Genomic DNA, 144179 nt, shown 5'->3' with positions numbered 1-144179 from the left:
AGGCGACAGGAAGTTGGACGTCCATACGTCGTCCCAGAAGGTAGGGATCGGAGGCTTGCCCGCTCTCTAAGCAGGCGGCGGTCTGTGGCAGATAAGACGGCAGAGTACAGCGCTGGAGGAGGCACAAGTGTTTTGGAGCAGATCGTTCAGCGCACAGCGTTGAAGTTGGAGTTCCACAACAGAGGATCCCTATGTGTTCCGATGCTGACCCAACAACATCGTCAGTTACGATTACAGTCGGCAAGGGATTAATGGCATTGGACCGCAGGTCAATGAAATCGTGTCACCTGGTCGGATGAATCCATGTCGATGGTCGTGTCAAGATACGGCTTCTGGTAACATGCAGCGCACTAAGGGTGCAGGCCGGTGGGTGGTGGTGGTGGTTAGTGTTTAACGTCCCGTCGACAACGAGGTCATTAGAGACGGAGCGCAAGCTCGTGTTAGGGAAGGATTGGGAAGGAAATCGGCCGTGCCCTTTCAAAGGAACCATCCCGGCATGTGCCTGAAACGATTTAGGGAAATAACGGAAAACCTAAATCAGGATGGCCGGAGACGGGATTGAACCGTCGTCCTCCCGAATGCGAGTCCAGTGTGCTAACCACTGCGCCACCTCGCTCGGTCGCAGGCCGGTGGGAGCAGTATTATGTTATGGGGGACGTTTACCTGGGTTTTCATGGGACTTACGATAGTAATCGAAGGCACCATGACAGCTGTGGACTAAATGAAGCCGGCCTGTGCGGCCGAGCGGTTCTACGCGCTTCAGTCTGGAACCGCGCGACCGCTACGGTCGCAGGTTCGAATCCTGCCTCGGGCATGGATGTGTGTGATGTCCTTAGGTTAGTTAGGTTTAAGTAGTTCTAAGTTCTAGGGGACTGATGACCTCAGCTGTTAAGTCCAATAATGCTCAGAGCCATTTGAACCATCTGGCTAAACGAACTTTATTAGGGACCGCATGCACCACCTTATGCTTGATGTCTTCCCCAGCAGCAGTTGTATCTTTCATCAGAATAACTGTCTCTATCACAAGGCCAGAATCGTGCAGCAGTGGTTTGAGGAGATAACAGTGAACTCAAGTTGCTGTCTTGGTCATGAATTTCGGCTTATTTGCGTCGGATGAAATAACAACTGTCACACTGTCACGCGCCGTCTCTGGGAAGTGCGTGACCTGTGCGTAGGCATCTGGTCCCACAAGCCTCTGCAAACCAATCAACTACTTGTTCAATTCATGGCTGGCTGAATCACTGTGGAATCGCGTTCCAGGGGTGGACAGACACGCTTTTAAGTAGGTGGTCATGGTCAAAATGTTTTGGATCGACTTCGCTACAGACCGCAGTGTTGAACATCACTACCATATCTGGTTATCTGAGGGCGGATACAGGATTTTTTTTTTTTTCCGTGTTGGGGACACAAGCATTAGAAGGGCGAACATGTCCTTACGGGCTTTCTGAGTCACACACACACACACACACACACACACACAAACACACATACACACATTCACACACACACACATACACACTCGACCATAATATCCCATTCTTTTTAACTACTGAAATGGGTGGCTTATGAGGAGCTACTCTACCATAGTACTCCATTCTTTTTAAGTACTGAAATATGTGGCTTATTAGGACCTACTCGACCACGATACCACACTCTTTTAAGCTACTGAAATACGTGGTTTATGAGGAACTACTCGACCATTATACCCCATTCTTTTTAACAAATGAAATATGTGGCTTATGGGAACCTAGTCGACCATCATACCCTATGCTTCCTAACTACTGAGATATATGGCTTATGGGGAGCTACTCTACTATCATACCCCATTCTTCTTAACTACCGAAATCTGTGGCTTACGAGAAGCTACTCGACCATCGTAACCCATTCTTTTTAGCTACTGAAATATGTGGCTTATGAGGAGATACTCGATCATCATACTCCATTCTTTTTAACTTCTGAAATGTGTGGTTTATAGGAGCTACTCGACTATTGTACTCCATTCTTTCTAACTACTGAAATGTGTGGCTTTTGAGGAGCTCCTCGTCCATCGTACCCCATTCTTTTTAATTCTCTGCGCACAGGCACTGTGCTAGCTGGTCTACTGATAGCACTCTGAAACTCATGAGTGATTCTTTCCACTGATTTCATGCAATTTTTGACAATCATCCTCCGCAGTGCTCGACAGTGCTCAAGTCAGTAAACCAGGGCAGCATGATTTGGTTGTGTTTCTTCCTTCGCATTTCCAGTTTGCAACAAGTCGCCAACAGTTGATCTTGCCAGCTTTAGAAGCGTTGATATTTTCATGGTTCTACGATGGATTTACTACACAGATGACATCCAATGGCTAGTCCGCATTTGAAGTTGTTGACGTCTCCTGACCAAACCAGTCTGCAGTTACTGGTTCTCCACTGACTGCACAACACTTCCCACCTCCTTTTACACTGGCAAGTCCACCTCTAGTGACCCCTATTGGTCACTTCCGCCTGACATAGTGGCGTCCAGATGTTTTTGATCAAATAGTGTAGATGTACGAGGGTTGTTCAGTAAGTAATGCCCCTTTTTTTTCTCAGGACATATTTATTGTTAAGAGTCGGAATTTGGTGAGAATATATATCAACATGTCTTGTCCATGTCCTATTTTTCTACGTAGTCTCCCATATGTTCCCGGCGGGGTCAGGGATTTTCACCTGCCTTGAGATTACTGGGTGTTTGTGTTGTGCTCATCATTTCATCATCATTCATGAAAGTGGCGAGATTGGGCTGAGCAAACGTTGGGACTGCGTACGGGCGCTGATAACCGCGCAGTTGAGCGCTCCACCAACCAAACATCATCATCATCTATCAGGTTCTACAGCCGTATGCCAAAGTTTTTGAAGAGCATGTATTCCCTGATGGTGAAAGCTTTTGCCCTGTAGCCGTAGCCATGTTTTCATTGCATGACTGACACTGTCAGTTCCCCGTAGAAAATCTTTAAACGGCCCAAAGAGATGGAAGTCCGAGGGCTGCCAGGTGTGGACTATACGGCGGATGAGACAGTGATGTTCAACCGAATTCGGCGATGTGTTCCCGGGTTCTAAGACTTGTGTGTGAGCGTGCATTATCGTGTTGGTGCAAGATTTCTCCTGGACAGTTCTCCGATCGAACGCGTCGGAAAAGGTTCTTGAGTTTATTCAAAGTCTCCGTGTATGCCTTTGAACTGATGGTTGACCCTTTTGGTACCACATCCACGAGAATGACGCCATCACAATCCCAGAAGGCTTTTATGGCAGAGGGAGTTGTATTAAATTTCTTCTTTTGTGGTGAATGGGAATGATCCCACTCCATAGACTGTCTTTTTGTTTCCGGCACAAAGTGGTGCAGCCAGCTTTAGTCCCCGTAACGAGCCGTAACAGAAAAGCCTCACCGTCAGTCTCAAAGCGCTCCAACAAATCAGATGAAACGGCCTTTCTTTGAATCTTGTGGTCTGCTGTGAGCATTCGTGGAACCCATCGTGAGCACTTCTTTGAACATGCGAGAGTCTCGATTACTGCAGACGCACTTCCAATACTGACCAACAACTGTGGAGCCAATTGTCGAGAAGTGATGCGCCGGTCGGCGCGAATAATGGCGTCCGCACGAATCGGCATGTCTGGAGCAGTGGTTGTGACAGGACGTCCCGAGCGTGGCTGATCATGGAGCTCTGTTTCTGAACTTCCTGAGGCCCACTTGTACTCCTATCAACTGCGGCATCACCATACACTGCACACAAACGTTTATGGGTGTTCACTACGGTTTCCTTTTCTGCACACATGAATTCAGTATAAGCAAAGAACGCTGCTTGTAGCGTGAGTCGTATGTAGACGCCATTTTGACGTTGTAATACAGCTCTGCCATCTGCCAGAACGGTTCGAAACTTCAGCAGCACACAGAACAAACATTAAATATGAAGCACCAACAAGGGCGATGTTGTTGTGGTCTTCAGTCCTGAGACTGGTTTGACGCAGTTCTCCATGCTACTCTATCCTGTACAAGCTTCTTCATCTCCCAGTACCTACTGCAACCTACATCCTTTTGACTCTGCTTAGTGTATTCATCTCTTGGTCACCCTATACGATTTTTATCCTCCACGCTGCCCTCCAATACTAAATTGGTGATCCCTCGATGTCTCAGAACATGTCCTACCAACCGATCCCTTCTTCTAGTCAAGATGTGCCACAAGCTCCTCTTCTCCCCAATTCTATTCAATACCTACTCATTAGTTACGTGATCTACCCATCTAATCTACAGCATTCTTCTGTAGCACAACATTTCAAAAGCTTCTATTCTCTTCATATCTAAACTATTTATCGTCCACGTTTCACTTCCATACATGGCTACACTCCATACAAATACTTTCAGAAATGACTTCCTTACACTTAAATCTATACTCGATGTTAACAAATTTCTCTTCTTCAGAAACTCTTTCCTCGCCATTGCCAGTCTACATTTTATATCCTCTCTACTTTGACCATTATCAGTTATTTTTCTCCCCAAATAGCAAAACTCCTTTACTACTTTAAGCATCTCATTTCCTAATCTAATTCCCTCAGCATCAACCGACTTAATTCAACTACATTCCATTATCGTCGTATTGCTTATGTTGATGTTCATCTTATACCCTCCTTTCAAGACACTGTCCATTCCGTTCAACTGCTCTTCCAAGTCCTTTGCTGTCTCTGACAGAATTATAATGTCATCGGCGAACCTCAAAGTTTTTATTTCTTCTCCATGGATTTTAATACCTACTCCGAACTTTTCTTTTGTTTCCTTTATTGCTTGCTCAATATACAGATTGAATAACATCGGGGATAGGCTGCAACCCTGTCTCACTCCCTTCCCAACCACTGCTTCCCTTTCATGTCCCTCGACTCTTATAACTACCATGTGCTTTCTGTACAAATTATAAATAGCCTTTCGCTTCCTGTATTTTACCCATGCCAACTTAAGAATTTGAAAGAGAGTTTCCAATCAGCATTAACAAAAGCTCTCTCTAAGTCTACAAATACTAGAAACGTAGGTTTGCCTTTCCTTAATCTTTCCTCTAAAATAAGTCGTAGGGTCAGTGTTGCCTCACGTGTTCCAACTGATCTTCCCCGAGGTCGGCTTCTATCAGTTTTTCCATTCGTCTGTAAAGAATTAGCGTTAGTATTTTGCATCTGTGACTTATTAAACTGATAGTTCGGTAATTTTCACATCTGTCAACACCTGCTTTCTTTGGGATTGGAATTATTATATTCTTCTTGAAGTCTGTGGGTACTTCGCCTGTCTCATACATCTTGCTCACCAGATGGTAGAGTTTAGTCAGGACTGGCTCTCCCAAGGCTGTCAGTAGTTCTAATGGAATGTTGTCTACTCCCGGGGCCTTGTTTCGACTCAGGTCTTTCAGTGCTCTGTCAAACTCTTCACGCAGTATCTTATCTCCCATTTCATCTTCATCTACATCCTCTTGCATTTCCATAAAATTGTCCTCAAGTACATCGCCCTTGTATAGACCCTCTATATACTCCTTCCACCTTTCTGCTTTCCCTTCTTTGCTTAGAACTGGGTTTCCATCAAAGATCTTGATATTCATGCAGGTGGTTTTCCTTTCTCCAAAGGTCTCTTTAATTTTCCTACTTAGCCATTTTGCACTTCCTGTCGATATAATTTTGGACACATTTGTATTCCTTTTTGCCTTCTTCATTTACAGCATTTTTATATTTTCTCCTTTCATCAATTAAATTCAATATTTCTTCTGTTACCGAACGGTTTCTACTAGCCCTCGTCTTTTTTTACCTATTTGATCCTCTGCTGCCTTCACTATTTCATCCCTCAAAGCTAGCCATTCTTCTTCTACTGTATTTCTTTCCCCCATTCCTGTCAATTGTTCCCATATGCTCTCCCTGAAACTCTGTACAACCTCTGGTTTCGTCAGTTTATCCAGGTCCCATCTCCTTAAATTCCCACCTTTTTGCAGTTTCTTCAGTTTTAATCTACAGGTCATAACCAATAGATTGTGGTCAGAGTCCGCATCTGCCCCTGGAAATGTCTCACAATTTAAAACCTGGTTCCTAAATCTCTGTCTTACCATTATATAATGTATCTGATACCTTTTAGTATCTCCAGTGTTCTTCCATGTATACAACTTTCTTTTATGATTCTTAAACCAAGTGTTAGCTATGATTAAGTTATGCTCTGCGCAAAATTCTACCAGGCGGCTTCCTCTTTCATTTATTACCCCCAATCTATATTGACCTACTATGTTTCCTTCTCTCCCTTTTCCTACTCTTGAATTCCAGTCACCCGTGACTATTAAATTTTCGTCTCCCTTCACTACCTGAATAATTACTTTTATCTCATCATACACTTCATCAATTTCTTCGTCACCTGCAGAGCTAGTTGGCATATAAACTTGTACTACTGTAGTAGACGTGGGCTTCGTGTCTATCTTGGCCACAATAATGCGTTCACTATGCTGTTTGTAGTAGCTCACCCGTGCTCCTACTTTTTTTTCATTATTAAACCTACTCGTGCATTACCCCTATTTGATTTTGTATTTATAACCCTGTATTCACCTGACCAAAAGTCTTGTTCCTCCTGCCACCGAACTTCACTAATTCCCATTATATCTAACTTTAACCTATCCATTTCCCTTTTTAAATTTTCTAACCTACCTGCCCGATTAAGGGATCTGACATTCCACGCTCCGATTCGTAGAACGCCAGTTTTATTTCTCCTGATAACGTCCTCTTGAGTAGTCCCCGCCCGGAGATCCGAATGGGGGACTATTTTACCTCTGGAATATTTTACCCAAGAGGTCGCCATTATCATCTAATCATATAGTAAAGCTGCATGTCCTCGGGAAAAATTACGGCTGTAATTGCTTTCAGCCATTCGCAGTACCAGGTTATCAAGGCCATTTTGATTAGTGTTACAAGGCCTGGTCAGTCAATCATCCAGACTGTTGCCCCTGCAACTACTGAAAAGGCTGCTGCCCCTCTTCAGAAACCACACTTTTGTCTGGTCTCTCAACAGATACCCCTCCGTTGTGGTTGCACCTACGGTACGGCTATCTGTATCGTTTAGACACGAAAGCCTCCCCATCAACGGCAAGGTCCATGGTTCATGGCTTTCTAAAAAAATATGGGGCATTACTTATTGAACGATCCTCGTAGATGTAGTCGGCGAGTTTATTATCAAAAATGTTGTTACGTGGCTTCACCTTCACCCAGCGACTTGGCGCCGTGGTTAGCATACCGCACTCGTATTCGGGAGAACGACCGCTCAAAGTCGCGCCCGGCCATCCTGATTTAGGTTTTCCGTGATTTCCCGAAATCGCTTCAGGCAATGCTGGGATGGTCCCTTGGAAAGGCGCGGCCGATTTCCTTCCCCATCCTTCTCTAAATCCGAGCTTGTGCTCCATCTCTAATCGCCTACACTTCCTCCTCCTTCTTTCCACTGCTAATCCAGTTTTAATTGCTTTAATACGTAATTATATTTGCAGTGTTATCACTCACTTTTAACATCCTGTTCCGGGTGGTCTTCATGATCACTCTGTCATCACGGTGCAGCAATTTTCTGTGCATCATCGCACGCCGGAAACGACCTTGCAGTTTCGCGCGGAAGTCTTCGGGCACGTCCAGTGTTAGCTCCTTTGTCACGCTCATTGGCTCTTGTGAGCAATCAAATAATGAGTGTGGGTTGGGGAAAATGGAAAGAATTGAGCCTAAGCAGTTAAACGCGCGCCGGCGTCTGTAGGTCAGGGGTCAGCCAGCTGATCGACTGGAAGTTTGCCATGGGGTCGAAGCAATTGCATTACTTCTCCGAATTACAACTGTCTGTCTCCATAACTGTCAGACGCCCTTTTAACGCGGAGCCGTCGAGGTCGTTCTTAACTCGGCTCACATTTTTTTTAAAGTATTGATATAACCTTTGATGGCACCGCGAACTGAATGTTGGTAATTAATTCATTAAAGATCTTAAATTGAGACAGCGGTCCCATCATTTCGTTACTCTCTTTTATCCTTTGCTATCCTATCACATTTTCACTTCAATTGTTGCGTAGAGACTGTAAGTCCTCTTCCGCCCTTGCAAACACACACACAGGCAGACACAGAAGACCATTGTGAGAGTCAACAACACTTTAAACTTCGCGCCTATCCCCTCAAATAAATGTTTGGACAACATGGTCATGGATTAACAGCGATTAATATAAATTAACATAGTATTAAGAAAGTCTCGTTATGACGTGTGGTCATTGTCAGACTGCTGATCATCTACAATCACTGCAGGTTGGGGACCATTCCTACAAGAGAGTGCAAGAATTCAAATACCTAGGGGCCCTTTTCACTGAGAACTCGTCATGTGAAGCAGAGATCAATGCCAGAATACAACCAGGAAACCGATCTTACCACAGCCTAGCACAACTGCTTCGGTCCAAATATCTCTCCAGACAGCTCTAGATTCGACTGTACAAAACCCTGATCCAGCCTGTTGTTCTATATGGCTGTGAGACATGGAGTATCCGGAAACAGGACTTCCATAAGCTCCTTGTTTTTGAGAGAAAAGTGCTTCGGAAGATCTTCGGTCCGGTTCTGGATGTAGATACAGGGGAATGGAGGATCATATACAACCAAGAATGATACGATTCGCTGATGACATTGCTATACTGAGTGAAAGTGAAGAAGAATTAAATGATCTGCTGAACGGAATGAACAGTCTAATGAGTACGCAGTATGGTTTGAGAGTAAATCGGAGAAAGACGAAGGTAATGAGAAGTAGTAGAAATGAGAACAGCGAGAAACTTAACATCAGGATTGATGTTCACGAAGTCAGTGAAGTTAAGGAATTCTGCTACGTAAGCAGTAAAATAACCAATGACGGACGGAGCAAGGAGGACATCAAAAGCAGACTCGCTATGGCAAAAAAGGCATTTCTGGCCAAGAGAAGTCTACTAATATCAAATACCGGCCTTAATTTGAGGAAGAAATTTCTGAGGATGTACGTCTGGAGTACAGCATTGTATGGTAGTGAAACATGGACTGTGGGAAAACCGGAACAGAAGAGAATCGAAGCATTTGAGATGTGGTGCTATAGACGAATGTTGAAAATTAGGTGGACTGATAAGGTAAGGAATGAGGAGGTCCTACGCAGAATCGGAGAGGAAAGGAATATGTGGAAAACACTGATAAGGAGAAGGGACAGGATGATAGGACATCTGCTAAGACATGAGGGAATGACTTCCATGGTAATAGAGGGAGCTGTAGAGGGCAAAAACTGTAGAGGAAGACAGAGATTGGAATACGTCAAGCAAATAATTGAGGACGTAGGTTGCAAGTGCTACTCTGACATGAAGAGGTTAGCACAGGAAAGGAATTCGTGGCGGGCCGCATCAAACCAGTCAGTAGACTGATGACAAAAAAAAAAAAAAAAACAACCAAGAACTTGAGGAACTATACCAACAGCCCAACACAGCAGGAACTGTCAAAGCCAAACGAATGCAGTGGGCCGGCCATGTGGCCCGGATGGAGGATCACAGATGGCCTCGGAAGCTCCTGGATTTCACACCTGCAGGAAAGACACCGCCAGGGAGACCCAAGAAGCGTTGGAGGGATGGACTCCATGAAGATTTAAACCAAGTGTCAATAGATGTGGACGAATGGCGGATAGCAGCAATGGACAGAATACAGTGGAGGAGGAAACTTGCAGATGCGTGCGGACCACTGGGCCAGATCACGTAGTAGTAGTAGTATTAAGAAAGCAGTCTTAATCGCGTTTTCTTTTTTTATTTATTTAGTGCCGACCGGTTTCAGCCCATCGCAGGGGCCGTGTTTAGGGCGAATATACTGTGAAACTACAATATATATCTTAGACGAGACTAATGACAACCATCTTATAAGAGTGGATTACGTAAATGTAATGTTTTACCCGCTGGTCGACAGCTGGTGGTGTCACGTCTACCAAGGTGCGGCAGGAGACTGTAAGAAATTTGCCTTATGTCTGAGTTTATACAGGGTGAAAAGTATTTAAACCGACAAACTCTGGGAGGTTGTAGGGGACAGCAAAACAAATATTTTTTCCTAATATCATTTTTTCCTATGAGGAGTATTTAAACCGGTAGAGGAAGATTTCTCTGGCGGCAAATTAATGACACCAACAAACACTTTTCAATTTTTTTGATGACCAGGAGGCAACACATTAACACAACCCAATTTCAGTTACAGTAGATTTTCGAAAATGCCTCCATTGACACGTAAACAAAGGTTACACCGTCGGATCATGTTCTGTGTGACACGGGCAAAAACCCCAGGAGTATCCTGAATTGTTCCTGCTGCTGATACTATCCGGGCAACCAGATCCTCTTCTAATGCAACAGGAGTTGCGTAAACAAGGTTGCGCATCTCTCCCCATACAAAGTCCAGCGGAAACATATCTGGGGATCGAGTAGGCCATGGTACAGGACCACCTCTGCCAATCCACGTTTCTGGGAACCGTCGGTCCAGCAATCGACGCACACGACGACTGAAATGTGCTGGCGCCCCGTCATGTTGGAACCACATGCGTTGTCTTGTAGGGAGCGGGACGTCTTCCAGCAATTCTGACAATGCTCTGGCGAGAAAATTGTAATAGCGCCTGCCATTTAATGGCCTAGGTAGCAGATACGGCCCAATTTAACAGTCCCCAACAACACCGACCCACACATTAACGAAGAACCGCAGTTGATGAGCGCTAGTAACTGTGGCATGTGGGTTATCCTCACTCCAAACATGCGAATTGTGCATGTTGAAGACTACATCACCCCCAAACGTTGGTTCATCGGTAAACAACACAGACGATGGAAATGTAGGATGCATTTCACACTGTTCCAGGTACCACTGCGAAAATTGTGCTCTGGGTGGATAATCAACTGGTTCCAGGTTGTGGACACGCTGTAAGTGAAATGCACGTAACAATTGCTCTCGAAGGACTGTTCTTATATGCATCTGATTGATCCCCGTGTTACGTGCAATTGCACGAGTGCTGATTGAAGGATCCCGCTCCACATGCTGCAAGACAGCTTTCTCAAATTGCAGCGTTCTTACCGTGCGACGGCGTCCCTGTCCAGGTAATCTGTTAAATGACCCGGTCTCACGCAGACGTTGGTACACAGCAGCAAAGGTCGTATGGTGCGGGATATGACAATTAGGATATTATTGTTGATAAACCCGCTGTGCAGCTCGTCCGTTGTGGTGCGCTACGTAGTACGCACCAACCATATCAGTGTACTTGAAACGTCCCCTTTTGAACAATTATACACGACTGTGCTTAAACTGACGCACATTTTTTTTTTTTTTTTTTTTTTTAAATACACGAAGCAGATTCAGAGGGATGTAGGTTGCAGTAAGTACTGGGAGATGAGAAAGCTTGCACAGGATAGAGTAGCATGGAGAGCTGCATCAAACCAGTCTCAGGACCGAAGACCACAACAACAATAACAACAACATATTTGTTTTGTATTCTATTCCTTTCAAACATAATAAATTTGCTTTCTGAATTACTTATGTAGCTATGTTTTATCATAAATCACAAAACTAGTGCTGAAATCTCCTTGCAATATAACTGTCATCTCACCCTAATGCCTGTGGTGAGATGCCTGAACGACACTTCATAAAAAATTAAATACGCATATAATTAGTAATGGTTTCATAACGCCAACTGGCCTTTACATAGAAAAATCTCTTCAGTGAACAATATTTCAGTTCTGATCCTAAATCTCCAATTCTAACTCGCCTTTTGACCCTCCAAACAGTAAGTATGGGATCTTCCCCTGGTCTACTCTACTATTTTGGAGGGGAAGAGCAATTGAATCCATTCAGCTACGATAATTTTGTGGTTCCTTAACCGAATCAGTTTATATAAATGGATTTTTTAAAGTCTTAACTAGATCCCAATTGAATAGTGGGAATCATTGCAATTTAGCAACCACGAGAGCGAAAGTAAATAACCAGGGGTGATCATGAAAAATGTTGTGGCGCATTACCTGTCAGCATGTCAAGAGTCAGCACTGTCTTTCCGTTGGAAGGACAACACTAATTCTTCAAGACTGCATGGAAAGCCACTACTTCCGTGTGCATTGTCTTTTACTGCTCAGACTTTGAGAAAAGAAACGGCAGTTTCACTGTGATGAATGATCAGGACTGTCTTTATGGACTGTGAGAAAATTTTAGCTTTTGACCAACATTGTATCAATAAGTGTGTGCATTTGATATCTTTGTTATTGTAATTATGAAAAATTTCTTCAAATCATTTTTGGCCACTGCCCAAAACAATTTGTAAAATTTTTTGTGGGGAGCATGGGGGCTATGTAAGTAGGCTGTTTAGGTTTTTTTATTGGTAACACCACCTCTGTATGAAAATCACTGGCTGTGCTGTGTGCAGTCTGTAGCTGCTTTGCATTGTTGTAGTACTCGCCATTGTAGTGTTAGGCAGCTGGCTGTGAACAGCGCATAGCGTTGCGCAGTTGGAGGTGAGCCGCCAGCAGTGGTGGATGTGGGGAGAGAGATGGCGGAGTTTTGTAATTTGTCATGAACTGCTATATATATTATGATGATATTAAGGTAAATACATTGTTTGTTCTCTATTAATATGTTTCATTTGCTAACTATCCCTATCAGTAGTTAGTGCCTTCCATAGTTTGAATCTTTTATTTTGCTGGCAGTAGTGGCGCTCGCTGTATTGCAGTAGTGGGAGTAACCAAGATTTTTGTGAGGTATGTGATTTGTGAAACGCATAGGTTAATGTTAGTCAGGGCCATTTTTTTTGTAGGGAGTTTTGAAAGTCAGATTACGTTGCGCTAAAAAAAAAAAAAAAAATATTGTGTGTCAGTTTAAGCACAGTCCTGTATAAATTGTTCAAAAGGGGACGTTTCAAACTCACTCCAGGTGTATCGCTCCATTAGTAAACAGAGACAATACACTACTACAATGGTGGACAGCAGTTGCCTACAACTGAAGAGCGTAATACACCCTCTAACAACGGATGATCGTAATACGGCCTCCACCGGTTTAAATAATCCTCATAGGAAAAAATGACATTAGGGGAAAATATTTGTTTTGATGTCCCCTACAACCTCTCAGTTTATCGGTTTAAATACTTTTCAGCCTGTATAGCAAGCTCTGAGCACGTGAGCATAAGCAAAGCCTCCAGCGGTGACCAATGGTAGACGAATTATAAATACCATTTGTGTTAAGATTACAATGTAAAGAGACCATGTTCATTTTAAAAGACACTGTTAGATAAATTAATATAAAAAGTATGAGAAAAAACTTTTCAACGCCAAACTTATTAAAGAACGTTAGTAAGTTACCTTATCTTCCTTCGTAATATACTATTGGAGAAGGATAACAATTTCCTGTCTGTATTCTATTTACTTTGTGCTTGTTTATATCCTATTTCTATTATTTAATAACGTAACAATTTTAAGTGTGCCTACCTGTAATCGTATATACGTACATAGCCCTCTAGTCCAGGTACTATGAACGCCGTTGCCATATAAACGTATAACGAAACGAATGAACATCACACAGCCACAGTAACACACTAGGCGACAACTGGAATCTCGTTTTTTGTGACAAAATAAATAAAAATTAGAGTCTCAATACACACATCGAAAACAAGAGGAAGAAACGTTACTGGTCTATAAGCGGCATGGTAAATAAAATTGATTTCTGGCCTGACATGTTTTTGTTTGCAAGACGACAGGCTGTAAACTGTGTGGTAGTTACAAAGCTACGAGCATAAAATAAATTGTTAGACTCATGTACGTGTAAAACTGTATGAATACTTCTTTTCTAAACGAATGTTCAAAGCCTTAGTTTCGCCGTAACGTGAACTTACCCATATTTCGTTTCTGTTATACACCTTCTCATTAACTATACATGATAACTCCGTCACAGGCTCTGGTAAGCCCATCGTTACCAACCGACCGCCATGTCATCCTCCACCAATGGCGTCGTTAGATGCTGCATGCAGGGGCGTAGGGTCTGCACACCACTCTCTCGGCTGTTGTCAGTTTTCGTGACTCGGACCCGCCACTACTCGGTCTGGAAGCTCCCAAATTGGCCACGAGGCTGAGTGCACTCTGTTCCAGTCCTCTCAGCGAGAAAAAATCCATGACAGTAACGGAATTCGAACCCGGGACCTCCGCGCTATGGTACAGAGACAGATAACCATAAATGTAAATCACTGCAAAAATATGATACCTGATTATCACTCCTTTCCATACAGAGTGACAATTATTGAACTACATAATTATTGAACTATATGAACTTCTGAACGGTTTGCGCTGAGACGTTCACACTGAACGGTTGGCCGCGGGGCAAGATGGGAATTAGTATGCGGTATGTGGTTTGGTTTAGCGACGAAGTCCACTTTCGTTTGGATGCATTCGTCAATAAGCAAAATAGGCGCATCTGGGGGACTTAGAGAAGTATTGCGATCCAGAAGTGTCTTCACCCTCACCGGGTAACTGTCTGGTGTGCAATGTCCAGTCACCGAATAATCGGTGCGACATTCTTAGATGGCACGGTGACTACCGAACGGTACGTGAAGGTTTTGGAAGATGATTTCAACAGAATGGTTCAAATGGCTCTGAGCACTATGCGACTTAACTTCTGAGGTCATCAGTAGCCTAGAACTTAGAACTAATTAAACCTAACTAATCTAAGGACATCACACACATCCGTGCCCGAGGCAGGATTCGAACCTGCGACCGTAGCGGTCGCTCGGTTCCAGACTGTAGCGCCTAGAACCGCACGGCCACACAGGCCGGCGATGATTTCATCCCCATTATCCAAAGCGACCCTGATTTCGACAAGATGTGGTTCATGGAGCTCGACCCCATCGAAGCAGGAGAGTGTTTAATGTCCTCAGGGAGCACTTTGGGGACCGCATTCTGGCTCTGGTGTTCGCAGATACTTCTGGTATGGGCCTCTATTGGCTGCCATATTCTCCGGATCTGAACACACGCGACTCCTGTTTGTGCGGGTATAATAAAGACAAGGTGTGCAGCAGTAAACCCAAAACCATTGCTGAGCTGAAACCAGCCATTCAGGACGTCATTGAAACATCGGTGTTCCGACACTTCAGCGGGTTAAGCAGAATTTCACTGTTCGTCTGCGCCAATGACGGTAGACATATCGAAAATGTCATAACGTTCCTTTAAAGCCAGTACCGCCATTAGACTGTTGTTTATTTGCAGTGTTACATTTACACTTACATGATCATGATTTCGACTTCAAAATGCCATTATCAAGTGTTTTAAGTGTTATACAGTGCATAAGATGGCATACTCTCGTATTGCTGAATTCAGTCAAGATGGTATACTCAGTGATAAAACCAGTAGGCTTTACCAGAAATATCGACCCTTAGACAATGTATCTAACAGTGTATTTTAAATACGAGAGTGTGCCATCTTATGCACTGTATAACACTTAAAACACTTGATAGTGGCATTTTGAAGCTGAAGTCGTGATCGTGTAAGTATAAATGTAACATTGCGAATAAACAACAGTCTAATGGCGGTACTGACGTTAAAGAAACATATTATGATTGTGGCCCCGCATTATGAAAAAATTATTAAACGTCATAACGTAACCGCATACTGTAGTGACGCTTACATGTTGAAGTGTGTGCACGCCATAATTTGTAACTAATTTACGTTGTTTTATATGGTTCAGTAACTGTGAAACTTCAAAGTTTTTACTTAAACTGCTGAATGCTTACTGAATGTTCTTAAACTGCTGAGTTAAGTTCAACGTACTGTCTCGTTACTTACTTTTTATCATTTCAACACTGACCTACAGAATTTTTCCTGACAAGGAAGATTCAAGCTAAACCTATTCATTTATTACCCACAATATACAAATGCAACGCATTCTGACTGCACATAATTAACACAAAAGAATGGCCCTGAATTAGAAGGGATCCAACAATAACCCATACATTTCATAAGTAATTTACCTCACGAACTACAGCAAATACAGCACGCAGCAACTACAGCCAGCTAAATAAAAGGATTGTAACTACTACAGGCTCTAACTACGAGTACTAACAGGCATGTGGTTAGCAAAGAAAAGATTTTGTCGCAGAGCAGACAATGTATTCGCAGATTTTACCTTAATCATGTGACATCCACTTCCAAAAATTATATAATCCCCAATAATTCCATTATCCAAGCATTAGCTAATACATCCATCATCATTTTACAATCCATGTCCAACCAATACTAAATCTCCATGACGTCCAAACTGTCCGCTCGCGCTAACACTGATAATTTCCATCACTGCTAAATATTAACCGCTAACAGCGAGTCCGTCCAACCACACAGTCTCATAGCGAGGGCGCAGAGCGATGTCAGTGTTATTAATGCAGCCAGGCGAGGCATAAAAAACCTTTACACCACGCCTGGACCCGTCAATACTGACATTGGATTGTTGATGCCTGGAAACATGTTGACTGGCCAGACGAGTCTCGTTTCAAATGGTATCGAGTGGTTGGACGTGTAGGGTTTGGAGAGAAGCTCATGAATCCATGGATCTGCATGTCAGCAGGGGACTGTTCAAGCTTGTGGAGGCTCTATAATGGTGTGGGTCCTGTGCAATTGGAGTGATATGGGACCCTTGATATGTCTAGATACGACTCTTACAGGTGACACGTACGTAAGCATCCTGTCTGAGCACCTGCATCCATCCTTGTCCATTGTGCATTCCGACGGACTGGGCAATTCCAGCAGGACAATGCGACAACTCACTTATCCGGAATTACTACAGAGTGGCCCAGGAACACTCTTCTGAGTTTAAACACTTCCGCTGGCCACCAAACTTCCCAGACACGAATATTATTGAGCGTATCTGGGATGCCTTGCAACGTGTTGTTCAGAAAAGATGTCGACCCCCTCATACTCGTACAGATTTATGGACATCTGTGCAGGGTTCATTGTGTCAGTTCCCTCCAGCACTACTTCAGACAATAGTGTACCGTAGGTCTCTAGAAGAGCGTAGCGTTCCATAGGATTGGAAAAGGGCACAGGTCATCCCCGTTTTCAAGAAGGGACGTCGAACAGATGTGCAGGACTATAGACCTATATCTCTAACGTCGATCAGTTGTAGAATTTTGGAACACGTTTTATTTTCGAGTATAATGACTTTTCTCGAGACTAGAAATCTACTGTGTAGGTATCAGCATGGGTTTCGAAAAAGACGATCGTGTGAAATCCAGCTCGCGCTATTCGTCCACGAGACTCAGAGGGCCATAGACGCGGGTTCCCAGGTAGATGCCGTGTTTCTTGAGTTCCGCAAGGCGTTCGATAGAGTTCCCCACAGTCGTTTAATGAACAAAGTAAGAGCATATGGACTATCAGACCAATTGTGTGATTGGATTGAAGAGTTCCTAGATAACAGAACGCAACATGTCATTCTCAATGGAGAGAAGTCTTCCGAAGTAAGAGTGATTTCAGGTGTGCCGCAGGGGAGTGTCGTAGGACCGTTGCTATTCACAATATACATAAATGACCTTGTGGATAGCCGACCGATGTGGCCGAGTGGTTCTAGGCGCTTCAGTCTGGAACGGCGAGCTGCTACGGTCGCAGGTTCGAATCCTGCCTCGGGCATGAACGTGTGTGATGTCCTTAGGTTAGTTAGGTTTAACTAGTTCTAAATTCTAGGGGACTGATGACCTCAGATGTTAAGTCCCATAGTGCTCCGAGCCATTTGAACCATTTTTTGACCTTGTGGATAACATCGGAAGTTGACTGAGGCTTTTTGCGGATGTTGATGTAGTATATCGAGAGGTTGTAACAATGGAAAATTGTACTGAAATGCAGGAGGATCTCCAACGAATTGACGAATGGTTCAGAAAATGGCAATTGAATCTCAATGTAGATTGTGCTACGAATACATAGAAAGAAAGATCCTTTATCATGTAGCTACAATACAGCAGGTCAGCACCTGGAAGCAGTTAACTCCATAAATTATCTGGGAGTAGTCATTAAGGGTGATTTGAAATGGAATGATCGTAGGTGAAGCAGATGCCAGACTGAGATTCATTGGAAGAATCCTAAGGAAATGCAATCCGAAAACAAAGGAAGTAGGTTACAGTACGCTTGTTCGCCCACTGCTTGAATACTGCTCAGCAGTGTGGGATCCGTACCAGATAGTGTTGATAGAAGAGATAGAGAAGATCCAACGGAGAGCAGCGCGCTTCGTTGCAGGATCATTTAGTAATGGCGAAAGCGTTACGGAGATGATAGATAAACTCCAGTGGAAGACTCTGCAAGAGAGACGCTCAGTAGCTCGGTACGGGCTTTTGTTGAAGTTTCGAGAACATACCTTCACCGAGGAGTCAAGCAAGATATTGCTCCCTCCTACGTATATCTCGCGAAGAGACCATGAGGATAAAATCAGAGAGATTAGAGCCCACACAGAGGCATACCGACAGTCTTTCATTCCACGAACAATAAGAGACTGGAACAGAAGGGAGAACCGATAGAGCTACTCAAGGTACCCTCCGCCACACACCGTCAGGTGGTTTACGGAGTATGGATGTAGATGTAGATGTAGATGTAGTCGAGTCCATGCCATGTCGTGTTGCGGCACTTCTGTGTGCTCACGGGGCCCCTACGCGAATTGAGTAGATATACCATTTTCTTTGGATCTTCAGCTTATATCATCTTTATGTTATTGTTTGTCTGGTCTCTGTTGGTTTTACTTGTCCTTTGGCTGAAAACGTGTTCAAAATACTGCCCTCCTCTCGCCCCACACCTTCCAATAAGAGCATCGAAAATCTTTGGGCGTCATTTTTGTTACTTCTTCACACCAGCGAGTGAAATAGAAAAGCCTAACAGAATTTTCAAGCACCTACGTACATAGCGCCTCTGGTTCTTTACGGGAACAGAGGCACAACTATCGCAAAATACGCGATCCCAATATGATACGTTAGACTGTGTTGCCGAGCCACTGGCAAAGGACTGTTGGAGTGCGGTGTTTGTAAACAAAGCGCCGTGTCCGGTCGCTGCCTGGCGGCCGGCAACAGCGCAGGCGCCTTCTGTAAACAGAGGCCCGTGCCACGTGCCGCCCACGTGGTGCCTCGCCTCGTGTCGTGGATGGGGCGACCTCGGGGCAGCCAGCGAGTCGCCAAGTCCGCGAGCCGACGCGTGCGAAGGACGCCCGAGCGCCGCGTCTGCCGAATTGTAATGGCGCGCGAGTAAAGTCCGGCCGTCAGAACTGCTGCTATCTCGCACTGACACCAGCTCACACGTTTGCACGCCAAAAACACTGGCTGCGCATCCGGTTGCAGGCCAGCTCTTTAAATGCCTACGGACCTTCGATCGAGTCATGATATACCCCTGGCTGTACGTAACGTAACGTAGCCGAATTGTAGCCAGGCCTCAGCCGATGTGAATATTTTATGAAATCCAGAATTAGATTTTCACTCTGCAGCGGAGTGTGCGCTGATATCAAACTTCCTGGCAGATTAAAACTGTGTGCCGGGCCGAGACTCGAACTCGGGACCTTTGCCTTTCGCGGGCAAGTGCTCTACCAACTTTTTTTTGTGTTAAATCTCACTTTGTTTGTCTCTGTTCGTTGTATCTGCTCTGTGCGGACGTCGAAAGACACCCGTTTCAGTTCGTTGTTGATCCATTAGGTCAGTTTTTTATTACAGAGGGCAGCTAGCCATCTGACCGAACACGCTGAGCTACCGTGCCGGCAGCCAACTGAGCTACCCAAGCACGACTCTCCACAATATCCTTTCTTTCAGGAGTGCTAGTTCTGCAAGGTTCACAGGAGAGCTTCTGTAAAGTCTGGAAGGTAGGAGACGGGGTACTGGTAGAAGTAAAGCTGTGAGGACGGGGCGTGAGTCGTGCTTGGATATTTCAGTTGGTAGAGCACTTGCCCGCGAAAGGCAAAGGTCCCGAGATTGACGAGCTGTGTTAGCGTAATGGTTAAAGTGTTTGACTGCTTAGCGGAAGGTTCTGAGTTCAAACCTTCTTTTGTGCTAAATATTTGCTGGCACTGTAGCTCAGCGTGTTCGGTCAGAGGGTTAGCAGCCCTCTGTAATAAAGAAACTGAGTGAAACGATCAACAACGACCTTAAATGGATGTCTTATGACGTCCGCCCCGAGCAGATGCAGCGAACGAAAAAAAAAAAAAAAAAAAAAAAAAAAAAAAACGGTGTCAGCGTGGCGTATCGGCTACCACATCCGCATCGTAAGCGGGAGACTTGGGTTAGAATCCAGGGGATGTACAAATTTTGGTGGAAAATAACCGACTCATTCGGTTGTAGCTGCCCGTATCGGCTGAAGTATTCAGGCATTCTTTTGCCGGCACGGTAGCTCAGCGTGTTCGGTCAGCGAGCTGGTTTGCCTCTGTAATAAAAAAACTGAGTGAAACCATCAACAGACGAACCTGACAGGATGTCATGTGACGTCCACAGCGAACATACACAACGATCAATAAAATGGAGAAAAAAAAAGTTGATAGAGCACTTGCCCACAAAAGGCAAAGGTCCTGAGTTCGAGTCTCGGTCCGGCACACAGTTTTAATCTGCCAGGAAGTTTCATATCAGCGCACACTCCGCTGCAGAGTGAAAATCTCATTCTTGTTACTTTCTGTTAGATTAAAACTGTGTGCCGGACCGAGACTCGAACTCAGGACCTGTGCCTTTCTCGGGTAAGTGCTCTACCACCTTTTTTCAAATTATTTTTTATTTCATTTTGTTCGCTTCTGTTCGCTGCATCTGCTCGGGGCGGACGTCGTAAGACATCCGTTTAAGTTCGTTGTTGATCGATTAACTCAGTTTTTTATTACACAGGACAGCTAACCTTCTGACCGAACACGCTGAGCTACCGTGCCGACAAACCATCTGATCTACCCAAGAACGACTCACGGTCTGTCCTCACAGCTTTACTTCTACCAGTACCTCGTCTCCTACTTACCAAACTTCACAGGAACATCTGTTAAAACTCACTTAAATTTTTATAACCTACTGTTGTAGCAGCAGTAACAGATCTAACAAACTGTGCCAGACACTTGTTGTCTTATATAGGCTTTGTCGACTGCAACACTGTATTATGCCTGTTTACATACACTCGTGGAAATGGAAAAAAGAACACATTGACACCGGTGTGTCAGACCCACCATACTTGCTCCGGACACTGCGAGAGGGCTGTACAAGCAATGATCACACGCACGGCACAGCGGACACACCAGGAACCGCGGTGTTGGCCGTCGAATGGCGCTAGCTGCGCAGCATTTGTGCACCGCCGCCGTCAGTGTCAGCCAGTTTGCCGTGGCATACGGAGCTCCATCGCAGTCTTTAACACTGGTAGCATGCCGCGACAGCGTGGACGTGAACCGTATGTGCAGTTGACGGACTTTGAGCGAGGGCGTATAGTGGGCATGCGGGAGGCCGGGTGGACGTACCGCCGAATTGCTCAACAGGTGGGGCGTGAGGTCTCCACAGTACATCGATGTTGTCGCCAGTGGTCGGCGGAAGGTGCACGTGCCCGTCGACCTGGGACCGGACCGCAGCGACGCACGGATGCACGCCAAGACCGTAGGATCCTACGCAGTGCCGTAGGGGACCGCACCGCCACTTCCCAGCAAATTAGGGACACTGTTGCTCCTGGGGTATCGGCGAGGACCATTCGCAACCGTCTCCATGAAGCTGGGCTACGGTCCCGCACACCGTTAGGCCGTCTTCCGCTCACGCCCCAACATCGTGCAGCCCGCCTCCAGTGGTGTCGCGACAGGCGTGAATGGAGGGACGAATGGAGACGTGTCGTCTTCAGCGATGAGAGTCGCTTCTGCCTTGGTGCCAATGATGGTCGTATGCGTGTTTGGCGCCGTGCAGGTGAGCGCCACAATCAGGACTGCATACGACCGAGGCACACAGGGCCAACACCCGGCATCATGGTGTGGGGAGCGATCTCCTACACTGGCCGTACACCACTGGTGATCGTCGAGGGGACACTGAATAGTGCACGGTACATCCAAACCGTCATCGAACCCATCGTTCTACCATTCCTAGACCAGCAAGGGAACTTGCTGTTCCAACAGGACAATGCACGTCCGCATGTATCCCGTGCCACCCAACGTGCTCTAGAAGGTGTAAGTCAACTACCCTGGCCAGCAAGATCTCCGGATCTGTCCCCTATTGAGCATGTTTGGGACTGGATGAAGCGTCGTCTCACGCGGTCTGCACGTCCAGCACGAACGCTGGTCCAACTGAGGCGCCAGGTGGAAATGGCATGGCAAGCCGTTCCACAGGACTACATCCAGCATCTCTACGATCGTCTCCATGGGAGAATAGCAGCCTGCATTGCTGCGAAAGGTGGATATACACCGTACTAGTGCCGACATTGTGCATGCTCTGTTGCCTGTGTCTATGTGCCTGTGGTTCTGTCAGTGTGATCATGTGATGTATCTGACCCCAGGAATGTGTCAATAAAGTTTCCCCTTCCTGGGACAATGAATTCACGGTGTTCTTATTTCAATTTCCAGGAGTGTATATGCGTATTTGAACATGCATGCCTATACCAGTTTTGTTGACGCTTCAATGTATTTACAAGCTAATTAAGAAATTTTAAAGTGGATTTAATGGATGTTTTAAACATTGTAAGACCTAAATATGACACAGCGTGAAGGGGCGTGAGTCATGCTTGGGTAGCTCAGATGGTAGAGCACTTGCCCGCGAAAGGCAAAGGTCCCGAGTTCGAGTCTCCGGCCGGCACACAGTTTTAATCTACCAGGAAGTTTCATATCAGCGCACACTCTGCTGCAGAGTGAAAATCTCATTCTGGAAAAATTAGTTAGTTACAAACTACGGCGGGGACACACTTTATGCAACATGTCAACGTTACTATAGATTAGGTCATGTTCGATATGCTTGCCATTATTGGCGATGATGTGGCGCTGAGGAATAGCGGAATTCTGCATGACCCGCTGATGTGTCGGAACATCGATGAGTCCGCAGCTCGTGGTCGAGCGGTAGCGTTCTCGCTTCCCGCGCCCGGGTTTCCGGGTTCGATTCCCGGCGGGGTCAGGGTTTTTCTCTGCCTCGTGATGACTGGGTGTTGTGTGATGTCCTTAGGTTGGTTAGGTTTAAGTAGGTCTAAGTTCTAGGAGACTGGTGACCATAGAAGTCCCATAGTGCTCAGAGCCATTTGAACCATTTTTTTTAACATCGATGATGTCGATGAGCTCCTACATCTAGACCTACATCGATAAACTGCAAATCACATTTAAGAGCCTGGCAGAGGGCGCAACGAACTACCTTCACAATTCTTTATTATTCCAATCTCGTGTAGAGCGCGGAAAGAATGAACACCTATATCTTTCCGTGCGAGCTCTGATTTACCTTATTATGTCGTGGTGATCGTTCCTCCCTATCTAGGTCGGTGTCAACAAAATATTTTCGCATTCGGAGGACAAAGTTGGTGATTGGAATTTCGTGAGAAGATTCCGTCGCAACGAAAAACGCCTTTCTTTTAATGATGTCCAGCCCAAATCCTGTATCATTTCTGTTACACTCTCTCCCCATGTTTCGCGATAATACAAAACGTGCTGCCTTTCTTTGAACTTTTTCAATGTTCTCCGTCAGTCCTATCTGGTAAGGATCCCACACCGTGCAGCAGTATTCTAAAAGAGGACGGACAAGCGTAGTATAGGCAGTCTCGTTAGTAGACATGTTACATTTTCTAAGCGTCCTGCCAATAAAACGCACTCTTTGTTTAGCCTTCCCCACAACATTTTCTATGTGTTCCTTCCAGTTTAAGTTGTTCATAACTGTAATACCTAGGTAACTAGTTGAGCTCCTGAATGGCTGTTTTCAGCTCAGCAGTGGTTTTTGCGGTTATTGCTGTACACCTTGTCTTTAATATAGCTCCACAAAAAGGAGTCGCATTTGTTCACATACGGAGATTATGGCGATCAATCGAGGCCCAATGCCAGTGGCCTCTGGGTACCCCAGAGCCAGAATACGGTCCAAGGATATCAAACACTCTCTTGCTTTGATGAAGACGAGCTCCGTGTTGTACGAAGCACATCTTGTCGAAGACAGTAAACAGTTTTTGATGTTGCTGAGCAACAGTCGTAGAATAATTTTTAAATGAACACAACGCGACTTGACTGTTCTTGTTTATTTAACTAGACCTAAAAAAATAGCTCTGAGCACTATGGGACTCAACAACTGAGGTTGTCAGTTCCCTAGACTCAGAACAACTTAAACCTAACTAACCTAAGGTCATCACACACATCCATGCCCGAGGCAGGATTCGAACCTGCGACCGCAGCAGCCGCGTGGTTCCGGACTGAAGCGCCTAGGAGCTTTCGGTCACAGCGGTCGGCTAATTACGACCTAGGTTACGGCGTTTTCTGCCATTTTCAAGTGAATGAGTTTATGTCATTAATATATATTGCCGGACATCAAGCTCAACACTGGCCATAAGTTACGAGGAATGTCCACTCCCTATGAAATGCCAGATGTAAAAGCATTTCGTTGGGTGCGAACATTTTACTTAATTTACGGCCAGTGTTGAGCTTGATATCCGGCAATATACAGGGTGTTTCAAAATATTTGAAACGGCAATAAAAACTAAACGAGCAGCGATAGAAATACACCGTTTGTTGCAATATGCTTGGGACAACAGTACATTTTCAGGCGGAGAAACTTTCGAAATTACAGTAGTTACAATTTTCAACAACAGATGGCGCTGCAAGTGATGTGAAAGATATAGAAGACAACGCAGTCTGTGGGTGCGCCATTCTGTACGTCGTCTTTCTGCTGTAAGCGTGTGCTGTTCACAACGTGCAAGTGTGCTGTAGACAACATGGTTTATTCCTTAGAACGGAGGATTTTTCTGGTGTTGGAATTCCACCGCCTGGAACACAGTGTTGTTGCAACACGACGAAGTTTTCGACGGAGGTTTAATGTAACCAAAGGACCGAAAAGCGATACAATAAAGGATCTGTTTGAAAAATTTCAACGGACTGGGAACGTGACGGATGAACGTGCTGGAAAGGTAGGGCGACCGCGTACGGCAACCACAGAGGGCAACGCGCAGCTAGTGCAGCAGGTGATCCAACAGCGGCCTCGGGTTTCCGTTCGCCGTGTTGCAGCTGCGGTCCAAATGACGCCAACGTCCACGTATCGTCTCATGCGCCAGAGTTTGCACCTCTATCGATACAAAATTCAAACGCGGCAACCCCTCAGCTCCGCTACCATTGCTGCATGAGAGACATTCGCTAACGATATAGTGCACAGGATTGATGACGGCGATATGCATGTGGGCAGCATTTGGTTTACTGACGAAGCTTATTTTTACCTGGACAGCTTCGTCAATAAACAGAACTGGCGCATATGGGGAACCGAAAAGCCCCATGTTGCAGTCCCATCGTCCCTGCATCCTCAAAAAGTACTGGTCTGGGCCGCCATTTCTTCCAAAGCAGTCATTGGCCCATTTTTCAGATCCGAAACGATTACTCCATCACGCTATCTGGACATTTTTCGTGAATTTGTGGCGGTACAAACTGCCTTAGACGACACTGCGAACACCTCGTGGTTTATGCAAGATGGTGCCCGGCCACATCGCACGGCCGACGTCTTTAATTTCCTGAATGAATATTTCGATGATCGTGTGATTGCTTTGGGCTATCCGAAACATACAGGAGGCGGCGTGGATTGGCCTCCCTATTCCCCAGACATGAACCCCTGTGACTTCTTTCTGTGGGGACACGTGAAAGACCAGGTGTACCGCCAGAATCCAGAAACAATTGAACAGCTGAAGCAGTACATCTCATCTGCATGTGAAGCCATTCCGCCAGACACATTGTCAAAGGTTTCGGGTAATTTCATTCAGAGACTACGCCATATTATTGCTACGCATGGTGGATATGTGGAAAATATCGTACTATAGAGTTTCCCAGACCGCAGCGCCATCTGTTGTTGAAAATTGTAACTACTGTAATTTCGAAAGTTTGTCTGCCTGAAAATGTACTGTTGTCCCAAGCATATTGCAACAAACGGTGTATTTCTATCGCTGCTCGTTTAGTTTTTAATGCCGTTTCAAATATACCGGTCATTTTTGAAACACCCTGTATATTAATGACATAAACTCAGTCACTTGAAAATTGGCTTAAAAGGCCGAAACCTGGGTTGTAATTAAATAAACAATAATACAGCGAAATGGTGGAGCGTTCATTAAGCAAAATTGTCGAGATCAGGGTCACTTTGGATAATGAGGATGATATCATCTTCCAAAACCGCTACATACCGTTCGGTAACCACCGTGCCATCAAGGAATATCGCACCGATTATTCTGTGGCTGGATATTGCACACCACACAGTCATCTGTGGAGGGTTAAGAGACTTCTTGATCGCGAAATGCGGATTCTCGGTCCGCCAAATGCGCTAGTTTCGTTTATTGACGAAGCCATCCAAATGAAAGTGGGCTTCGTCGCTAAAACAAACCAAAGATGCTCATACTAATTCCCATCATGCTCCGCGGCCAACCGTGCACTTTCCTAACGCAAACCGCTCAAAACTTATGACAATTTTATTTCGTATAGTTCAGTAATTATATCTCTGTACATACCCTAGACTCTTACTGCATTTTCTAGACCGGACAGAGATATAAAGTAATGAATACAGGTTATTGCCTTTGTTATTTAATATTTATCGGCATAAGAACAGCATTACAAAATCAGGACATAATAATAGCCTGTTTAAAAAATAATATCTCGTTAGCGCACCAGCTTCAAATTGCAAAGTACTGGTTAATTACTGAAAAAACTTTAAATCTTATATTTGGCAATTAAGAGCAGTGCATTGTTGTACATTAATGTCCAAAACATAAAACAAAACAGAGACTGACAAACTGCCTATTGACTTCTGTGTCGGGTTCTTCGGCCGACGTTCATCTAATGATTTTACTGATGTTTCCCCAGCACGAGTGGCTGGCATTGCCAAAGCTTCACCATCCATTGCCGGTGGTGAACTGGAGCCGAGCTAAAATAAGAGATGGGGCCCCTCCACGCCCGCACCAACGTGGTGACCAGACCAAAAGTTCTACTGTCACCTCCGTAAACATGTTAGTTGTATAGTAAGTGGATCACAGGCTGCTGGGCTGTGATGTTGTCCGTCTGGGTAAGACTACGCATTAACACGGTCCATCAGGTGATAGATAGTGGACGAAACGCGAGTGAGGGTGGCGATTTGAAGAGCAGAGGGAAAAAAGTGCCAAGGCCCGTGCCGTGGGAAACAAACCTCTGCGACAGTGGGATGGGTAGTAAGAGCAGTAGTGGCTTACTAGCTGCGATAGCTCATGCAAGGTTGGATTTGTTAGTATAGCATCATTACCGTGACAAGCGATGGCGATGTGTCCCAGTTGCTGCAGCTGCTACATTCCTGGAACAATCAAGATCGTTATACAGTAGTGGGAGATCGGCCATAGATCATCTCACTGTGTGGGGGATGTGTGGAGCTTGTTTGCATGCAGTGTACGGTACGGCTTCCCTGTGTGGTGCCAGTTATTCGACAGTGACTGGAGCCGAGCTCGCGGCCGCAGACTATATGTACCTGGTGCGCCAACGTCCGAGGGCTTCTCCGCGGTCATTTCCGGTGCGGTTCTCCTCTTGCTACCTGCGACGGTCGTTCGCTGCAGTACGGGAAGACAGGACCCGTTTACCTTAAGGCTTTCCTCTTTCTTGTTGAAGCTGTTCTTGTGTTTTTGTATTTCTACAGCTTCTCTGAATAAGCGCATGTGATAGTGCTTCTCTACAGCCAGAACTTCGCCGACACTCGATTCTACGCAGACTATGCGAGGGAACTTGCCCCTCTTTTAGCAGCAGTGTGCCGAAGGTCTCTGGAGGGGCAAACCGTTTCTAAAGTTTGAAAAAAAAAGCAAAGGTCATTACCGTTTTCAGTAAGGGTCGTCGAACAGATGCACAAAACTGAAGAGGTATATTATGTGATCAAAAGTATCCGGACTCCCCCCCCCCCCCCAAACATACGTTTTTCATATTAGGATCATTCTGCTGCCAGGTCCTCCATATCAGCGACCTCAGTAGTCATTAGACACCGTGAGAAAGTAGAATGGGGCGCTCCGTGGAACTCACGGACTTCGAACGTAGTCAGGTGAATGGGTGTCACTTGTGTCATACGTCTGTACGCGAGATTTCCACACTCCTACACATCCCTAGGTCCACTGTTTCCGATGTTATAGTGAAGTGAAAACGTGAAGGGACACGTACAGCACAAAAACGTATGGGACGACCTCGTCTGTTGACAGACAGAGACAGCCGAAAGTTGAAGAGGGTCGTAATGTGTAATAGGCAGACATCTATCCAGACCATCGCACAGGAATTCCAAACTGCATCAGTATCCACTGCAAGTACTATGACAGTTAGGTGGGAGGTGATAAAGCTTGGCCGGCCGAAGTGGCCGTGCGGTTAAAGGCGCTGCAGTCTGGAACCGCAAGACCGCTACGGTCGCAGGTTCGAATCCTGCCTCGGGCATGGATGTGTGTGGTGTCCTTAGGTTAGTTAGGTTTAACTAGTTCTAAGTTCTAGGGGACTAATGACCTCAGCAGTTGAGTCCCATAGTGCTCAGAGCCATTTGAACCATTTGATAAAACTTGGATTTCATGGTCGAGCGGCTGCTCATAAGCTACACATCACGTCGGTAGATGCCAAGAGACGCCTCACTTCGTGTAAGGAGCGTAAACATTGGACGATCGAACAGTGGAAAGACGCTGTGTGGAGTGAGGAATCACGGTACACAATGTGGCGATACGATTGCAGGGTCTGCGTATGGCGAATGCCCGGTGAACGTCATCTGCCAGCGTGTGTAGTGCCAACAGCAAATGTTGGAGGCTGTAATGTTACGGTCGTCTTTTTCATGGCGGGGGCTTGCACCCCTTGTTGTTTTGCGTAGCACTATCACAACACAGGCCTACATTGATGTTTTAAGCACCTTCCTGCTTCCCAATGTTGAAGAGCAATTCGGGGATGGAGATTGCATCTGTCAAAACGATCCAGCACCTGTTCATAATGCACAGCCTATGGCGGAGTGGTTACACTACAACAGCATCCCTGTAATGGACTGACCTACACCGAGTCCTGACCTGAACCCTATAGAACACCTTTGGGATGTTTTGGAACGCCGACTTCGTGCCAGGCCTCACCAACCGACATCGATACCTCTCCTCAGTGCAGCACTCCGTGAAGAATGTGCTGCCATTCCACAAGAAACCTTCCAGCACCTGATCGAACAAATGCCTGTTAGAATGGAAGCTGTCATCAAGACTAACGGTGGGCCAACACCATATTGAATTCCAGCATTACCGATGGAGGGCGCCACGAACTTTAAGTCATTTTCAGCCCGGTGTCCGGATACTTTTGATTACATAGGGTATCCTACCAGATAGGACATACAGGAACGTTTTAGAAATTTGTGGTAAGGTCCTATGGGACCTGACTGCTGAGGTCATCGGTCCCTAGGCTTACTACTTACTGTAACGTAAACTAACTTACGCTAAGGACAACACACACACCCATGCCCGAGGGATGACTCGAACCTCCGACGGGGAGCCGCGCGAACCTTAACAAGGCGCCCTTAGACCGCGCGGCTACCCCGCGCGGCGGTATAGGAAATAGAGAAGATCCAAAGAACAGTACGTTAGAGGTTCATTTAGCAAGCGTGAAAGCGCCAGAGGGATGATCAGCCGACTCGGATGGCAGACGCTGCAAGAGAGGCACTCTGCATGACTATATGATCTAGTGTTAGAGTTCCGAGAGCGTACATTCCTGCACTTAAACAACGGCTTGATGAAGTCATCCCCAACCGAAGTCATGTATCCGCACCAGAGGGCTGGAACGTCTTGGTGATGAAAGGGCTCATTGTGCCAAGTTCTTCGTAAATGTGATTCGATTTTGTAATCAGTGAAATAACGTCACATACCTTCTCAGACTCGTGACGTTTCATTTCATTTCCTCATTCCCTCTTGTTGTTAGGCAGTGTAGTTAAACGAATAAAACATTTCAGCGAAATTATCTAAAGTGCTGCGAATGTGTCTTCTAGTGAACATCAACTTTTCTCCCTGCGGACGTTGTTTGCTTGCCCTAGCGACAGGTTCGTTGTAAAACCTTGCGTTAATGGTGTCATTTTTATGTTTAAGTTTTCTTTTTTGGTATTTTTTTCGCCTTCCACGTTACATTCACTGTACATCGTCTTTGCTGACGATAGTACTTATGTGAAACGACCCTCTTCTCGTGAAATTTTTTTATTCTGTAGCACCAGTAATGAAGTAACACATTCTGAAGAAGATTAAACTTGTTTGAAACAATTAAAAAATACTTTCATCAACCTAGAAACCCTGCAGAAAACTAAATGTGTTATTGAAATCTCAAACTTTCATGGACGTAAAAATCTTACTGGAAATAAAACTCCTCTTGAAAACTGTTAGATAATTTGCTGAAAAATTTTCTGCTGCTAAAATACTTCCTGAAAACTAGAAAACTGTGTAAAGAAATCTTCCTGGAAAGTATAGGTTGATGCGTAAGTTCGTAGTGCTTTCGTTTTGCTTGTTGATATTCCGATTGCTACGGGTTATTTATCTATTGTCATTTTTAGTTGTAATTCACTGTTGCTATTTAAGTTTACATATCGTCATTTTGTCATTTGGCAATAGTGAATGGAGTTGTAGACGCTAGAAAATGGAGTGCCAAGTGGAAAAACCGACATATTATTCTGTTCGAGTTCAGCAGAGGGGTAAGAGCAGCAGAGGCAGCCAGAAACAAACTGCGCCGTGTATGCAGGTAGCACAACACCGTAGTGTTCTACCTAGCATAGTTCCTTAGATATACATTTTTGTAACCAGGGAAAGATTGTATGCTCACCTTGTATGTCTGATCGACGTCCAGAACATGGTTCGACCTTTAAATCACCTTCTGAACACTTAAATTTCGATTTTTCACTGTTTCCATAGATGATTTTCGCAAAAGATCGTTTTGTTTCCATCAGATCTGCTATAAGGATGAAAGGTGTCAGGCAAATCCAACACCTTCCATGAAAACCCTGACATGATAGCAAACACGACAGTATGTCACATAGTTCCGAAAAAATCCTGACATTAAATTAACCAAAGTATACGATCAACGAGTGAGTAAATGGAATACCAAAGACTAACACAAGAACGCTTAAATGCATGTCATACCTTCCCACTGTGAAACAGACGCAGTTCTGAGGGGAGAAACGAGAACAGAAGCCGAGAGCAGAGTCGTGTAGGCTAGGAGGCCCTACGATAAGAGACGGACACCCACGTCGCCAGCCAACCGCCAAGACCACCCCCCAGCCCATGTTAAAAGATAGAGCCCTTCAGAAGAACAGTATAGATCTAACGATTACACTAAAAGGGCCACACCAGCTGCAAGTTTTAGCGTGAGACTACACACATCTCTGTTACGTACCAAACATTAAAAACATTGCCCCACCATGAAAAGTATAATGTTTCTCATTGGATAGACAGAATGTTTGTGGGTGGAGCTTAAGGTTAACATTGAGACCCTGATTGGTCAGCTGAAAACACAGCCAGATAATTTTTCTTAAACCAACTTCAGTAAAATGTAGTACGGAGAAGTTAGAGAGAATTGCTTACGAGACGGCGAGATGTGTGGAGCTGAGCCGCCCACCACCCCCTGACGCTGCCTAAACACCGACAAGGTAATGAACGCACACGACGCCGCATGAGCGCATAAGGCTTAACTCAGAACTGCAGAAGTCTCATCTGTTACATCCCCTTTTGGCGTAATACTAGAGTCGATCGTCAATTAAAGCTCATAGTATTCACATTTGCTACGAGAAGTTAAAATCTGAAACGTGATGATTTTTCTGTTATAGAAGTATTGAGAAGCCACATCAGCCCCATTTACGACAAGTTAAATAAGTAATTAAAGATAGTTGAGGGTCACTGTAGACTATTTTGATAGTTTTCTCTTTTATGAAGCTTAACTTAAACCTAGATTATAGATGTGATATGGCATAGGTCATCCTTCGATCCATTGTAGAACTTGGAAACCCATTCAGGGAATATTCGTTCACATTTTTGTTGAACGCAGTTGGTTTTTATCATCCTGTATTAAAATATTTCCTTTTATCAATAGTGCAATTTATAAACAATGTTTTGTGAGTAGAATAAAAATTCCAATAGTAAACTTAACTACTTTCTCGACGTTATTTTAACAGCTAACTAAAAATAGGAAAGCCTTGAACCCCTTCCCCTAAATTTAGTTAGTATTAAGATTCTTTTACAGGGAGTGCAGTGGAGCTGACGCTGAAATCATTAAGTATTTGGTTATATCATCGCTAGTCTCACTGAACTCATCTGAACTCTACATGTCATGTGTGGTCTGGCGTCTCCTTACCAGCAACAGGTCCCAGGTTCAAACTAGTCAATTCCCTAAAAAACACGCTCAGAGCGTCGTTGCGCGAAAGTGGTAGGGAGACATGACATAGAACAAACAGACACCACGCAGAATGTTAGAAAGACCATGATCGGCTGTCACTCAATAGCGACTTCCTTTCTTTACTTTCATCCTTTATATCTTTCTGGTCATTGGAGAGAGTTATGGCAGTGGGGCCACGGTCCTTGATGAAGGAGGTAGAGCTACAGACAGATGGGAAGTTCGTAATTAGACGGAGCACCTTCTTGCATAAAGATTAGGTCGTGGAGGTCGTCTCGCACACAATACCTTTAAAGTTATCAATAGGGAGCCCATTCTCACACAGAAATACATTTGGCCCTGTTACTTTAAGCTCCATGTATTACTGAAAAACCTAGAGGGTCTGTGGATGACTATTCCGACTGTTAACGAAGTTACAAGCATACGGGAGAGGTTCCCAGGTATGTGAGAGGTTAGAGTACTGCTTAAGTGACATAATTCAGTATATTGTCCTCGGCAGCGAGTGTTCGTCAGAGGTTAGGTATCGTTAGGAGTGCCCCAGGGAAGTTATTTTCTATATATCGCTGTTATTTCCTGTATACATAAATTATATGGCCGACAGAGTGAGGACTAACCTAAGGAAAAACAAACTCTTAATGTTCGAATACAGCATTAGTAGTGTGCTGCCTGACCGAGTCAGGTCTATTAAATATCTAGGCATAACGACGCAAAACAATATAAAATGGAATGAGCATCTAAGGGTTGTAGTAGGGAAGGAAATGGTCGACTTCTTTTTATTGGGAGAATTTTACGAAAGTGTCGTTCATCAGTAAAGGAGATAGCATATAGGACACTAGCGCGATCCATTGTTGAGTACTGTTGGAGTGTTTGGGATCCACATGAGGTCAGATTAAAGGATGAGATTGAAGCAATTCAGAGGCCGGCTGCTAGATTTGTTTCCGATAGCTTCGAACAACATGCCGGTATTATGGAGGTGCTTCAGAAATTCAAATGGGTATCACAGAGGAGAAGGCGACTTTCTTTTTGAGGAGCACTTTTGAGAAAATTTAGAGAACCGGTGTTTGAAACTGACTGCAGAACGATTCTACTGCCGCCAACATACAATTCGCCCTAGGAGCATGAATATAACGTACAAGAAATTATGGCCCGTATGGAAGCATATACACAGCCGTTTTGCCTCCGCTCTATTTGTTACGGCACCAGCGCGCCATTCAGGAACGATAGAGCAGAGAAGGCTGTGAAGAATACGTCAGCCAATCGCACGCTGACCGACCCCTCTCCAGAGCGACAACACGGCGGCAGCGGCCTTTAGACGAAGAGAACATAAGCGCCACTCCCGACTGGTCACTGTCCAGTTCTGGCAGTTCTACAGAAGTGTCGAGACAAGCGTCCTGGATATTACTTCACTTGCATTGGATTCATGGTACGAAAAGACATTGATTACATTGCACGTCACCTTTTGCTTGCGACACATGTATGTATTTCTCAAAGTTAAGTATTGTTATTTATTCATTTCATAATAAAATACTTTAGTACGATTTGCTTGAACTGTAGTCTAGTGATCCGAGAAATAGTTTTCCTAGACTCCCCATATGAGATGCGTAGGCAGGATACAACATTGCCGAAGAGGATGGGATTGTGTATCGTCCGACAGCTTAACATCGTAATGCGGACGCACTTTTATATCTTCTGATTGGCCCTGATACAGACTTGGACGCTTCTGCTGCATCTTGTTGTCACATCGAACTGCGTGATCCTGAATTGCTTTACTCCTTTCCTCTGAACTATAGGAAAAACTGCAGAGGCCACGGAAGCTGATTCAGATTTGAACATTTTGCCAAAATACATTCGCATATCTTGGCCTCGCTCATTGTGTAGCATAAAGAGCTCTGTCGTGGGCCGATACTTTGCAGCGCGGGAAAGCCTCGCTTTACAGAATGGTGTGATTCATGTTCAAAATGAGAGTGACCAGTTACATGTGTTGATCCCTAAAGCTTTTCAAAAAGACGTGTTGCAGTTACTTCACCGAGGACATTGGGGGATTGTTTGTGCGAAACAGTTAGCACATCGACACTGTACTTGGCAGGGTATGGACACAGAAATAGAACAAATGACGCCACAGTGTCATGTATGTGCGGAAAATCAGTCCACTATGCCACAAAAATTCTATGCTTGACCTAAGTCGCAATCACAGTGGCAACGTGTGCACATAGCGGGACCTTTTTGGAACAGTCGTTGATTGAGTGTGGTTTCCTTTTGCTGTGCCAGTGAAGTCGACTGCTTCACGTAGTTCATAATTTTTAACATTTTTATGCAGCGACAGCAACTGATATTGTTTATATAAGAATATACAGCCTACAGTTGCAGGTTAACTTTATCGTTTACCTAGGTTTCAACATTAGTAATAACGTCTTCTTCATAACATAAAATATTATTTAAATGTTTGCCTAAAACAAGCCATGTCCTAAGTCAACTTCATAAAACTTGATGCATAACCATAAGGTTTTATGACTTCTATTAAACAAGCTGTAGCAAATTCACTTTAAGCCCGTTCTGAAGAAGACGTTATTACTAACGTTGAAACCTAGGTGAATGATAAAGTTAACCTGCAACTGTAGGCTGTATATTCTTATATAAACGTCACGTAATCCAATTCGGGTGCTGTCCTGTATTTTTTGCCTCGAAGGTTTATTTGCCTGGAGAACGGTCCTCAGTTCACATCATATGAATTTCAAACATTCTGTGAATGCAATGGCATGCAGCATCTAACTAGTGCACAGTCCCATCCACAGTCAAACGGTGAAGCGGAACGGTTTGTCAGAACATTCATCCAGCAGGTGGCCAGACTTCGCACCGCAAACACCAGGGATCAAGCGTTGCTACTGTTTCTCGCTTCCTATCGTTCACATGCACGAGATGGACCATCGGCAGCGGAATCGCTTCACGCTGCCACCTGCTCCACCCTAGTCAACATCCGGCGCCGAAGGAAGGCCGCAAGTATCGCTTCGTGTTTTATAGGGTTTTTAGCGGAGGCAGACGGTGGGCGCGAGGGCAGATCCTCCGTCGACTTGGTGCATGCATGTATCTCATTCCAGGCCCAGACGAATTGGATTGCCTACAACACAGTCAAATTCGCCATTGTCATGTGCACGGCAATCTTTCAATTTCCCTTCTCTCAGATTCACGGGTCCTGGGGACACCTCTGCCACAACAGCCGCTAAAGGGTGACATCACGACACCGCGGGACGACCCCATGGAGACGGAGCCTTCTCGTCCTACCGACGGAGCTGGACCCTCCCACGCTGCAGCAGCCGACGCCTTCCACATCTTGCTATGAGCCTCAGGAGGTGGACGCGTACCCTTCTCGCCGTTCTCGAGCTCGAAGACCGGATGGCGCGGTATGACTGGAAGCCTTACGTCCCCTGCAGAAACAGCTTCCGGTCCCTCAGAGCATCCACACTTCTACCTCTACCGCCTTTGTCATGCTCCCTACACGACAACGGTCCATCGCTTTTGGGGGGGGGGGGGGGGAAGAGAGGAATATTACGGTGTAAAGTCAAGCGCTGGCGTGCCACTCAGGGACTACAGAGCGGAAAAGTCTGTGAAGAATACGCTAGTACGCCAGCCAATAGCATGCTGACCGACCCCTCTCCAGGACGACAACGCGACAGCAGCGGCCTGTAGGCGAAGAGAACATAAGCGCCGCTCCCGATTGTTCGGGGCCCAGTTCTACAGTGAGAGGCACCCACGTGCCTTGCTCATACTGTGGCATCAAGCAGTCAGGCCTGCAAGATGAGTGGTCTGCCAAGCGAGTGGATTTATTCGTACCTATCGAGTAATAACAATGACTGATTATGAGCTCTAGTACACACAATTAAGCTACTACTTATTCTCCTGTTTGAATATGACGCAACGGAAACGGATAACACACATCTGACTATTAGTAATTTACACAACTCTGATTGTTCACTACACACTGGCAATACCACATTTTCTTTCTTACTCAACGGCTTTGATCAACACGTGGCCATCGCACTGAATATGAATGGCGCACACATTATAAATTCTGGATATCATGACTACACGCTATTCGAAGAACAAGGCCACCAATCTTTTTCTTTTCACCATGTTTTTTATTCTGATAAATTCTATTATTCTATTATTACATTTTATACAATAATTACACGTGAGAAACTCCGCCCAGTGGGTATGGCTTTACATTGGTAATTCTCTATCTTATGGTCTCGTAATTATCTAACACTACAGTGCTCTTTCTGGATAGGATGGTGGATCTTTTGCTATATCTCACATTTCGACTCTCACACCCATCATCACCAAAATTTCCTCCAGACCGAGCGGTACAAAAAGGAACATGCATAACCCACTCCCTCTGAACCTATCTTGCTACTCTCCCATGCAAACCACACATACTTAAATTACATGAAATACATCCCACTGGCAACATAGAATACAACACAAACAATAGTCACAACGTTAGAATCAAATCACTTTCAGCTTTCCCACTTCAATTAGTATTCATCCCAGTTTCACACGACACTGCCCCACTTCGTAACTTTTGTTTCCTACCACGAACTCTGGAGGATATATGCACGTCTTCCTGTGCAATGCAAGCCAAGTGGCGTTGCTGGATAGACGGCTGACTCACCTTGCTTCTCTCTTAGAGTATTAGAGTTTGATTCTGGCGTCACACGACAACGTAACACGCAAAGCAATATTAAGAACATATTCGTCACATGCGCGAGTCCTCAACTGATACCATGGACGAGTACTTTTCTTTATCCTTTGTCTCATACACAGATTGAGACTCACACAGTACTCACAACGCCATTTCTTAAATATTTCCAGCTTATAATACACACGCCAGTAATTCAGCTTAACTTTAGCACTCGGAAGTATTTCAACTTAGTGCTACACGTGGTTTCATTGTGACTGTTGGTCACTTCCGTAGATTACTACGATCTCCTATGACCTGCCTGTCATTTAATTCTCCCCACAAAAGTTCCTGAAATAGAGAAATAATTATTCCAAACTACTCTTAAGTATTTCGCATCCATACCATCTCTCCACTCTTTTGTCTTTATGGAGCACACCTAAGACAGGTCTTACCAACACAAGATTCAGCACCAGAGTGCTGAAACATGGCCGTTCTTCAGGTCACCTCGCACCTCCGTCGAGGTGGGCGAGCACCTTGCTACCGTATTGGTCAGCCACATTTCAGGCACTCAAAGCTCAGGTAAATTTCATATCTTTGGTTCCACCAAAGGTGACCAAAGGACCGTCTCAAAGATGATCATATATTGCACATTCACTATCTGTGGTTAGCAGACGACCATACATTCATTCATTTCACAGATCTCACCAAACTGGATGTAGGGATTTATTTTGTGGGAGTGCACATGTGATCAATTAAATAAATAAATTATCATTCTTTCCTACACTGGTATCCGGTTTCGGTGTATTAAGTGAAATTGAGTTATTATTACAAAAAATATGTTGTTCTGACAAGAATAACGAAGAATGTTGTACCTATTTTCAATGTCGGGCGGTACTGTACCCTTTCAACAGAAGCGACGAGGCCAGCGACCAGGATAGAAGCATCCAGTGTGCTCCCTGCCGCCGTTGGATAAGCAGCTGCAGCAGCAAGTCGTATACTCCTAGCTCACTTATTTGTTACATAGTTTCTTAATTTCTTTGCGTGTTTTTGGGTACTTGCATTGTTTAATTCATAAATTTCGGACGTATTATAGTATTTTAGAGTTGTAGCATCGCGCTTCAGTGTTTACTTCGTAAATTCTTACTTAAATTGAGTGTTAGTTTCGTATAGGAGGTGTAATTTCGAGTTTTAGTTACTGTAATCGTAAATTCAGGCAGATTGTAACGCAGTCGTTAGGCATTTGTACAGGTTAGTTAATACATTCTTTGCGTGTTTCCCTTGCGTTATCTAGGCACTGACTCGTGTTTCAGTAACTGTTGTTCAACATCGATTAGAATGGACAGGGACTGTGATTGCTGTGTTCGGATGAGGGCTGAATTGGCATCCCTTCGCTCACAGCTGCAAGCGGCGCTGACTTCGGTCGCGCAGCTTGAGGCTGTTGCCAATAGGCACCACTGTGGGGAGCCGGACTTGGATATCACGGGGATGTCAACCTAGTCTCGTCTGTCCCCAGATCGGTCTGCCGCTGTGGTTGCCCCGGTTGCTGCCCGCAGTGGGGCTGAGCCCTCGCCTGTGGTTGATTGGGAGGTCGTTCCAAGGCGTGGCTGGCAGCGAAACACGTCACCGGAGGCTGATCAGAAAGCCTCCCCGGTGCGTCTGACAAACAGATTTCAGGCACTGTCTCTGGCTGAGCCAGATGCAGCTGCCTGCCCTGTTTCAGAAGATGATTCTCAGTCTTCAAGGTCCGGGCAATCACAGAGGGTGGGCTTATTGGTAGTTGGGAGCTCCAATGTTAGGCGCGTGATGGGGCCCCTTAGGGATATGGCGGCTAAGGAGGGGAAGAAATCCAGTGTGCACTCCGTGTGCATTCCTGGTGGAGTCATTCCTGATGTGGAAAGGGTCCTTCCGGATGCCATGAAGAACACAGGGTGCAGCCAGCTGCAGGTGGTGGCACATGTCGGCACTAAAGAGGTGTGTCGCTTTGGATCTGAGGAAATTCTCTCTGGATTCCAGCGGCTGTCTGATTTGGTAAAGGCTGCCGGTCTTGCTTACGAGATGAAGGCAGAGCTCACCATCTGCAGCATCGTTGACAGAACCGACTGCGGACCTTTGGTGCAGAGCCGGGTGGAGGGTCTGAATCAGAGGCTCAGACGGTTTTGCGACCGTGTTGGCTGCAGATTCCTTGACTTGCGCCATAGGGTGGTGGTGTTTCGGGTTCCGCTGAATAGGTCAGGAGTTCACTACACTCAGCTGGTGGCTACACGGGTAGCGGAGGCTGTGTGGCGGTTTTTTAGGTGAGAAGGCCCCGGGAAAGTACGGGGTGGGCTGCAATCTCAAAGGGTGCATGGCAATTACAGGACGTGCTTGGATCAAGGAACAGTCGGAATTGTAGTTGTAAATTGTTGTAGTTGTGCTGGGAAAGTCCCTGAGCTTCAAGCGCTAATAGAAAGCACAGAAGCTGAAATCGTTATAGGTACAGAAAGCTAGCTAAAGCCTGAAATAAGTTCTGCAGAAATTTTTACGAAGTCTCAGACGGTGTTCAGGAAAGATAGAGTAGGCAGAATTGGTGGTGGAGTGTTTGTGTCTGTCAGTAGTGGTTTATCTTGTAGTGAAGTCGAAGTAGATACTCCGTGCGGATTGGTATGGGTGGAGGCTATACTTAAAAGCCGAACTAAGTTAATAATTGGCTCCTTCTACCGACCCCCAGACTCCGATGATATAGTTGCTGAACAGTTCAGAGAAAATTTCAGTCTCGTAACAAATAAATACCCCACTCATACGGTTACAGTTGGTGGGGACTTCAACCTTCCCTCGATATGTTGGCAAAAATACTTGTTCAAAACCGGTGGTAGGCAGAAAACATCTTCTGAGATTGTCCTAAATGCTTTCTCCGAAAATTATTTCGAGCAGTTAGTCCACGAACCCATTCGAATTGTAAATGGTTGCGAAAACACACTTGACCTCTTAGCCACAAACAATCCAGAGCTGATAGAGAGCATCATGACTGATACAGGGATTAGTAGAGCTGATAGAGAGCATCATGACTGATACAGGGATTAGTGATCACAAGGTCGTTATAGCTAGGCTCAATACCGTTTCTTCCAAATCCACCAGAAACAAACGCAAAATAATTTTATTTAAAAAAGCGGATAAAGTGTCACTAGAAGCCTTCCTAAGAGACAATCTCCATTCCTTCCGAACTGACTATGCAAATGTAGACGAGATGTGGCTCAAATTCAAAGATATAGTAGCAACAGCAATTGAGAGATTCATACCTCATATGTTGGTAGGAGATGGAACTGATCCCCCGTGGTACACAAAACAGGTCCGAACTCTGTTGCAGAGGCAACGGAAAAAGCATGCGAAGTTCAGAAGAACGCGAAATCCCGAAGATTGGCTAAAATTTACAGACGCGCGAAATTTGGCACGGACTTCAATGCGAGATGCCTTTAATAGGTTCCACAACGAAACATTGTCTCGAAATTTGGTAGAAAATCCGAAGAAATTCTGGTCGTATGTAAAGTACACAAGCGGCAAGACGCAGTCAATACCTTCGCTGCGCAGTGCCGATGGTACTGTTACCGACGACTGTGCCGCTAAAGCGGAGCTATTGAACGCAGTTTTCCGAAATTCCTTCACCAGGGAAGATGAATGGAATATTCCATAATTTGAAACACGAACAGCTGCTAGCATGAGTTTCTTAGAAGTAGATACCTTTAGGGTTGCGAAGCAACTCAAATCGCTTGATACGGGCAAGTCTTCAGGTCCAAACCATGGCTTACTAAGGGTATAAAAATATCTTGTAACCGGAAAAGGGAAATGTATCTGACAGCAAGAAAGAGTAGTGACCCAGAAACTATCAAAAATTATAAAAAACTACTGTATTATAATAAGAAAAGTTATCAAAAAATCCAGGAGTATGTGTATCATGTCTGAAATCAGCAACTCTGATAATAAAATTAAAACAATTTGGAATATTATTAAAAGAGAAACAGGTCAACCAAGAGCAGAGGAAGACAGTATTACCATCAAATTGAATGAAAACTTTACGAACAAAAAGTCAGAAGTTGAAAATATTTTTAATAATCATTTTCTAAATGTTGTGGATATAGTAGGATCCAGGTGTTCATTAGAAGATGCTAGGCTGTTAATGGAAGAGGCCATACCTATGCAATTTGATACAATTGAAATCTCACCCACTTCTCCCTCTGAAATTAGGAAAATAATAAACTTGCTTAAAAGCAAAAACTCACATGGAATTGATGGCATTTCCAGCAAAATACTAAAAGCTTGTTCTCAACAGATAAGTAAGATTCTCAGCCACCTGTGTAATAGCTCTCTGGAACAGGGCATTTTCCCTGATAGACTGAAATATGCTATTGTTATACCTTTGCATAAAAAGGGGGATAGATCTGATGTCAACAATTACCGTCCAATCTCCCTTCTAACAGCTTTATCCAAAATTTTTGAGAAAGTAATGTATTCAAGAGTAGCTTCACATATCTGTAAAAATGAAATACTAACAAAATGTCAGTTTGGTTTCCAGAAAGGTTTTTCAACAGAAAATGCTATATATGCTTTCACCAGTCAAATTTTGAATGATCTGAATAACCGAACACCTCCCATTGGGATTTTTTGTGATCTCTCAAAGGCTTTTGATTGTGTAAATCATGAAATTCTGCTAGACAAGCTCAAGTATTGTGGCATGAGTGGGACAGTGCACAAATGGTTTAATTCGTACCTAACTGGAAGAGTGCAGAAAGTTGAAATAAGTAGTTCTCGTAACATGCAAAGATCAGCACATTCCTCAAACTGGGGAACTATCAAGAATGGGGTTCCACAAGGGTCAGTCTTGGGTCCTTTGTTGTTCTTATTATATATTAATGACTTGCCATTCTATATTCATGAAGAGGCAAAGTTAGTTCTCTTTGCTGATGATACAAGTATAGTAATCACACCTGAGAAACAAGAATTAACTGATGAAATTGTCAATACTGTCTTTCAGAAAATTACTAAGTGGTTCCTTGTAAACGGACTCTCACTGAATTTTGATAAGACACAGTACATACAGTTCCGTACAGCGAATGGTATGACGCCATTAATAAATATAGACCTTAATCAGAAGCATATAGCTAAGGTAGAATATTCCAAATTTTTAGATATGTCCATTGATGAGAGATTAAATTGGAAGAAACACATTGATGATCTGCTGAAACGTTTGAGTTCAGCTACTTATGCAATAAGGGTCATTGCAAATTTTGGTGATAAACATCTTAGTAAATTAGCTTACTACGCATATTTTCACTCATTGCTTTCATATAGCATCATATTTTGGGGTAATTCATCACTGAGGAATAAAATATTTATTGCACAGAAACGTGTAATCAGAATAATAGCTGGAGTCCACCCAAGATCATCCTGCAGACATTTATTTAAGGATCTAGGGATATTCACAGTAGCTTCTCAGTATATATACTCTCTTATGAAATTTGTTATTAACAACCAAACCCAATTCAAAAGTAATAGCAGTGTGCATAACTACAATACTGGGAGAAAGGACGATCTTCACTATTCAAGATTAAATCTAACTTTGGCACAGAAAGGGGTGAATTATACTGGCACTAAAGTCTTTGGTCACTTACCAAATAGTATCAAAAGTATGACAGATAACCAACAAGTATTTAAGAAGAAATTAAAAGAATTTCTGAATGACAACTCCTTCTACTCCATAGAGGAATTTTTAGATATAAATTAAGAAAAAAAAATATTAAAAAAAATAAAAAAAATAAAAAAATAAAAATAAAAAAACACAAAAAAGTAGTTATATTAACTTAAGTATGTTGTTAAATTAACCTAATTATGTCATGTATTGGAAAATTCGACTCGTTCCACATCATTACGAAATATCGTATTCATGATCCATGGAACTAGTATTAATCTAATCTAATCTAATCTAATACCGATTAGGTTCCTTTCAGATTACGCTGATACAATAGCTCCCTACATAGCACTCATATACAACCGCTCGCTCACCGATAGATCTGTACCTACAGATTGGAAAATTGCGCAGGTCGCACCAGTGTTTGAGAAGGGTAGTAGGAGTAATCCATCTAACTACAGACCTATATCATTGACGTCGGTTTGCAGTAGGGTTTTGGAGCATATACTGTATTCAAACATTATGAATCACCTCGAAGGGAACGATCTATTGATACGTAATCAGCATGGTTTAAGAAAACATCGTTCTTGTGCAACGCAGCTAGCTCTTTATTCGCACGAAGTAATGGCCGCTATCGACAGGGGATCTTAAGTTGATTCCGTATTTCTAGATTTCCGGAAAGCTTTTGACACCGTTCCTCACAAGCGACTTCTAATCAAGCTGCGGGCCTATGGGGTATCGTCTCAATTGTGCGACTGGATTCGTGATTTCCTGTCAGGAAGGTCGCAGTTCGTAGTAATAGACGGAAAATCATCAAGTAAAACTGAAGCGATATCAGGTGTTCCCCAGCGATGCGTCCTGGGACCTCTGCTGTTCCTGATCTATGTAAATGACCTGGGTGACAATCTGAGCAGTTCTCTTAGGTTGTTCGCAGATGATGCTGTAATTTACCGTCTAGTAAGGTCATCCGAAGACCAGTATCAGTTGCAAAGCGAACATTGCTGTATGGTGTGGCAGGTGGCAGTTGACGCTAAATAACGAAAAGTGTGAGGTGATCCACATGAGTTCCAAAAGAAATCCGTTGGAATTCGATTACTCGATAAATAGTACAATTCTCAAGGCTGTCAATTCAACTAAGTACCTGGGTGTTAAAATTACGAACAACTTCAGTTGGAAAGACCACATAGATAATATTGTGGGGAAGGCGAGCCAAAGGTTGCGTTTCATTGGCAGGACACTTAGAAGATGCAACAAGTCCACTAAAGAGACAGCTTACACTACACTCGTTCGTCCTCTGTTAGAATATTGCTGCGCGGTGTGGGATCCTTACCAGGTGGGATTGACGGAGGACATCGAAAGGGTGCAAAAAAGGGCAGTTCGTTTTGTATTATCACGTAGTAGGGGAGAGAGTGTGGCAGATATGATACGCGAATTGGGATGGAAGTCATTACAGCAAAGACGTTTTTCGTCGCGGCGAGATCTATTTACGAAATTGCAGTCACCAACTTTCTCTTCCGAATGCGAAAATATTATGTTGAGCCCAACCTACATAGGTAGGAATGATCATCAAAATAAAATAAGAGAAATCAGAGCTCGAACAGAAAGGTTTAGGTGTTCGTTTTTCCCGCGCGCTGTTCGGGAGTGGAATGGTAGAGAGATAGTATGATTGTGGTTCGACGAACCCTCTGCCAAGCACTTAAATGTGAATTGCAGAGTAATCATGTAGATGTAGATGTAGATCCACTGTGTTACTTCACTTGTACTGGAATCGTTATATAGAAAGACATTTGAGTCGTGTGGCTCGATCAGCGATATTCCCGCCGCCGGTATGGCCCATCTTTTCGGTGGTGAGTGCAGAGCGTGCGGAGGCCCTACCTACCGGGCCAATCGGGTAGCGAGGGTAAGCTCCAGCAAGTAGCGGGGATTTTGCTTTGGGACGCCGAGCAGTAACGTCGTTTGAGAAGTCTGGCGGACAGTACAGGCGCCGTGCGAGGCAGCAGGAAGAGCACATCTAAAAGGGGATGTTTACCCGGATGACGGCGCCGTAGCAAATGTCGCCGGCGTGGAAGCAGTCACGTTACTGGGAAGCCGCTGGTGTATTTCGCTTCCTCCAAGTCTCGTGGCACCGGGATCTGCGGCGGCAGGCTTCGTCGAAAAAGCAAGAGGGTGAGGGCCTTGCTTGTGCTGTAAATTGTGGCCGGAATCGACTACTGGGTTCAGTGCGGTTGACTTCATTTTCTTCGCCAGCCGTCGCTGCTCCCATTTGGGGGTCCATGCCGAGCCGGTGTTGGAAACACCTGAGTGGGCGGGCGTCCGCTTCTGGGCGTAGTTTGTTGAATCCCACGAGGTAGCTTGGTCACGTGAAATTTTTTTATTTTATATCCTACATTGTACGGTGCCTGCCATTTAAGTAACGTGGTTGTGTGCCATGGTATCTGATTTGTTGTTGCCTGTACTTTGAATCACTTTGGTAATATCAATCACTGCAGTAGCGAAAGACTACATTTACTAGGTAAATTTTAGTAAATTATTCTTGTATTGTATTGTATTGTATGTGAACTGGGGACCTAGAAACGCAGTACAGCAGTGGTTCACAACCCCACGACGACTACCGCAGTCCACTTCACCCCTCCGCCGCCCCACACCGAATCCAGGGTTATTGTGCGGTTCGGCCCCGGTGGAAACCCCCCCCCCCCACCCTCCCCCAGGGAACGTTTCACACCAGACGAGTGTAACCCTTATGCTTGCGTGGTAGAGTAATGGTGGTGTACGCTTACGTGGAGAACTTGTTTGCGCAGCCATCGCCGACACAGTGTAACTGAGGTGGAATAAGGGGAACCAGCCCGCATTCGCCGAGGCAGATGGAAAACCGCCTAAAAACCATCCACAGACTGGCCGGTTCACCGGACCTATACACAAATCCGTCGGGCGGATTCGTGCCGGGGACCAGGCGCGCCTTCCCGCCCGGAAAGAAATTATTCTTCGGGTTGATCATAGTTTTGGAGTAAATAATTTTTAACTCATTTCACTAAATATGTCGTAAGTGTCGCGTGGTTTACTAATGTTTAAATTTTGAAGTAACTTGCTCTCACCTAAATGGTAATTTTAAAAATGTGTTGATGGCTTTATTTGTTATTTGTCTTGTTTAAATGTGCTAAATACATGTTGAGTGCAACTGTCGGTGGTGATTGCCTGATGTGTCACTTGGTCCAGTCGTACCAACCCGCAGCCCATTGTGCAGAACTTGTGTCGTTGTGTAAAGTCTGAATTCCATGCTGTACTGACACATCAACATTGATTACATGCATGTCGCCTTTTGCTTGCGACACGTCTATGTATTTCTCAAAGTTAAGTATTGTCATTGATCCATTTCGTAATGAAACTCTTTAATACGAATTGCTTGAACTGTTGTCTAGCGATCCGAGAAGCAGTTTTCCTACATTCGCCGTATTAGCTGAGTATACAGGATACAACACTATTTGCGAAAGAACAGGAAAGGAAATGGCTTGCGGCGTGTATTTGTAATCGTAGATGTACTTTGGAACATGTTTTCACATTTGGAAGAATCTTAACTTTCTGGGGCCGCCCGGGGTGGCCGAGCGGTTCTACGCGCTACAGTGTGAAACCGCGCGAGCGCTACGGTCGCAGGTTCGAATCCTTCCTCGGGCATGGATGTGTGTGATGTCCTTAGGTTTAAGTAGTTCTAAGTTCTAGGGGACTGATGACTTCAGAAATTACGTCCCATAGTGCTCAGAGCCATTTTAACTTTCTGGAGTAATTTTTACAATTTCAGAAAAGAAGACTGCAGCACATAAAAAGTGAATGCCATGACGTAAAGACGGAATAAGAAAGTGTATTAAACTTCTGTTATGGGACTGTGTAGAGGCGATACTTAGATAAGTGTTTCAAGGCGCAGCACTCATTCCTGCCGCCTGTCGGGAAGCTTTATTTGGTAGTGGCATCAGGGGAGATTGAAAACACTCCGCGTTGCATCGCGGGTTCGTTTAGCAGGTGCGACAAGAACCTCACTTGAAACGCTGCTGTAGTCGCCACAAGGCAGTCCTTGTGCATCACAGAGAGATCTGCCGTTGATATTCCGAGAGCGGAGCACTTTCCAAGAAGAGCCAGGCTGTATGGTTACTTCCTGCTACATATATCGCAGTAAATGACCTTCACGATAAATGACAGAAATTCGATGTGATCGGAGGTTCACCTCAGTCATTCTGCCAGCTGTCCATTACAGTATAGAACAGAAGAAATCATTTTAGTTTTTTATACTTAGTTATTTGTTCTCCAGCAGCCAAAACAGGTCGTATTTATCAGTATTACAAGTTGAACATTTGCATTACACAATCACCACCGTCGTCTACAGTCTGCAGCCCGTGACTGCGCTCTTATGGAACATGGGGCTCTCCACCACGATTGTCTGACCACTCTGTCCCATTCTCCCCCTTCACACTCTCATTCCCTCCAACCATCCATGTGTCTCTCTCTCTCTTCCTCCAGACTTCTTTTCTTCTATTATCATTTCACGGGACTGTCTCTGTAAACTGCTCACTCCCGTTGTCTTAACATGCCAATAGCATCTCAGTCTTGTCTTTTCTGTGGTCTCTTGCATGGGCTTCTCTTCCTCAACTTCTCTCACTGTATCTTTCCTTATATTCTAATAAGTCCTATTTTGCTTCTTTGAAATTTCATTTCGCAAGTCTGTATTCCGCTCGTATGTCTTGTCTTCATACCTGCATCACAGGATTGAGAATATACAGAATGGAAACTCGGCTGCGATCCAATTGCCAAAACTCAGTGCGCATGTGCGGAGTCTGCCATATTGAAACCGAGTGAATAGCTGTGTCTGAAACCAAAGGAGAGCGCATATGTTTGATTTATTTTATTAATTACGTATTTCTCTGCTAGACTTACGTACAAGTTACTTACTGCTAATGTTGGAAATATACAGGGTGTAAATTTTAAGTTGACAAACTAGAATAAGTCGAAAAATAGGCTTCACACGAAAAAATGTGTAGAATCCAAAGTTGATTATTTTCGAGGACGACATCTGCTGGTCCTAAAATTAGCCCACCATCCCAGCCCCCTGGCAATGTTCGGGAATAGCAGATCTACTTGGCTGCTGTAATCGTGTGTGCCGTTTACGCTCAGTACATCGGTCCTCCACGGTCCTGATAGTTTGACCAATATATGCCATGCCCCAGCTACAAGGAATGCGATACACACCCGCCTTACGCCAGTCCAAGATAATCCTTAACAGAACTCAAAAGTGCTCTAATTTTAGATGCAGGTCGGAAAACACATTTCACATCGTATTTCCGTAAAATACGACCGATCTTGTTGGACGTGTTTCCTACGTAAGGCAAAAAGGCAGTAGACTTAGGTGTTGACTCAGAATTATCATCAATCACCCGATGTACAGTTGATTGTTCCGTTAAGGATGATCTTGGACTGCGTAAGGCAGGTGTGTATCGCGTTCCTTATAGCTGCGGCGTGGCATATATTGGTCAAACTATCAAGACCGTGGAGGGCCGATGTACTGAGCATAAACGGCACACACGATTACACCAGCCAGGTAGATCTGCTATTGGCGAACATTGCTTGGATACTGGTCACCCCATGTTATATAATAACACCGAGATACTGGCATGCAAGTCCAGCTATTGGGACAGTATTATTAGGGAGGCAGTTGAGATTAAATTAGCGAGCAACCTCGTTAACAGGGATGGAGGTTTCCGTTTAAACTCTGTTTGGAATCCGGCTCTCTCCCTTGTCAAAAAACAGAGGGACAGAGTCAATGGTACCTCACCTGCGAATTCATAGTCTCACTATCGATAGCTCTGACTGTGGTCATCTTTCGTGGCCCTAGTGTTCAGTGTGTGTGTTATCTTTCCTGCTTCAGTCCGAGAACCGAGGTTTTAAATTTGCCTGTACGCCGCCTGTCCGTGGCAGTTTGCCTTGAAAAGGGCGGGGTGTTCTCCCGCCGAAATATCGGCGGTCGCTGAAAGTGTTACGTGGCTGAATTCCCGGAAGTTATTTGAAAGTACAGTCACTGTCACAATGTGGAAACGGAGGCCAAGCGTGGAAGTATTTCCAAATCAGAAAAGTTTGTAAACTGTTCGCGTGCCGCCGTTGTTAAAGTATGGTGCTGTCCAAAACCGGCAACTGTGATGCGCCATTGGTGGTAGATGACAGGGATGAACAAGTGCTGCAGAGATGTGTACAGGCAAACAGACGTGCAACAGTTGAGCAACAGACCCTCCCCCGCATGCACCAAAGGGCTACCAACAGCGTCTCCTCAACGGCCGTTCAGCGAACGTTGCAGCGAATGGGCCTCCGCAGCAGATGCCTGGTCCACGCACCCATCCTGACCGCTGTCCGCCGAAGGAGGCTGGAAATTGTACGTCAGTATCGCAACTGGACGTTCACTTTACAGATGACTCACACTTTATGTTCCATCGGACAGATGGCCGTTGGCTGGTACGGCGTGAAACGTCTGAATGCAAATACCTTGCAACAGTCGTTGCAGTGGTCCAGGCCAGAGGGCTTTGCCTGAGTGATCTCGTCATTCTGGAATACACAATGTATCTACGCAAGTATGCATCTATCTTGGCCAGCCCGGTTGGCCGTGCGGTCTAACGCACGGCTGTCCGGGCGGGAAGGAGCGCCTGGTTCCCGGCACGAATCCGCCCGGCGGATTTATGTCGTGCCCGGTGAACCGGCCAGTCTGTGGATTGTTTTTAGGCGGTTTTCCATCTCACTCGGCGAATGCGGGTTGGTTCCCCTTATTCTACCTCAGTTACACAATGTTGGCGATTGCTGCGCAAACAAGTTCTCCACGTACGCGTCCACCACCATTGCTCTACCACGCAAATATAGGGGTTACACTCGCCTAGTCTGCGACGTTCCCTGGGAGGTCCACCGGGGGCCAAACCGCACAATAACCCTGGGTTCGGTGTGGGGCGGCGGAGGGGTGAAATGGACTGCGGTAGTCGTCGTGGGGTTGTGGACCACTGCGGCTGCGGCGGGGACGGAGCCTCTCCGTCGTTTCTAGGTCCCCGGTTAACATACAATACAGTGCATCTATCTTTGGGGACCATGTCCATTCCTAGACGCCGTTTGTTTTTCTCGGCACTGTAGCATACTCCGGCAGGAAAATGCAGTGTGTCACACGGCTCGCAGTGTACGTGCGTAATTCTACATCTACATATACAGGGTGGTTCATTGATAGTGACTGGCCCAAATATCTCACGAAATAAGCATCAGACGAAGCAACTACAAAGAACGAAACTCCTCTAGCTTGAAAGGGGGAACCAGATGGCGCTATAGTTGGTCCGCTAGATGGCGCTGCCACAGGTCAAACGGATATCAACTGCGTTTTTTTTAAAAATAGGAACCCCCATTTTTTATTACATATTCGTGTAGTACGTAAAGAAATATGAATGTTTTCCTTGGACTAATTTTTTCGCTTTGTGGCAGATGGCGCTGTAATAGTCACAAACGTATAAGTACGTGGTATCACGTAACATTCCACCAGTGCGGACGGTATTTGCTTCGTGATACATTACCGTGTTAAAATGGACCGTTTACCAATTGCGGAAAAGGTCGATATCGTGTTCATGTATGGCTATTGTGATCAAAATGCCCAACGGGCGTGTGCTATCTATGCTGCTCGGTGTCCTGGACGACATCATCCGAGTGTCCGGACCGTTCGTCGGATAGTTACGTTATTTAAGGAAACAGGAAGTGTTCAGCCACATGTGAAACGCCAACCACGACTTGCAACAAATTATGATGCCCAAGTAGGTCTTTTAGCTGTTGTCGCGGCTAATCCGCACATCAGTAGCAGCCAGATAGGCCGAGAATCGGGAATATCAAAAACGTCGGTGTTGAGAACGCTACATCAACATCGATTGCACCCGTACCATATTTCTATACACCAAGAATTGCATGGCGACGACTTTGAACGTCGTGTACAGTTCTGCCGCTTCGCACAAGAGAAATTACGGGACGATGACAGATTTTTTGCACGCGTTCTACTTAGCGACGAAGCGTCATTCGCCAACAGCGGTAACGTAAACCGGCATAATATGCACTATTGGGCAACGGAAAATCCACGATGGCTGCGACAAGTGGAACATCAGCGACCTTGGCGGGTTAATGTATGGTGCGGCATTATGGGAGGAAGGATAATGGTGCAATGTATGCTGATTTCCTGCGTAATGTTCTACCGATGTTACTACAACACGGTTCACTGCATGAGAGAATGGCGATGTACTTCCAACATGATGGGTGTCCGGCACATAGCTCGCATGCGGTTGAAGCGGTATTGAATATCATATTTCATGACAGGTGCATTAGTCCTCGAAGCACCATACCATAGCCCGCACGTTCACCGTTTCTGACGTCCTCGGATTTCTTTCTGTGGGGAATATTGAAGGATATTTGCTATCCTCATCCACCGAGAACGCCTGACAGCATGCGTCAGCGCATTGTCAATACATGTGCGAACATTACGGAAGGCGAACTACTCGCTGTTGAGAGGAATGTCGTTACACGTATTGGCAAATGCATTGAGGTTGACGGACATAATTTTGAGCATTTATTGGATTAATGTGGTATTTACAGGTAATCACGCTGTAACAGGCATGCGTTCTCAGAAATGATAAGTTCTCAAAGGTACACGCATGACATTGGAGCAACCGAAATAAAATGTTCAAACTTACCTACGATCTGTATTTTCATTTAAAAAACCTACCTGTTACCAACTGTTCGTCTAAAATTGTTAGCCGTATGTTTGTGACTATTACAGCGCCATCTATCACAAAGCGAAAAAAGTGGTCCAACTAAAACATTCCTATTTCTTTACGTACTACACGAATATGTAAAACAAAAATGGGGGCTCCTATTTAAAAAAACGCAGTTGATATCCTTTCGACCTATGGCAGCGCCGTCCAATGGGCCAACCATAGCGCCATCTAGTTTTGTACTTTGTACTTTTTTCGTTTGACGCTTATTTCGTGATATATTTGGCCCGGTCACGATCAATGGACCACCCTGTATACTCCGCTAGCCACCAAGCGGTGTGTGGCGGAGAGCACAATTTGCGCCAAAGTCATATTCCCCCCCCCCCCCCCCCCCCCCCTCCTGTTCCATTCGCGGATCGCGCGACGGAAAGACGATTGTCTGAACGCCTCAGTACGAGCTCTAATTTGCCTTATCTTTGAAAAGCGATTATTGCGCGATTTGAAAGTTGGTGATGATAATACATGCTCTACATCCTCGGCGAAGATGGGATTTCGGAATTTAGTAAGCAGCCCCTTCCGTTTAGGGCGACGTCTCTCTGCACCTGGATGAGTTTACCATGCTCCCCTGGGTATCAGACACCACGAATTAAAAAAAACAATTGAGAATCTGTGAGACCACCTTCGATCGGACTGTTCGCGCCATGGGTCCTTCATCGAGGAACGTAACGCAGGTGGCCACGGCGCTGGAGTCGGTGTGGCTCGACATCCTTGTCGGGTAGGTACGTTCCAGAACCGCACTGACTGTGCTCCTGCACGTCTTGCAGCAGTCCGCGCTGCAATATGTTGGTATTCCGACTTTCGATACGTGGTGACGTTAACGTGACTGTACAGTGTTACGCATGATGCTTCGGACCGTCTGCTTGTGCTAAGAATAAGACTATGCAATGTTTTACAAGGCCTGAATTGATATTAGCATCGGGTGCATCCATGAGCCATCAAATAAAGCTGCCAAGATCTTGTAGAATCCGTGTCACACAGAATTCCTTCTGTATTGCATTCGAAAACTGGATTAACACGGTTGTTTCTGCTCTGCAGTATATGTTGTGTCATAGACAGTGGAAGACAGCCGATGATACTGTACAATTTATAAGAGGCTGCGTGCAAAACCTCTAAACGGAAGATTCTCTGACGCTGCCCTTTATCTAGATAATGTTTGCCGTTTTCTCAACACTTTGCTTACAGTTTATATCCCGACAGGTGCCCCACTGCGTATGGTAGAGAAAGCGCGCCGCCAGTTCCCGTATGAGGGGCGAGGTGATCGGCAGAGTTTGCAAAACGCGCCACTTTGGGGACGATTCGTGGGCGAGCTGACACGTCTGGCTTTCTCTGGCCCGCCCTGGCTCGCGCTGAACTACGCCGCAACGGCAATTGCTCGCTCCTTGCGTCCAGCGAGCCTGTGACTCTGTAGTGCTGGTCAACTTGGAACAAACGCCAATGGCAGTGCCGGCCAGTTCTGACACGCGCTGAGCGGATCCCAGTATAAACCAGGTAAATACTGCAGCTGCGGAACTCAGTACGCACTGTGGTTGTGAACACTTGTTGCTGTTGTGGTCCCCAGTCTGAAGACTGACTAATTTAGTCCACTTCTGCCGTAAATTTCTTTTTTCTCCAATTAGTTTCACTATATTCCAAACCTTCACTGATTTGGTCATATTAAAAGAGTGTGACCAGAAAGACTTCCATTAACAGCCCTGGAATGGACAGAAACTGGACGAAATCCGATTGGAAGACCGCGCACAAGGTGGGGAGACCCGGTGAAAGATGACGTTAACCACAGAGGACTGCAATGCGAGGAGATTCTAAATGATAGACTATTGGAAAAAGAAAAGCTTGGAATGGGCTCTGTGAACGATCAACACAATAGAAAAGTTTCAGGAAGACGAAGACCTCATTTATCTATCTGATATACCCATCTAACCTTCAACACTCTTCCGTAGTACCACATTTAGTCTCTGAACTACACTCATGCTCATAAATTAAGGCTAATTACAGAATGTGGTGCCACATAACGAGGCGCTACACAAAACTGGCGCTAATAGCATAGGCACATAGCGAACACACTCGACAAAGATATGTAGGTTCACGGTATCGGTGATTAGTTGCAAAAACCGTCCCGAGACACATGTGCTACAAAATGCCACTGTTTCCTGCACATGTACCCCGACATCAATATGGGATACGATCACCATGCACACGTTCAGAGGCCGCACAACGGGTTGGCATACTCTGCATCAGGCGGTCGAGCAGCTGCTAGCGTATAACCTCCCATTCTTGCACCAGAGTCTGTCGGAGCTCCTGAAGTGTCGTAGGGGTTTGAAGACGTGCAGCGATACGTCGACCGAGAGCATCCCAGACTTGCCCGATGGGATTCAGGGCTGGAGAACAGGCGGGCCACTCAATTCGCCCAATACCTTCTGTTTCAAGGTACTCCTCCACGAAGGCAGCTCGATGGGGCCGTGCATTATCATCCATCAGGAGGAAGGTGGCACCTACTGCACCCCTGAAAAGGCGTTACATTTCCTGTCAAAGGCATGCAGGAGTGTACGTGCACCAATCATAATCCCATTCCACACCATCAAACAATGACCTCCATACAGGTCCCTTTCAAGGACATTGAGGGCATGGTATGTGGTTCCTGGTTCACGCCAGATGAAAACCCGGCGAGAATCACTGTTCAGACTACACCTGGACTCGTCCGTGAACATTACCTGGGACCACTGTTCCAGTTACCATGTGCTGTGTTCTTGACAACAGGCTTTACGGGCTCTCCTGTGACCAGGGGTCAGTGGAATACACCTTGCAGGTCTCCGGGAGTATAAAACATGTCTGTTCAGTCGTCTGTAGACTGTGCATCTGGAGATTACTGTTCCAGTGGCTGCGGTAAGGTCCCGAGCAAGACTACCTGCAGTACTCCGTGGCCGTCTGCGGGCACTGATGGTGAGATATCGGTCTTCTTGTGGTGTTGTACACTGTAGACGTCCCGTTCTGTAGCGCCTGGACACGTTTCCTGTCTGCTGGAATCGGTGCCATAATCTTGAGATCACACTTCGTGGCACACGGAGGGCCCGTGCTACGACCTGCTGTGTTTGACCAGCCTCCAGTCGCCCTAGTATTCTACCCCTCATAACGTCATCAATATGTAAGAACCTTCAACATCGCAGCGCGTCAGCAATCGTTGGTTAATATATTAAAAAACTAAAACCCCGTCTCGATTGCGAAAAAAGCACCTAGTGTTAAGTGTTAACCCAAGTTTCGGCGTAGATAACTAAACCTCCTTCAGAACAACAATAAAACCCACAAGTGCCTAAGAAGACCTTTGTCAATGATTAAAAGAACACCATAGCTATACATTTATAAACGAAAAAAGAAAGGAAAACACAAACAGTACATATGTACAAAGTCAAAACCACTACTTAACTTAATGGTGTACTCTCTACCTCACGCCGGCCTATGTTCGATGGGCCATGACCCGCCATAAACTGCAGCTACAAACGGTCGCTCACTTACAAGCCTGACCTGCTGTGTATGCACATGCGCAAGACAAGGGAAGTTACTTGAATGCGCATGCGCATACGAATACGAGAAAGTTTATGCATGTCTCGGGGCTAAATAGCCCATATATTCCCAACCGTGGATGGACGTATATGAAAAAATGAAATGGATAGAACAAGACTCATGCGGAACACCTTGTGCAAACGGTTCATGCGCCGTGCCCTCCAGTTAATATCGAGTTACTTCATGCCGAGGTTAAGGGCTTAAAACTGAATGTTTTGAAAGAAATGCAGATCTTTAAGAATCTGCAACAGGTTAAAGACAATATCCTCAATGATCAACTCCTACTAAGAAATAGAAATTTTTTTGAAGATTTCGCGCCTTTAGTTTGTTCTTCATACTTGTAAATCTGATGATCTGGGGATTATCACATGCGCGCGCTGATTGGCGAGCGCGGTTGGTCAAGCTGTTCATCTTCTTTCTTTTTATCCTCATTTTCCTTTTACGATGAAGGTGACTTTAGCCCGTTGAACACTTCACGTTTTATCCCTATATCTTTATTACCATGACGTAATTACATTACGTCCCCTCAGCCACCCTCCCCTCACCCATCCCCCCCCCCCCCCCCCCCCCCCCCCCCCGCCCCGAGGCTAGCTACTGGCTTTAGGTATAGTTTTTAAGAGCTCCAACTATTGTCATAGGTAGCTTCGTATATAAGTTTCTTTACTAGCATAAGCAACCGTGTGCGGTTATTTTTAGGTTTCATCTCCTATTTAGCTCGTCTCTTGTTCTATCCATTTCATTTTTTGATATATGTCAAATGGTTCAAATGGCTCTGAGCACTATGGGACTCAACTTCTAAGGTCATTAGTCCCCTAGAACTTAGAACTACTTAAACCTAACTAACCTAAGGACATCACACACATCCATGTCCGAGGCAGGATTCGAACCTGCGACCGTAGCGGTCTCGCGGTTCCAGACTGCAGCGCCTAGAACCGCCGGCCACTTCGGCCGGCTGATATACGTCGATCCACGGTTGGGAAAATATGGGTTATTTAGTTCCGACCCATGTATAAACTTTCTCGTATTCGTGTGCGCATTCAAGTAACTTCCCTTGTCTTGCGCATGTGCATACACAGCGGGTCAGGCTTGTACGTGAGCGACCGTTTGTAGCTGCAGTTTATGGCGGGTCATGGCCCATCGAACATAGGCCGGTGTGAGGTGGAGCGTACACCATTAAGTTAGGTAGTGGTTTTGAATTTGTACATATTTACTGTTTGTGTTTTCCTGTTTTCCTTTCTTTTTTCGTTTATAAATGGATAGCTATGGTGTTCTTTTAATCATTGACAAAGGTCTTCTTAGGCACTTGTGGGTTTTATTGTTGTTCTGAAGAAGGTGTAGTAATCTACGCCGAAACCTGGGTTAACACTTAACACTAGGTGGTATTTTCGCAATCGAGGCGGGGTTTTAGTTTTTTAATATCATCAATATGTGTTTTTTGAGCCATTTTCAACACACAGTCACCATTAGCACGTCTGGAAACTTAGGCACACTTACTCGCTGCACCGTACTCTGACATGCACCAACTCACCTCTGCGTATGTGGACTGCTGTCAGCACCACCGTGCGACGACCGCAGCTCAAATGCACCGCATGGTCATACCCCGAGGTGATTTAAACCCGCAAACCGCCCACCTGAGCGTTTTTTCACCATGCATCAGCATTATCCTTAATTTGTGACCATGAGTTCATTTATTGTCCATGTATCACGTCCGTACGAGGCTATAATCCACACATTCACCTTGAAAAAAGACTTCCTAGCACTTACATATATGTCCGATTTTAACAAATATCTCTAAATTTCTCTTCTTCACAAAGGCTTTTCTTGCCATTTCTTCTGGTAAACCTTCCGGGATGTAAGGTCGTGGTCCATGAAACTCTTCAGCTCCTAACGTTTCGTCCAGAGCTGCGCTGGACATCTTCAGAGGGGTGTTTCTCCTCCGGTGAGTCTTGCCGACTGACGGGTCGGACGTCTGAGAGCGACTATGTATCGTAGAAAGTGGGCGTGACCAGAGTTATACGTGATATGGAGAGATAACCTTTGTCAGAGATAAAACTTAACTATCGATCGTAATCTCGTCACGGATAAAACTGTCTAGCAATTCTGTAGTGCTACTGTCCAAATATCACTAAGTTTCATGGTCTCTTCTTTCCGATTAAAATTATCCCTATGTTTATATATTTCAATTGCTTCTCTACAAAGCCGTGGGTAATAGTTCGTCGTCGTAGATAAAATTTTTGTTTCGGAAAACTTCACTTGATGATTTCCTGGCTGAAAAACGTGTTCTGCTACAGCCGATTTATCTGTTTTTCCTAATCGGCAAAGACTCCTGTGTTCTTTTAACCGTGTATTTACGCTTCTTTTTGTCGTTCCAACATAAACTTTACCACATGTACACGGAATTTTATATACGCCACTGGCTGATAGAGGAGCGCGTTTATCTTTTACAGACCGAAGAACGTGACAAATTTTCTTTGTTGGTCTAAAAACAGGTCTAATATCATGTTTACTTAAAATCTTTCCAATCTGATCCGTTACTTTCTTTATAAAAGGGAGAGAGACTGTATTCTTCCATCGTTTTTCGGACTTGTCCTTAAGCTTTTTGTTGTTTGGGTGCAGAATTCTGCTTACTTCTTTCTTTGAGTAGCCATTTTTCTCAAAAGCGTGCTTCAGATGTTTTAATTCGTCGTCTAGATACTCCGGCGTGCAAATGCGTCTGGCTCTGTCAACGAGACTTCTAATCACACCTCTTTTGTGTTTTGGATGGTGGTTAGAGTTTTTGTGTAAATATCTGTCTGTGTGCGTTATTTTTCTAAAAATCTGTTGTTTCAAGCTTCCATCCGTCTGTCTCATAACTAAAACATCCAAAAACGGTATTTTGTTATCATTTTCTCTCTCCATGGTAAACTGGATTCTTGGATTTATATTATTAAGGTAATCAAAAAATTCGCCTAAGGCTTCTCTACCATGTGGCCAGACCACAAATGTATCGTCTACATACCGATACCAGCGAGATGGTTTCTTATCTGCTTTTTCCAAGGCTGACTGTTCGAATTTCTCCATGTAGAAATTAGCTACTGCAGGACCCAATGGGTTACCCATTGCTACGCCATTAAGTTGTTCGTAAAACTCATTATTCCACTGGAACTGACTGGAAGTAAGACAATGTCTGAAAAGAGCAGTCAGATCTTCTGGAAAAATATCCGTTATAAAATCCATAACTTCATTAACTGGAATCATAGTAAATAAAGATACTACATCGAAACTTACTAAAATATCTTCAGGAGTCAGAATTAAACCTTCAATTTTCTCTATAAAATAACGTGAGTCCTTTATATATGAGTCTGTTTTTCCAAAATATGGTTGTAAGCGAGTTGTTAAATATCTTGCTATTTCGTACGTAGGAGAATTGATAGTACTAACAATCGGTCTCAGAGGTAGGTCCTTCTTATGTACCTTGGGTAGGCCATAGAGTCTAGGACACATAGCTTCAGTCTTCAATAAAGCTCTATTTTCTTCTTTTTGAATAGAAGTGGCCGATTTTATCAAATTATTTGCTTTCCGTAGTACGCTGGCTGTAGGATCTTTCTTAAGTTTTTTGTATTGCCCTGCCGTTAAAAGATTCAAAATTTTGCTTTGATAATCTTCTGTATTTAAATCGACCGTAGCATTCCCTTTATCAGCAGGAACAATCACTATGTCTTCATCTGCATTTAAATCTCTCAGAGCCTTTCTTTCGCCATTGGTTAAATTACTTTCCAGAGGTTTACTGCGGCATAATACTCTGGTGGTTTCGATCCGGATTGCATTTGCAGTTTCTTTGGGGAGAGTACGTATACCTGCTTCTACATTTGCAATAATATCCTCAACAGGAACTTTCGGAGGTGTTATAGAGTAGTTTCCTCCTTTTGCAAGAACTGAAATTTCGTCTTGAGATAAAACTCTGTCTGACTTATTAATAACAGTTTCGGACATCACTATATTATTTGTAGATTCTGCATAAGTTTGTAACTTTTCGAACTTCTTCTTATGCCTTCTAGTAGTCGTTTCCATCATGGTTTCCATAGATCGAAATGTAAGGCAATCTATTTTATTCCATAGGTCTATCTGTATCTTACTAGCAAGGAATAAATGTAACTGCAGTAACTTCCGGTCAGCAGAATCCATCTCTCGTCTTGTATAATGTATCCTCTCTCCAAGTAGTGCTGCTTCTGTATAATCAAATATCCGATGAACACGGGCTGTCTGGAACATCCTCTTCAACTTTAGAAAATTCGGTATGGTAGACGAATCCCTACAACGCAACAAGAAAGTTAAAGTACAAATTAAATGCGCTCTCTTCTTACGTAAAATTTTCAGGCGTCTAACTGATTTTGAGAATTGCTCCCCGTAGAGTCTTCTGATCATAGTATGAAGGCTTTCACGACCGGATGACATATCTTCTGGTAAACCTTCCGGGATGTAAGGTCGTGGTCCATGAAACTCTTCAGCTCCTAACGTTTCGTCCAGAGCTGCGCTGGACATCTTCAGAGGGGTGTTTCTCCTCCGGTGAGTCTAGCCGACTGACGGGTCGGACGTCTGAGAGCGACTTATGTATCGTAGAAAGTGGGCGTGACCAGAGTTACACGTGATATGCAGAGATAACCTTTGTCAGAGATAAAACTTAACTATCGATCGTAATCTCGTCACGGATAAAACTGTCTAGCAATTCTGTAGTGCTACTGTCCAAATATCACTAAGTTTCTGCACCCAAACAACAAAAAGCTTAAGGACAAGTCCGAAAAACGATGGAAGAATACAGTCTCTCTCCCTTTTATAAAGATAGTAACGGATCAGATTGGAAAGATTTTAAGTAAACATGATATTAGACCTGTTTTTAGACCAACGAAGAAAATTTGTCATGTTCTTCGGTCTGTAAAAGATAAACGCGCTCCTCTATCAGCCAGTGGCGTATATAAAATTCCGTGTACATGTGGTAAAGTTTATGTTGGAACAACAAAAAGAAGCGTAAATACACGGTTAAAAGAACACAGGAGTCTTTGCCGATTAGAAAAAAAAAAAGATAAATCGGCTGTAGCAGAACACGCTTTTCAGCCAGGAAATCATCAAGTGAAGTTTTCCGAAACAAAAATTTTATCTACGACGACGAACTATTACCCACGGCTTTGTAGAGAAGCAATTGAAATATATAAACATAGGGATAATTTTAATCGGAAAGAAGAGACCATGAAACTTAGTGATATTTGGACAGTAGCACTACAGAATTGCTAGACAGTTTTATCCGTGACGAGATTACGATCGATAGTTAAGTTTTATCTCTGACAAAGGTTATCTCTGCATATCACGTGTAACTCTGGTCACGCCCACTTTCTACGATACATAAGTCGCTCTCAGACGTCCGACCCGTCAGTCGGCAAGACTCACCGGAGGAGAAACACCCCTCTGAAGATGTCCAGCGCAGCTCTGGACGAAACGTTAGGAGCTGAAGAGTTTCATGGACCACGACCTTACATCCCGGAAGGTTTACCAGAAGATATGTCATCCGGTCGTGAAAGCCTTCATACTATTTTCTTGCCATTACCAGCATACATTATATATCCTGTCTACTTCAACCATCATCAGTTATTTTACTACCCAAACAGCAAAATACATCTATGAGGGCCGTTCAAAAAGTAATACAACATTTTTTTCCCTGAAAGCAGGTTGGTTTTATTCATGATTCAAAATGGTTCAAATGGCTCTGAGCACTATGGGACTCAACTGCTGTGGTCATAAGTCCCCTAGAACTTAGAACTACTTAAACCTAACTAACCTAAGGACAGCACACAACACCCAGCCATCACGAGGTAGAGAAAATCCCTGACCCCGCCGGGAATCGAACCCGGGAACCCGGGCGTGGGAAGCGAGAACGCTACCGCACGACCACGAGATGCGGGCTTCATGATTCCAATACACCATATTACACCCCACTCTTCTGGGTATAAAACCATATTTTTTCAACATGATCTCCGTTGAATGCGACGGCCTTACACTACTTTACCATGAGGGCCTGTATGCCCGTATGGTAACACTATAATGGTCGATGTCGGAGGCGACGTTCTGCCGCATCGATAACCAGCAGAGACGACCAGTTGAGCAACGAGCGGTCTGTCGATCACCTCGAGTGAGAGTGTCCGCACGTTCCATCACTGCAAGAGTCACAGCTGTAGATGGTCGGCCAGCAAGCGGGAGATTGGACAGCTTCGCGTGGCCTTGTTACGGTGATGACAGACGTCTCGCCCAACGACTCACTGTGCTTTTGTTCACTACAAGATCTCCGTAGAGATTCTGCAAACGGCAGCTCTGTGCTTGTAACACACCTCCGTTACAGACGCGATTCTGGACGCTGCGCATAGTGCCGCCACCTACCGGAATTTTGTGAAACTGTAGCACCTGAAGCGTTCAACTAAAATTGGGCGAGAAAAAAATGTGTCGCATTACTTACTGAATGACCCTCGTACCACACTACAGCCCATTAAAATTGCTACACCAAGAAGAAATGCAGATGATAAATGGGTATTCATTGGACAAATATATTACAGTAGAACTGACATGTGTCTACATTTTCACGCAGTTCGGGTGCATAGATCCTGCGAAATCAGTACCCAGAACAACCACCTCTGGCTGTAATAACGGCCTCGATACGCCTGGGCATTGAGTCAAACAGAGCTTGGATGGCGTGTACAGGTACAGCTGCCCATGCAGCTTCAACACGATACCACAGTTCATCAAGAGAAGTGACTGGCGTATTGTGACGAGCCAGTTGCTCGGCCACCGTTGACCAGACGTTTTCAATTGGGGAGAGATATCTGGAGAATGTGCTGGCCAGGGCAGCAGTCGAACATTTTATGTATCCAGAAAGGCCCGTACAGGACCTGCAACATGCGGTCGTGCATTATCCTGCTGAAATGTAGGGTTTCGCATGGATCGAATGAAAGGTAGAGCCACGGCTCGGAACACATGTGGAATGTAACGTCTACTGTTCAAAGTGTCGTCAATGGGAACAAGAGGTGATCGAGACGTGTAACCAATAGTACCCCATACCATCACGCCGGGTGATACACCAGTGTGGCGATGACGAATACACACTTCCAATATTCGTTCACCGGGATGAGGCCAAGCACGGATGCGACCATCATGACGCTGTAAACACAACCTGGATTCATCCGAAAAAATGACGTTTTGCCATTCGTGCACCCAGGTTCGTCGTTGAGTACACCAACGTAGGCGCTCCTGTCTGTGATGCAGCGTCAAGGGTAACCGCAGCCATGGTCTCCGAGCTAATAGTCCGTTCTGCTGCAAACGCCGTCGAACTGTTCGTGAAGATGGTTGTTGTCTTGCAAACGTCCCCATCTGTTGACTCAGGGATCGAGACGTGGCTGCACGATCCGTTACAGCCATGCGGATAAGATGCCTGTCATCTCGACTGCTAGTGATACGAGGCCGTTGGGATCCAGCACGGCGTTCCGTATTACCCTCCTGAACCCACCGATTCCATATTCTGCTAACAGTCATTGTCGCGATACGATAAACTGCAATCGCGATAGGCTACAATCCGACCTTTATGAAAGTCGGAAACGAGAAGGTATGCATTTCTCCTCCTTACACGAGGCATCACAACAACGTTTCACCAGGCAACGCCGGTCAGCTGCTGTTTGTGTATGAGAAATCGATTGGAAACTTTCCCCATGTCAGCACGTTGTAGGTGTCGCCACCGGCGCCAACCTTGTGTGAATGCTCTGAAAAGCTAATAATTTGCATATCACAGCGTCTTCTTCCTGTCGGTTAAATTTCGCGTCATCTTCGTGGTGTAGCAATTATAATGTCCAGTAGTGTAGGTTTCTCAAGTGACGCTCAGTTAGCCAGTAACAATTGTAACTTATCAGGAAGACCTGTGGCAAAGATCTGTGTCAAAGTTAAGTTAATCTCTTACTTATTTATGTAATAAACTAATATTTCATGTGTTCTAGTGTGATGAGCCTGCTCCAAGAGCAATCAAAGAACCCACAATTGAGATCAGACGAGACGTATTCCATCTGGTTTCTACAGGTCGAGTCAATGGGCATATAAGAAGCAGATTAGGCCAGGCAAAGGGCATTTCTGGCCAAAAAAAACTCTACTATAAGGATCATTCAATAAGTAATATTCCTTAAACAAAGAGTTCAGTGAAAAATTTGAATTCGGTGCTATTCCACAGTGCTGCTTCTCTAGTCCACTGCAGTAGTAACAAATGTCAGTACTGCAGTCACATACAAACTGAGAGTTATTGATGTTCATATTAGAGAGCGTTCTGTGACAGAATTCTTAAATGCAGAAGGTGAAACGGCCATTCGCATTCGTGAAAGACTGAAAAATGTGTACGGTGATGCAATAGTGGATATGAGCACTGTTAGTTCGTCACTGTTGCGAGAGTGGAGGGCAAACACTGTTGGCTGACAAAATACGGAGTGGCACGCCGGTAACTGCAGTGACTCCACAGAACATTCGGCCAGTCGATGACATCATTCATGGCGACTGTTGGATGTAGTAGTAGTATGGTATTCTGCCTTATGGAAGGTCTTGACATGGGTCAAGCCTCTTCAACTTTTGTCTGTCCATAGCCAGTCTTTTCATTTCTGAATATGTTGTGGCGTTGCACGACAAACCACGCCACGGAAGTAGCCGAAAGGCACGCGCTAAGCTCACGAAGATGGGCGTCAGGTCTGAAACAGCATACGTAATGAATGCTATAAAGAAAAGTACGTAGCTTCTGGAATACTTAATCCATACTTGTGGTACATCGCTCTTGATGAGACAAGTGAGACTCTGTAGATACGTGCAATGTTACTAATGGCGCCTTGCTACGTCGTAGCCATTGACTTAGCTGAAGGCTATTCTAACTATCTGCTCGGCAAAGGAGCGAGGCTTCGTCAGTGTAGTCGCTAGCTACGTCGTCCGTACAACTGGGGCGAGTGCCCGTCCGTATCTCGAGAACTGCCTTGTGGTGGCGCTCGGTCTGCGATCACACAGTGGCGACACGCGGGTCCGACATGTAGTAATGGACCGCGGCCGATTTAAAACTACCACCTAGCAAGTGTGGTGTCTGGCGGTGACACCACAGAATATTTGCCTCCTTTGATATTGTCCAGCATTTCATATCTTCTTTTTTCTCTTCTCCTTTTTCTATCCACTATTCCTTCTATTACTTCCTTCAATAAACAGTCCCTCCTCAAACAATGTCCAGCCCAGTTCCGTTTTCTCTTTCTGATGACTTTCAGCATGTTTCTTTCTTCTCCAACTCTTCTTAATACTTCTTCATTCCTCTCTCGGTCTTCCCATTTTTCACTTTTTCCATTCTTCTCCATATCCGCAACTCTAGCGCCTCCAATCTTCTTTTATCTTCCTTCCTCAATGTCCATGTCTCCACATCGTATAGTGCAACGCTCCAGATGTAACATTTGGCAAGTTTTTTTCTTAGATCTTTGTTTAGTGGTCCACAAAGTAATTTCTGTTTCCTGTTGAATCCTTCTTTTGCCATTGCAATTCTTTTCCTAATTTCTGTTGAACAATACATATCATCCATTATTACGCTTCCCAAGTAATTGAAGTTATTCACTTGCTCTATTTCCTCTCCCCCTATTTTCTATTTTCATATGGCAATTTCTCCCCTTTCCTCCAATTACCATGCTTTTCGTTTTCTTCTTGACTGCACTATCCAACGCTTTACGCCTCGCCTGGGCCCGTCAACACCGACAGTGGACTGTTGATGACTGGAAACATGTTACCTCGCCGGACGAGCCTCGTTTCAAATTGTATCGAGCGGATGAACGTGTACGAGCATGGAGACAGCCTCAAGAATCCATGGACCCTCCATGTCACCAGGGGACTGTTCGAGCTGGCGTAGGCTCTGTAACGGTGGGGCGTGTGCAGATGGAGTGATATGGGACCCCTGGACCTCTAGATACGACTCTGACAGGTGACACGTATGTCTGATCACCTGGATCCGTTCATGTCCATTGCGCATTCCGACGGACCAGGCAATTAGAGCAGGGCAATGGGACGCCCCACACGTCCAGAATGGCTGCAGAGTGGCTCCAGGTACACTCTTCTGAGTTTAAAGACTTCCGCTTGCCGACAAACTCCCCCAACATGAACATTATTAAGCATATCTGGGATTCTTTGCAACGTGCTGCTCAGAAGACATCTCTATCCATTCCTACTCTTACGGATTTATGGACAGTTCTGCAGGATTCATGGTGTCAGTTCTCTCCAGCACTACTTCAGACAATGATCCATGCCACGTCGTGTTGTGACACTTCTGCTTGTTCGCGGGGGTCCTACACGATATAGGCAGATGTACTAGTTTCTTCAGTGTAATACACCCAACAAATAACTGGAGTAGTGGTCATTGACCTGGCAACAGCTTATGACACGGTGTGGCGCGAGGGCCTATTATTGGAATTTTTGAGAGCAATACCTTGAAAAACTCTAAGCAACCTTTTAAGTAACATGTTAAGCAACAGGCGGTTTAAAGTACATCAAGGAGAAGAGTAAAGCAGATGGTATGTACTCAATAACGGATTACCTCAGGGCTCTGTTCTTGCTCCAGAGTTATTCAACCTCTACACAGCTGACCTGCCGAATTTGACCTGCCGAAAATTTCAATATGCAGATGACCTGGCAATTTCACATAAGAGTGAAGACCTTTCTGAATGTGAAGAACACCTAACGAAGAGCCTTACTAAATTTTATGAGTATTTTGAGACATGGCGACTGAGACCAAATGTTTCTAAAACTGAGGTAAGCCTGTTCCACCCCTCTAATCGCCTTTCATCAGCGAAGATCAGTCCACAGTTCGGCCCTCTTGGCGCAGTCAGATACAACAATAGCCCAAAATACCTGTAAGTCACTCTGGACAGAACTTTAACATACAAAAACACCTTTCCAACTTGCCCAAGATGATACCAATACGAGTGAACCTTGTGAGACAGCTGGCAGGCAGTATATGGGGAGCAACCACATCAGTCCTCCGAGGAGCATCCCTTGCACTGGTATACTCTGCAGCAAAATACTGTGCACCAGTTTGGCTCTGAAGCACCCATGGAGCGAAAGTAGACGTCGATCTGAACTTAGTTATGAGGGTAATTAGTGGTACAGTCCGGTCTACACCTACTTGCTGGCTACCAGTGCTTTCAAACATCTGTCCACCAGACCTCCGTGGAAAGGCTGCTCTTTACAACCTCTGTCATCCCGACGATTTGCTATCACCACCCAGGAAACGCCTCAAATCTAGAAGACCAGCATATGAAATGGGAGTCCAAATGCTATCCACAGGATTCGACCAGGGCGCAGAGAGAAAAAGTGAGTGGCAAGCTACAAGAACCCGAAACCACGAACTTGTAGACAATCCAACAGTTCCAGTTCCAGGCTTCCACCAACCAAGGGAGGTGTGGATGCAGTTAAACAGATATCGGACCGAAGAGGGTACGTGCAAATACAACACGCACAAGTGGGGCTTTTCAAGTGACAGTGTGTGTGACGGTGGTGAGACCTAAACAATGAGCCACATTGTGAGTGAATGTCCAATCAGACGCTTCCCTGGTGGCATTGAGAAGCTCCATCAAGCATCCCACGAGGCACTCCGCTGGATCGAGTCCATAGTCTGAGCCGTTTTAAAACTTGTGTACTACATATAATTTCACATGTTCATTTTTGTATGTTTTTGTTGTTGTGGTCTTCAGTCCTGAGACTGGTCTGATGCAGCTCTCCATGCTACTCTATCCTGTGCAAGCTTCTTCATCTCCCAGTACCTACTGCAGCCTAGATCCTTCTGAATCTGCTTAGTGCATTCATCTCTTGGTCTCCCTCTACGATTTTTACCCTCCACGCTGCCTCCGATACTAAATTGGTGATCCCTCGATGTCTCAGAACATGTCCTACCAACCGATCCCTTCTTCTAGTCAAGTTGTGCCACAAGCTCCTCTTCTCCCCAATTCTATTCAATACCTTCTCATTAGTTATGTGATCTACCCATCTAATCTTCAGCATTCTTCTGTAGCACCACATTTCGAAAGCCTCTATTCTCATCTTGTCCAAAGTATTTATCGTCCATGTTTCACATCCATACATGGCTACACTCCATACAAATACTTTCAGAAACGACTTCCTGACATTTAAATCTATACTCGATGTTAACAAATTTTTCTTCTTCAGAAACGCTTTCCTTCCCATTGCCAGTCTACATTTTACATCCTCTCTACTTCGACCATCATCAGTTATTTTGCTCCCCAAATAGCAAAACTCCTTTACTACTTTAAGTGTCTCATTTCCTAATCTAATTCCCTCAGCATCACCCGACTTAATTCGATTACATTCCATTATCGTCGTATTGCTTATGTTGATGTTCATCTTATACCCTCTTTTCAAGACACTGTCCATTCCGTTCAACTGCTCTTCCAAGTCCTTTGCTGTCTCTGACAGAATTACAATGTCATCGGCGAACCTCAAAGTTTTTATTTCTTCTCCATGGATTTTAATACCTACTCCTTACTTTTCTTTTGTTTCCTTTATTGCTTGCTCAATATACAGATTGAATAACATCGGGGAGAGGTTACAACCCTATCTCACTCCCTTCCCAACCACTGCTTCCTTTTCATACCCCTCGACTCTTATAACTGCCATCTGGTTTCTGTACAAATTGTAAATAGCCTTTCGCTCCCTGTATATATTTCTTTGTTTTGTTAAATGTGTATTACTGTAATTGATCCATACGATAATAATAATAATAATAACAACAACAAATAACTGAGCACGTTCGGTACTACTCCGAGATAAAGGGTTTGGCAAAGGAGAAGTCGTGGCGGGCTACATCAAATCAGCCAAAAGACCGCTGGCCTCAATAAGGAAAGAGCACGGCTTCCGTTTAGCCATGGATACATCTTGGACACTGTGCCTGGCTCTCGAGCACGAGCACCCGTGCGAGGATTAGCTGTTAGCTCCTGACGTGTGGAGTGCTGGTGCTGCGCTGCGCACATCGCTATGTTTACGCCTGTGTCAAGGCCGCCCGAGAGAGAAGAGAGAGGGGCCTTTATCTGAACGCTAGCCACGGCAACGCCTCGCAGCTGCAAACACGCTGCCCGTCGAGAAACTGCAGCAAACAGCCAAGCAGGGAACCTCCGCGGTATCAACTGGTGCTACGTACGGCTCATAGTACCAGCGACAACTACATCCATGCTGCGGAGTGTGCGGCAGAGGGTATTTCCCGAGCTACCCAGCATTAGACTTTCTTCCCGTTCCGTTCGCAACCGGGAAACGGGAGGAATGTTTAATACATCTGCGCACGCTGTAGTAAGTACACTCTACACAGGTTACTATCTGACGCCTGGAAAACTTCCTAAATCTTACTTCTCCTCAAGTAACAAAAAACTCTCTATTGATACTTCCTCGCAATGCCGCTTCAGCCTCACCTTATTGCTTTGCAGCGTCTTTGAAATCCATCCTCCCCCGACGCATCCATCAATACCTGTGACGACTCGTGCTGTCCTTCTTTGTACACATTGAGGATCCCCTGTCATTACTATTTGCGATGGCTCCCACACACATCAACGAATGTTTTATAAGCAGTCTCCTTAATTTCAGAAATGGTTCAAATGGCTCTGAGCACTATGGGACAACTGCTGAGGTCATTAGGCCCCTAGAACTTAGAACTAGTTAAACCTAACTAACCTAAGGACATCACAAACATCCATGCCCGAGGCAGGATTCGAACCTGCGACCGTAGCGATCCTGCGGTTCCAGACTGCAGCGCCTTTAACCGCACGGCCACTTCGGCCGGCTCCTTAATTTCGATGGTGGGAACGGTATGTAGACATTCCAAAGTCTGCACTTTTTTCATGATGGAGTAAATTGCAGGCTAGAGGTTTTTAGCCGGCCGGTGTGGCCGTGCGGTTCTAAGCGCGTGAGTTTGGAACTGCGTGACCGCTACGGTCGCAGGTTCGAATCCTGCCTCGGGCATGGATGTGTGTGATGTCCTTAGGTTAGTTAGGTTTAAGTAGTTCTAAGTTCTAGGGGACTGATGACCTCATTAGTTAAGTCCCATAGTGCTCAGAGCCATTTGAACCATTTTTTAGAGGTTTTTCTTGTGATCTATCAAAGACATTTGACTGCGTAAATTGTAACATCTTCAAGTTCATTTGCAGACCAAGGTTGGACCACTGTCACATCTGAATGCCCCACAAATCTGGACATTACACGACTCGGCCAGCCGACCAAATGAAAGCCCATAACGAGGCAGCTTTCAAACTCTGTCTGGTGCCGACAACGCTGCCTCGCACGACAATGCAGCGTCTCCGTGTCCTTCACAGTCGTCACTCAATATGTGATCCTCCTCACGCCCCTTACAGAGGGTGATTCAGCTGCCCCTACCGATCGGTTTTATGCAACCCACAACGTCTTCAAAACCATAGGCAAAATTTTCATATTCTCTCGCTCGTTAGGACCGAAAAAAAGAAAGAGAGCTTTTTGTAGGAAATTTAATGTAGTTAAATGTTGTACTGACATACGTTTTCACTGAGGGCAGCGGGTTTGGAATTATTTAAGGGAAACGAGTTTGAAGCTCACTTTTGTACGTTTTTCTTAATTAACGCGAAAACTACGATCTCCAGCGAAAACGTGCCTGCGTACAATATTTAGCAATGTCAAATTTCCTACAGAAAGATCCTGTTCATTCTTTCTTTAGAACTAGTCGGTTGTGTGTAGTGAGTGAGGGAATACGAAAATTTTTCGCCGGACTGAGTGGCCGTGCGGTTCTAGGCGCTGCAGTCTGGAACCGAGTGACCGCTACGGTCGCAGGTTCGCATCCTGCCTCGGGCGTGGATGTGTGTGATGTCCTTAGGTTAGTTAGGTTTAACTAGTTCTAAGTTCTAGGCGACTGATGACCTCAGAAGTTAAGTCGCATAGTGCTCAGAGCCATTTGAACCATTTTGAAAATTTTTCACGCGTTATTGGAACACGTTGCAGACTGCATAAGGCTAACCAAACAAGAATAATGCTCTCTGGTGGTGATTACTGTCACTGAGAATCGCAGCTGTAATCACTTACATACCTGTTGTTGGTACGTACAGGTACTTTTTTTTTGGTCGGGAAGTGTATACATGCTTTTAGTAGAAAATTGACTGTGGCTGATGGGGTAATAATCTCCATCCTCCATGAACCTCTCTCCCACTCCTAGATACTCGCCTAGCGTGACAACTGGTGAGTGATAATCGCCGGCAGGGCAGGTAAAAGAGCCGGAAGCCGGTATCGGCATTCGGCGTTGTGCTTGTCGGGCTAGCTTCCCACGGTATTCCGCGGCCGCCCCTGGCGCTTCGCTTCCACGCCGCCAGCACGTCACACGGCCTGTTAGCTCAACAAGTTTATGTGTGTGGCGTATCCGGTGTGTGTGTGTGACCGCGCTCCCAGCTCCACTGTGGGCGGTAGAGGCGCTGCGGTCGGCAACGCCTATGTAAAACAAGTGTCTGGTGCAGTTGTTAGATCGGCTACTGCTGCCACTATTGCAGGTTATCAAGATGTAAGTGAGTTTGAACGTGGTGTTATAGTCAGCGTACGGGCGATGTCCGACAGCATCTTCGAGGTAGCGATGAAGTGGGGATTTTCCCGTACGACTATTTCACGAGTGTTCCGTTACTATGAGGAACCCAGTTATTATTATTCTCGAATCAGAAACATACAAATTTACAGTTGCCATACACATCAATAAATATATACACACAAATTGTATTTATATTACATGTGCCCAGTACTTTGCAACCTCCAAGGCGCTTGGAGTGGCTTGCAGGAGATCAATCTTCGTGCAGGATGTAGGGCACAAAAGGCACTGGAGCATGTGGCTTGTGGTTTGTCCTTGTCCACAATCACAGGACGTATCTTCTGTTATAAAGCCTCATCTCTTCAGGTTGTCTCTGGATCGTCCAACTCCTGATCGTAATCTGTTTAAAGATTTCCACACCAGCCAGCTCTCGTTGTGTCCACGTGGTAGTTCTTCAGCTTCTGGCCTCTGCAGGTGAGGCGTCGACTTCTTCCATAACTCCGGCCTTGCCTTCTCTGGTGAAATGGTGAGCTTGTCGGATGTTCTCAGGAAGCTCTTTCGCGATCTCAGCCGTTGCTGTGGTGGATTATGTCCGTGCAGTGGATCGGCACTGTCCTGTTCCACTTTCAGTCTCTCCTTGTTGGCAGCCACTGTTTTGCGTATCCATGTTGGCGCTATTCCAGCCAGGAAGTAGAGCTTATCAGTTGGGCTAGGTCTTAAGCAACCTGTGATCAGCCTGCAGGTTTCGTTGAGAGCAATGTCTACTTGTCTGGCATGATATGACCTGTACCAGACTGGAGAAGCATATTCACCAGTAAAAAGAGCACAGTGCCATTGCAGAACAGCGAATAGTCAGTGGATGTGATCCCCACTGTGTCCCCGCTAGTTTGCGAATTAGGTTGTTTCGAGAGGAGATTTTCATTTTGGTGTTCTTGCAGTTAAACATCAAGTCTTCGACATCGCTGTGGCCAGAAAAAAATCCTGCAAGAAAGGGCCAACAACGACTGAAGAGAATCGTTCATCGTGAGAGAAGTGCAGCCCTTCCTCCAATTGCAGCAGATTTCAATACTGGGCCATCAACAAGTGTCAGCGTGCGAGCCATTCAACGAAACGTCATCGATATGGGCTTTCGGAGCAGAACGCCCACTCGTGAACCCTTGATGACTGCACGACGCAAAGCTTACGCCTCGACTGGGCCCGTCAATACCGACGTTCGATTGTTGATGACTGGAAACATTATGCCTGGTCGGACGCGTGTCGTTTCAAATTGTATCGAGCGGATGGACGTGTACGGGTTTGGAGACAGCCTCAAGAATCCATAGACCCGACATGTGAGCAGGGGACTGTTCAAGCTGATGGAGGCTCTGTAATGTTGTGGGGCGTGTGCATTTGGAGTGACAGGGAACCCCTGATACATCTAAATACGACTGTGACAGGTGACACGTACGTAAACATCCTGTCTGATCACCTGCATCCATTCATGTCCATTGTGCATTCGGACTGTCTTGGGCAATTCCAGCAGGACAATACGACATATCTGGATGGACATAAGCTACATTTGAAAAAGTTGCCAGCAAAACCTTGAAATGTTGTTGAGAGACTTACTCGAAATTTTTACAGGATACTCTAACAAACATTCTTTGAGATGGTCACGAACGTGGTGACCATCACAAAACTTCTGCTGTCACCTCGGGTTGTTAGCATCAATCGAGGGAATGGGATGTGGGACCCCAATGGTAAGATTACCCACTAAGACAGGTCATCTAGGAGACAGAAGTGATCGAAAGGCGAATGAAAAGTAACGAGTTTAAGCATATACCATTTACACTGTTCTTCATATGAGTTTTATTGCATAAATCGCAATAAATTGCAATGTGCTCATTTCGGCGTATTACCATAGTGAAGTGTTCAGAAATACATTACTAGCTGATACTTTTGATACTGTAAGCTCTAGCTGTGATCATAATGGAGCTACAAATTCGATTCGTGTTTTGATCTTACGTGTAATATCAATGCTGCCATATTATATCCTTGTTTGAATTTGTATTTAGGTGTTACTTGAAAGTTCGTTGTAGACGAACGTACAGACTAGTCAGTTTTTGAGCATTATTTTCCCTCTTGACAGCTTGGATAACAGTGGATCAGCGATATAACATGTCTACATTGTTACCACTAAAAGTACGTGATGTATGGAAATTCGCCTATGTTTATTTGTTTTCTTAGGTCTTGCTTTGATTGTGACTTTTGCCTGAAATTTCGTGTGATTTGTGTTGAGATTATTATGTTTTACTTTTATTTTCATTTTTACGTAATAATTTTGTTATAGTTTATGATTTGTGATGTTTTCTTGGTGTTTGTTGTACAGTGTTTGTGCGATTTCTATGGATGTGCGCTACTTAGGATGAGATGTTAAGTCCCATAGTGCTCAGAGCCATTTGAACTTAGTATCTCTGGTTTGTTAATTTTACCCGTTTAAGTGCTTCATAACATTAATAAAGTTTTCAGTGTTGCCCAACAACCTTTAGCCTAGGCTTCTCTTAAATTGAACTTTGTTAAAAAGTGTCCCAATTCATTCTCCAAATCGCTTTCCGGTATTTATATATGACCGGTTACGGCCAGTTGCCCATCTCCAGACTTACTAAAAAAAATTTATAATTATATTTGGCGCAAATTACAAAGGATTTAAAATTTAGGTTAACAAAGCTTGAAGATTCTTAAGAAATTAGTAATAATACACAGTTGTGCAGCATAATAATTGTTACCGTTACAGAGCAGAGTAACCTGTCGAATGTGGAGCTGAGAGATCACTGTCGCAACTCGCCATATATATATATATGATCAAAAAGTCAGTACAAATTTGAAAACTTAATAAACCACGGAATAATGTAGAACAAAAAAAAAAAAACAAAGATCACAAAATGTCCGACAGATGGCGCTGGACAGCAAAACGTCAGTGACTGCGCATGACAATCGTGTATAAAAGGAGCTGTAATGAGAGAGAGAATCAGATGCGCCAGCAGTCGCAGCATGTTGACGTTACCTGAAAAGACGCTTTTAGTAAAGCTGCATTATCAGAATGGGGAATGTGCTAGTTCAGCGTTACGATCCTATCGCCATAGGAAGGGGATTCGAACGGGTAAAGGTTTGTTGACAAATGTAGCTCTGACGAAAACGAGTTCGAAGCCATGGGTTATTTAGACGATAGACCCCGTAGTGGCCGACCGAGCAGAAGGCGTAATGCTTCTGAGACAGTTGAGGAAGAAATGGGGACTGTAGCGGGTTCGTCTATGCACGGGGAAGTCAGCGCTCGCAGTCGCACGTCGCACCGGCATTCCATACACTACTGTTTGGTTGGCACTGAGGCGTACCCTCCGATGCTATCCGTGCAAAATCCATCGGCATCATGAACTGTTACCTGGCGATTTAGTGAAGCAGAGGGCATTTGCGGTGTGGACGTTTCAAAATATGGCGGAAGATGACGATTGGTTGAGTAACGTGTTGTGGACCGACGAAGCTCATTTCACGCTCCGAGGGTCTGTCAACGCCCACAGCTGCAGAATTTGGGCTACCGAAAATCCTAGAACTGTCATGGAAACCCATTGCACGACGAGAAAGTCACGGTATGGGTTGGATTTACCACATCTACCGTTATCGGACCATTTTTCTTCGAGGAAATGCGTGATTCTGGTTTTGTAACTGCTACCGTGACGGGTGAGAGGTATGCTGATATGTTGCAGAATCGCATCATCCCCAGCGTGGCTGATAAACACCTGCTGGAACGTACGATTTGATGCAGGATGGCGCTCCACCCCATATTGCTAGACGCGTGAAAGATCTCTTGTGCGCGTCGTTTGGTGATGATCGTGTGCTCAGTCGCCACTTTCGTCATGCTTGGCCTCCCAGGTCCCCAGACCTCAGTCCGTGCGATTATTGGCTTTGGGGCTACCTGAAGTCGCAAGTGTGTCGTGATCGACCGACATCTCTAGGGATGCTGAAAGACAACATCCGACGCCAATGCCTCACCGTAACTCCAGACATGCTTTACAGTGCTGTTCACATTATTCCTCGACTACAGCTATTGTTGAGGAATGATTGTGGACGTATTGAGCATTTCCTGTAAAGAACATCTTTGCTTTGTCTTGCTTTATTATGCTAATTATTGCTATTCTGATCAGATGAAGCGCCCTCTGTCGGACTTTTTTGAACTTTTGTATTATTTTTTTTGGTCCTAATAAAACCCTATGTCATTCCAAGCATGTGTGTCAATTTGTGCCTCTCCATCTACATTATTCAGTGATTTATTCGGTTTTCAAATTTACACTGACTTTTTGATAGAAGTGTGGTTGGCGCAACACCCGCAGTGCTGAAAAGCACCCTCTTTTTGCAGAGAGTGGATGGATGTAATTCATGAGAAATGCTCCAAAGTACAGCGTAAAGTAGTGATGTCCGTTACCAACTGGGCACCAGTTAAGAAACTTATAAAATGATTTAAATAAAAAATTATTGCTAGTTGTTCTACAAAGTTCTTTTAAAATGTTTTAATGTTATTAAATGCCACACGAGTGTTTTGTGCTATACATAGGGTCGCTTCTTATGAATTACAGTGGTCTACTTTCTGCAAATATAGGGAGTGTTTCAGTGCTGTACATGTTGCAGCAAATGGGTTTCTTAAAAAGCTTTTGTGAAACCGCAGCAGACTAGTGTACGGATATATGAAGATGGTATCTGTTCTTTCGGACATGTCCGAAAGAATAGATACCATCTTCGTATAGTTAAGGCTAACCGGCCATTGACCTCCTTCTTCTGTGCTGGATGCACACGCATTGCCCGAACTCTTACGCGGCTCGATAAGATTGTCTACCGCGAGTAATGAGTGTAACGGGCAGGGGCAAGACGGATGTAGTGTGTGGACATGTTGGGAATGTGGGTCTCACGGGGACCGTGCAAGGGATAAGTCCCTGCAGGCGCACTATCCTCTGTGTCCTCGGTGGATCAGATGGATAGAGCGTCTGCCATATAAGCAGGAGACCGCGGGTTCGAGTCCCGATCGGGACGCGCATTTTCGTCCCCGTTGATGTATATCAACGGCTGCCGACAGCTTAGGGTCTTGATTTAATTATCATTTCATATTGTATCGATAGTTGTGACGAACTCTCAGCTCCACATTGGACGGGTCACTCTGTAATTGTAACAAATAATATGTTGCACAAATTTTTATTATAATTGATTTCTTAAGGGTTTTGAAACATTCTAAACTTAATTTTTAAACCATTCGTAATTTGCACCAATCGTAATTAGAAAGTAATTTTTGGTAGGAGTTCTGAAGATGGGCAGCTGACCGTAACCGGTCATACGGTAGTAAAGGAAATCGATCTGGTGATTGAATTTTAACATTTTTTTTGAATAAGTAACTGTAAAAGACGGGTACATCTGTTTCTGATGAACTTTATTTAGCAGTTAAACTTTTGTGGTTCCTGGCAAGATATAGAAAAATCAGTATCTTTCTGGATCAAAGTAACTGCTAAATCTTTACGAAGATTAATATTATATCTACCACTGATTCCATGAACTGAGCTATTGGTTTGGAAGAGGGGTATTTGTACACAAAATCCCAACGACAGGGAAGACGAATCGAAGGAACACACATGTGGCGCAGCTATGGGCTGGACTGAAGAGGGAAGTTTACGAGATTGGAAAGTTCCAGACAGAGCCGCATGCCTACAGGGAAGACACGCAGCGCACCGGTAGGGGTGACGTTTAAAAAGTTACGATCAGACAACACGCCACGCTGGCGGCGCCGCCCCCATCTGTGCGTCCGTGGCAAGACGCCCGGAATAGAGCCAGACTGATGGGGTCGCCCGAAGAACGTAACTCAAGAGAACAGAGGGTCTTCCAAAACTGTTTGCTAATCATCGTGAATACTAGTTGAATATCTGCATTACTACACTACTGGCCATTAAAATTGGTACACCACGAAGATGTGCTTCAGACGCGAAATTTAACCGACAGGAAGAAGCTGCTGTGATATGCAAATGATTAGCTTTTCAGAGCATTCACACAAGGTTGGCGCCAGCGGCGACACCTACAGCGTGCTGACATGAGGAAAGTTTCCAACCGATTTCTCATACACAAACAGCAGTTGACCGGCGTTGACTGGTGAAACGTTGTAGTGATGTCTCGTGTAAGGAGGAGAAATGTGTACCATCACGTTTCCAACTTTGGTAAAGGTCGGATTGTAGCCTATCGCGATTGCGGTTCATCGTATCGCAACATTGCTGCTCGCGTTGGTCGAGATCCGATGACTGTTAGCAGAATATGGAATCGGTGGGTTCAGGAGGGTAATACGGAACGCCGTGCTGCATCCCAACGGCCTCGTATCACTAGCAATCTAGATGACACGCATCTTATCCGAATGGCTCTAACGGATCGTGCAGCCACGTCTCGATCGCTGAGTCAACAGATGGGGACTATTGCATGGCAACAACCATCTGCACGAACAGTTCGACGACGTTTGCAGCAGCATGGACTATCAGCTCGGAGACCATGGCTGCGGTTACCCTCGACGCTGCATCACAGACAGGAGAGCCTGTGATGATGTACTCAACGACGAACCTGGGTGCACGAATGGTAAAACGTCATTTTTTCGAATGAATCCAGGTTCTGTTTACAGCATCATGATGGTCGCACCCGTGTTTGGTGACATCGCGGTGAACGCACATTGAAAACGTGTATTCGTCATCGCCATACTGCCGTGTCACCCGGCGTGATGGTATGGGGTGCCATTGTTTACCCATCTCGGTCACCTCTTGTTCGCATTGACGGCACTTTGAACAGTGGACATTACATTTCAGATGTGTTACGACCCATGGCTCTACCCTTCATTCGATCGCTGCGAAACCCTACATTTCGGCAGGATAATGCACGACCGCATGTTGCAGGTCCTGTACGGGCCTTTCTGTATACAGAAAATGTTCGACTGCTGCCCTGGCCAGCACATTCTCCAGATCTCTCACCAACTGAAAATGTCTGGTCAATGGTGGCCGAGCAACTGGTTCGTCACAATACGGCAGTCACTACTCTTGATGAACTGTGGTATCGTGTTGAAGATGCATGGGCAGCTGAGCCTGTACACGTCATCCAAGCCCTGTTTGACTTAATGCCCAGGCGTATCAAGGCCGTTATTACGGCCAGAGGTGGTTGTTCTAGGTACTGATTTCTCAGGATCTATGCACCCAAATTCCGTGTAAATGTAATCACATGTCAGTTCTAGTATAATATATTTGTCCAATGAATACCCGTTTATCATCTGCATTTCTTCTTGGTGTAGCAATTTTAACGTCCAGTAGTGTACTAGGAGGCATATGGTTAGCAAAAGAAAGGTTTTCTTGAAGAGGAAACAATGTATTTAGAAAATTTTACCTTATTCACGTGACATCCAGTTCCAAAAATTATATAGCTCTCAATAATTCGACTGCCCAAATATTATCAACCATACATCCATCCTCATACATTTCCTTGCATCTCACTTTACAATGCATGTCCTATCAACACAGAGTCTCCACTAGGTATATCATGTCCTTACACTTCCCTATCCACCTGGTAACTGCTTGTCTGTCCAATGTCAGAATCTCTTGCTGAGGGTGCAGAGTGCTGTCAGTGATATTAACATAGTCCCTAGCGCTGCCAAATACAAAGAGGCTACTTACAGCCCTGGTGGACCCCCACTTTCAACTAATTGATGAAAAAAAATTCAGAATTTTGACTGTCAGTACGTAGCGTTAAAACAGTGGTGTAGTGGATAGGGTTACACCACTGCATGCAGGTGGTTGTAGAGTCGTACCCCACCAGACGCAGGCTCTTTTGTTTTTATTTTTAAATCTTTATCAAAATGAATTTGATCATTATTTTTATTCAATTAGTTAATTTAAATGTAATTTTTAATTCTATTCCTTTGTCACTTAATTTTAATCCTAATATCCATTTCTTCATTTGCTTTCATTTTTCTTCCTATGATTTTTTCTCCATTTGAAGTCTTTGTTCATGTGTTGTTAAATAATTTTATGTATTACTTTCGATTTAATTTATTTTCTTTTACCACCCAGTTTTTTTGTCCGCATTACTGTGTTCATTACATCTGTTCCTGATTTTGCTTGAATTTCGTTTTACTTGCAAACCGGTATTTCATTAAAATTTTAATCTGTGTTATTTTGTACATAGTGCCATAGGTCTTTAGGTTATGTTTTAAACGTTTGAATGACGATTACAGTGCAAAAAATTGCACATCTGGTGAGAAAAATACATTTTTCACACTGTTGTTGTTGTGGTCTTCAGTCCTGAGACTGGTTTGATGCAGCTCTCCATGCTACTCTATCCTGTGCAAGCTTCTTCATCTCCCAGTAACTACTGCAACCTAAATCCTTCTGAATCTGCTTAGTGTATTCATCTCTTGGTCTCCCTCTACGATTTTTACCCTCCACGCTGCCCTCCAATGCTAAATTTGTGATCCCTTGATGCCTCAAAACATGTCCTACCAACCGATCCCTTCTTCTAGTCAAGTTGTGCCACAAACGTCTCTTCTCCCCAATCCTATTCAATACCTCCTCATTAGTTACGTGATCTACCCACCTTATCTTCAGCATTATTCTGTAGCACCACATTTCGAAAGCTTCTATTCTCTTCTTGTCCAAACTATTTATCGTCCATGTTTCACTTCCATACATGGCTACACCCCATACAAATACTTTCAGAAACGACTTCCTGACACTTAAATCTATATTCGATGTTAACAAATTTCTCTTCTTCAGAAACGATTTCCTTGCCATTGCCAGTCTACATTTTATATCCTCTCTACTTCCACTATCATCAGTTATTTTACTCCCTAAATAGCAAAACTCCTTTACTACTTTAAGTGTCTCATTTCCTAATCTAATCCCCTCAGCATCATCCGATTTAATTTGACTACATTCCATTATCCTCGTTTTGCTTTTGTTGATGTTCATCTTATATCCTCCTTTCAAGACACTATCCATTCCATTCAACTGCTCTTCCAAGTCCTTTGCTATCTGTGACAGAATTACAATGTCATCGGCGAACCTCAAAGTTTTTACTTCTTCTCCATGAATTTTAATACCTACTCCGAATTTTTGTTTTGTTTCCTTTACTGCTTGCTCAATATACAGATTGAATAACATGGGGGAGAGGCTACAACCCTGTCTCACTCCTTTCCCAACCACTGCTTCCCTTTCATGCCCCTCGACTCTTATAACTGCCATCTGGTTTCTGTACAAATTGTAAATAGCCTTTCGCTCCCTGTATTTTACCCCTGCCACCTTCAGAATTTGAAAGAGAGTATTCCAGTTAACGTTGTCAAAAGCTTTCTCTAAGTCTACAAATGCTTAGAAACGTAGGTTTGCCTTTTCTTAATCTTTCTTCTAAGATAAGTCGTAAGGTTAGTATTGCCTCACGTGTTCCAACATTTCTACGGAATCCAAACTGATCCTCCCCGAGGTCCGCTTCTACCAGTTTTTCCATTCGTCTGTAAAGAATTCGCGTTAGTATTTTCCAGCTGTGACTTATTAAACTGATAGTTCTGTAATTTTCACATCCGCCAACACCTACTTTCTTTGGGATTGGAATTATTATATTCTTCTTGAAGTCTGAGGGTATTTCGCCTGTCTCCTACATCTTGCTCACCAGATGGTAGAGTTTTGTCATGACTGGCTCTTCCAAGGCCATCAGTAGGTCTAATGGAATGTTGTCTACTCCCGGGGCCTTGTTTCGACTCAGGTCCTTCAGTGCTCTGTCAAACTCTTCACGCAGTATCTTATCTCCCATTTTATCTTCATCTACATCCTCTTCCATTTCCATAATATTGTCCTCAAGTACATCGCCCTTGTATAAACCCTCTTTATACTCCTTCCACCTTTCTGCCTTCCTTTCTTTGCTTAGAACTGGGTTGCCATCTCAGCTCTTGATGTTCATACAAGTGGTTCTATTCTCTCCAAGGGCCTCTTTAATTTTCCTGTAGGCAGTATCTATCTTACCCCTAGTGAGACAAGCCTCTACATCCTTACATTTGTACTCTAGCCATCCCTGCTTAGCCATTTTGCACATCCTGTCAATCTCATTTTTGAGACGTTTGTATTCGTTTTTGCCTGCTTCATTTACTGCATTTTTATATTTTCTCCTTTCATCAATTAAATTCAATATTTCTTCTGTTACCCAAGGATTTCTATTAGCCCTCGTCTTTTTACCTACTTGATCCTCTGCTGCCTTCACTACTTCATCCCTCAGAGCTACCCATTCTTCTTCTACTGTATTTCTTTCCCCCATTCCTGTCAATTGTTCCCTTATGCTCTCCCTGAAACTCTCTACAACCTCTGGTTCTTTCAGTTTATCCAAGTCCCATCTCCTTAAATTCCCGCGTTTTTGCAGTTTCTTCAGTTTCAATCTGCAGTTCATAACCAATAGATTGTGGTCAGAATCCACATCTGCCCCTGGAAATGTCTTACAATTTAAAACCTGGTTCCTATATCTCTGTCTTAGCATTATGTAATCTATCTGATACCTTTTAGTATCTCCAGGATTCTTCCAGGTATACAACCTTCTTTCATGATTCTTGAACCAAGTGTTAGCTATGATTAAGTTATGCTCTGTGCAAAATTCTACAAGGCGGGTTCCTCTTTCATTTCTTCCCCCCAATCCATATTCACCTACTATGTTTCCTTCTCTCCCTTTTCCTACTGACGAATTACAGTCACCCATGACTATTAAATTTTCGTCTCCCTTCACTACCTGAATAATTTCTTTTATCTCGTCATACATTTCATCAATTTCTTCATCGTCTGCAGAGCTAGTTGGCATATAAACTTGTACTACTGTAGTAGTACACTACTGCACAAATATAAATAGATTATTTAGTCTTTTGTTTTTTAAATGATAGATCAGATTTTTTCAAATAATTGAATGTGATAATAGATAAATATAATTAAATTCGTATTCACAATAATTCTGATTTGAAAAAGAATGATATAAAGAAAAAAATGAAACAAATGAAAAAGTCCATACAGTGATTAAAATGACTAGAAATAAAAGATTACATTTAAACCACGTAACTGAATAAAAATAATCTTCGAAGTAGTTTCGATAAAGATTTAAAAATAAAAATATCGTGCACCTGACGAGATTTGTACCCACAACCTCCTGGATGTCCAGCTGTTATTTTATCCTTTATTACACCCTGCAGCCACATTGTGTACGGCGCTCTTTTGTCGCTATTGATTGTTAAACAAAATTCCGATATTTTTTCGTCAGTTACTCGAAAACAATGGCCCACCAGGATGGATGGCTGCAATGTGTGATATATATCTGGGATCTTCACCTACATCACAGTTTCCAAAAGTCGACCTCACCGCTAGGCATCTCTCCTTGTGAGATCAAATAACAGACTCCCTGCAACACTCTCCGTCATTCCAAACAATTGGTCGGAGACTGGGAACAGCTGGACTAGGGTTTACCGTCCCATACGTAGGCCGCCATTAATACCTCAAAGCTAAGGATATAGCGCCCCATGGATTCTTTTGACAACTAAACATGAAATATACAAACTATATTGAGTTTTGTTAAAAGTGAAATATTATTCTGATACTAGAAACACTGATGAAATCTGTAATTATGTACATTCAATAAATATTTCGCTTATGGTTAGTAATGAACGACAAGAATGTGTATGGAAGAAGCCAACATGTAATCGCTGGCTGTTATCATTGAATATCTACAATTGTGTGATGAGATTATGGCCCTCGGTTCCGTCTGTTTTGCTCTCTCTTGCTATTACCTGGTTGTTTTGTTCGCTTGCTACTGATCTGATATGCTCAATGAGAGTAATAGCGAATTGCTGTACTCGGGTCTGTTATTCAGTTAAATTTGATTTATTCTGAAGTAGAGACTTAGCAGTTAATGCGGTTACATGATTTCATTTATAGAAATGTAATTCCTATTTGCCACATTCTTGAGTTTTCAGCGTTTTTAGCACACGTTGCTTCGGATACGTAGGTAATATCGCTGGTCTCCTTGTTGTCCGCCATTATGTGGAAATTTTAATTTTCATTAATTATTTATGAAATAACTCAACCTAAAGCATACAGACATATTATCATTCCACAGAAGGATTATGGATAGGAATCCTGTTAATGACATTTATATACAAAGTGTGGGATAGCTCTTTTATCCCTTTTCTTTAAGAATGTTATTTACTCGGCAGAATGGCTGAGAGCCACGTCTACTCAACTTGAATAATTATCCGATTGAATTTTTCTAAGTATGGTCGAGGCTTCCCTTCAGGGACTCACACCTAGTGAGTACGTGGCTGGCGACCACGGGGTCCCGAGCTGAGTCCTGGCACTGCTTCCACTTCCTTATGCCAGGCTCCTCACTTTTATCTTTCCTATCTGGCCACCCTCGGCCAACTCTTGTTCTTTTCCGACCCTGACGCTATTAGGTTTCGAGGGCTAGGGGTCTTCCATTTCCAACCTATACTTCTACTGAGCCGAATATCTCCCGGGATAAGGAGATTACCTTCTATCTAGTGCCAACGGCCTTCTAGGAGGGCGGATGAGCGGCTAGAAGGAAGGGCACTCTCTTGCCCTTGGGGTGGGAAATTGCTCCTAAAGGCGGAGGAGCCACAAGGTGGCCAACGGCATAGAATGGAGAAGGCAACGGGAAACCACTCCATTAAAGACCCGGGCGGGTATCCCAAGTATCAACAGCTTATGATGGAAAGCTCTTTGGTTAAATTCTCCGGAGGTAAAATAGTCCCCCATTCGGATCTCCGGGCGGGGACTACTAAAGAGATACCAAAATCCAAAAGCATTAATGTAAGAAGGATAGCAACATGGAACGTCAACTCACTTCTTAAATGTGATAAACTGGAAAACTTGAAATTGGAAATGAAACGAATGGATATTGATGCACTGGGCGTCTCAGAAATGAGATGGCCAAACGCTGGCGACTTTTGGTCAGGGGATTACAGAATCACACACACTGGAACAGCACAAGACAGTCCCGGGATTGCAGGAGTGGGAATTATCCTCAATAAAGAGATGGGGTTAAGAGTAAAAGGATTTGTTCAACATAGTGAGAGGATAATTTATGTCCGATTGGAAACTAAACCAAGAGACACAGTCATAATCCAAGTATACATGCCAACTACGAGGCATGAGGATGATGAAATCGACATGATGTGTGACCACCTTGAAGAAGTAATTGGCAGAATTAAAGGAGCTGAAAACCTTGTCATCATGGGAGATATGAATGCCGTTGTTGGGGAAGGTAAAGAAGAGGATGTGACAGGGAATTTTGGATTAGGATTAAGAAATGAAAGAGGGGATAAACTTGTAGAATTCTGCCAAAGAAATAAACTTTGCATTACAAATACCTTCTTTAATCATCATCCAAGAAGAAGATATACTTGAAAAATGCCTGGTGACATTAACAGATACCAAATTGACTTCATATTAGTGAAGCAAAGATTTAAAAACCAAGTTAAGGACAGCAGATCATATCCAGGCTGCGATGTGGAAAGTGACCACATACTCGTTATGATGACAACTGAACTAAAATTCAAGAACATTAAAAGAAGAAGTACATGTAAATGGGATTAGGCAAACCTGAAAAACGAAAATACACTGAAGCACTATCAACTAGAAACAGACAAGAAAACAAATACACAGGGCTGCAATGACATCCAAAGCAGCTGGGAAACAATAAAAACTGGTATTTTAGAAGCAGCAGAAGAAGTAATAGGAAAAGAAAGGACAGAGAAAAGGAAGGAATGGATCACTAATGACCTACTAAATATGATGGAAGAAAGAAGGAAATTAAAAAATTCTGCGAAGAAGGAAGACCAAGAGAAATACAAGAGTCTGAAAAACAGAATCAACAGAGAGGCAAAACAAGCAAGAGAAAAATACCTTGATGATCTCTCTATATCAGTTGAGGACAACATGAGCAAGGGAAATATCGACAAGGCCTATAAATGTGTGAGACATTGCTTTGGAGACAGAAGAAACAAACGTAGGGCTGTGATGGATGAAAATTGCAATATGTTGGATGACGATGATGAAGTTGCAAGAAGATGGAAACAATATATAGGAAAACTGTACAGCGGACCAGACCTGTCTGAAAACATCATGGTAGAAGAAACAGAAGTAGATGCACACAACATAGGTGAACCTATATTAAAGGTAGAGTTTGAACTAGCTCTGAAAAAATTGAAAAACAACAAATCGCCTGGTATAGACAATATCCCAGCCGAACTTCTGAAATTTGGAGGAGCAAAACTGAATCAGGAGTTGTATAATCTTGTTTTCAACATGTACGAGCAGGGTAAAATTCCTACAGACTTTGAGAAAAACATTATGGTCCCCATTCCAAAGAAGGCAAATGCTACAAGATGTGAAAATTATAGGACACTCAGCCTAGTTACTCACGCCTCTAAAATATTAAACTCAATTATCCTAAACTGCATAGAACAAAAAGTCGAAGCTACACTCTCTGAAGACCAGTTTGGATTCCGGAAAGATAAAGGAAACAGAGAAGCAATATTTGCTCTAAAACTAATAACAGAGAAACGACTAGATAAGAACCTGAAAACATACATAGCTTTCGTAGATGTAGAGAAAGCCTTTGATGATGTTAAATGGGATAAGATGTTTGAGGTACTCAAAAAAGTAGGAATAGACCATAAAGATAGAAAAATGATATGGAACCTGTACAAAAACGAGACAGCAGTTATCTGTGGACGGACAAAACAAGAAGAGGTGCAGATACGGAAGGGTGTCTGGCAAGGTTGCGCACTATCCCCTGTTATCTTTAACGTATACATTGAAGAGGCGCTGAAAAAATTCACAGACAGGTGTAGTAATTCATGGCCAACGAATAGATATAAGATATGCCGATGATATAGCTGTCCTGGCTGAAAGTGAAGATCTTGTAGTCCTACTGAATAGAATGGATAAAAATATGGGTGAAGAATATAATATAAGAATTAATAAAGCAAAAACAAAAGTAATGGCATGCGACAGAGAAGATCAAGTGAAAGTCCAAGTTCATGTAGGCAATGAACTGCTTGAACAAGTTGATAAATTTACTTATCTGGGCAGTAATATTACCAGGGATGGAAGGAGCAAGGCAGAAGTGAGAAGTAGAATAGCTCAAGCAAAGGCTGCTTTTAACAAGAAGAAAAACATATTAACATCTAAGAGCATCAGCCTTGAAACCAGGAAAAGATTTTTGAAATCATATGTGTGGAGTGTGGCATGCTATGGGTGTGAAACATGGACTCTCGGGACAGAGGAACAGCAGAAGCTAAATTCTTTTGAAATGTGGTGCTATAGACGCATGCTCAAAATAAAATGGATCGACAAGGTCACAAACGAAGTGGTTTTGGAAAGAGCAGGTGAGAAGAGAAGCTTCTGGAGTTTCATTGTTAAAAGAAGAGTGCAATTTACAGGCCATCTATTAAGACATAAAGGACTCCTGAACACAATCATAGAGGGATATGTCGAGGGAAAAAGACCAAGAGGAAGACCACGGCTGAGGTACATGGATCAAATCGTGAAAGATGTGGGGTAACACCTATAAAGAAATGAAGAGAAAAGCTGAAAGACGCACAGAATGGAGACAAGCTGCCATTGTAGCTGTTGCAAACCAATCCTTGGATTGACCACTACAGAAGAAGAAGAAGAAGGTCGAGGCTGTCATGTGAGAGATGTACTCAAGTGATGTGAATGAAGTATGTTATTTCTAACGGAGGAAAGATGGGGCTCGCCTATGGTGTAGTGCGCAATACCGTGAGCTGCGACGACTGCTGCCTGCGTCATTCGCCGCTGAAAAATAACAAAACTATTTCTTTCTATCTGGATTGACCTTCGCCAATCGAACTCTCACTACACCTTGATGAAGTCAAGGACTCCTATCTGCCCCTAGTCTAACTATTGGCGTGATACACCAGTCAGATAACCAGTCCACAGTGATGCCACTCAATATTTGCTTGCAGGCGCTAACTAATACTCTGTCTGTGTTCACACCGCACATTAAGTGTTGCGGCCAACACAGTGAACAAAAACACTTAAGGGGCTCCGGAACGCCCTATACTTGCGATGTTAAAATAACGCTTATAAATTACATCTTTCCTCACAAAGTATTTGAGGTAGGAAGTTGAACTTTTTACAGATTATTTATTGGAATATGGACTGCAACGTAACACAGGGATTTTACAAAATTTTTGTTCAGTTATTAAAGATGATTTTTTTCAATTGTAATGAAAATTCACAACATTTTTTTGCAATTTTTTATTTATATATTCAAAAATATACAGTTTTTTTGGAAAAAGGCTGTGTTAAATTATGCAGAAGGTACTGTGTAACATTTACTGAAAGTTTGAAACAAATATGTTTGGAAGATCCTTAGAAAACATGTAATTAGTATGAGAAAATAAAAGTTTTGGGAATCGAGCGACAAAGATTGGATTAACTTTTTAGTGCATTCCAGGTCCATAGGATGGATTATCTTCATCCTCTGCAAACTCCTCCTCCAGCTTCCTCTTGTTCCTCCTCCTGTTTACTCTTGCTTGTATTTCTAGACTCTTTACAGCCCTGTCTGCAGCCCGAAGGCGTTCCTTGTCTAAAGCAAGCATCGCTCGTTGTTGTGTTCGTAGATTTTGCTACCATTTTCTTCAGTTGCAGTTACTGCAACACTGTTCCAAAAGGTGGTCATGTATGAACACTTATCACATTTCAGTTGTATTTCACTAGCTAGTCCTACGTGCCTTATTATGGAGAGTTCCAGACCAACTTCACTACAATGAATACATCTTACACAGTTTGAAAAATTCCTTTGAGAACCGACGTATCAAATATTTCATTCACATCCGATTCGCCCATAAAACATTCATAGTTTTCACTCATTGAACCAAGCTTCTTCTGTGAAGTATTTTCTTTACCACTTTGACTGCTATGGGCAGGTGTACTTGAGAGGTTAGGTTCACTCACTTGGTTATCGTCTTTCTTGTTTACAGTAATAACACATACCTTTGGCTTTCCAACATTTCTCCTTTTCTTAAAAGCCTTCAGAGGATTTCTCATAACTTTACTTTTACTCATTATTATACTTCAGCAAAACAGAGACTCAAGAAACAGAATTAATTACGAATATTTTCGAGATAACGACAGAGTAAATAAACATGAAACAATCGACAATCACACCAGCGATATATATTGAACCATCACAGGTTAGCCACAACGCATACTTTATCTCACATCACTAAAATGTACCTGATGAACACGGACGTTAATAATAACACCATTTGACAGCAGTTTAACAGCGCCACAGTGGGTCACGCCCGTGTAGAACACATTTCAAAAAAAATTTAAAAATAGTTGTAGTCTTCAGAATTGAATAAATTATATATCTATTAAAAGGTAATAGTCTGCAGATTCAAAAAACGCAAAAAAGTAAAAATTGAACTTTTCATGATTTTGAGCCTTTCCGGAGCCCCTTAATCGCTCCGATTCACTAGTGACAGAGGTGCTCTCTCAGTGCAGTACTGAGTAGAGACTTTGTTCCTTGCTCTCTGCATACACGAGCGAGTGCACTCGCTCCTGTTATGTGTTCCTGCTACAAGAGTGTCACCGGAACCACTTCCCTTCACGCAAAAACCTAAAGGGTACATCATCCGCTGTCTTTCCCTCACTCCTCAGGCTCATTGCATCAGAAATAGTCCACCAATCAGTATTACTCTTACAAACGGGAGAATGGCGCTCCATTCAATCGACCAATCCGGAAATATATATCATCTGTGAGAACTCTGAAACTGCGCACTAGGTCCGTCAAAAGAATGCGTATGCTGGGGCTCTCCCAAACAATACAGTGGGTTTTGCTTTTAAGGTGAACACACAGGCCATTATCCCTTTTCTCTGGCAAAAACTGTTTTGGTCTGTGGGCGGTTGGCCGGCCGGCACAGCTGCATGCCAACTCACCCTCCTACAGACTTTCCAGTGGGCTGATTGCCTCTGCCAAACAAAAACTCCTGTGGCCGCCGTGATTTGAATGTTTCTGTACGCCAGCCTCGACTTCCTAATCTTGGTGCGCACTTGCAATTTATTTATTAGATTTGCATATCGATTAAATGGAAATACGTAAAATTGACTCTACCTTTTCGAGTTTGAGCTCGAATGAAACGTCTTGATACGCACAATACAATGGCGAGGTCGGAATATGTAAGAAATGAAGGTCAGGAGACCACACCACCTTATAACCAGCGGTAGGGAATTGGCAGAAAGGACAGGCTTCAGCCTTCTATGGCGATGGTATTGGAAAGTTGGTACAATGCTACTACAGATGTGCAGTGGTTTCCATTTCCTGACCAATCAGATCTTACTTTCCGAATAGACATCGTACTTCAGTATCCAACTTCAATTGCCAGAATGCACCTCTTTACTGCATACTGTTCATCATTACTACACTTTAAGCTGAGTCTATATTTGGTCTTGGGTACACTTTACAGTCCATTATCTGAGTTCAGATGTTGTAGCCACAGGGGAATCAGTGAGATGGTGGATGTAAAACTTTTGTAGTGTGTTGGCATTTGGCCACATCTCAAAGCTAAAATAACAGCAATTTAACTGAAGTTTAAACCACATTAGGAACTATTGGAAAATTATCATTTTCATTGCCATAATTATAATCAGATTAATGACTCCAGTGTCTGCCCTTTTCCAAGCAGGCCTACCTCCACATAAATAGTTTTCAATTGTGACCGTCTATCTTCCATTAAGTTGTCGATTATATCTTTCCTCATCTCTTGCAATCGAACCTTCCTTGGCCCAGGTACTATCCATCTGCCTGCCTAAAAGTTCCATCCACCTTCGCTTCGTCTCACTACACTCACAATTAGGCCTTCCCTGACCCACTGGTTTTTCTTCTTGTCAAGCTATCAATTGCCAGAATGCACCTCTGCACTGCCCAGAGAGTAACACTGCAATTTTGGTTGGTTTTCGTGTTAAAAATCCATGTCTCTGAAGCAAAGTTTTAAAAAACCTCTGTAGCCTTACCAAAATGTCTGTAAATGATTCCTAAAGTTCCTTTGTGTATTATTTTTCTGCAGTTATACCATTTTATATTGAAATTCACTATTGACTGCCACCTTTCCTTGCTTTATGCCTCAAATAACCGCTACAATTAGGAAAAAAACCTGCGTTAATTCTTGGAGGCCAGTAGGCTAACCGAGACCTATGTCTCACAGCCACAACAAATGAAGGCCGTTCGCTTCATTCCAGCAACCCCTTCCATCGAGTCTCCGATTCACTAAAGAATCGGACTCCAAGGTTTTGACAAAAGCTAGTTTTTCACGCATCTGAAAGTTTATGAAGCCATACCTTCTGAACTACGAGTCGTTCAACGACACAATTTTCAGGTACATGTGGATACTATCTGCAAAATGTGTCGCATATAGAGTTAGTAGTAAAGAAGTGAAAGCATACAATTTCAGAGACTTTACTGGTCTCATAGAGATACGATTTTATGTATATAGACTGAAGCGGCGAGTGACAATTTTGTATGAAGGCCAGGGATCGAACCCAGGTCTCCTGCTAACTACGCAGTTGCGTTAGTCATTAAGCCACCTTCGCTTTGTGGTTCACACAACTGCAGGGATTAACCCGTGCTTTTGTGGGTTAGTGGCTAACACAACTGCCTAGCAGGCAGGAGACCCGTGTTTGATCCCTGGTCTTGATACAAAATTGTCACTGCTGCTTTGGTCTATACACATCAAATAGTAAAGAAGTAATAAATGAAAATGCTGTACCTACTGCTGAACTTTGACTGTATGAGCAGCAAAAAAGCGAAGTGACAAACTATTTCTTCCTTTCATAATTTTGTGGTGTGTTAGCGAGAAAAAGTTTCGAAGAAGGTTTGAAATTACGTGTAGAATTCATCGAAACGTGCTAAATACTGGATACCGGATGAATATAGTCTGGGTATCTCAGTGCCTTGAGTTACACTGCCTCAAGATACATACGCAATTTCTAACTGTAATACTTACCTTATTGTGTTAAACCTGTAACATAGGATTGTACCTCTCAGTGAGTGTATTATGACACCATTTTAAATCCTGAAATTTGATCAATAATTTTGCGAAATATCGAAAATGAAATATGTGTTGTCGTTGGAAGCCGCTAGCTGCAACCTGCACCTGGAAGCCGGTGATCAGTTCATCCACTTACACCACTCGCCATTAGAATTGCTACACCAAGAAGAAATGCAGATGATAAACGGGTATTCATTGGACAAATATGTTATTCTAGAACTGACATGTGATTACATTTTCACGCTATTTCGGTGCATAGATCCTGTGAAATCAGTACGCAGAGCGACCACCTCTGGCTGTAATAACGACCTTGATACGTCTGGGCATTGAGCCAGAGCTTGGATGGCGTGTACAGTGTAAGTAGGCTGTTTATGTTTTCTCTATGTAAGTAGGCTGTTTATGTTTTCTTATTGGCCACGTTACGTAGCGCTCAATATGAAAATCACTGGCTGTGCTGTGTGCAGTCTGTGGCTGCTTTGCATTGTTGTAATACTCGCCATTGTAGTGTTAGGCAGCTGGCTGTGAACAGCGCGTAGCGTTGCGCAGTTGGAGGTGAGCCGCCAGCAGTGGTGGATGTGGGGAGAGAGATGGTGGAGATTTGTAATTTGTCATGAACTGCTATATTTATATATGATGATATCAAGGTAAATACATTGTTTGTTCTCTTTTAATATCTTTCATTTGCTAACTATCCCTATCAGTAGTTAGTGCCTTCCATAGTTTGAATCTTTTATTTAGCTGGCAGTAGTGGCGCTCGCTGTATTGCAGCGAAGATTTTTGTGAGGTAAGTGATTTGTGAAAGATATAGTTTAATGTTAGTCAGGGCCATTCTTTTGTAGCGAATTTTGAAAGTCAGATTGCGTTGCGCTAACAAAATATTGTGTGTCAGTTTAAGCACAGTCATGTATAATTCTTCAAAGGGGACAATTCATATGGCGACCCTGCCAGGATACCTCACTGGAATCTTCTGATTTTTTTCTTGTAGTTTGTGTAATTAGTGTAGCTATTGTTTAATGCTAGCACGTAATTATAGAGAGAATTTCCTTTGTAGTTGTAGTTTTTCATTGTTGTACAATAAAACAGTTGTCGCATGCATGTAGATTTGCACCAAGTATTTCGCAGCTGCGCTGGCAATTAAGTAGACATTATTTCCATTGCTATGTTCTTTTATTTTTCTCTTCAAATTGCGCTTTTCTGTGTTATATTGTGAAATACTGTGACAATAATGGCGTGTGAAAAACGTAATACTAGGCTCCAAAGTAAACTGAGAAATGACAGTGAAGACGAAAGCAGTGTGTTAGCGCCGCAGAGTAATGAATTAACTAATGTTCAAAGTAGTAATTTGGTAATTGCGCATAGGGAAATGGAGCGGGCGGCAAACAATGGTGTAGACAGTGAAACAGGTAGTGAACAGGGAAGCGTTATCGATCGATTGGTCGGCAACAGCTCGCCTCAGGAATCGGGAATGACAGAACACAATATTGCAAATACTGCAGACTCAGGTTTTGGGTTCCCACCGTTTTCTCAAATGAGTCAAGACACATTTTCCGCTTGTCAAAATGTGAATGTTGCCGGTGCAACTTCACTGCCGAAAAGCACTGAGGAACATGTTTCAGACACCAGTGCATTGTTATTACAATTAATGCAACAAATGGGACAAAAGCTTGAAAAGTTAGACACAATGGAACAACATCAGAGACAAACACAGCAACAGTTAGACACAATGGAACAAAATCAGAGACAAACACAGCAAAAGCTTCAAAAGTTAGACACAGTGGAACAAAATCTTAAAAAGTTAGACTCATTGGAACAAACACTTGAACAAACACGTGAAGATTTAACTACTGAGTTACATAACATTGAATCGAAATGTCAAAAAGTCTGTAATGACGTAAAAACACAAATTTGTGATCATTTTCAACCTATTTTTTCGCGGCATGAAAATGCATTACAGAATCACGAAGCAGCCATAAAAGAACTGCAAATTATTGTTCATGAAAATCATGAGACCTTGCAAGCAAAATTTGACTCAGTTGCATCTATCGATTCGGTTACGCAACTTGCAAAAACTCAGGAAAACTTAAAGGACACAGTAGATACTCTGAAACTTGGTTCAGAAAAACACACTGAAGAAATAAGTACACTATCGGAGAAAGTAGCCGAACTTTCGGATCAGGTCACTAACTTATCTACAAAGGTAGATGATGATCTGAATGACACAAGACCCGTAGCCTTCACTGACACAGAAGAGTATGAACAAATAAGAAAATTCAAACAAAATCAGAATCAAATTAATACACAACACCAAAGAGAAATCCGGGAAGTACAAGATCAGCTGACACAGGTAATACAAGAATTACGTATTTCAGAGGAAACTGGCGCTCCAACACGGGAAGAGGGACTTAGAAACACGGAAAAGCCGCAAAATAATAACACAGGGCATTTCGGAAGTTATGAAAGAAATTGGCAATGTGCACCGAATTTTGAGATGGAACGGCCGACACGACCTAACAATGACCGATATGTGACTCGCCGACATGATGATTTTGACTATAAGCTGTTCATTACTACACGTAAATTCAAAACATTTAAGAATTCTGGCAACGACATTCATCCACAAGCATGGCTCCATCAATTCTGTCATTGTTTTCCTCCCAACTGGTCGTTGGAACACAGATTAGAATTTATGTGTGGCTACTTAGAGAATGAACCAGCTGTAAGAATGCGATCGGTCATTCACGATTGCCACAGTGAAGAAGAATTTTACCATGCCTTCCTCTCAGCATATTGGTCTTAAGCCACCCAAGACCGAGTAAAACATGGTATCATAATGATGAAACATTTCGAACAATCGGAATTCTCCAGTCTTGTGAAATATTTTGAAGACATGTTGCACAAGAATCAGTACCTGTCAAACCCATACAGCCCCTCAGAACTCATCCGCATTTGCTTAATCAAATTACCTGAACGTTTACGGCATATTATTTTAGCAGGACGTTGCAAAGACGACATTGAAGCTTTTCAGGGACTGTTACAAGAACTAGAAATTGACACTGATAATCGCGGAACGCGAAAACAAGGACACAACAATTACAGGTCACATCCATCACAATTCCGTGACGACAGAAACAATAACCGGACACGACTGGTCTACTCTTACAACGCAAATCGTGACCAAAATAGACACCACCCGTACGACAACCGTTGGCAGAGTAGTAATAATTACACGGAAAGATCACCTATCCGCGGTAGTGACTATCACAGAGACAATCAGAGAAACAGACAATATGGGAACCAAAATAATTATTATCAAGGGAGACAGAATAACGTCAGACGCAACAGTTCAGCGCGCAGTTACGATTCAGGGAGAAATTCTCCACCACTTAACCGACAAGAAAGAAACTACAGGAACTACCGACATGACGACAGACGATGTGATCGTAACGACAGACCTGAATTGCATCAGAACTGGCGGGATTCAAACAGAGCAGGGCCCTCTCGAGGAGGTGAATTTGTAGAAGTTAGGTCTCCAAATCCCAATAACGACGCGCGCCAACAAAGAGACAATAGGCAATGACTCACACCGCTGGCAGCCACAAAACGTTCTTATGACACTAACGACGCAGCTGCCGTAGCTAGTAATTACGTAAAAATGGAAGACATTAGGGGCATCTTACTCCAGGAACACGACGTAAAACATAACAACATTGCATATCCTGTGATTCACATTACTGTAAATGACGTAAAATTTACGGCAGTACTTGACTCTGGCAGTCCCATTTCAGTAATCAGTGAAACAGCCTTTAGCAAATGCAACAAATCGAATGATTGCCCCACACTTCCGTTACGTAAGATTAAATTACAAGGTGCAATCTTTCGAAAAAGTGTAGATGTACGCCAACAAACCAATTTAGAATTCTTTTGTCAAAGCCACAGCTTCTCTATGAACTTTCTCATTGTTCCACTATTGTCGACGGAAATTATATTGGGAGTAGACTTTTTGAATGAATACAAAGCAATCTTAAACTTTCACGATGCCGAAATAAGTTTAGAGAAAGAAGGCAAGTCAATAGCTTTGAAATTTGAAGATTGGCTCTCAAACCATGAGGAGGAAATTAATCGGCTTTACCTTCTGTTAGACAACAGTTCGGACTTTTCTACGGAACTAGACACTAACAATCACTCTGCAAGTACTGACAGGGATGATATCGACGGCGCATTTGACACTAATAAGTTAATTCAGAATAAAATTCAAACAATTGAGAATTGTAATGACACTGATAGGCAGGACCTTTTTGAGATTTTACAAGCACATTCCACAGTTTTTACTCATAAAACAGGAACAATCAAGGGATTTCAATACCAATTTCGTGTTCGTGAGCATACTAAATTTTGTGTTAGACCATACGTAATTCCGGCGCATTATAGGGACCGTGTTAGAACAGAAATACAATCTATGCTTAATGAGGGCATTATTGAGCCTGCAGTAAGCTCATACAACAATCCATTACATGTTGTTGAGAAGAAAAATGGATCGATCAGGCTTGTCTTAGATTCGAGACAAATCAATACGATCATTATTCCTGAAACAGACAGGCCGCAAACGTTAGAAGAACTTCTTCAAATTTTTAATGGTGTAAAAGTGTTGTCTTCCATTGATCTCAGATCCAGCTTTTATCAGATCGAACTTCATCCAGAATGTAGAAAATACACAGCTTTCCTTTGTTTCGGCGTTTGTTATCAGTTTGAACATTTCTTCGGCAGCATTCATTCGTGGGTTAAATTCCATATTACCTGAGTTCTTAAAACGTCACATCACCTTATATGTGGACGATATTCTGATAGCAGAAGCTTCATGGGAACAACATAATCGCATCCTCAACAGTTTGTCACGTATTTTTGCAGAATCTGGAATTACAGTTAACTTGGAAAAGTCTGAATTCGGTAGGACAAAGGTGAAGTTTTTGGGACATATTATTTCTTCTGAAGGGATTCAGCCGGATCCTGAAAAGTTAGAAGCAATCAGAGCCATTCCAGTGCCATCCACAAAAAGACAAGTCCGCAGTTTTCTAGGTCTCGTAAATTTTTACCGTCGTTTTCTGAATATGCAAATTCTTGTTACACCAAAACTTTGTTCTCTCACTGGAAAAAATACTATTTGGAACTGGGACGAACAAGCACGGTTGGAATTCAATTCTTTGAAAGAAGTGTTACTTCACGCGCCAATCTTAGCTCATCCAGATCTGTCACAAGATTTCTGCCTTAGCACGGATTCTTCTAAAGTCGGTCTTGGTGCCCATTTATTTCAAGAAGCCATAGAAAATGGCACTACCATTCAGAAAACCATTGCTTTTGCTGGCCGAGTGCTAACAAAATCTGAAAAAAATTATTCCGTTACTGAATTAGAAGCTTTAGCTATCGTTTGGGCATTTAACAAATTCCGTTTCTTTCTTTCTGGTAAGCACGTAAAAGTATACAGTGATCATCGTGCATTACAATTTCTTATGTCTTCAAAATTAAATCATGACAGGTTAAAACGTTGGGTATTGTTTCTGCAAGAATTCCGCTTCACAATAGTCTACATTCCCGGCAAGGAGAACATTGTTGCGGACGCACTGTCACGCGCACCGGCTGGGCTTGAGAAAAGTACCACAGAAGGCAACCTCGAGAAAAATTTCAGTATTCTTTACATTCAGAAAGTCGCCTTTGAAAACTTCATCACCACATCTTTAAAGGACATTGCTCATGAACAAGATAAAGATCCGATTTGGAAAGACATCAAGAGCAAATGGCATGAAAAGACACACACACAGATTCGGCATTATTATCTGGTTAGAAACAACATACTGTTCAAACGCTGCACTGTTGATGACAAGCTATGGGTACTTTGCATTCCTGACGATTTTGTTAATAAGCTCATTTGGTACATTCATTTCAGCTACGCACATTTTGGTCCACGAAAATGTTATCATATTCTTCGAACGACTTGTTATTTTAACAATATGGAAAAGAGAATTCGAAGAGTCTTGTCTATTTGTAAACTTTGTCAAAAGGCGAAACCATCTACTGTCTCACATCGTGCTCCGTTGTTTCCTATCATTCCTTCTAAATTAAAAGAATTTGCTGCTGTTGATCTCTTGGGACCGCTTGTCAGAACATCTAATGGATTTTCGTACGTTCTAGTCGCTGTTGAACTTACTTCAAAATTTGTTTCTTTCACACCGTTACGTAAAGCCACTGGACGGTCTGTATCCAACGCCTTTGTTAAAAATTTCTTACGTGAAGTTGGCCACGTTGCTAAAGTCATTTCAGATAACGGACCGCAATTTAGATCTGCTGTTTGGTCACGCATGCTTCGCAACCATAAAATCAAACCTGTTTTTATTTCATTGTACTCACCACATTGTAACCCCTCCGAACGGATTATGAAAGAAATCAATAAGCTTTGCAGGCTTTATTGTCACAGAAAGCATCAGCATTGGGACAGATATTTACACTTATTTCAAAACGTGCTGAATGAAATGCCTCATGATTCCACTGCTTTACCACCTACTCTTGTACTGAAGAATGAAGAACCACCGAACAGAATCAGAGAGCTTGTACCTTTCCCGAATACACGTAAACTTCGACACAAAGACACAATTGATTTGGCTCTTAAAAATATAAAATCTGCAGCAGACAAGAGGAGAAAACTACACGGTAAAGCAAATGCATAGAAATTGTATATTGGTCAGAAAGTTCTCATTAAAGCTCATTCATTGTCACATAAGAAGAAACACTTGAGTCACAAATTCTTTCTAGTTTACAATGGACCATACAGAATCCGACGTATACCACATGATAATTGCGTTGAAGTTGAAACTCTGCGTACTAGGAAGAGTAAAGGTTTACACCACATTTCACATGTAAAACCATTTATTGAAAGATAATCTGATTTTTAACTTTGTCTTTGCCATAAAACTTTTCACTTCACATTTCTAGTATGCTTCGTCAGACTTAAGAAACTGTTAACATGCAACAATGTTTGAAGTTAAATATCCAGTCTAGAACCTAGGGAACATTTTTAAACAGAAATTACGAATGCATTGTTATAGTGAACAGACGACACAGTGTTGTATTTGTACATTCTTGCTTGTTAGTTGCACGATTACGTAATGACTATCAGGCTTACATACTTAGGACACATACTGGTACTGCTAATGAGATTTTAATGCAACATTTTGGTTTACTTGAAAATACATTCTGGGTTTAATGTACTTTCTGTGAGATACCAGATGACACAGTGGTTAGTTTAAGTGACAACTACACGGTTTTATCACGACGCTTCTAATGAGTGACAATTTACAATGTTGCTTTTGTAGTGTTTCTGTTTTATTTCTGCACAGTTTTTCTGTTTTATTCTGCAAAGTAAAACATGTTTTAGTAGTAACTTTTGTGGTATAGCTATAATGAGATTGCCTTTTCCGTAGCACAACAATACGTTACAGCACAGTACTTTCTTCATCATGGCAATAAGCGTAATAACTAAGATATCTATACATAAAGCATTTCACTTTTGTTTATCATGAGGTAAGTACATTGACTTCTGCAGAACTTAGCTTTCGGAGGACGATAAGTACAACACTTCCACAGAATTATCTTACAGCAAGACGCACATTTAGCGCTACAGGACACGCATTTGAGTGATTAATTTTGTACTTAAAACATTTATTTTTAAAGATATTTGAAGTACAATGATACAAAGGTTTTCAGTGATACATTTCATTTCATTGCTGTAATCTGTAACACCTGAGGGTATAATTACATTAATCCTCAGGGGGGTATACACTTACTTTGTGTACCATGTGTTTGGCAACCACAAGGAACCCTAGCTAATATGGTATTTGCTTATACAACTTTACACATCGGTACCATATTTCTCTAACACACAAATTACACAGCTATCTGATCATTTAACTGAGAGATAAACATTTTTTACTACATCAGTGACACATGTTTACGCAATACACAGTTGGGTAACTTCACACTTATGAAACTGTATTTTGTCTGTACTTTGTAAACTGTTCATATTTTTTCGGAATCATTGTGATACTATGAGAGCTTTGAATGATGTATTTGGTAAGGGAGCATGATTTTAAAGTACGTTTGAGGAAGATAACACTATTGAAATGAGCAGAGAATTTTTTTTAGGTTTTGAAATTATTGCAGAAAGCTACGACGTTTTTGAGATTTGACTGAGGTGTTATGATGATATTATTACGACGACGATGTGTACTATGCTGTTGAGATATGTTTATGATCAATAAGATGATGCTACCGTATATGAGGAATAAGAAGTATGTTGGAAACCAAGAATCGTACTTTAAGAGTTATGAAATGTGCGTAAATTCGTGACTGTATCACAATGCTGACGAATATTTTATTTGGACACTTATATTTATAGGATTTTCTTTCTACAGATTTGCAACGCTAATTCTTGACCTGTGAAATATTTTTATGTGAGACTGTCACTGTAGCGGAAACTGCTGTCGTAAATATTTCCGTAAGAAAGTTAAGTTACCACCTGCACGTAATGCGTCGTGGGCACCCACCTGGGCGACGGCCGCCCGAAAAAAAAAAGCCATTAGCCTTTCAGAGGCGCAGGTGGAGAAAAAAAAAAAGGAGAGACCATTAACCTCGCTATTGACATTCCTTTGTGGAAAGCATCGCAAATAAGACACGCTCATTACTTGGAAACATATGATTATATTGTGGAGCGCCTACTTTCTGCTACTTACTGAAATGCTTATAAACTGATGGGAAATATTCTTACATCTGCAAACCTGATAATGACAAGTGTCTTTCTACGAGAGTTGAGAGCTACTGACTTACGAAATGCCACATAGCTATTGAATGATGTTTTTATGCTTTGGTTTGCGTAATTGCTTATTTCATTTGATATCTGTTTTCCAGCTGTGTTGCAGCATTGGTTTCATAAAATAAAATTAGATGCATTTGCTAATGTGAACACTTTCTGTCAACAGATCTATTAAATGATAATTTTGTAATCCACATTCTTTAAAAAAAGGAGCACTTGGAAAGGAAAGAACAATAAGAAGGGACTAGTAACAGTAACTGGACACATAATTTTCTTTTCAAGTACTTGGTAATTTCTTTTGTAGAATAATTTGTGGTGCACCACTTTAATTACTTAGACATTAAGATGTGATTATACATTTCCCTTATCTGCATTATTATCTTTACTGTAATATTTTTTCTGCTTGAGCTATGTCATGTTTAGATATAAGCTGCTGTTTGCCAGGCATAGTGCTACTGAACTTTAATTTGTGTTACTCTGCTAAGCCAGATTTATTTTTTTGTTTGCTGCGCATTGCCTCATATTAGTTGTAATGTTGAATTGCTTGGTAATTTAGATTTACTGTAGCTTGCTTTGCGATTTTCCATTTTTTTTATTGCTGTTTATATTAATTGTTTTATGTGCTGCTGCATTGCCTCGTCCCTTAGTTTAGCATCTGAGCTCAGTAGATTTAAGTTAGCTTAAGAGGGGGTAGACTATATAAGAAACTGACTATGGAGAATAGGTAAAGAATGGATTGCGAAGTTATATAAAAAAAGATTTGGGCCCAAATGAGTATTGTACAATCAGAAATAATTATTTTGAAAGAAATATGGTTAGAATACAGAAAATAGGTACAGATAGGACTTTTTGGGAATAATGATGAACAAAGGGAGATCTCCATGCAAAATACTGCAGTAAAACAAACCCTGTCCTTTCCATTGTGTTATCCCCCTATGTGTTTGTGTACCCTTGTGTAGTTGTTTTCTTCCTGCCTCTGTGTAGTTTCATAGAATTTTTTTCTCTTTTAATATTAAGCTACATTCACTATGATGAGGAATACTGTTATCCTCAAATATAATTGGCATTAATAATATGTTACTTACTTTGTAAAGATGTTAGACATTATTAATTCTGTTTTGTTTTAATGCTCATGTGTGAAGTTGATGTTTCAAAAGTTATTGTGATCTTTTATGTATGTACTCATGTCATAATTCCACTGATGTATATGTTAGTTCGATTCTTTTGTAAAGCCTGTACTACAAATGTTATCTGTATTATTATGTTCTTTAATGATGTATTTTGTACCTTTGTTATTGTATTTTTATGTTACCAAATTGTAATTGTTACCAGTTCTTCAAATTAAGTAACATTTCACTGCACACGTTTCTGTTGGTCATAGTACATGGACAATATGTGAGAAGTAGGGACTGATAGTGTTTGCACGTGTGTTAATGATTCAGCAAGGGACTGGATAACAGCATTGCTGGTTCTAAGGACAATTCCAAAAACTTTGTGAGTGCACAAGTGGTGGTTATGGACTTGCTATATTATCCGCAAGACTCTTCAATGGTGATTGTGCACCTGCACAGTCACAACAGATGGCTGTTGGCTATCTCTACAAGGACTACAGTGGGTCTACATCAACCATCAATACCATCATCTCTACAAGGACTGCAGTGGGTCTGCACCTCTGGTGGCCCACCAGTACCGTAATCTCTACCAGGACTACAGTGGGTCTGCTCTGTGATGACCTAACTACCAATATTCTTCAAAACGTCGACTGACTCTGCTGTGGGTTTACTCTGTTGTGGCCCATTACCTGTCTGCATGTCGAGTCAGCACTGTCTTTCCGTTGGAAGGACAACACTACTTCTTCAAGACTGCATGGAAATCCACTACTTCTGTGTGCATTTTCTTTTACTGCTCAGACTTTGAGAAAAACTCTGCATTTTTACTGTGATGAACAATCTGGACTGTCTTTATGGACTGTGAGAAATTTTTAGCTTTTGACCAACATTGTATCAATAAGTGTGTGCATTTGATATCTTTGTTATTGCAATTATGAAAAATTTTTTCAAATCTGTATTGGCCACTGCCCAACCCAATTTGTAAAATTTTTTGTGGGGAGCATGGGGGCTATGTAAGTAGGCTGTTTATGTTTTCTCTATGTAAGTAGGCTGTTTATGTTTTCTTATTGGCAACGTTACGTAGCGCTCAATATGAAAATCACTGGCTGTGCTGTGTGCAGTCTGTGGCTGCTTTGCATTGTTGTAATACTCGCCATTGTAGTGTTAGGCAGCTGGCTGTGAACAGCGCGTAGCGTTGCGCAGTTGGAGGTGAGCCGCCAGCAGTGGTGGATGTGGGGAGAGAGATGGTGGAGATTTGTAATTTGTCATGAACTGCTATATTTATATATGATGATATCAAGGTAAATACATTGTTTGTTCTCTTTTAATATCTTTCATTTGCTAACTATCCCTATCAGTAGTTAGTGCCTTCCATAGTTTGAATCTTTTATTTAGCTGGCAGTAGTGGCGCTCGCTGTATTGCAGTAGCTTGAGCAGCGAAGATTTTTGTGAGGTAAGTGATTTGTGAAAGGTATAGTTTAATGTTAGTCAGGGCCATTCTTTTGTAGGGAATTTTGAAAGTCAGATTGCGTTGCGCTAACAAAATATTGTGTGTCAGTTTAAGCACAGTCATGTATAATTCTTCAAAGGGGACGTTTCAACAGGTTGGAATCTTTTCTCGTGTCAGCACGTTGTAGGTGTCGCCACCGGCGCCAACCTTGTGTGAATGCTCTGAAAGACTGATCATTAGCATATCACAGCATCTTCTTCCTGTCGGATAAATTTCGCGTCAGTAGCACGTCATCTTCGTGGTGTAGCAATTTTAATGGCCGGTAGTGTAGTTAGAATCTTTTTATTCAGCTGGCCGTTGTTGCTACTTGCTGTTATTGTTGAAGCTCGTGTTATGAAGATTTTGTGAGGTAAGTGACTTATAAAAAAAAGAATGGGGGTTTCCTCTATCGTGATTCGTGATTGAAATGAGTTTAGGCTATTAACGGAGTTGGACGTAGTTTCATATTTCTTTAATTTCATATTTTTGGGATTTGTATTATTGTTAGGATTTCTTGCTATTCAGGGCCATTCTTTTATGTTAATTATTGGAAGTCATGTTTCAATGTATAGCAGTCAGATTGGCTTGTATATTGTGGTTAATAAATGAATAGGTTAAGTTTGAGTTGTCTTTGTCAGGGAATATTCGGTTGATCAGTGTTTAATAAAAAAAAAAAAATATTAAAGAGATAGAAAGTAATACAAGAGTGGCGCGGACGAAAATTGGAGTTCAAAATTGACCAACCAGTGAAATTAGGACGAACAAATATTCGAATAGACTGTTTGGCCTTTGCAGACGACTTGGTTATTCTAACGCAGGACATCCAAATTGCTCAGAAACAAATAGAAATTCTTAAAGAAACAGCAGAAAGAGTAGGTCTCCAAATCTCATTTGAAAAAACACAGTATATGACTGGCAACAAACTGGCACCCAAACTTTTGGAAACTAAGTATGGAAAAATCAAAAGAGTTTCGCAATTCAAATATTTAGGTGAAACAATCTCAGAGACTGGTCTAGAAAAAATTGGAAATGAAATTCGTTGTCAAAAGATGGAGACAGCTTTTAGACTTACAAAAGACATCTACAACAAAAAATGTCTCTCGAGGTACTCTAAATCGAGACATTACAACACGGTCATAAAACCAGAGTGCCTTTATGGGGCTGAAACGCTAATTTTAAACAGAAAAAAGGACATTCAAGAAATCCAAAAAAGAGAAAGAAAAGTAATCAGAAAAATTCTAGGTCCAAAATATACTGAAGAAGGAACATACAGGCTAAGAGCAAATAGTGAAATTCAACAATACACCAGCATATATTCGGATATGAAAAAACGCAGATTAAAATTTTATGGGCATATTAAAAGAATGGATGCTACCAGACTAACTAAACAAGTAGTGGAATTCTACGAAAATCGAAGTAAAGCTAAATTTGAGACAATAAAATGGATTGCTGCTATAAAAGAGGACATGAAAGAGGCAGATATAAAACAAGATGAAATTCAAGACAGAAAATTATTTAGGCAAAAAATTCATGACTGGGTAGTTGGTCAAGCTGAAAAACCAAAGAAAACTGGAACCACATGGTCTGATGAAAGGAAAAGAGCTCATTCCGAGAGAATGAAAACAATTTGGGCAGAGAGAAAGTCTAAAAGAAAATAACTGAATGCCCCGTGATTGTACTTCGCGTGGTCCAGTAGGGCCCAAACGTGAATAATAATAAAGAGATAGTTTCGGGGTGACTGGGTGCATTGTGTGATATCTGGGATCTTAACCTACATCACCGTACAGGTACAGGGTGACAATTATTGAACTATAGAAGGAAAGTGAATTAGTTTCAAACTACGACGTGTATACACTTAATTCAAGTGAAGTGTCGGGACATCGGCGCTGTCGATGACCTCGTGCATGGATCTTTTCAGCTCAGCAATGTTTTTGGGTTTACTGGTGTACACCTTGTCTTTAATATAGCCCCACGAAAAGGAGTCGCATGTGTTCAGACCCGGAGAACATGACGGCCAATAGAGGTCCATGCCAGTGGCCTCCGCGTACGCCAGAGCCAGAATGTGGTCCCCAAAGTGCTCCTCCAGGACATCAAACACTCTCCTGCTTCTGTGGGGTCGAGCTCCGTCTTGCATGAACGTACATGTCGTCGAAATCAGTGTAACTTTGCATAATGGGAATGAAATCATCTTCGAAAACCTTCACATACCATTCGGTAGTCACTGTGCCATCAAGGAACATAGCACCGATTATTGCGTTACTGGACATTGCACACCATACAATCACCCCTTGAAGAGACTTCTCGATCGCGAAATTCGGATTCTCAGTCCCCAAATGCGTCAATTTTGCTTATTGACGAACCCATCCAGAGGAATGTGGACTTCATCTCTAAACCAGACCATATTCAAATACTAATTCCCATCACGCCCTGTGGCCAACCATGTAGTTTGAACGTCCTAACGCAAACAGTTCAGAATTTACGACGATTTTACTTCGTATAGTTTAGTAATTGTCAGCCTGCAGATTCAGTACCTGGGATCTTAACCTACATCACCGTACAGATAGTTTGAAAAAGTCGATCGCACTACTGGGGATGTCTCCTTGTCAGATGGCATCCCGCAGATGTGTAGGGGTGTGGTTACTAGGTGTACGGGACAGTGATCCTCCCTCGTGATGGGCAGACCCGATCGCCGGTCCCATGCGGTGTTTCCTATTCACAATCTTTTTTGCATAGTTTATATTCCACATAGACATTAACGATTTTTTTAAAGTGTACAGTACTGCCAGCGTCGACACACTCATTGTGAAATGTGCAGCTAGCGTGGTGGATTTGTTCGCGCCCTCTCATGAAACACTTGTTGTAACTGGGCCATAATGTGCCATCTCGCGTGTCAGCGAAACTGGTACGTTAATTACCTCTCCGAATCTGCGAGATAATCTGCGCTAGAATAATGGCTTCTATTTTACGAGGGCGTTCGCAACACGCACTGCCGCTGTAGCCGTGCTGGTAACAAGAACTCAGACGATTACTCACTCCATGATAGTGCTAGCGAAGATGCTAGCACGGGAAAAGGGGGTAAAAGGGTTCATTTCAATCCTGTAGCTATTCAGACTTTTGGTTTCCTATTTTTGCTTTTCTGTAGTGAGGATTCTGCAAGAATGGAAGAACTCCTACTCGAGAACGTACGGTGTGTCCCAGCATCATTATTATCCAGTTCCTGAGGTTAAGACATATGGCTGATTCGGTAATATTGGAAAGATCATATGGAAATCTAATTCATGCACTAAATGAGTCATATGTAACGTCGTCGTTCGCCCAGTCTTTTAGTAGGGGAAGTGTTGTAACTAGAGGATAATGTACTTTGATACACACGGTGTTTATTGATCGGTACTCCAATCTCATGATTGATTTTAGAACCACATATAGAGACGCCCACTAGAAACCTGCATATACTATGTGATCAAAAGTATCCGGACACACCCAAAAACATACGTTTTTCATATTAGGTGCATTGTGCTGCCACCTACTGCCAGCTACTCCATATCAGCGACCTCAGTAGTCATTAGACATCGTGAGAGAGCACAGTGGGGCGCTCCGCTGAACTCGCGGACTTCAAACGTGGTCAGGTGATTGGGTGTCACTTGTGTCATACTTCTGTACGCGTGATTTCCACACCCTAAACATCTCTGGGTCCACTGTTTCCGATGCGGTACTGAAGTGGAAACGTGAAGGGACACGTACAGCGCAAAAGAGTACAGGCCGACCTCGTCTGTTGACTGACAGAGTCCGCCGACAGTTGAAGAGGGTCGTAATGTGTAATGGGCACACATCTATCCAGATCATCACACAGAAATTCCAGACTTCATCACACAGCAGTTCCAAACTTTATCAGGATCCACTGCAAGTACTATGACAGTTAGGCGGGAGGTGAGAAAACTTGGATTCATGGTCGAGCGGCTGCTCATAAGCCACACATCACGGCGGTAAATGCGAGACGTCGCCTCGCTTGGTGTAAGGAGCGTAAACATTGGACGATTGAATAGTGGAAACACGTTGTGTGGAGTGACGAATCACGGTACACAATGTGGTAATGCGATGGCCGGGTGTGGGTATGGCGGATGCCTGGTGAACGTCATCTGCCAGCGTGTTAGTGCCAACAGTAAAATTCGGAGGCGGTGGTGTTATGGTGTGGTGGTGTTTTTCATGGAGGGCGCTTGCACCCCTTGTTGTTTTGCGTGGCACTATCACAGCACAGGCCTACATTGATGTTTTAAGCAACTTCTTGCTTCCCACTGTTGAAGAGCAATTCGGGGATGGCGACTGCGTCTTTAACACCATCATAATGCACGGCCTGTGAAGGAGTGGTTACACGAAAATAACATCCCAGTAATGGACTGGCCTGCACAGAGTCCTGATCTGAATCATAGAGAACACCTTTGCGATGTTTTGGAACGCCGACTTCGTGCCAGGTCACACCGACCGATATCGACACCTGTCCTCAGTGCAGCACTCCGTGAAGAATGGGCTGCCATACCCCAAGAAACCTTCCTGCACCAAACTGAATGTATGCCTGCGAGGGTGGAACCTGTCATCAAGTCTAAGGGTGGGCCAACACCATATTGAATTCCAGCATTACCGACGGAGGGCGCAACGAACTTGCAAGTCATTTTCAGCCAGTTGTCCGGATACTTTTCATCACATAGTGTATGTCGTTTATGCCATTTTCTATTGTTTTTGTTGTTTTTAGGCATGAGGTTGTGTCCTTGTAACATCTGTAAATATTACCATTCTGCATCTTCAAGTGCTGTATAATACATTAAAGCTACTTGGAAAATTTTGTTAAGTCTCCACTTACGAAATTTTATGGTAAACGCTGTATATTTGTAGAAATATGTATAAAACATATGGGCAGATGAGCCTTAGTTCATCGGTCGTGCACTATCTTGTATTATTAAACTGAAGGACGACTTTTGGCATGGAACATGTGACGCTTGCTAATGAAGTGAGGTTCTTTAATGTGTTAACAGTTTTACCTGTCTTGAAAATGGAATTTTGTGTTCGTTTTCAATAGCTTCCATTTCCTAGCATATTTCCCTTGTAACTACTTTCTGTTAACGCTTCTGTTTAATCTGATTTCGCTTACTGATTACTGGTGTATAAAAGAGGAATGATGCTAAGGGGTGGAATACCAGCTCGGACAGTATTGCGTGCTAATGTGTCGCTTCTCCGAAGGGGAGCTGCGCCATAACAGGTTCGAATCCGTCCAGGAGATTAACGACGAGGATCGGCAAGTCGGCCAGTCTGGATGCGGTTTTTAAGCGGTTTCCCACATTCCACTGGGTGAACACCGGGCTGGCACCCGAGTCCCACCTTGCAACCTACATTCTCAATTTTCGCTGGATGTATTCCAATCTCTGTCTTCCTCTTCAGATTTTATCTCCTATAGCACCATCTACTGCCATCAAAGTTATTCCCTGATGTCTTAACAGATTTCCTACTACCCAGTCCCTGCTCTTGTCAGTGTTTTCCATATACTCCTTTCTTCGCTGATTATCTGGAGGACCTCCTCATTTCGTACTTTATCAGTCCACCTAATTTTAAACGTTCTTCTGTAGCACCACATCTCCTATGTTTCGATTCTCTTCTGTTACCCTTTTCCCACAATACCATACAATATAGCCCTCCAAACGTATATTCTCAGAAATTTCTTCCTCAAATTAAGGTCTATGTTTGAAATTAGTTGACTTCTCTTGGCCAGGAATGCCTTTTTGCTAGTGCTAGTCTGCTTTTGGTATCCTCCATGCTCCGTCCATCATGGGTTATTTTGATGCCTAGGTAGCAGAATTCCTTAACTTCATCTACTTCGTGATCACCAATCCTGATTATTTTCTCACTGCTCTCATTTCTCCTACTTCTCATTACTTTCCTCGTTCTTTGATTTCCATTCAGTCCATATTCTGTATTCAGTAGACTGTTCATTCTATTCAACACGTGTCTTCAACACATCTTTGCTGTTCGCCGCTTTACCTCGGAGGATGTCTCCCGCAGTTGGAGACGAAACGTCAAGGGAGAGTTTTATATGTCGACCACGGCCTATCAGCATTGAAGTTTTAAATGAAGACAATACCGGCGGTGAAAGCCTGCGTGGGTGATCATCTTGTAATTCTTCTTCACTTTCACTGAGGACAGCAATGTCGTCAGTGAATCTCATCATTGGTAACCTCTCATTTTTGGTTCCAGTCCTGAACCTTTCTTTCATTTCCATCATTGCTTCTTCGATATACAGATTGAACAGTAGGGGCGAAAGACTACATTCTTGTCTTACACCTTTTTTAATCCGAGCACTTCGCTCTGTATCTTCCACTTCCATCATTTCCTCTTCGCTCTTGTACATATTGTATATTACCCGTCTCTCTCTGTAGCCTACCAGAATTTTTTTCAGAATTTAGAACATCTTGCACCATTTTACATAGTCGAACGCTTTTTCCAAGTCGACAAATCCTATGAACGGGTCTTCCGCTATGAGCCGCAACGTCAGAACTGCCTTTGTGGTGCCTTTACCTTTCCTGAAGCCTAACTGATCGTCATCTAATCAATTTCTTTCCATTCTTATGTATATTATTCTTGTCAGCAACTTGGATGCTTGAGGTGATAAGCTGTTTGTGCCCACTTGTCGGCTCTTGCTATTTTCGGATTTGTGTGTATGATATTTTTCCGAAAGTTTGTCGGTATATCGCCAGTCTCATACGTTCCATACTCCGACGTGATTTTAGAAATTCTGATTGAGCGTTGTCTATCCCTTCTTCCTTATTTGATCGTAAGTCATTCAAAGTTTCAGTATTTTAAACATAGCTGCGCAACAGCAACGGTTCCACGTAACAAGATCAAAAAGAGCCGACCAGTTGCAATGGATAAAGTAATCTTTACCTAGGTTTCGACAGATTTAAATCTATCTTCTTCAGAAGGCAGCAGTATTACATTAATATCATTCCATATTAATGTAATACTGCTGCCTTTTGAAGAAGATAGATTTAAATCTGTCGAAACCTAGGTAAAGATTACTTTATCCATTGCAACTGGTCGGCTGTTTTTAATCATTCAAAGTTCTTTTAAATTCTGATTTTAGTACTGGATCCCCTATCTCTTCCCTGTCGACTCCTGTTTCTTCTTCTATCACATCATCAGACAAGTTATCCCCATTCATAGAGTCTCTCAACGTATTCTTTCCAGCTATCCACCTTCTCCTTTGCGTTTAATAGTGGAATTGCCGCTGTCTCCTTAGTTTGAGCCCGCTTGCTTTTAATTTCACAGGAAACTGTTTTGAGTTTTGTATATGTTGTGTCAGTCCTTCCACACGTGTTTCTTTTTCGATTTCTTCACATTTTTCATGCAGCCATTTCACACTAGTTTACCTGAACTTTCTATTTACTTCATTCGTAAGTGACTTGAAAAGCTCTGTATTCCTACGTTTTCCTGAACATTTTTGTATTTCCTTCTTTTGTCGATCAACCGACGTATTTCTTCTGTTCCCCATGGTTTCTTCACGGTTATCTTCCTTGGACTATGTTTCCTTTCCAACCTCTATGAATGCCCTTTTTTGAGGTCTCCATTCCTCTTCAGTTGAACTGCCTACTCAGATAGTCATTATCGCAATATCTTCAGCCTAAGAGAACTTCAATCGTGTCTCTTCAATCCTTAGTTCTTCCGTGTCTCACTTCTTTGCGCACTGATTCTTCCTGACTAGTCTCTTAAACTTCAGCCCACTCTTCAAAGCTACTAAATTATGATCTGAGTCCATATCTGCTCCTTACAATCTAGTATCTGATTTCGGAATCTTTGCGTAACCGTGGTGTAATCTGAAGGTGGCAGGGGTCAAATACAGGGAGCGAAAGGCTATTTACAATTTGTACAGAAACCAGATGGCAGTTATAAGAGTCGAGGGGCATGAAAGGGAAGCAGTGGTTGGGAAGGGAGTGAGACAGGGTTGTATCCTATCCCCGATGTTATTCAATCTGTATATTGAGCAAGCAGTAAATGAAACAAAAGAAAAATTCGGAGTAGGAATCAAAATCCATGGAGAAGAAATAAAAACTTTGAGGTTCGCCGATGACATTATAATTCGGTCAGAGACAGCAAAGGGCATGGAAGAGCAGCTGAACGGAATGGACAGTGTCTTGAAAGGAGGATATAAGGTGAACATCAACAAAAGCAAAACGGGGATAATGGAATGTAGTCGAATTAAATCGGGCGATGCTGAGGGAATTAAATTAGGAAATGAGACGCTTAAAGCAGTAAATGAGTTTTGCTATTTGGGGAGCAAAATAACTGATGATGGTCGAAGTAGAGAGGATATAAAATGTAGACTGGCAATGGCAAGGAAAGCGTTTCTGAAGAAGAGAAATTTGTGAACATCGAGTATAGTAGTGTCAGGAAGTCTTCTCTGAAAGCATTTGTATGGAGTGTAGCTATGTGTGGAAGTGAAACGTGGACGATAAATAGTTTAGACAAAAAGAGAATAGAAGCTTTCGAAATATGGTGCTACAGAAGAATGCTGAAGATTAGATGGGTAGATCACATAACTAATAAGGAGGTATTGAATAGAATTGGGGAGAAGAGAAATTTGTGGCACAACTTGACTAGAAGAAGGAATCGGTTGGTAGGACATGTTCTGAGGCATAAAGGGATCACTAATTTAGCACTGGAGGGCAGCACGGAGGGTAAAACTCGTAGAGGGAGACCAAGAGATGAATACACTAAACAGATTCAGAAGGATTTAGGTTGCAGTAGGTACTGGGTGATGAAGAAGCTTGCACAGGAAAGAGTAGCATGGAGAGCTGCATCAAACCAGTCTCTGGACTGAGGACCACAACAACAACAATCACCCCGTATCTCTCGGCGTTTTAAGTACGAGTTTATCTCCTCCTCTTGTGATTTGATATTACTAGTTGAAATTTATTGCGTAAATCAATTTGTTTTTCTCCTTATTCCTACTATCAAGCCGCTATTCTCCCGTAATCTTTTCTTCTACCCCTTCCGTTACAACCAAATTCCAATCTCCCACGACTGTTAGATCTTGATCCTCTTTAAGTACCGAATTACCCGTTGAGTATCCTTATGTACTTTCTCTATCTCTTCATTTCCTGCTTGCGACGTCAGCATGTATATCTGAACTATCGCTGTCGGTGTTGATTTGCTGTCGATTCTGATGAGGAGAACTCCATCCACGCAGTTGTTCACATTTACTCACTCTCCGCCCCACGTTCCTATTAATAACGAATCCTACTCCCGTTATACCATTTTCTGCTTCTGTTAATATTACCATTTACTCGTCGGACCAGAAATCCTTATACTCCTCCTTTTCGCTTCACCAACAACCCCTCCCCCTCCCGCCCCGCCCCTGTATGTTCTGACATTTGACTCTCCTACAGTAGAACGTATTACTTCCTCTGGTTAGGCGACCAGCTCGGAATCTTTTGCCTATCGAGAAATCATCATAACACTTTTTCAGTTACAGGCCACCTGCTGTATACACACATTATGTGCCTTACTTAAATACAGTGTTATCCATTGCCTTCTGCAACCTCAGTCCGTTGATCATTGCAGATTCTTCCGCCTTTAGAGGCAGTTTCCCACCCCAAGGGCAAGAGAGTGCCCTGAACCTCTTCCGGCTCCTCCACCATCTTTGACAAGGCCGTTGGCAAAATGAGGATGACTTCTTATTAGGGAAGTGTTCGGGCGCCATTGCTGATAGTTTTTATACAAAATTTAAGCAGTGGCGGGGTTGGAACCCGGGACCCAGGATGTTTTCATTGTTAGTGAAAGAGCCTAATCCGAGATCACGGGTGAAAAACTAGCTTTTCTTAAAAACGAACCAATGTTGTATACAGGATTCGATTCTTTGAAGAATGAGGGGTGACTTTACTGGTCAACCATAACATGGCTAAAATAAAATTCTATGAACACGTCGAAAAGGAAACTAAAAAAAAAAGAATTATATAGTACGACAGCTTAATAAGTTTTTGCCCTTAGTGCAGTTGAAGAGAAGAACAAGATGAACAGGACAGGAAGAGAAACGTTTCGTTGCCTGCAGTGCAATTGGTAAATAAAGAAGAATTGGGAAACTATGATTCCAATTTTGCCTTATGGTACTGGGAGACCGACTTTAAATGCCAAAACGATTCAACAACAGCAGGCTTGCCCAGCGAGCAGTGGAAATACTTATGTTGAGAGTTACTGGGAGGTTCGGGAAAGTGAATGAGTCAGGAAACAGTGTGGAGTGTAACACGAGACGTAGTTACGGCTACTGCAATGAAAGATAAAGTAGAGATGTGCGGAAACGCCGGCCGGGGTGGCCGATCGGTTCTAGGCGCTTCAGTCTGGAACCGCGCGACCGCTACGGTCGCAGGTTCGAATCCTGCCTCGGGCATGGATGTGTGTGATGTCCGTAGGTTAGTTAGGTTTAAGTAGTTCTAAGTTCTAGGGGACTGATGACCTCTGATGTTAAGTGCCATAGTGCTCAGAGCAATTTGAACCATTTTTTGTTGAGTAGATATACGAAGTCGTTCTGCAAATGGTCAGGTCTGATGCTGTTTGCTATTTCCTTTTGTTCTTAAAACAGCCTTTTTCAATAAATAATCGTAGGTCACAAGAAAAGCGTAAATAAACTGTTCTGGAATGCACCATTTCTTACCTCACCCCCCCCCCCCCCCCCGACTCCCCTCCCCTGCTCAAGGTCCTTAAGAAACTGAAGAAATCGAAATGTGCTGTCGTTTTTCAGTTATTTTTCATTGTAGCATTACATAAGCCCTCCAGTGTAAAACTATATTGCAAATCAATATGAACGAATCTAATCTAATCTGTTTTATAAAAACAGATCTGAAGTTAATATCTTCTGGGTTATTAGGCCGCGTCATATTTCTTCTAAAATGTTCGACGTTTCGAACCCTCTGCTGGGATCTTCCTCAGGATCTTTTGGTGTCCACTACTGCTGGCAATAGAGATCCAGAAGATCCTGAGGAAGATCCCAGCAGAGGGGTCGAAACGTCTAACATTTTAGAAGAAATATTACGCGACCTAATAACCCAGAAGATTTTAACTTCAATGACAACGGCCTCGAAAGCTTGGAGACTTACATAAAAAACAGATCTGTTTTTCATAAAACAGATCTGATGATGGTCATTATAGACCGAAAGCGGTAATCTGTTAAAAAAAATTTTGTGGCCATAGCCGTAAATTGAAGGAAACTTACTGAATCTAATTGTTTTCAGAAATGTTGTTAGCTGGCCGCTTGGGGCGCTGCTGTCGCAGGGTGTAACCAGGCGTGGCGAGACTGTACGTGTTGGACGGTGGTTAACTGAACGCAGCACACGGCCGCCTGCGGCTGGGCTGCGCCGTGTGCCCGCGCTCTGCTGCGGCCCCGTGGCTCTGATCTGCGCCCCGGCTGTGTCTGCTGCTGCGTCACTGCGTGGCCCAGATTGCGCGGTCCCTGACCCTGGACCGTGGAGCGCGGCCCGTGGGCGGCGGGCCCGTTGCCGCGCGCTAATGACCCTCGTGTCGACGACCCAAACTCGTGCGCGTACACCTCACTGCACTGCCGGCCAGCGCGCTAAACACCAATCGGCCTAGATCCCCGCGCTGTGTGTTCGCGCCACCTCCCTTCATCCATACTTGCTTCCCTCCCAAGACCACTCGCCTGCTTTCCCCCCTCCCTCCCTTATCACCCACATCATTCTCTCTCTCTCTGTCTATCTCTCTCTATCTGTCTCTATCTATCTCTCTATCTCTCTCTATTTATCTATCTCTATCGCACCCCCTCTCACTTTCTCTATTTCTATCTCTATTTCTCTCTCTCTCTCTCTCTCTCTCTCTCTCTCACTCTCTCTCTATGTATATCCCAACAACAAGTATTGTGCACCTGTTTGGACGAACAGTCATCATACAAGGCTTGCTGATTTTTTTTTTTTTTTCTTGGTCATCAGTCTACTGACTGGTTTGATGCGGTCCGCCACGAATTCCTTTCCTGTGCTAACCTTTTCATCTCAGAGTAGCACTTGCAACCTACGTCCTCAATTATTTGCTTGACGTATTCCAATCTCTGTCTTCCTATACAGCTTTTGCCCTCTACAGCTCCCTCTAGTACCATCATTCCCTCATGTCTTAGGAGATGTCCTATCATCCTGTCCCTTCTCCTTATCAGTGTTTTCCTCATATTCCTTTCCTCTCCGATTCTGCGTAGAACCTCCTCATTCCTTACCTTATCAGTCCACCTAATTTTCAACATTCGTCTATAGCACCACATCTCAAATGCTTCGATTCTCTTCTGTTCCGGTTTTCCCACAGTCCATGTTTCACTACCATACAATGCTGTACTCCAGACGTATATCCTCAGAAATTCCTTCCTCAAATTAAGGCCGGTATTTGATATTAGTAGACTTCTCTTGGCCAGAAATGCCTTTTTTGCCATAGCGAGTCTGCTTTTGATGTCCTCCTTGCTCCGTCCGTCATTGGTTATTTTACTGCCTAGGTAGAAGAATTCTTTAACTTCATTGACTTCGTGACCATCAATCCTGATGTGAAGTTTCTCGCTGTTCACATTTCTACTGCTTCTCATTACCTTCGTCTTTCTCCGATTTACTCTCAAACCATACTGTGTACTCATTAGACTGTTCATTCCGTTCAGCAGATCATTTAATTCTTCTTCACTTTCACTCAGGATAGCAATGTCATCAGCGAATCGTATCATTGATATCCTTTCACCTTGTATTTTAATTCCACTCCTGAACCTTTCTTTTATTTCCATCATTGCTTCCTTGATGTACGGATTGAAGAGTTGGGGCGAAAGGCTACAGCCTTGTCTTACACCCTTCTTAATACGAGCACTTCGTTCTTGATCGTCTACTCTTATTATTCCCTCTTGGTCGTTGTACATATTGTATATGACCCGTCTCTCCCTATAGCTTACCCCTACATTTTTCAGAATCTCGAACAGCTTGCACCATTTTATATTGTCGAACGCTTTTTCCAGGTCGACAAATCCTATGAAAGTGTCTTGCTTTTTCTTTAGCCTTGCTTCCATTATTAGCCGTAACGTCAGAATTGCCTCTCTCGTCCCTTTACTTTTCCTAAAGCCAAACTGATCGTCACCTAGCGCATTCTCAATTTTCTTTTCCATTCTTCTGTATATTATTCTTGTAAGCAGCTTCGATGCATGAGCTGTTAAGCTGATTGTGCGATAATTCTCGCACTTGTCAGCTCTTGCCGTCTTCGGAATTGTGTGGATGATGCTTTTCCGAAAGTCAGGTGGTATATCGCCAGACTCATATATTCTACACACCAACGTGAAAAGTCATTTTGTTGCCCCTTCCCCCAATGATTTTAGAAATTCTGATGGAATGTTGTCTATCCCTTCTGCCTTATTTGACCGTAAGTCCTCCAAAGCTCTTTTAAATTCCGATTCTAATACTGGATCCCCTATCTCTTCTAAATCGACTCCTGTTTCTTCTTCTATCACATCAGACAAATCTTCACCCTCATAGAGGCTTTCAATGTATTCTTTCCACCTATCTGCTCTCTCCTCTGCATGTAACAGTGGAATTCCCGTTGCACTCTTAATGTTACCACCGTTGCTGTTAATGTCACCAAAGGTTGTTTTGACTTTCCTGTATGCTGAGTCTGTCCTTGCGACAATCATATCTTTTTCGATGTCTTCACATTTTTCCTGCAGCCATTTCGTCTTAGCTTCCCTGCACTTCCTATTTATTTCATTCCTCAGCGACTTGTATTTCTGAATTCCTGATTTCCCGGAACATGTTTGTACTTCCTCCTTTCATCAATCAACTGAAGTATTTCTTCTGTTACCCATGGTTTCTTCGCAGCCACCTTCTTTGTACCTATGTTTTCCTTCCCAACTTCTGTGATGGCCCTTTTTAGAGATGTCCATTCCTCTTCAACTGTACTGCCTACTGCGCTATTCCTTATTGCTGTATCTATAGCGTTAGAGAACTTCAAACGTATCTCGTCATTCCTCAGTACTTCCGTATCCCACTTCTTTGCGTATTGATTCTTCTTGACTAATGTCTTGAACTTCAGCCTACTCTGACACCCAGCTGAATACCTCAATGCGCATTATATCTGGCGCAATCAGATCTACTCCAGCTGGCTTTCACTATTACCCGGTATAATGCCTCCTGATCTACGCAGATGTACTGCCCTTACGAGAGAACTGCACAAGATCTCCAGGAATTCTAACCTATCCGTGCATAGCACCTGCCACTTTTATATCGTAAGAAACTCAAATCACGCCATCCAGCTCTGTGCGATGCTGCTGACATGGTTGCTAAGGACTTCAAACCTCTTGTAGAATGGAAAGGTCGGTGGGAGGCAGTGACAGATGTGCACCTGCATAACATCTTCTCAGGTGCTAAACTTCCAAGTGGACTCGACCTACCACGCAAGACCTGGACTACTCTCAGTAGAATCGGTACCAGCCATGGCCGATACAAGGATGCTCTCTTTAAGTGGAAGAAGCTGCCTGATCCAGCCTGTGACTGCGGGGCTCCATACCAGACTGTTCACCACGTTGTCAGTGAATGCAGGATTCGAACCCAACACCGCGCCAAAGAGGACTTCCTGCTAGCAACTCCAGATGCAGTACGCTGGTTTGAAGGACTGGATATTCAGTTGTAAAGGCAAACTTAAGTTTCTTGTGTGTCAATATGTACATATGTATATGTAATTTAATTTCATATGTCTGTATTAGCCATATCCTAAATAATAAAATACGTCTATCCCATCCCTATCTCTTTGTCTCTCTCTCTCTCTCTCTCTCTCTCTCTCTCTCTCTCTCTCTCTCTCTCTGTCTATCCCATCCCCACCTACATCTCTCTCTACCTTTCTCTATCTCCCTCACTCTCTCTCTCTCTCTCTCTCTCTCTCTCTCTCTCTCTCTCTCTCTCTCTCACTCACACACACACACACACACACACACACACACACACACACGTCTCCTGTCACATTAACGCGACCCATGTTCGTGTTCGACTTCAACGTCCAATAATCTCTGACACTAACAGTGGAGGGTACATAAAATGTGTCGCGGAACGCAGAAAACGGTGCGGTCGTTGTCGTAATGTATAAAAAGAGAGACATATGAGGCTTCCAAAAGAGGATCATAATTTGCTTCCGGGCCAGGCTGGAAGCAAGTTTGTAAACTTTTCGAGTGTCGCACGGTCCGTCCCTGTTAGCTGAGTGGTCAGCGCGGCGGAATGCTACTCCAAGGGGCCCGTCGAGGGACATGAAAGGGAAGCAGTGGTTGGGAAGGGAGTAAGACAGGGTTGTAGCCTCTCCCCGATGTTGTTCAATCTGTATATTGAGCAAGCAGTAAAGGAAACAAAAGAAAAATTCGGAGTAGGTATTAAAATCCATGGAGAAGAAATAAAAACTTTGAGGTTCGCCGATGACATTGTAATTCTGTCAGAGACAGCAAAGGACTTGGAAGAGCAGTTGAACGGAATGGACAGTGTCTTGAAAGGAGGATATAAGATGAACATCAACAAAAGCAAAACAAGGATAATGGAATGTAGTCTAATTAAGTCGGGTGATTAGATTAGATTAGGAAATGAGACACTTAAAGTAGTAAAGGAGTTTTGCTATTTGGGGAGCAAAATAACTGATGATGGTCGAAGTAGAGAGGATATAAAATGTAGACTGGCAATGGCAAGGAAAGCGTTTCTGAAGAAGAGAAATTTGTTAACATCGAGAATAGATTTAAGTGTCAGGAAGACATTTCTGAAAGTATTTGTATGGAGTGTAGCCATGTATGGAACTGAAACATGGACGATAACTAGTTTGGACAAGAAGAGAATAGAAGCTTTCGAAATGTGGTGCTACAGAAGAATGCTGAAGATTAGATGGGTAGATCACATAACTAATGAGGAAGTATTGAATAGGATTGGGGAGAAGAGAAGTTTGTGGCACAACTTGACCAGAAGAAGGGATCGGTTGGTAGGACATGTTCTGAGGCATCAAGGGATCACCAATTTAGTACTGGAGGGCAGCGTGGAGGGTAAAAATCGTAGAGGGAGACCAAGAGATGAATACACTAAGCAGATTCGGAAGGATGTAGGTTGCAGTAGGTACTGGGAGATGAAAAAGCTTGCACAGGATAGAGTAGCATGGAGAGCTGCATCAAACCAGTCTCAGGACTGAAGACCACAACACAACAACAACCCTGTAGTCACCTGACCAGAAGTCTTGTACCTCCTGCCACCGAACTTCACTAATTCCCACTATATCTAACTTTAACCTATCCATTTCCCTTTTTAAATTTTCTAACCTGCCTGCCCGATTAAGGGATCTGACATTCCACGCTCCGATCCGTAGAGCGACAGTTTTCTTTCTCCTGATAATGACATCCTCTTGAGTAGTCCCCGCCCGGAGATCCGAATGGGGGACTATTTTACCTGCGGAATATTTTACCCAAGAGGACGCCATCATCATTTACATCTACATCTATTTACATCTACATCTATACTCCGCGAGCCACCTTACGGTGTGTGGCGGAGGGTACTTATTGTACCACTATCTGATCCCCCCTTCCCTGTTCCATTCACGAATTGTGCGTGGGAAGAACGACTGCTTGTAAGTCTCCGTATTTGCTCTAATTTCTCGGATCTTTTCGTTGTGATCATTACGCGAGATATATGTGGGCGGTAGTAATATGTTGCCCATCTCTTCCCGGAATGTGCTCTCTCGTAATTTCGATAATAAACCTCTCCGTATTGCGTAACGCCTTTCTTGAAGTGTCCGCCACTGGAGCTTGTTCAGCATCTCCGTAACGCTCTCGCGCTGACTAAATGTCCCCATGACGAATCGCGCTGCTTTTCGCTGGATCATGTCTATCTCTTCTATTAATCCAACCTGGTAAGGGTCCCATACTGATGAGCAATACTCAAGAATCGGACGAACAAGCGTTTTGTAAGCTACTTCTTTCGTCGATGAGTCACATTTTCTTAGAATTCTTCCTATGAATCTCAACCTGGCGCCTGCTTTTCCCACTATTTGTTTTATGTGATCATTCCACTTCAGATCGCTCCGGATAGTAACTCCTAAGTATTTTACGGTCGTTACCGCTTCCAATGATTTACCACCTATGGCATAATCGTACTGGAATGGATTTCTGCCCCTATGTATGCGCATTATATTACATTTATCTACGTTTAGGGAAAGCTGCCAGCTGTCGCACCATGCATTAATCCTCTGCAGGTCCTCCTGGAGTACGTACGAGTCTTCTGATGTTGCTACTTTCTTGTAGACAACCGTGTCATCTGCAAATAGCCTCACGGAGCTACCGATGTTGCCAACTAAGTCATTTATGTATATTGTAAACAATAAAGGTCCTATCACGCTTCCCTGCGGTACTCCCGAAATTACCTCTACATCTGCAGATTTTGAACCGTTAAGAATGACATGTTGTGTTCTTTCTTCTAGGAAATCCTGAATCCAATCACAAACCTGGTCCGATATTCCGTAAGCTCGTATTTTTTTCACTAAACGTAAGTGCGGAACCGTATCAAATGCCTTCCTGAAGTCCAGGAATACGGCATCAATCTGCTCGCCAGTGTCTACGGCACTGTGAATTTCTTGGACAAATAGGGCGAGCTGAGTTTCACATGATCTCTGTTTGCGGAATCCATGTTGGTTATGATGAAGGAGATTTGTATTATCTAAGAACGTCATAATACGAGAACACAAAACATGTTCCATTATTCTACAACAGATTGACGTAAGCGAAATAGGCCTATAATTATTCGCATCTGATTTATGACCCTTCTTGAAAATGGGAACGACCTGCGCTTTCTTCCAGTCGCTAGGTACTTTACGTTCTTCCAGCGATCTACGATAAATTGCTGATAGAAAGGGGGCAAGTTCTTTAGCATAATCACTGTAGAATCTTAAGGGTATCTCGTCTGGTCCGGATGCTTTTCCGCTACTAAGTGATAACAGTTGATTTTCAATTCCGATATCGTTTATTTCAATATTTTCCATTTTGGCGTCCGTGCGACGGCTGAAGTCAGGGACCGTGTTACGATTTTCCGCAGTGAAACAGTTTCGGAACACTGAATTCAGTATTTCTGCCTTTCTTCGGTCGTCCTCTGTTTCGGTGCCATCGTGGTCAACGAGTGACTGAATAGGGGATTTAGATCCGCTTACCGATTTTACATATGACCAAAACTTTTTAGGGTTCTTGTTTAGATTGTTTGCCAATGTTTTATGTTCGAATTCGTTGAATGCTTCTCTCATTGCTCTCTTTACGCTCTTTTTCGCTTCGTTCAGCTTTTCCTTATCAGCTATGATTCGACTACTCTTAAACCTATGATGAAGCTTTCTTTGTTTCCGTAGTACCTTTCGTACATGATTGTTATACCACGGTGGATCTTTCCCCTCGCTTTGGACCTTAGTCGGTACGAACTTATCTAAGGCGTACTGGACGATGTTTCTGAATTTTTTCCATTTTTGTTCCACATCCTCTTCCTCAGAAATGAACGTTTGATGGTGGTCACTCAGATATTCTGCGATTTGTGCCCTATCACTCTTATTAAGCAAATATATTTTCCTTCTTTTCTTGGCATTTCTTATTACACTTGTAGTCATTGATGCAACCACTGACTTATGATCACTGATACCCTCTTCTACATTCACGGAGTCGAAAAGTTCCGGTCTATTTGTTGCTATGAGGTCTAAAACGTTAGCTTCACGAGTTGGTTCTCTAACTATCTGCTCGAAGTAATTCTCGGACAAGGCAGTCAGGATAATGTCACAAGAGTCTCTGTCCCTGGCTCCAGTTCTGATTGTGTGACTATCCCATTCTATACCTGGTAGATTGAAGTCTCCCCCTATTACAATAGTATGATCACGAAACTTCTTCACGACGTTCTGCAGGTTCTCTCTGAGGCGCTCAACTACTACGGTTGCTGATGCAGGTGGTCTATAGAAGCATCCGACTATCATATCTGACCCACCTTTGATACTTAACTTAACCCAGATTATTTCACATTCGCATTCGCTAATAACTTCACTGGATATTATTGAATTCTTTACTGCTATAAATACTCCTCCACCATTGGCGTTTATCCTATCCTTGCGGTATATATTCCATTCTGTGTCTAGGATTTCGTTACTGTTCACTTCCGGTTTTAACCAACTTTCCGTTCCTAATACTATATGCGCACTATTTCCTTCAATGAGAGATACTAATTCAGGAACCTTGCCCTGGATACTCCTGCAGTTTACCAATATTACGTTGACTTTTCCTGTTTTTGGTCTCTGAGGACGGACGTTCTTTATCATCGATGATAATGTCCTCTCTGGTAAGCCGTCAGGTATTTTATCGTTTCGCCCAAGGGGGGGTCCCTCTAACCTAAAAAACCCCCGTGTGCACGCCACACGTACTCTGCTACCCTAGTAGCTGCTTCCGGTGTGTAGTGCATGCCTGACCTGTCTAGGGGGGCCCTACAGTTCTCCACCCAATAACGGAGGTCGATGAATTTGCAACCATTATAGTCGCAGAGTCGTCTGAGCCTCTGGTTTAGACCCTCCACACGGCTCCAAACCAGAGGACCGCGATCGACTCTGGGCACTATGCTGCAGATATTAAGCTCAGCTTGCACTCCGCGTGCGATGCTGGTTGTCTTCACCAAATCAGCCAGCCGCCGGAAGGAACCAAGGATGGCCTCAGAACCCAAGCGGCAGGCGTCATTCGTTCCGACATGTGCTACTATCTGCAGCCGGTCACACCCAGTGCGTTCAATAGCTGCCGGAAGGGCCTCCTCCACATTACGGACGAGACCCCCCGGCAAGCACACCGAGTGCACACTGGCATTCTTCCCCGACCTACCCGCTATTTTCCTAAGGGGCTCCATAACCCGCCTAACGTTGGAGCTCCCTATAACTAATAGGCCCGCCCTCTGTGACTGTCGGGACCTTGCCGGAGAATGGGCCACTGGCCCAACAGGCGAGGCATCCTGTGGTGGCTCGGAAACGATGTCATCACCACTAGGAAGCACCCCGTACCTGTTGGAAAGGGGTAAGGCAGCTGCCACGCGGCCAGATCCCACCTTCGCCTTTCGGCCAGGCACGCGCGAGCCCACCACTGTCCGCCATTCACCCTGGAGTGATGGCTGACCGGTAAGATGCTCACTGCCGGAAGACGCAGCGACATCAGGGGTTCCATGCGATTCCAAGGCCACCGAAGTAGGCATAGGTCTCACCACAGTTGCCCCAACGCCACTACGAGCCGACGCCTGCGCCTCGAGCTCGATGAGCCTAACAGACAAAGCCTCCACCTGCCCCCGAAGAGTGGCCAATTCTCCTTGCGTCCGCTCACAACAACCACAGTCCCTACACATGACTATGTTTACCCTACAAGCGAACGGTGTACTCGCCTTATTAGCAGCAGGAAATCGAAGTGCTCTCTCACTGACGGTCTAACCGACACTGAGCTGTTCTAACCAAACAAACAAAAGCCTGTACGATACGAGGGTCGATAGCAACGGCGATACTGTACACTACACTGTTATTAAAATAAACGGTTGTGTCTAGTAGGCACTCAAACACGCAAGAAATTACAAAAATAAAATAGTAACTACCCAGATAACTGAAAATAAGTTGTACCTGTTTGAAGCTCGCAAAAATGTGTAACAAGCGAACGGTGTACTCGCCTTATTAGCAGCAGGAAATCGAAGTGCTCTCTCACTGACGGTCTAACCGACATACAGTAAAGCTGCATGCCCTCGGGAAAAATTACGGCTGTAGTTTCCCCTTGCTTTCAGCCTTTCGCAGTACCAGCACAGCAAGGCCGTTTTTGTAGTGTTACAAGGCCAGATCAGTCAATCATCCAGACTGTTGCCTCTGCAACTGCTGAAAAGGCTGCTGCCCCTCTTCAGGAAGCACATGTTTGTCTGGCCTCTCAGCAGATACCCCTCCGTTGTGGTTGCACCTACGGTACGGAAATCTGTATCGCTGAGGCACACAAGCCTCCCCACCAACGGCAAGGTCCATGGTTCATGGGGGGAGGATGGAGTAATATGGATTCTCTATCAGGTCTACATACGACTCTGAGAGGTGACACACTACGTAAGCATCGTGTCTGATCACCTGCATCCATTCATGTCGATTGTACCATTGTGCATTCCGATGGATTTGGGAAATTCCAGCAGTACAATGCGACACACGTCCAGAATTGCTACAGGGTGACTCCAGGAACACTCTTCTAAGTTTAGACATTTCTGCTGGCAACCAGAATCCCCAGTCATGAACATTATTGAGCATATCTGGGATGCCTTGTAACGTGCTTTTCAGAAGAGAGCTCCACCCTGTCGTAGTCCTAAGTATTTATGGACAGCCCTGCACAATTCATGGTGTCAGTTCCCTCCAGCGCTATTTCAGACATTAGTCGAGTCCACGCCACGTCGTATTGCGGTACTTCTGCCTGCTCGCGGGGACCCTACACGATATTAGGCAGGTATACTAGTTTCTTTGGCTCTTCAGTGTACAGCAGACTGTGACTTATGTAGAACTGTATTTGCATCTTATATAGCTCATAGTCGCTGTTAGCGTTCCGAGTCGCTTGCCATCCACCGAGCCCCTGACCTAGTACTTGAACTACTGCTACGTTCCTGCACTTCCATATTTCTCTCCTGGCATGTCAAACACTCCGTAGACAGACTCACTGAATACGTACCTTTAGAACTGTTGTAGCCTCCCCACAGAAATGTTGTTTTTTTTATATAATATGAACCATGAACCAAGTGTAACCTCCGCACAAAAATAATAATTAAATGAATTTTTAAAGAATTGTAACCTCTGAACAAAATTGGCTCCCATTTATAATCTCTATGCTGAAATGCATTCACATTTAATGTAACCAAAAAATTCAATTCGTAAATCCGGAAATAATAAAAAAAATTCAGTAACCTGGTAAATTTTATGGCGACAGCAGCGCTGCGCCTCGGCCCTGTATTCTGAATAAAAAAAAAGGAAAAATTCTTACCTCAATGAAAACTGTGAATATATATCTGCTCTTATGTAGAAATTTTTTGGCACAGCTTCGTGCAATGCTGCCGTATATTTTTTTTTATTCTTGGAAGGAATGATCATGCATTGGAAATATTCTTTAAATTGAAATGAATGCTTTTCTTTAAAAAATTACTTTATATTATAAAAATTATTATTGGGGGCATTTTTAAAGAAATTAATGACAGTTAATATACATTACTATATATGCGCAAGGCTGCTTCTTTACCTTCTACAATAATACTCATCCTCCAGAGTCCCGACCAGAGCAGACTGGCGACACGCGCAGGCACGAGCCGACTACGGTCGACTGCTGCAGACTAACGCAGACTACTGCTTACTAGCACGGACTGAAGACTAATGCCGACAGACGCCGACTCGCGACAAGCAACAACTGACTACATACTACTCTTTGGTCAGAGACTCTGCCATGCCTCGCCCATCGCCGGCAACGCATACGTCTTACACTGTAAGCACTTGTAGCAAAAACATGTTTCACAACAGCGAATATAGCTCTTAAGGTATGCGTTTTTCGAGTCCATTTTTACTAAATACATTTTTCCAAGTTTGGTCCATACTACTACCACTTGAAAGTTCCTACAGTGACCACCCATCAAAAGCCTGAACAGCCACGTTTTGCAGTGAGGACTGCTGTAAGATGTGGAGGAAGAGTGTCAGCGAAGTCCTGGAGGGTAACGAGTCGGATGCGTCACCATGGCCATTCCAGTGCCGCTGCCACATGCGCTAAGTTTCTCTGCTTGAGCATCCGTGGCGCGAATAGAGCGGTCGAGGTGGTTTCACGGATTCTCAAATCCGGTGAGTCTGGTGGCCCTGGCAGTGCGGCAGGTCCTCCTGGTGCCCTGGCAACCACGCACATACACTGCCAGCGGTGTGACACGCTGACTTATAATGCTGGTAGATGCCACTGTGCCGGGGAAAAAGAAACTGCATGCAAGGGTGAACGTGATCCCCTAGTATACATCGTGGTCCATTGATAGTGACCGGGCCAAATATCTCGCGAAACAAGCATCAAACGAAAAAACTACAAAGAACGATACTCGTGTAGCTTGAAGGGGGAAACCAGGTGGCGCTATGGTTGGCCCGCTAGATGGTGCCATAGGTCTAACGGATATCGACTGCGTTTTTTAAAAATACGAACCCCCATTTTTTATTACATATTCGTGTAGTACGTAAAGAAATATGAATGTTTTAGTTGGACCGCTTTTTTCGCTTTGTGACAGATGGCGCTGTAACAGTCACAAACGTATAAGTACGTGGTGTCACGTAGCATTCGGCCAGTGCGAACGGTATTTGCTTCGTGATACATTACCCGTGTTAAAATGGACCGTTTACCAATTGTGGAAAAGGTCGATATCGTGTTGATGTACGGCTATCGTGATCAAAATGCCGAACGGGCGTGTGCTATGTATGCTGTTCGGTATCTCGGACGACATCATCCAAGTGTCTGGACTGTTCGCCGGATAGTTACGTTATTTAATAAAACAGGAAGTGTTATGTCACATGTGAAACGTCAACCACGACCTGCAACAAATGATGCCCAAGTAGGTGTTTTAGCTGCTGTCGCGGCTAATCCGCACATCAGTAGCAGACAAATTTCGCGAGAATCGGGAATCTCAAATGGTTCAAATGGCTCTGAGCACTATGCGACTTAATTTCTGAGGTCATGAGTCGCCTAGAACTTAGAACTAACTAAACCTAACTAACCTAAGGACATCACACACATCCATGCCCGAGGCAGGATTCGAACCTGCGGCCGTAGCGGTCGCTCGGTTCCAGACTGTAGCGCCCAGAACCGCACGGCCACTCCGGCCGGCCGGGAATCTCAAAGACGTCGGTGTTGAGAATGCTACATCAACATCGATTGCACCCGTACCATATTTCTATGCACCAGGAATTGCATGGCGACGATTTTGAACGTCGTGTACAGTTCTGCCACTGGGCACATGAGAAATTACGGGACGATGACAGATTTTTTGCACGCTTCTATTTAGCGACGAAACGTCATTCGCCAATAGCGGTAACGTAAACCGGCATAATATGCACTATTGGGCAACGGAAAATCCACGATGGCTGCGACAAGTGGAACATCAGCGATCTTGCGGGTTAATGTATGGGGTGGTATTATGGGAGGAAGGATAATTGGCCCCCATTTTATCGATGGGAATCTAGGTGGTGCAGTATATGCTGAGTTCCTACGTAATGTTCAACCGACGTTACTACAAGGATGTTTCACAGTATGACAGAATGGCGATGTACTTTCAACATGATGGATGTCCGGTACATAGCTCGCGTGCGGTTGAAGCGGTATTGAATAGCATATTTCATGACAGGTGGATTGGTCGTCGAAGCACCATACTATGGCCCGCACGTTCACCGAATCTGACGTCCCCGGATTTCTTTCTGTGGGGAAAGTTGAAATATATTTGCTATTCTGATCCACCGAGAACGCCTGACAACATGCGTCAGCGCATTGTCAATGCATGTGCGAGCATTACGGAAGGCGAACTACTCGCTGTTGAGAGGAATGTCGTTACACGTATTGCCAAATGCATTGAGGTTGACTGATATAATTTTGAGTATTTATTGCATTAATGTGGTATTTACGGCTAATCACGCTCTAACAGCATGCGTTCTAAGAAATTATTAGTTCACATAGGTACATGTATCAAATTGGAACACCCGAAATAAAATGTTCCAACGTACCTACTTCGTGTATTTTAATTTAAAAAACCTACCTGTTACCAACTGCTCGACTAAAATTGTGAGCCATATGTTTGTGACTATTACAGCGCCATATATCACAAAGTGAAAATAGTGGTCTAATTAAAACATTCATATTTCTTTACTTACTACACGAATATGTAATAAAAAATGGGGGTTCTTATTCTAAAAAAAACGCAGTTCATATCCGTTTGACATTTGGCAGCGCCATCTAGCGAGCCAACCATAGCGTCATCTGGTTTCTCCCTTCAAGCTAGACGAGTTTCGTTCTTTGTTGTTTTTTCGTTTGATGCTTATTTCTTGAGATATTTGGTCCGGTCACCATCAGTTCACGACCGTGTATATTGATACTTCTGTTGATCCATTGTGTCTTCCAGAATGACGAGGCAACCCAGGGAACGCCACGAAAACATTCTCCCATCATAATGCTCCCTGCTTCCGCCTGAAACCGTCCGACGATTGTTGCAGGGTGTTTGCTCTCAGACTTTTCACACCGTACACGCCAACGGCGATCTATCCGCTAGAGCATAAGACGTGATTCCTTTGAAAACGCCACTTGTCGGCACTCAGTGGACGTCCAGTCGCGTATTGGCGTACAAATTCCAGCCTTCGTAGCCGAAGAACAGCGGTTATCTCGGGTGCGCGAACCAGGCGCCTGCTTTGGAGGTCCAAACGCAGCAGCGTCCTCTGAACGGTCGTTGAGGAGGTACTGTTGATAGCGCCTTGCTTCATGTGTGCAGTCAGCTCCTCAGCAGTCGCAATTATATTCGCCCGTATGCCCCTGTCATCTATGGCCAGTGGTGCACCACAGTTGCCCCAGAGCTGCTTTTGGATAGCATACTTTAACCATGGAAAATGGAAATGAGCGTACGGCATTGTGGGTCGGGAGTCCCCCATTCGGGAAAGTTTGGCAGCCGAGGGCAAGTATGACGGGAGTTTGAAAAGTCCGTGCAAAAATAAAAACGACTTACACATTTGAGGTAAAACGTTTTCATTTTTCGATATAGTCTCCTTTTAGGCTTATACACTTCGTCCAACGCTGTTCTAATTCGTTGATCCCTTCCGAATAGTAGGAATTGTTCAAGTCGGCAAAATAGCTATTAGTTGCTGCAATCACCTCTGTGTTTGAATAAAATCTTTGTCCCTCCAGCCATTTCTTCAAATTGGGGAACAATTAGTGGTCCGAGAGGGCCAAGTCTGGAGAATAGGGGGTGTGTGAAATGAGATGGAATCTTGCTTCCATTAATTTTGCGACCCCAACTGCTGAGGTGTGTGGTCAAGCGAGAGCAATCACGGAACCCACCTTGCGGACAGCTTTCTCATGTCCAAATGTTTGCGCAAAATATTATGTACCCGTCCATTCGAGATGCCCACAGCACTAGCAATCTGATGCACGTCAACTCTTCTGTCATCCATCACCATATCATGGATTTTATCAATGATTTCTGGACTCATAACCTCCACAGGACGTCCAGAACGTTCAGCATCACTTGTGCCCATATGGCCAGTCCGAAAATTTTGAAACCACTTATAAACTGTTCTAATCGAAGGCGCAGAGTGACCGTAATGTTTATCAAGCTTCTCTTTAGTCTCTTGAGACGTTTTGCCTTTCATACAGTAATGTTTAATCACCACACGAAATTCTTTTTCGTCCATTTCGACAATCACTCGACTTTCTTGATTCACACGATTGCCAAACACGAGGAAATAGACCAATATGGCTGAAACTTGGTGTGCGTACTTTCCAAAGATGCTACTAACTAAACATGACCTCGATACTCGCCGGTGGTGCCATCTCTTAGGCTTTGCACTGACTTTTCAAACGCCCCTAGTACTTATTGCATTCGACGCCACATTGGGCAACCTGCGCGTCGGAGATGGGGATGAAATGATGACTGTATTTCTTTCCCCCATTCCTGTCAATTGTTCCCTTAAGCTCTCCCTGAAACTCTGTACAACCTCTGGTTCTTTCAGTTTATCCAGGTTCCATCTCCTTAAATTCCCACCTTTTTGCAGTTTCTTCAGTTTTAATCTACAGGTCATAACCAATAGATTGTGGTCAGAGTCCACATCTGCCCCTGGAAATGTCTTACAATTTAAAACCCGGTTCCTAAATCTCTGTCTTACCATTATATAATCTATCTGATACCTTTTAGTATCTCCAGGGTTCTTCCATGTATACAACCTTCTTTCATGATTCTTAAACCAAGTGTTAGCTATGATTATGTTGTGCTCTGTGCAAAATTCTACCAGGCGGCTTCCTCTTTCATTTCTTAGCCCCAATCCATATTCACCCACTATGTTTCCTTCTCTCCCTTTTCCTACACTCGAATTCCAGTCACCCATGACTATTAAATTTTCGTCTCCCTTCCCAATCTGAATAATTTCTTTTATTTCATCATACATTCCTTCAATTTCTTCGTCATCTGCAGAGCTAGTTGGCATATAAACTTGTACTACTGTAGTAGGTGTGGGCTTCGTATCTATCTTGGCCACAATAATGCATTCACTATGCTGTTTGTAGTAGCTTACCCGCATTCCTATTTTCCTATTCATTATTAAACCTACTCCTGCATTACCCCTATTTGATTTTGTATTTATAACCCTGTAGTCACCTGACCAGAAGTCTTGTTCCTCCTGCCACCGAACTTCACTAATTCCCACTATATCTAACTTCAGCCTATCCATTTCCCTTTTTAAATTTTCTAACCTATCTATCCGATTAAGAGATCTGACATTCCACGCTCCGATTCCTAGAACGCCAGTTTTCTTTCTCCTGATAACGACATCCTCTTGAGTAGTCCCCGCCCGGAGATCCGAATGGGGGACTATTTTACCTCCGGAATATTTTACCCAAGAGGACGCCATCATCATTTAATCATACAGTAAAGCTGCATGCCCTCGGGAAAAATTACGGCTGTAGTTTCCCCTTGCTTTCAGCCGTTCGCAGTACCAGCACAGCAAGGCCGTTTTTGTTAATGTTACAAGGCCAGATCAGTCAATCATCCAGACTGTTGCCCTTGCAACTACTGAAAAGGCTGCTGCCCTCTTCAGGAACCACACGTTTGTCTGGCCTCTCAACCGATACCCCTCCGTTGTGGTTGAACCTACGGTACGGCTATCTGTATCGCTGAGGCACGCAAGCCTCCCCACCAACGACTTGTAAGACATTTCCAGGGGCAGATGTGGACTCTGACCACAATCAGTTGGTTTTGAACTGTAGATTAAAACTGAAGAAACTGCAAAAAGGTGGGAATTTAAGGAGATAGGACTTGGATAAACTGACTAAACCAGAGGTTGTACGGAGTTTCAGGGAGAGCATAAGGGAACAATTGACAAGAATGGGGGAAAGAAATACAGTAGAAGAAGAATGGGTAGCTTTGAGGGATGAAGTTGTGAAGGCAGTAGAGGATCAAGTAGGTAAAAAGACGAGGGCTAGTAGAAATCCTTGGGTAACACAAGAAATATTGAATTTAATTGATGAAAGGAGAAAATACAAAAATGCAGTAAATGAAGCAGGCAAATAGGAATAGAAACGTCTCAAAAATGAGATCGACAGGAAGTGCAAAATGGCGAAGCAGGGATGGCTAGAGGACAAATGCAAGGATGTTGAGGCTTATCTCACTAGGGGTAAGATAGATACTGTCTACAGGAAAATTAAAGAGACCTTTGGAGAAACGAGAACCACTTGTATGAATATCAAGAGCTCAGATGGAAACCCACTTCTAAGCAAAGAAGGGAAAGCAGAAAGGTGGAAGGAGTATATAGAGAGTCTATACATCGGCGATGTACTTGAGGACAGTATTATGGAAATGGAAGAGGATGTAGATGAAGATGAAATGGGAGATATGATACTGCGTGAAGAGTTTGACAGAGCACTGAAAGACCTGAGTCGAAACAAGGCCCCGGGAGTAGACAACATTCCATTAGAAATACTGACAGCCTTGGGAGAGCCAGTCGTGACAAAACTCTACCATCTGGTGAGCAAGATGTATGAGACGGTCGAAATACCCTCAGACTTCAAGAAGAACATAATAATTCCAATCCCAAAGAAAGCAGGTGTTGACAGAAGTGAAAATTACGGAACTATCAGTTTAATAAGTCACGGCTGCAATATACTAACGCGAATTCTTTACAGACGAATGGAAAAACTAGTAGAAGCCGACCTCGGGGAAGATCTGTTTGGATTCCGTAGAAATAGCCGAACACGTCAGGCAATACTGACCCTACGACTTATCTTAGAAGCTAGATTAAGAAAAGGCAAACCTACGTTTCTAGCATTTGTAGACTTACAGAAAGCTTTTGACAATGTTGACTGGAATACTCTCTTTCAAATTCTGAAGGTGGCAGGGGTAAATTACAGGGAGCGAAAAGCTATTTACAATTTGTACAGAAACCAGATGGCAGTTATAAGAGTCGAGGGACATGAAAGGGAAGCAGTGGTTGGGAAGAGAGTGAGACAGGGTTGTAGCCTCTCCCCGATGTTATTCAATCTCTATATTGAGCAAGCATTGAAGGAATCAAAAGAAAAATTCGGAGTAGATATTAAAATCCATGGAGAAGAAATAAAAACTTTGAGGTTAGCCGATGACATTGTAATTCTGTCAGAGACAGCAAAGGACTTGGAAGAGCAGTTGAACGGAATGGATAGTGCCTTGAAAGGAGGATATAAGATGAACATCAACAAAAGCAAAACAAGGTTAATGGAATGTAGTCTAATTAAGTCGGGTGATACTGAGGGAATTAGATTAGGAAATGAGAGACTTAAGGTAGTAAAGGAGTTTTGCTATTTGGGGAGAGGATATAAAATGTAGACTGGCAATGGCAAGGAAAGCATTTCTGAAGAAGAGAAATTTGTTAACATCGAGAATTGGTTCAAATGTCAGGAAGTCGTTTTTGAAAGCATTTCTATGGAGTGTAGCCATGTATGGATGTGAAACATGGACGATAAATAGTTTGGACAGGAAGAGAATAGAAGCTTTTGAAATGTGGTGCTACAGAAGAATGCTGAAGATTTGATGGGTAGATCACATAACTAATGAGGAAGTACTGAATAATATTGGAGAGAAGAGAAGTTTGTGGCACAACTTGACTAGAAGAAGGGATCGGTTGGTAGGACATGTTCTGAGACATCGAGGGATCACCGATTTAGTATTGGAGGGCAGCGTGGAGGGTAAAAATCGTAGAGGGAGACCAAGAGATGAATACACTAAGCAGATTCAGAAGGATGTAGGCTGCAGTAGGTACTGGGAGATGAAGAAGCTTGCACAGGATAGAGTAGCATGGAGAGCTGCATCAAAGCAGTCTCAGGACTGAAGACCACATCAACAACAACAACCTTCGGAAGAAGATACCCTTAGTGGTCGAGGTTTTTACAGTAAATTTATGCAACTGATTGAGTGTAAATTTTATTTAAAGAAAATTTATTACGGTTGCTGTTGTCAGTAATGTTTAAAACTGTCAAATATTTTAAATAAATGTTTATTTAAAAGGTAATAATAACCATCAGTAGTCTGACGTGGTGAAAGATACATTTGAAAACTTCGAGAACATACGCAATGAAATCAGGATACTGTACGGTCAAAGTTCATACAATGTATCTGTGTGAAGAACTTTAGATGTACATAATAAAACAAGGGAGATAAACAACATAACATAGTTCATTTAGTTCCCACTGTATATACAATGTAATTAGTCACTGTCTTTCTATGTAAACAACAACAAAGAAAAGTAACGTACATGCCATCAGCTGTTTTATATTTGCTGTGAATCTGTCATTAAAATAATGCGAACTCAAATCATTAATGAAAATTGTGACTTGTGCGCAACACAACCACAATATTGTATCACTTGATGTCCAATTATAAGCAAAGCGATTATCCTTAGCAGAATGCAGTACACATGCGATGTTTGTTGCACATTAACTACCATTAATGTCTGTCAACTAGTCGCTATGTGCCACCCGTAAATCCTGTTGCCAAATTAGTTTATTACCAGTATCACCACCCTCCCCTTCCCTCCCCCCCCCCCCCCCCCCCGATGTTTTAGACAGTTGACCTCCTGTGTATAAAACAGCTCCAAACTTCTTGTTACGTTGCAAATGAGTTAGTGTGTTTAACATTTGACGTCAAGCATGTAGACCTCTGTGATTGAAGACGCAGAAGCCTAATTATGTTCGTTTTATTAGTGTCATGAAGAAATCAAACTTAAAGTTTGTGGGAAAACACAGCGTGCTCTTACTACCAAACACTGGATGAAGGGTGTAGGTAATATGCGCTCCGTTTTCAGAGAAAATCGTTTTTGATACACCTCAATGTCTGTGACGTCATATCTCGCGAACGATGTGTCATAAAATAACATAATTTTGCAGGTACATTTCGTGATATATATGAATACTGCCTGTAAAATGTGTTACGAATAGAGTAAGTCACAAAGGTGTAATAAATTGAAATATCATGCGAGATGCTGTAGTTTTACTACATGAATAGTGAAATGGCAGTAAGCGAAAAACTTTTTCCTTTTAATTATTTTCTCTGTGGTATCAATGAGAAATGTTCGAAAAGGATTTAAATTACGTGCAAAGTTTGTAGCAGGAGAACGCCAATGGTTTCCGATAACATTAGTTGATAATGTAAGAGACTGTTTCCACCGACAAAACGCTTAGTGAATGAATTGCAAATTTTTATTGCGAGTAATTTGTTAATAACACAGGCACGAACAGAAACTACTGTAAAATTACGCTTCGACAGTAAGCAACAGCTGAAGATGAATCTATTTGGTTTTAAGTGCAACTGCATTGATCAAAAAGCATTTTATGGCTAAAGAATTTTACTCATTACTGAATCGTAAAGTTTTACTATTTCTTCTCTGTCTGTCTTATTTTTCGTTGCCATTTTAACTCTTCCCTCAGTCTTTTGAGCCACAGGGACGCGTACATTTTCAAAGATTTGTTTTCCTGGCTGAAGCTTTGATCATAAATCTCCGAGGATTGTGAGTTAGGAAATCGGCTGCTAAAGTCTTAGCAAGTAAGACATCCGGCAATGCCGTCAGGGGAAGGCGCGCGTTGCAGTAACTGTAACACTAACTTTACATAGAACTGAAAAAAGGAAGGAAACGCCACGAAATTGCTAATTTAACAAATTTTACAAAAATCGAGTTTGCGTGAGACGAAAGATGATGGCTAGCTTGTTTCAGTTGCAAGTTGCCAAATTCTTTACAACATTATTAAGTCCATACGTGGACCGATTGGATTCCTACACCAATATTCGTCACATTTTATCAGTGAGTTAAATGGCATAGTGGTCCAGTCGGAAGACATACTGGTTAGTTTTGAAGTGGTTTCGCTAACAAGGAGAAGGGACGGGATTTGAGAACATCTGTTAAGACATCAGGGAATACCTTCCATGGTACTTGAGGGGGATGTACAGGGCAAAAACTGCAGAGGAAGACAGATTGGTATACATCTGGTAAAGAATTGAGGACGTGGGTTGCAAGTGCTACTCTGAGATGAAGAGGTTGGCAGAATTCGTGGCGGGACGCATAAAACCAGTCAGAAGACAGATAACAAAAAAAAATTTGCTATTTACGGTGGTTCCGGTCAATGAAGTACTAAAATAGATGTGGTGTGCCTAGGGCCTCCCGTCGGGTAGACCGTTCGCCGGGTGCAAGTCTTTCGATTTGACGCCACTTCGGCGACTTGCGCGTCGATGGGGGTGAAATGATGATTATTAAGACAACACAACACAACACCCAGTCCCTGAGCGGAAAAAATATCCGACCCAACAGGGAATCGAACCCGGGCCCGTAGAACTGACAGTCTGTCGAGCTGACCACTTTTTTTTTTTTAATTTCATTTTGTTCGCTTCATCCGCTTGGGGCGGACGTCGCAAGACACCCGATTCAGTTCATTGTTGGTCGATTACCTCAGTTTTTTTTTAAATTACAGATGACAGCTAACCCTCTGACCGAACGCGCTGAGCTACCGTGCCGGCACCACTGAGCTACAGGAGGCGGACAATGAAGTACTGAAACAGCTGAATCAGGTTCTTCCTCCAAATACGGTAGAACTGTTTAAATATGGCCTCACGACCGCATATTTCAAATGCAATAAATGGTTCAAATGGCTCTGAGCACTATGGGACTTAACTTCTGAGGTCATCAGTCCCCTAGAACTTAGAACTACTTAAACCTAACTAACCTAAGGACATCACACACATCCATGCCCGAGGCAGGATTCGAACCTGCGACCGTAGCGGTCGCGCGGTTCCAGACTGTTGCGCCTAGAACCGCTCGGCCACTCCGGTCGGCTTCAAATGGAACAATGAGTTCTGTGAACAGAGGGATGGTGCGTCTGTGGGGAATCTCTTAAGCACAGGTCAGCGAATTTCTTTATCGAAAAATTCGAGGTGCAGACATTGGAAACTGCCAACAAAAAATCGAACGTTTGATTCCAGTACGTGGATGATACGTTTGTTTTGCGGAAGCATGACAGAGAGGAATTAGGTCGTTTTCAGAAGCATCTCAACGGGATTAATTCGGAGATTCGGTGTACCATGGAGCAGGAGGCTGGCGGACGATCAAATTTTCTTGTTGTGTCAGTTTTCAAGACACAAGATCTACTCACACTGACTGTTACCTACAACGGGACTGAAACCACAGTTCACAGCAAAAGAAAGGCGTCATAAAAAAAGTTGGCGGATAGAGCAAGTAAAATATGCGACCAGAGGTGCTTGACGCAAAATTAAAACATCTCACCAATGCACTGCTCAAGAATAGTTATTCGTCCGCTGCGGTGAAAAGAGCTGTAGGACCGCTATGCAGAAATCATAGCCTTGCACAAGCGCATGTGAAATCATATTTTTTCCTGCGTTTCATTAAGGACATTTCTGAAAAAAAAATTTTGGAAAAAGCGAAACATCAAGGTGATGTACAAAACCACCCGAAGATACAGGGCCGGCCGCTGTGGATGAGCGGCTCTAGGCGCTTCAGTCCGGAACGCTACTGCTACAGTCGCAGGTTGGAATCCTGCCTCGGGCATGGATGTGTGTGATGTTCTTCGGTTAGTTAGGTTTAAGTAGTTCTAAGTCTATGGGACTGATGACCTCAGATGGCTTAGAGCCATTTGAATCATTTGAAGATACAAGATCACCAAAAACTGGCCAAGGATGCTCGCAAACCGCTGGAAAAAAAGCAGAAATTTACAAGATTCCGTATAGTTGTGGGTAGATGTACGTGGGTACTGCGAAAAGAACGGTCAAGAAAACGACTTGAGGAGCACAAGGGCGATAGTAGAAGTGGGGAAATTGTCAGATCAGTTGTTGCGGAACATACTTTGCAGCCAGGATACAAGTACTGGCAGCTACAAGCGAATACCATGAGAGGTTGTACAGAAGCCATAGTGCGTAAAACACCGCAAGAATTTCAGGAGGAAGGAGGAGGACGTGAAATTGAATCACATTTGGATCCCGGTGCTGAAGAAGACGCGTAAGTCTTCCACCGTGAGGTGATAGCAACAGTGGGTGACAGCACTCGACAACGGCGAATTGCGCTCGGGTATTCAAGGCAATAGAAATTGGAGGAAGAAGAGTAGGGTGTTTGAGATTTGCTGATGACATGGTCCTTCTAGCCACAGGGGAAAAAGAAGTACAGGATTTGGTCGACACCATTGAAAGTAACGGAAAAAATATGGAATGAAAATTAACACAAATAAAACAAAAGTATTGGCACTAGGAGGAAATAAGGAAATTATGCTGAATGGAGAAATACTAGAACAGGGGCAAAATTTTAAGTATCTTGGAAGCAGGATAGACACCGACTGGAAGTGCACCACAGAAATTAAAACAAGGGTAGCAATGGCAAAACAGGCGTTTTATAAGAAAAGGAGAATTTTCTGCAGCGGTCTGGACAGAGAACTCAGAAAGAGACTCATAAAATGTCTTGTATGGAGCGCTCTTCTATATGGCGCTGGAACATGTACTATGAGGAAAAAAGACAGAGAAAGGCTGGAGGCTTTTGAGATCTGGACATGGCGGAAGATGGAACGAATAAGTTGGATGGACAGAGTAAAAAATGAAGAGGTACTGAGAAGAGTGGGAGAGAAAAGACAGTTACTAGATGTAATAAAGAGAAGAAAAAGAAATTGGATTGGGCATATATTAAGAAAGAATGACGGACTGATAAAAACAGTTTTAGAAGGTTACGTAGAAGGGAAGAGGAAGCGAGGAAGGAAGAGATTCCAGATACTGGATGACATGATGGGCAGTACAACATACAGCAGCCTTAAGAAGGAAGCAATGGATCGCAGAAAATGGAGAGGCAAAGGACCTGCTAATATAGCAGATAACTGATGATGATGATGATGATGATGATGATGATGATGATGATGATTCAAAACAAGTGACGTCATGGCACTGCGCGGCAGCTCACGTAAACCGAATTTTTCTGCAATCAGTAGAGAGCCAGGGTGTGAACAGGACAGTCAAAGAAGCTAAGATATCCCCCGAAGACGTCCTCCGCAGATAGGGACGAAACGTTGGATTCAAATGTGGAATCCATTCGACCACTCCATAATAGCCAGGAATGTTTAATTAGTTGTGCGCGTCCAGTACACACTTAAAATCCACCTCAGAAAGTTTCTTTTTATTTTCTTCGTACCGATTCCTTGAGATGTTCAATGAAACGGCTTGTGGCCTGTGCTGGGGGGACGCAAAAGGATGTCGCCGTATTGAGCGCAGCTTCCAGGCCACTGGGTCGGCCGGGCTTTACTGCGACGCGCAGTTCGCCCCCAGGGCTGTCGCGCCGTTACGGGCCCACACAGCTGCAGCTGTCACTGCGAGGCTACAGCCAACCCACCTGCCACAGCTCCACTGCAGCGATACCTATACGTCCATTTGATGGCGGGGCGTCGTAGAGTACGTCAACTGCAGCCCAGCGTCAGGGAAAGACTCAGAACGTAGCATATACAGGGGCTATAGAAATACGCCGCGTGTAAAACATAAGCCGCTGCCAAGTAACATAGCTAGATGAAACTAGGACGATACATAGGAAAAACTGCTACAGTGTAACAGACGGAAGCGCCAAAGAAACTGGTATAGACATGCGCATTCAAATACACACATCAAAAAAAGTTTTGCATCAACATGGTTCCCAACACTCCTGAAGATTGACGTTGACTGCGGATATTGTCTCACAGACACAGTCGCTTCCACTGTTCAGAGATGTCACTAAACCCGCCCAAAAATGTAAACAACCATGCATGAGCAGCGCCTATTAGACGGAGGCGGTCCGGATGGATGGATGGAGATGTTTGTATGGGCGCACGGCAGCAAGGTCTTCAGCGCCCGCTCAAAAACGGATTGAGATGGGTGTCAAGAAAATACCCAGAACATTAAGATAAAACATAGCGCAAAAGACAGGTAACAAAGGTTGGAAAACTATGTGCTTACCTGCACCAAAGCATGAGACGAAGCATGGCGTCGGCAGTAAGACCATGTGGAGTGAAGAAAGTGGTAGAAGGAGCTAAAACAATATAGCAGATGGAAGTGGCTGGCTGACTGCAAAGATAATAAGGGAGGAGCCAGCCACTCTACAATACACTAAAACCTCCACCCTAAAAGTTTAGGCCAGAGGTCAGACATATCACAATACTTTAAAACGCTAGCTACACTCGTCTGATCATCAGCTAAAATAGAGGGCAAATCCCCACCATTTTTTGCTTCTGCCCTTGCATCACGATATAAAATGCATTCCGTTAAAATGTGGCGGACAGAGATGTGCACACCACAAGCATCACAAAACGGAGGATCCTCCAGCCATAATAGAAAGCTGTGTGTGAGAGGACAGTGCCCGATCCGAAGATGCGAGAGGGTTACTTCATCCCGCCTGAACAACCGGCTGGAGGAACGCCACGGCCGAGTTGTTGACTTCACCAATTGCAGCTTATTAGTCGTCACCGCCAGCCATTCTTCCTCCCACAACTCCATGCATTTCCTGTGGAGTGCAGAAATGACACATTGCAAGGTAACAGGACACTCTGCCACATCCTGTTTTCTACAGGCCTTCTTGGTAGCCCGATCGGCCTGTTCGTTGCCCCATATTCAACATCATCTCGCAACCAGCAGAATGACACCCGATTACCTAGCCGTTGGAGCAAGTACAGTTGACAGCCGATCAGTTCCAGTAATCCCACCAGGAAGGAGGTACACGGCTCGTGTTGTCTGTAGTTCAACCATGCCTAGACGGTCAATAGCGCGGTTCGGTCGTGTCCGTATTCTTACTTTGTGCCAGGAAGGGCTCTCAACATGAGAAGTGTCCAGGCGTCTCGGAGTGAACCAAAGCGTTGTTGTACGGACATGGAGGAGATACAGAGAGATAGTAACTGTCAATGACATGCCTCGCTCAGGCCGCCCAAGGGCTACTACTCCTCTGGACGACAGCTACCTACGGATTATGGCTCGGAGGAACCCAGACAGCAACACCAGCATGTTGAATAATGCTTTTCGTGCAGCCACAGGACGTCGTGTTACGACTCAAACTGTGCGCAGTAGGCTGCATTATGCGCAACTTCACTCACGACGTCCACGGCGAGATCCATCTTTGCAACCACTACACCATGCAGCGAGGTACAGATGGGCCCAACAACATGCCGAATAGACCGCTCGGCTTTGGCATCACGTTCTCTTCAGCGATGAGTGTCGCATATGCCTTCAACCAGACAAACGCAGGAGACTTATTTGGAGGCAACCAGCTTAGCCTGAACGCCGTAGACACACTGTCCAGCGAGTGCACCAAGGTGGAGGTTCCCTGCTGTTTTGGGGTGGCACTATGTGGGGCCGACGTACGCCGCTGGTTGTCATGCAAGGTGCCGTAACGGCTGTACGATACGCGAATGCTATCCTCTGACCGACAGTGCAACTGTGTCAGCAGCATATTAGGGAGGCATTCGTCTTTGTGGACGACAATTGGCTCCCCCCCCCCCCCCCCCCCCTTCTTTCAGGATAACGACATCGATCGACTAGAGTGGCCAGCATGTTCTCCAGACATGAACTCTATCGAACATGCCTGGGATGGATTGAAAAGGGCTGTTTATGGACGGCGTGACCCACCAACACCTCTGAGACATCTACGCAGAATCGCCGTTGAGGAGAGGGAGAATCTGGACCAAGTTCTGTTTGAACTTGTGGATAGTATGTCACGACGAATATAGGCATGCATCAATGTAAGAGGACGTGCTACTGGGTATTAGAGGTACCGGTATGTGCAGCAATCTGGACCACCACTTCTGAAGGTCTCGCTGCATGGTGGTACAACATGCAGTATGTGGTTTTCATGAGCAATAAAAAGAGCGGAAGTGATGTTGATCTGTATTCCAATTTTCCATACAAGTTCCGGATCTCTCGGAACCGATGTGGTGCAAAACGTTTTCTGATGTGTGTATATAAACTGACAGAATACGGCGCAGCGGTGTGCAACGCCTGTATAAGACAACAAGTGTTTGGTGAAGTTGCTAGATCGGTTATTGCTGCTACAATGAGAGGCTATCAAGGTTTAAGTGAGTTTTGAACGTGGAGTAACACTCGACGCACGAATGGTGGGACACAGCGTCTGTGAGGTAGTGATGAAGTGGGGATTTTCCTGTACGATCATTTCGAGAGTGTATGGTGAATATCAGGAAACCGGGAAAACAAATCTACGACATCGAAAAAGATATTGCAAGAATGGAACCTACGACGACTGAAGAGAATTGTTCAACGTGACACATGTGCAACCCCTCCGCAAATTGCTGCAGGTTTCAATGTTGGGCCATCAACAAGTGTCAGCGTGTGAACCATTCAACGAAACATCATCGATATGCGCTTTCGGAGCGGAAGGCCCACTCGCGTAACCTCGATAACTGCACGACACAAAGCTTTACGCCTCCCCTGTAGAGATGGGGGATCCGCTCCTGAACTTATTCATAGAGTTGAATCTTTCAAAGGAGTGAACAATCAGTGATTCAGAAAAAAAGAACGGTAGCTCCAAACGTTTCCCACAGCAGAGAGAGAGAGAGAGAGAGAGAGAGTCGGAGCAGACCAGTGGGGCCTCTGCTGGTCAGAGCACACTGCACGCCACACAACACAGCCAGCGCCGGCCTCTGCCCTGCTTCTGCCTTGGCTGCCTGCATTGTGCAGTGCCCCATTGGATTTTGTGTTTCACACATGCCGTGCCGTCTCTGTGCTTCCTCTGCGGCGTGCAGTGTCTGGCGCACCTGAACTCCGTCAGCGATCGTTTCAGTCGCACGTCCTGCCCTCTGGGCAGTTGATGCGAGCGACAGGACAGAGAGCCTCCTAGCGGAGAACATAAGAACTACTTGCAACAACCTGCTCGCAAGAGAGCGGACGATTTGTCTCCGAGCGGTAAGTGGTGGCCGTTCACCGCTCCCCCCACCCTCGGAACTCGCCCGCTCAACGCTCACCCCACCGTTCTCGACTCTGCCAGAGCGTTGAGCAAAGCAACTCAGGTGTCACTCTGTCTCTGGGGTCTTAGCTCGCGCAGTAATACAGCTCGCGGCTCGACCTGCTTGACTCAGCGCCTCTGCATCGGAGTTCGTCTCTACTGGATAGTGTTCTTCGTAGTAATACCGTTATGTATATTACATAACTATGTTATGTATACATCATTTGTTTTTATTTTATTTTTATTTGTTTAAACTTATCAGATTAGGTTCCTGATGGCTCCTCTTACTATAGGATTTTTTATTATGGTCACTCGAATTTACACTTTAATTACGAGCAAACCGATAAACGTATAGCAAAAGTGATACACCAATTTTTCCTTGTTTTATTCTGCGGAAGGCTATATGCAGCACTTTGGTCTTACAGTCAAATTTATATATTTTTTTCTTATTGTAGTACGGATTTTGCGATTTTAGGCGTCTTTGGAAGGAAATGTTCACTTTAAAAATATATGGCTTGCGATGTATTTGTACGAGGTTAATGAAATTTTAATACATTATAGCCAAATATATTGTTAATGTAAATCTCAAGTTACAACATTTTCCGATCACCCAAAAAACCACGATAGTGCAAAATAAATCAATAATCAAAAACTTTGTCCTATCGTGGAAATTTCAATAAACAATACGAAATTCTTACTCATTATCTGTGTACTTCAAAATAGGATCAAATAAGATCAAAATACAGGTATAGTCCTGGAATAAACCAAGTTTAATGGGCAATGTGCCTTCCATTTATTTTCTGTTGTGAATGAGTGGTGAGTCATGAAAAAGAGCTAATTAATTTCAGGGAGTGAACAGTTCTGATCCGATCTCTGAAAAGAACAGTTTTGCCCATCTCTACTCCCCTGGGCCAGTCAACACCGACATTGCACTGATGATGACTGGAAATATATTGTCCAGCCGGACGAGTCACGTTTCAAATTGTGTCGAGTAGATGGACGTGTACGGGTATGGAGACAACCTCATGAATCCACGAATCCATGTCAGCAGGGGACTGTTCAAGCTGGTGGAGGCTCTGTAAAGGTGTGGGTCATGTGCAGCTGGTGTGATATGGGACCCTTGATACGCGAAGATACGACTCTGACAGGTGAGATGTATGTAAGCATTAACTGTCTGGTCAGCTGCATCCGTTCATGTCTATTGCACATTCTGAAGGACTTTCAAAATTCCAGCAGGATAATGCGACACGCCACACGTCCGGAATTGCTACAGAGTGGCTCCTGGAGCACAATTCTGCTGGCCACCGTGCTCACCAGACATGAAGTTACTGAGCTTATCTGTGATGACTTGTAACGTGCTTTTCAGAAGAGATCTCCACCCCCTCGTACTCAAGGCAGATGTACCAGTTTCTTTGGCTCTTCAGTGTACGATGGTAACTGAAAAATATACACAATGATCGGAAATGAGACTTACTTTCAAAAATAATAATTGCACTGAGGTCAGTGCGGTTCACGATGGTCTAGTGTACATCACAAACAGTGGTAAATGGTCCTTGATAGGATGTGTGCTCACCGCGGACGGCGGTGCATGGTACGCAACGTGCTCCTATGCTGTCACGACGTTGGTAAGGACTTCTTGTGACGGGGCGTTCCGTTCTGCCACCAGCGTGGTTGAAAACTGCTAGGTGCTCTTTAGTGCTTGTGGATGTGCTGCTATACGTGTCCCCCATGGATGTAGTGTGTCCTTGATGGAATTTCAGTCTGGGGAGCGAAGCAGCCAGCCCAGTTGCACAGTACCTTTTCATTCCAGGAGCTCGTCCACCAGCGCCGTTCAATGCTGTCGCGCATCGTCTACCATAGAAATGAGGTCAGGGCCGAATGAACAATGTTCCTGGCTCCATTACGGGTTCCCACCTCTCACCATGTGTTGGTACGCAGAGCATTGTTGAACATGGTCATTTTGGTAGTCCAGGTGCTATGGTGTGGGGAGACATTATGTTACATGGGCGTACTGACCTCAAAATCGTTGAACACGAGACACCTACCCAGTCAACGTTACTGTGACACTGTACTCCTTCCCCACATGCCTTTTTTCGGGGCGCATTCGGCACTGACTTCATTTTTATGGATCACAATGCGCGACCGCACTGAACACTGCAGGTAGAGGTGCTCTTGCAACGAGAAGATATTCGGCAGATGGAATGACTTTCCCCTTTCCTCAACTTAAATCCCATCGAGCACATGATGATGCAGCTTATATACACATACCAATGACGATCCAAATGGTTCAAATGGCTCTGAGCACTATGGGACTTAACATCTGAGGTCATCAGTCCCCTAGAACTTAGAACTACTTAAACCTAACGAACCTAAGGACATCACACAGATCCATGCTCGAGGCAGATTCGAACCTGCGACCGCAACAGTAGTGCAGTTCCAGACTACACACATACCAATGACGATCCAAATGGTTCAAATGGCTCTGAGCACTATGGGACTTAACATCTGAGGTCATCAGTCTCCTAGACTTAGAACTA

This window comes from Schistocerca americana, chromosome 9 (genome assembly GCF_021461395.2).
Source record: "Schistocerca americana isolate TAMUIC-IGC-003095 chromosome 9, iqSchAmer2.1, whole genome shotgun sequence".
Lineage (NCBI taxonomy): Eukaryota > Metazoa > Arthropoda > Insecta > Orthoptera > Acrididae > Schistocerca > Schistocerca americana.
This window is presented reverse-complemented; position numbering follows the sequence as displayed.